Raw genomic sequence first — 144179 nt, forward strand, 5'->3', positions numbered from 1 at the left:
CAGATGAGGCACAAAAACAGCAGGTGCTTCAACGGATATCAAGTGCTCCTTTAAGTGGGCTCTCCTCCACATCAACTTCAACATCACAAATACTCCAGTCCTCAAAGGTGTCACCCAAATCGCACTTGCTTCCTCACAGCTCCCAAATCTCCAGCTGCCCGTCTGAGTATGAGGTAGAACAGATGGTTGAGTCTGCAGAGCTGTTTACTCATACTATAGCCTGGGAATCAGAGGTCGACTCCAGCGCTTCTGTGAATCCAGACGAGGAAATGATCTGCACTGATGCCCAGAATCTTTATGAGTCGGATCCAGGACCAGACGCAGAAGGTTCTGACCATAATGTAGACCCTCATTCCCAAACTGTAACTCCTGTTGGTGGAGACAATGAGGAAGACGATGATAAGACTCAAATACCTGATTGGAGCGACAACTTTAGTTTTTTGTCAGGGCAGGAACAGGTTGGCTCTGAGGACGACGGGTGTGATAACGCACAGGGTGATGATGATGAGGTCGGAGATCCCACTTACTGTCAACCCACAGTCAGCCAAGAGATGAGGTCAGCAGAGGAGGTGGAGGAAGATGCTAGTGACGACGAGGTCAGGTTGCGCCTTCCTGGACAGAGACGTAGTACTGGAAGCACGTCAACAACTGCATCCTCAAACACAACTCTGCCTCTCACCACAAGTCGTGGTGGCTCTTCAGGTCGCATGGGTGCTAAGCCTTGCATAGCCTGGGCATTTTTTCAGATCGATAAAGATGACCCAACTCGTGTTATCTGTAACATTTGTCAGCAAAAGCTAAGTAGAGGCCAAAAAATACATAGTTTGAGTACTTCATGCATGAACCGGCACATGGACATGAAGCATAAGTTGCAGTGGGAAGCTCAGTGTGCTACAATGCGGTCTAGCCGGCCGGGCCAACCACCGTCTGCCATATCTTGTGCATCCGCGGCCTCTTCATCCTCTGTGACTGGGGGGACAGCAGTCACACCTGTTTTGGGGCGCAGACCTGCCACCTCTTTACCCGCAACAGCCAGCGTGATTGGCAGGTCATCATTTTCTTTGGAGGTGGTAACACCAGCTGGTCTTGAGCGCTGTCCGACATCGATAGCACCACCTTTGGATCAAGGCAACCTAACATGTCCGCCTGCATCTTCCTCACAGACCGGCAGTTTGCCGGCGACACCCTTATCAACCCCGTCTAAGCACAATAGCCAGCCCTCGGTCCCTCAGATGTGGACAAGTAAAAGACCATTTCCTCCTAGCCATGAGAAAGCTAAGAGGTTGAATTTCACCATCTGCAAGCTCTTGGCTACAGAAATGCTGCCTTTCCGCCTGGTGGACACAGAGGATTTTCTAGACCTTATGTCCGTCGCAGTGCCCCAGTACCAGATGCCCAGTCGGCACTACTTCTCAAAGAAAGGTGTGCCTGCGCTCCACCAGCATGTCGCACACAACATCACCGCTTCTTTGAGAAACTCTGTGTGTGACAGGGTGCATTTCACCACAGACACTTGGACGAGTAGGCATGGACAGGGGCGTTACATGTCGCTGACTGGGCACTGGGTAACTATGGTGACAGCAGGACAAGGGGCTGCTGTCCAAGTCTTGCCGTCCCCACGAGTTGTGCGTCAATCCTCTTTATGTCAAAGTTCCTCCACTGCTTCTGCCTCCTCAACCTCCTCTCGGTCTTCCACCTGCACCCAAAGCCTGTCTGGTCATGCCACAAGCTTTCTAACTGCGCAGAAGGGATCCTGCACACCTCCTTACTATGCTGGCAGTAGGGCTCAACGTCATCAGGCGGTTTTTACATTGAAATGTCTGGGAAATGTGAGTCACACAGCTGAGGAGTTGTGGTCAGCTCTGGAGAACCAATTTCATGAATGGTTGTCTCCACTGGACCTGAAACCAGGGAAGGCCGTGTGCGACAATGCTGCAAACCTGGGTGCGGCCCTTCGCCGGGGCAATGTCACACACGTGCCTTGTATGGCTCACGTGTTGAACCTGGTTGTCCAGCAATTTTTAGCCCACTATCCCAGACTAGATGGCCTTCTGCAGAGGGCACGGTCGCTGTGTGCTCACTTCCGCCGTTCGCATCCCGCAGCTCAGCGACTTACATCTCTACAGAAGTCGTTGGGCCTGCCACTTCACCGGCTAAAATGCGATGTGCCTACCCGGTGGAATTCAACTCTGCACATGTTGCAGCGACTGTGGCAGCACCGACAAGCCCTGGTGCAATACGTTCTGACGTATAGCCTGGGCCAACGAGATTCAGAGGTGGGGCAAATCACGCTGGAGGAGTGGTCTCAGATCAGGGACCTATGCACCCTTCTGCACAGTTTTGAAATGGCGACGAAGATGTTTAGTGCTGACGATGCCATTATCAGCATGACTATTCCGGTGATTTACATGCTGGAGCACATGTTAAACAGAATTCGGAGTCAGGTGGTGGCACAAGAGGAGGTGGAGGAAGTAGAGGAGGAGGAGTTGTATGCGGAAGGGCTAACATCTGCAAGGTCCAGACGGTCGGCAGCACCAAGGCGGCAGGCATGTGAGGGTGGGGGAGATGATTTTACCAGGGCGCATGGTAGCAGCCAAACTAGTGAGGAAGGTGCAGGAGCCCAGGAAGAAGTGGAGGACGAACTGATGGAAGACTCATCAGATGAGGGAGACCTTGATCACATTTCTGTTGTGCGAGGTTGGGGGGAGAGGACAGAGGAAGGAAGCATGATTGTTACCTCGCCACCAACACAACAGGGACTTGGTGCTCCTGGATGCGCAACACACATGAGTGCCTTCTTGCTGCACTACCTGCAACATGACCCTCGAATTGTGAGAATTAGAAATAATCCTGACTACTGGGTTGCCACACTGTTAGATCCCCGGTACAAAAGTAAATTTGCAGAAATTATTCCTGCCATAGAAAGGGATGCACGCATGCAGGAGTATCAGCAGAGACTGTTGCAGAATCTTACATGTGCTTTTCCACAAAATACCAGTGGTGCACGTAGTGAATCTCACAGTTCCAACTTGCCAACCGTGGGACCGTCAAGTGTTCAGCACTCAAACCGTAACAGAACCACAGTATCTGCTGGTAACATCAATTTTGCGGAATCATTTCACCACTTTTTTAGCCCATCCTTTGCAAGGCCACAGGAGACAAGAAGTCTGACACATAGTCAACGCCTAGAGACGATGGTACAGGAGTATCTCCAAGTAAACATTGAAGCCACGACTGTGTCACTGGACCCTTGCTCTTTTTGGGCTTCCAATCTGGATAAATGGCCGGAGCTAGCCACTTACGCCTTGGAGATCTTGTCATGCCCCGCAGCCAGCGTTCTGTCTGAACGTGTGTTCAGCGCTGCTGGTGGTGTGCTGACAGATAAGCGCACGCGGCTCTCCACTGATAATGTAGACAGACTCACGTTCATAAAGATGAACAAATCATGGATCCGAAACGACTTTTCTACCCCTGTGTCATCCTGGGGAGAGTAAAAGCTTGATGATTGGTTAAAATCACCCTACCAACCGTTTTAAGCTTTCAAATTACTAATCATGTTTATCTGTATCTTGACTGGAAAATAATTTGGGCTTTGTAGCAGTGTGCAGCACTGATCCTATTAGGCCATCTATAATAAGCTTCACCAGATTTAAAATTAAAAATAATTTTTAGCTGCATCTAGCCCGGAAAATAATTTTGGGGCTCCGAGATGCGCAAGACACATAAGTGCCTTCTTGCTGCACTACCTGCAGCATGACCCTCATATTGTCAGAATTCGAAGTAATCATGACTACTGGGTTGCCACACTCTTAGATCCCCCAAACTTTTCGATCAACCTTTTCATTTTAATAAAGACCAAAAAAATGGTCATTTTTGAAATTATAAGCATTAGCAGGTTGTTAGAAACTGAAATCAAACAGTTTTCAACTCAAAACTTTATTCTAGGTGATGTTACATTTTCACATAGGACCCCTTGTTCGAAAGGAGCTTCTGAACTCTCTCGTCCATTGAATTTGTCAGGTTTTGGATGGTTTCTGCTTCAATTGTTTTGCATGAGGACAGAATACCCTCCCAGAGCTGTTGCTTAGATGTGAACTGCCTCCCGCCATCATAGACACTCCTTTTAATGATGCTCCAAAGGTTCTGAATGGGGTAGAGGTCAGGGGAGCATGGGGGTCACACCATAAGTTTGTCCCCTTTTATGCCCATATCAGCCAGAGATGCAGATGTTTTATGTGCAGCATGAGATGGTGCATTATCATGCAGAAAAATGATCTTGCTGTGAAATACACGGTTCTTCTTCTTGAACCATGGCAAGAAGTGCTGTTTGAGAAAATCCACATACATTATGGAGTTCATCTTTAGCGCCTTCAGGGATCCTAAAGGGGCCGACAATCTCTCTCCCCATGATTCCAGCCCAAAACATTACTCCACCTCCTCCTTGTTGGCGCTGTAGCCGTGTTTGCGTGGGGTGTCCATCAACCAGCCATCCTCCACTCCATTCATCTGGACCATCGAGCGCTGCACGGCACTCATCCGTGAACAAAACAGTTTTGAAATCAGTCTTCATGTAATGTTTGGCCCACTGGAGCCGTTTCTGCTTGTGTGAAGTGGATAGAGGAGGTCGACAGGATGGCGTATGCACAGCTGCAAACCTCTGAAGGACCCTGCATCTTGTTGTTCGGGGGACGTTGGAGGCACAAGCAGCTTCAAAAACTTGTCTGCTGCTATGACAAGGCTTTTTTGCCGCTGCTCTTTCAACCTGACGTAATTGCCTGTAGGAAAGAGTCCTCAATTTGCCCTTATCAGCACGCACACGTGTGTACTGTGAATCAGCTACATACTTCTTGATTGCCAAGACACTTCATCCTGATCATCGCACAATGTTGATTGTAGTCATGCCTTGACCTAAACACTCCACAATTTGTTGCTTCTCAGCAGCCGACACATCCTTTTTCTTTCCCATTTTGGCAGAAAATGTAGGCTGCTTAATAATGTGAGAGAGCCTTCTTAAGTAGTCTTGCCTTTCATTGGACACACCTGCCAAACTAATTAGCACAGGTGTCTGCAATTGCTTACAGTGATATAAAGAGCCCTGACACACATCACCATCAATGAGTTTAACTGACAAACAAACAAATTCTTCCCTTATCACTCCTAAACACTTTTTGCATAATAATTTGGAACGCGGTGTACATGTGCTTTTCCACAAAACACCAGTGGTTCACGTAGTGAATCTTACAGTTCTAACTTGCCAACCGTGGTCTGTATGGAATTGTTCAATAAAGGGCCCAAAATTAAGATAACATAGATGGGAGAGGTCTCTATGAATAGGAATTCCTAAGTATTTGATACCCTGTGAGGGCCAGGCAAAGGGAAAGTTGGACTGGATGGAATCCTATATGGATTTAGGGAGGGAGACATCGAGGGCCTCAGACTTCGCTGCATTGATTTTAAAATTTTACCATGTAACAAAGTGATCTATTTCAGCCATAACAGCAGGGATGGATATATGTGATTGAGTGATATATACTAGGACATCATCAGCAAATAGAGAGCACTTGTACTCGGTGCCTCCCACCTCAATCCACCTAATATTGGGGTTATGGCGAATTGATGAGAGCAGGTGCTCCGTCACTAGGATGTATAAGAGAGGGGACAGAGGACATCCCTGCCTTGTCCCATTGGTGATTGTGAAAGGTGATGAAAATGTTCTGACGCACCCCCTGGGCCTTGGGACACCCGGAGCCGGACCCTTTTTGGTGGATGCTGGTGGTTGTAGTCTTCGTGGCGGCGATCCGGTTCCGTGGCTCAGGGCGGTCAAACCAGTGGCGGAACTATTTATGTGGTTTTGATGTTTAAATGTCCGACTACGCCACCCGTGGATTGCGGTCAGAGTGAACCGCCGCTACAGGGCAGACCGCTAAGGCTGGTGTTGTGGGTGCAGCAGAGCGTAGCATAACTCCCCACGGGAGGAGTATAGCCTCAGGGCAGTGTATGCGGAGGATGGGGGTGATGGTGCAGGGCAGCAGCAGTAACGACACGGAGTCAGTGATGCAGTTCAGGGCCTTTACTCACAGTTCTTATTATCCAGACCACGTCTGCAGGTAACGGCTGCCCACGTCGTACTGTGCTCACCAGGTGAGGGGCTCAGACAACTCCCAGATAACTTTGGAGCGCTTCACAGGACCCCCTTTGTGTGTCCTTTGTCTGGCCTTTCTTACCAACACTACTGTCCGGCTGCCTCGGGCCTCCTCTTGGTAAACTTGGCGCCAGTTTCCCTGACCCTATGTGGTGCCTTCCTAGCGGGTGGAGCAAGGGGCTGCGCCACATAAAATGTCAGAGCCTCCGGTTTCTAGCTGAGGGTCGTTTCCTGCCTCCACTAGTTCGGGGACCGGTCTCCCCCTTTGGCCTGACCCCTCCACGCAGGTGGATTCGGGCGTGCGGTGGCGACTCGCCCGTCCGCACCCCTGGGATCCCTTCATTTCTCGTTCCTGGAGCCTTCTCCGCTCCTCTTCCTTCCTTCTCCCTCTTGCAGGCCTGGGCCTCTGTTACTAGGCCCGCCTCCGGAGCAGAGCTCATGCAGAGCCCCTGCTCCCTGCCACTTCTGCTCAGACTTCTCTGCACTGAACTAAGATGGTGCCCACCTTTTATACTCCCTTCTCAATGCACCCAGGAACTGCTTCCTCCCTGCTCCTGCACTGCAGGGTTCCCCTTCCTCAGTGTTCCCTCCCCCCACTCCAGCCAGGGACAGGGACTGTCGTGCCCATCTCAGGGGCATATTGGTCGCCCTGCCCCACGGCAATGTGGTGTAATGCATGCAGGTGTCGGGTCCTGATCCACACTCCATCCTTATCTGAGAGTGAGATATCACACCTCTGGGTGAGGTGCAATACGTCTGTAGCAACCGAGCCCTCGGTGCTACAGTTCCATTTATCTTCAGCCTAGGTGACGTATTGTGATACAGGGCCGTGATTTTGGCTATAAAAGGGTCCCCTAGACCCCTACCCCAAGCTTTTTAAGAGAATCATATATGGCGTGCCAGGAGACTCTATGGAATGCTTTCTCAGCATCCAACGAGAGTATCTACTTACAAATTTTTAACTGCATCTAGCCCAGGAAATACTTTGTGCCTAGTAGCAGTGTCTGCTAGTCAGCGGATTATCCCGGCTCTTAAGCAAGCTACACCACCTGTAGTTTGGACACTTAATTTTTTCAAAGGAAATGCTTCGGGACCACGGGATACTTAGTGAAGAGCATCAGGAGGCACCCCAAGGCATAGGGGCTGGGACTGGCACTAGGATGCCTTGCGGTGGACAGCCGAGCTCGATCCTTATAAAAGCTTTTTAACTGCAGCAGCTTTAGTGGACGCTACTGGAGCTGGAATTACGCGGCTGCTGGCATGAGACTTGCCCTCCAATAGATCCTTGTAAATGGATTTAAAGTGTATTCATTCAAATTAGAGGGACAATTTAAATTAAAAAGCTTAGAGCTGCCTCCACCACAGGGGGGCTCTCTCGACCCACCAGCGGACAGGCACCAGTATTGGGAGAGGGGGGCTGGCCGTCAGGGTTCACCGCGGCTCTGGCACAAACCCGGCGACACGGAGGTGGCACGGGCAGGAGCGGACTGGCCGTCTCGGCTTCTCACTTTTTGGATTTTAGAAGGGCATGACATGCCTATATCTGTGTCTCCCCCTCCTTTTACTCCTCCACCTCTTTTCTTTTCGCATGACTATATGTACTTGTCACTTTTCCATGTGTTAGTTGTGTCTTCTGAGCAGTTTGTCAGCTTTTGGACACCTTTGAAGGTGTTTTCTATGTGTTTCTATGTGTTTTTGTTTGCCTGCCATTGGTTTTAACGGTGTTCGAAGGTGTTCGACGAACAGTTCGACGAACTGTTCGGCGAACACACGGGTGTTCGACGAACCGAACCGAACTCGAACACTACGGGGGTGGCTCAACACTAGTCAAGATGTTTATCACCCCAAAGCCTGGTCAGCATCTTGTATGACTTAGGTTCAGAGGTTAGATATAGTGGGTATGGAAAGTATTCAGACCCCTTTAAATTTTCCACTCTTTGTTTCATTGCAGCCTTTTGGAAAATTCTAAAAATTCTAAAAAGTTCATTTTTTCTCATTAAAGTACACTCTGCACCCCATCTTGACTGAAAAAAAACAGAAATGTAGAAATTTTTGCAAATTTATTAAAAAAGCAAAACTGAAATATCACATGGTCATAAGTATTCAGACCCTTTGCTCAGTATTGAGTAGAAGCACGCTTTTGAGCTAGTACAGCCATGAGTCTTCTTGGAAATGATGCAACAAGTTTTTCACACCTGGATTTGGGGATCCTCTGCCATTCTTCCTTGCAGATCCTCTTCAGTTCCGTCAGGTTGGATGGTGAACGTTGGTGGACAGTCATTTTCAGGTCTCTCCAGAGATGCTCAAATTGGGTTTAGGTAAGGACTCTGGCTGGGCCAGTCAATAGTGGTCACAGAGTTGTTCTGAAGCCACTCCTTTGTTATTTTAGCTGGATGCTTAGGGTCATTGTCTTGTTGGAAGGTGAACCTTCGGCCAAGTCTGAGGTCCAGAACACTCTGGAAGAGGTTTTCATCCAGGATATCTCTGTACTTGGCCGCATTCATGTTTCCTTCAATTGCAACCAGTCGTCCTGTTCCTGCAGCTGAAAAACACCCCCATAGCATGATGCTGCCAACACCATGTTTCACTGTTTGGATTGTATTGGGCAGGTGAGGAGCAGTGCCTGGTTTTCTCCACACACACCGCTTGGAATAATCACCAAAATGTTCTATCTTCGTCTCATCAGACCAGAGAATCTTATTTCTCATAGTCAGGGAGTCCTTCATGTGTTTTTGAGAATACTCAATGCAGGCTTTCATATATCTTGCACTGAGGAGAAGCTTCCGTCGGGCCACTCTGCCATAAAGGCCCGACTGGTGGAGGGTTGCAGTGATAGTTGACTTAGTGGTACTTTCTCCCATCTCCATACTGCATCTCAGGAGCTCAGCCACAGTGATCTTGGGGTTCTTCTTTACCTCTTTCACCAAGGCTTTTTTCCCACGATTCCTCAGTTTGGCTGGACGGCCAGGTCTAGGAAGACTTCTGGTGGTCCCAAACTTCTTCCATTTAAGGATTATGGAGGCTACTATGTTATTAAGTGTGGCGCCCCTGAGGGTTCAACCGCCACAGGGATGCTGCACTTCTCTAATGGAGTGTAGTGTTCCTCCTCTGAGGTAAGAACAGTGTGATGGTCGTGACCCAACTTTTGCTGTTATGATCTGCTACAAGAACTAAGGAAAGAAAGGAGATATGTCCCTACAATAGAACTAAGCTAGATCCCTACGATGTAACGGGGAACCTGATCCTGCGATCAGACCCGCTAAAGTCCTCGGCTAGTCTGTACGAAGACCTATAGATGCAAGGGAGGGATCCCTACAAGAACTTGGGACTGGGATAAAGTTGGACACCTCCTAGCAGAGATTGTAGCAGTAAAAGACAAACACACAACATAGAACATAAAGGTCCGAAGACCTAGCTAAACTGACTGAGAAAGGTAACTAAGCCCCAGGCTAGCTTAAGAGTAGAAATTACAATGAAGTCCAGCAAGGCCAGGAGGGCGGAGCAGGATTAAATAGGCCAAAAAGGTCATGTGACCAGCAAGATAGAAAAAACCTAACAGAAGAGTTCTAACAGTACCCCCTCTTCTATAAGGATCCTCTGGATCCCCTAGGCTTATCAGGAAACCTCTTGTGAAACGCTCTGACAAGTCTGGAAGCAGAAACATCATCTACCCTCACCCATGAGTTATCCTCGGGTCCGAAACCCTTCCAAGCGACGAGATACTGCAAACTCCCTCTATACCGTCTAGAATTTAGGATGCGGGAAATTTCGTATTCCCCGTCCTCCACCACCGGAGGAACAGTGGCAGAGGCGTCTCCATCCGACACATAAGCTCTTTTCAACAGAGAAATATGAAACACCGGATTAATCTTCCAGGAGGTAGGAACCTCCAACCTAACAGCAGATTGGTTAACTACCTGAAGCACCTTAAAGGGCCCTACAAACTTGGGACCCAATTTTTTAGAAGGAATCCTCAACCGCAGATTCTTAGAGGACAACCAAACCATGTCACCAATAGTAAACAAAACCTCTTGCCGTTTCCTATCAAAGTACCTCTTAGATTTTTTGTTAGCCTCCTGAAGATTACCACGCACATCCGTCCAAACTCTCTCCAAATCACCGGAAAAACTCTCCTACTCAGGCACAGCCGATACCAATTTGGAGAATGACCCAAAGGACGGATGTCTCCCAGAACAACAAAAAAAAGGCAAACAACCAGCAGAAGAGGATGTATGGTTGTTAAGAGCAAACTCAGCAAGTGGCAGAAACTCAGACCACCCCTCCTGATTGTCTGCCACAAAACAACGCAAGAACTGCTCAACAACCTGATTCTTCCTTTCTGTCTGGCCATTAGACTCAGGATGATATCCGGATGAAAACGACAAATGAACTCCCAACTTGTCACAAAAGGCACGCCAAAAACGAGCCACGAACTGAGGTCCCCTGTCTGAAAAAATGTCAGTAGGAACGCCATGTAGTCTGACAATTTCCTTGACAAAGGCCTTAGCGAGTGTCTTAGCGCAGGGCAGTTTGATGAAGGGAACCAAGTGACACATCTTGCTAAAACGGTCCACGACCACCCAGATGACTGTGAAACCCTCAGAGGGGGGAAGGTCAGTAATAAAGTCCATAGCCAGATGTGTCCAAGGTGCACTAGGAACCTCCAGAGGGCAAAGCAACCCCGCTGCAGGAGTATGTGAAGACTTAGATCTAGCACACACCGTACATTGACGCACCCACTTAATGACTTCCTTCTGCCATCCAGGCCACCAAAAACTGCGACCCACAAGTCTCTTGGTCTCAGAAATTCCTGGATGACCTGCCAACCGAGACTCATGACACTCAACAAACAAATCTCTCCTAAAGGTCCTAGGCACAAACAACCTCCCATGGGGAGTGTTAGATGGGGCATTCTCCTGTGCTTTTAGATTCTCATCTTCTAAAACGGAGTCCAATGCAGCAATCACAACACCTTCTTGTAAAATGCTCCCCTCCTCCTCAGCACCAACCATGGGAGAAAAGCTGCGAGACAAAGCATCAGCTTTAACATTCTTGGTACCCGGGATGTAAGTAATGGAAAAATTAAACCGCGAGAAAAAAAGTGCCCACCTAGCCTGACGGGCATTCAAGCGCTTGGCAGCATCAAGATAGATCAGATTTTTATGATCAGTGAAAACCTGAATGGGAAATTCAGCACCTTCCAAGAGATGACGCCAGTGTTCAAATGCGAGTTTAATAGCCAGCAATTCCCGATTACCAATATCGTAATTAAGTTCAGTCTCAGAAATTTTTTTGAAAAAAAAGCACAGGGATGTACTCCATCCTTGTTTTTCTGAGACAACACCGCACCGACCCCCACCGAAGAAGCATCAACCTCAACCAAAAACGGCTTAGTCACATCAGGTTGCATAAGGATGGGAGCAGAGCTGAACCTCTCCTTTAGAAACACAAAAGCTTCAATGGCCTCAGTAGTCCACTGAACCGCATTAGCACCTTTCCTGGTGAGATCGGTCAGTGGTTTGACAATAATAGAAAAATTTTTAATGAATTTTCTGTAATAATTGGCGAAACCCAAAAACCTCTGTATTGATTTCAAACCAATAGGCCTAGGCCATTCCTGAACAGCCTGAACCTTCACAGGGTCCGTCTCAAAGCCCTCGCTGGAGATAATGTAGCCCAAGAAACTAATTCTCTGTACAGCGAACTCACATTTCTCCAGCTTAGCAAAAAGCGAATTGTCAATTAATAACTGTAATACCGCACGTACGCTCCGCCAATGAGACTCCAGATCCGGTGAATAAATCAAAATGTCATCCAAATACACAACCACATTTTTGCCGATCAAAGGTCTAAGGATGTCATTAATAAGATTCTGAAAAAATGCTGGAGCATTGGTAAGACCAAAAGGCATAACCAGATTCTCAAAATGACCCACAGGAGTGTTAAAAGCAGTCTTCCATTCATCACCCTCCTTCATGCGCAACAAATTGTATGCCCCCCAGAGATCAATTTTAGAGAACCACTTGGCCCCCACTAACTGGTTAAACAAATCAGGAATCAATGGCAGTGGGTAAGGATTGCGTACAGCAATTTTATTAATCTCACGAAAATCCAGACAAGGACATAAACCGCCGTCCTTTTTTTTAACAAAAAAAAATCCAACAGCCACAGGAGACTTGGAAGGCCTAATGTCACCGGCGGCCAAGCTTGTCTGTATGTATTCCTCCAAAGCCTTTCTCTCAGGAATAGTAAGATTAAATAAACGACTTTTAGGAAGAGTCGCTCCAGGGACATATTCAATGGTACAATCATAGTCTCTATGGGGAGGCAAAATTTGTGACTCCTCCTCAGAAAAAACTCTCCAAAAATCCTGAATAGGTACAGGTAATTCCCCTTTTTCCACCGCAGCAATATGTCCATTACAACACTTGTCATAACACTTAGGGCTCCAGGACTTAATTTCGTTGGTAGACCAATCCAGTACAGGATTGTGCAATTTAACCAGGGTAACACCAAAATTACTGGAGAAGGCAAATTATTTAATACTACCAAATCCAAATTTTCTTGGTGAATACCATTAATAGTGGGGGGAAATTCACAGACCTTGTGAGTAACACTCTTCAAGGGGAAGCCATCGACAGAAACCACAGCAATAGGGGATGAAAAAGGTTTGGGTTTTAATTTAAGTTTTTCCAAGAATCCCCCATCAATCACATTCAGAGTAGAACCACAATCCACAAATATCCGAAATTCAATTAATTTTTCCTGAGCAGCAGTAGTAGCAGAAAGAAATACCCCCTTAGTATTTAAACAGGCAATACAGGCATAACTGACCTTTTTTTTTTCTTTGTTCATACGAAGCACACAGTTCTTAATAAAATGGTCAGATTTCCCGCAATAAAAGCACAAACCTTCAGAAGATCTGCGGTCTTTTTCCTGAGAGCGGGGTGCCATCGGCCCAATCTCCATCGGCTCTCCAATGTCATTACAGACCCTCTCAAGACTAGGAGCTGACATGGCAGAGGATTTACTCTCATTAACTCTTGCACGCAGTCTCCTGTCCACCCATATAGCTAATTGCATTGCCTCCTGCATGTTTCCAGGTGTGGAATAAGCAATCAGCAAATCCTTAACCCTTTCACCTAGCGCCGCAAGAAACAAACTTTTCAAAGCTGAATCGTTCCACCCCACCTGGGCAGACCACCGACGGAAGTGAGAACAATATTTTTCCACATTACCTGATCCCTGCCTCAAACGTCTCAATTCAGTCTCAGCTGATGAGACACGATCAGGATCATCATACAACAAACCCAAAGCAGAAAAAAAACTATCCACTGATCTAAAGCATGGATCACTAGGTTGGAGAGAAAAGGCCCATCCCTGAGGTTCTTTGCGCAAAAGTGACATTATGAACCCTATGCGCTGTGATTCATCACCAGAGGATCTGGGTCTCAAACGAAAATACTACAAACAAGCATTTTTAAAGGAAAAAAACTCTTGCTGATCACCAAAAAATAAATCAGGCAAACGTACCTTTGGCTCCACAAAATGTGCTCCAGAACAGCTACTCACGTGTTGTTGGAGCTCGGCCACCTCCAGAGAGAGTCCCTGCAGGCGTTGAGCCAAATCCTAAACCGACACCATGATGGAAACTGGAGGTCTTTCCTTAGAGATATTTTTGGGCTGGACTTACTGTTATGATCTGCTACTGCTACAAGCACTAAGGAAAGAAAGGAGATCTGTCCCTACAATAGAACTAAGCTAGATCCCTACGATGTAACGGGGTACCTGATCCTGCGATCAGACCCGCTAAAGTCCTCGGCTAGTCTGTACGAAGACCTATAGATGCAAGGGAGGGATCCCTACAAGAACTAGGGACTGGGATAAAGTTGGACACCTCCTAGCAGAGATTGTAGCAGTAAAAGACAAACACACAACATAGAACATAAAGGTCCGAAGGCCTAGCTAAACTGACTGAGAAAGGTAACTAAGCCCCAGGCTAGCTTAAGAGTAGAAATTACAATGAAGTCCAGCAAGGCCAGGAGGGCGGAGCAGGATTAAATAGGCAAAAAAGGTCATGTGACCAGCAAGATAGAAAAAAACCTAACAGAAGAGTTCTAACATTTGCATCCAACACCACATTTCTCCACCAGAGGGGGCTAGTATGCACTAGGTGCTGCCCTCCTGGTTACAGGAAGACTGGGGAACCAAGAGTTAAGGGGACCAGGTAGTGGGTGAGGGAGGAGGACTTACAATTTAGTTACACTTTAAATTTCATATTTAATACACAGCCATTTTGGCTCTTGGTTCTTTTGATGGTCTTTTGATCGTTCTTTGACTGACAGTGAAGTCAAGTCTTGGCACTGTGACCTCCCTCCTGGAGTGCAGATCCTGTGTGGGCCTGCATCGGATGGAGACACAGCCCTCGTGCCCCGGCCTTGGGACGAGGGGTAGGTTGTAGACAAGGAATGTCTCGACCCGGTCAAGGACCAGGACCAAGAAGGCCCGGAGCTTAAGAGTGTGGCTCCATAGCAAATGGATCCCCGGGGAGGATGCAGACGGAGCAGTGTACGCCACCTGTCCTCACCAGCTGATATATTCAGAGGGAGTCCGGCTGCAAGAGGGGTACCGGCCCCCGACACCCAACCTTGCTACTCCACGTCCTGGTGTGGAAAGCCCGGTAGGCCCTGAGGATCCCACCGGGTATCGGAAGGAGCGGAGCTGCCACTCGTACCCTTGTTCTGAGAGGAGCTCAGAGGGAGACCCGGCCTATTCGCACACACACGGACAGGAAAGGATTCGGTCTGTAGTTCAGGAACACTCTGGTGCAGGGTCCCGATTGAACGCTGGACTTACTCGGAGGTTGTCGGACCCCCGTCTCTGGTGACCGCAGGACTCCGCGGGGAGCAGGGAGTCGCCTTCCTTCTGCCATCTCTAAAGTGAGTAAAGCCTTGGAAGTTCACCCCTATGGCCTCCGGACTGTTTATTCTGCGCCACACCGCGCGACGCGGCATCCGTTCTCCTCTACTACTACCCCCTCCATCCCGTCCCTCTGCCCTGAGGCCTTGCTCCGTCTGTGGGGAGTAGTAATAACTATGGCCGCCATACCACCATGCCTCAGCGGACTCCAGGTACCACAGGTGGCGTAGTCGGAATCAGCCACTCAACCCGGATAAGCCCACACCATCCTTTTAATTGTGACGGCCCTGAGCACAGGTCGGGTCCGGGCCACGTCTGCACCCCCATCTCTCCATCATAAGACCCGATTCCGAGTCCCCCATCTCCCAGGGTAAAGAAAAGGGCTTTCGAGTAGAGGCGTCACATTAAGCACCTTGAGTAATGCAGAAATTCTGTTGTAACCTTGGCCAGATCTGTGCCTTGCCACAATTCTGTCTCTAGGCTCCTTGGGCAGTTCCTTTGAGCTCATGATTCTCACTTGGTCTGACATGCACTGTGAGCTGTGAGGTCTTATATAGACAGGTGTGTGCCTTTCCAAATCAAGTCCTATCAGTTTAATTAAACACAGCTCGACTGCAATGAAGGAGTAGAACCATCTCAAGGAGGATCACAAGGAAATGGACAGCATGTGACTTAAATATGAGTGTCTGAGCAAAGGGTCTGAATACATATGACCATGTGATATTTCAGTTTTTCTTTTTTAATAAATTTGCAAAAATTTCTACATTTCTGTTTTTTTTCAGTCAAGATAGGGTGCAGAGTGTACTTTAATGAGAAAAGAAATGAACTTTTTAGAATTTACCAAATAGCTGCAATGAAACAAAGAGTGAAAAATTTAATGGGGTCTGAATACTTTCCATACCCACTGTATGTAACGTCTGAACCTAAGTCCCACAAGATGCTGACCAGGCTTTGGGGTGATAAACATCTTACATGGATGAAAAAAGACCTAGGTCCATCAAGTTCAACTTTCCTCCACTAATTGTACATGTCTATGTTGTGACCTAGTGCCAAAGAAGAGTAGATGCCAGAGAAAACTTCACTGAGAACCGAACAGGGAGCTGTATGAGGTGAGTCATGAGGTATTTTTTTTCTTTTTTTCCCCCTTTCAATGCACAGCAAAAGAGTCAAATGAAGCAAATTACAAAAAAATCTGATTCAGGAGAATCCAAAAATGTAGTATGTTATGAGGCAGGTTCGCTCTTCTCTTGTTATCAATAAATCTTCACCCTTAATAAATGGAATTGTAGCACCCTGAGGATTCGGCTGCTACAGGGGTATTACACCTCAAGCCAGAGGTGTGGTATTCCACTCCCGGGTAAGGATGGAGTGTGGGACTGAGCTCAGTAGGCTGCATGCACTACATACATCCCATTTCCGGGGGACAGAACTACGGTACTCCCACCAGTATATGTGCAGGTACGACAGCGTCTGTCCCTGGCTGGAGTGGGAGGGGGGTGGAACATCCCAGTAGTGTAGGGGCAGATAGGGGGAGTAGTCTGGGTAAAGCTAGGAGCTCATTGGGTGCTAGTCACCTGGGCTCACACATAGAGGGAGGTATATAAGGTGGGCACCATCTTAGATTAGGGTTCAGTTCAGGCAGGAGGAGCAGAGCAGAAGAGTTCAGCCAGGAGGGCTGACAGGGAGCTGTGGCTCCGGTTGGGCCCAGCTCCAGAGCAAAGGCCTGCAGAGAGAGGAATAAGAAGGACCCAGAGAGAAAGACAGAGGGAACCCCAAGAACCCAGAAACAGACCAGAAAGGGTGAAGGGTTGGCGGACACGGGTACCGGAACCCGAACTGGTGGAGGCCACATATCCTCAGCCAGGAACCGGAGGTCGTGGTCAAGATTTGCCACGACCCTCACCAAATCCACCAGAAAGGCACACCAAGCATAGGGTCAGGGAACCCAGAGGAGGTTTGACCACCAAGAGACCCGAGGGAGCCGGCCAAAGGTGGATCCCTGGTGGGAACGGCCAGAGACAGAGAGAGAGAAGGGAGCTCAGGACCACGCTTCAGAACTGCCTGGGGGTTAGCCGAGTCCAGGACCTGGTGGACGCAGCATGGCTCGGGTGGTCACTCAAGGCCAGAGTGACTGAGAGAACACTTGTGAGTAAAACCCCTGAAACTGCATCTCCTGACTCTGACTCTTCTTACTGACCGTCACAACCCCCATCATCTTCACCTGCTGCCCTGAGGCCATACCCCTCCCGTTGGGGGTTATACCATCATCGCTGCACCTATACCACCGGCCTCAGCGGACTGTTCTGCAGCGGCGGCTGCAAAGCCGTACTCAACGGGTGGCGTAGTCGACATCCAAGTTAACATCTACTGCCATAGACTGCCACTTAGTTTGACACCCTGGGCACGGACCGGGTCACCACCACAAGGACTACTACCCCTATCCAGATCCGGCTCCGGGTATCCCCTGAACATGGCCCAGGGGGTGCGTCAACTTTGGCGTAGTCGGCAGGATCACGTGCCCGCAACCATCGGGTACTGCGTGCCTGAAGAAAAGTTCGCATTTACCTCAAAAAGAAGTCCCCCGCCGGTTCCGGAGGGTCCCTGCCATCGGACGCCATCTCGGATCGGTTCCCGCCATTTGCCCGTCATCTGCAGTCTTTTCCCGCCATCTGCAGTGTTTCCCGCCACTGGGAAGCGGTTCCCGCCATCTGAGAAGATTTCCCGCCCTGGCAGAGCGGACGCCATTATGGGCGTGCCAGAGGGTGGTAAGAGACGACCTCCCATCGTGGGCCAGGACCAAGAATGGCGCCAAAAACGAAGACCGCCCCCACCAGCAGAGACTGCAATGATTGAGATGTCCATCAGCGTGGGGGGTCTGCCCCTGGAACTGACAATCACCAAGTTGCCCGAGGACCGCCCTCAATGGGGGCGGAGACAGAACAAAAGAGAGAAGATGGGAGCAGCTTGGAGAAGTCTGGAGGAGCCGTACCCGGAGATGGAGGGAGAGGCAGGCAGCACCGACCCTGTGGTCAGGAGCCTGATGCAAGCAACCACCCCACAAGACCTGGTGGAGATCCTGGCACAGCTTCCCCGAGACCGGGAGCGTGCACAGACCGCGCTGGAGGGCCTCGCACGGAGGATGGCCCAGGTGCAGCGAGAAACGCTGATGGAGTGGAGCAGGGAGATGGCCCAGCAGGCTGGAACCCGCCAGCGGAGCACACCACCCGCAACGAGGAGCACGCCTGCCCCTGAAGAGGATGCAGAAGGGACGGAGGCCGGAGACGACGCCGCAGAGGGAGCTGAAGAGACGGAGGCAAGTAAAGGGGACGTTACTACCCCGAGCCCAGCCACCGTAAGCCTACACCCGCTCCCCGTCGCAGAGCCCGAAGTCCCACTGATCGTGCCCGTTGCCGCACCGCTACCGCTCCAGACTAGGCCCCAAGCAGGAGCCGCGACCACGCCCCCTGTGACGTTACGCGCCTCAACCCTGAGCGCGGCCAAGCAGGAGACGCCACCGGCCTGGTCGCAAGGCCGAGTGCCCCCGGGCGCCGCCGTCTTCACGGTGCCCTTTACCTTCAGGGTACCCCAAGCCTGGTCGCAAGGCCTAGTGATCCCGGGCGCCGCTGCCACCACTGCGCCCTCAACTTCTACTGTGCCGCACCTGGGTGAGGACTTGTTTGCCCAGCACACTTGCCCGGATGGGCAGCCCTTTGTGTGGCCGCCGGAGTACCACCATCCCCGACTCCGGAAAGAAAGACCCCTGGATGAGCCCCTAATCCCGGTTCCAGCGCCCGTCAAGATGACCCCGCTCTCGTTAGAGGAGGCGCAGTTTGAGTGGGACCCCGCAGGAGGAGACCTCATCGGGTTCACTCAAGAGACCCGGGCGGCTGCAGCGGAGCGTGCGGAGTGCTGCCGCCAGCAGTTGGAAGCCTTTGAGCGAGAACGGAGAGAGAGACGGGTCCGCGAGGAGCGGCTGCAAGTAAAGAGTGCAGAACAAAAGAGCCGGACCCGAAGGAACCCCCGTGCATCCCACGGTCCCCGTGCCACCGGAACTGTAATCAAATTCCAACTGAAGCACGGTTGGGGCTTCATCAGAGATCATCACACCCCCGGCGACGTCTTCGTGACCAGAAGAGATGTCGAGTCCCACCTACCGGAGGGACACAGAGGTCGTGATCTTTACCTGGGTGATGAGGTCACCTTCACCCGGCACCAATGTGCCAAAGGACCCTATGCCCTTCATGTGCACCGACTGACAGAGAAAGAGCTGAGGTGTCAGGAGGAGCAAGAGGACCCGGACGGGTCTGAAGGGTACAGGGAGGAAGCATCAGGAGGACGCCGCTACTAAAGTACGGTAAATGGAACTGTAAAATAGTTACCCGTTAGGGTACAGGAACTGTTACCATTATAGTCTCCGTTGGGACCAGTGAACTGTTCCAGTGTGTCCCATCTCCCCACAGGCTGAGGACTGTGAGCAGCCATCCCTTTTCCCCACTGGCCGAGGACTGAGAGCGGCCACCTTCCCTTGTATATAGTTGCGCTTCCCAAGGCGCCCCCTACCGGTTTTATAGGAAACTGTTTTTTCTACCAGAGACTGTGGCACTTACCTGGTCACAATTTGCACAAGTGGCCAGAGGTCAAAAATGTTTTTTATGAAAAGTTTTATATGAAGAGTATTATGCTACTGATATATATATAGTGTTTTATATGTTTATGATGTTTTTGCAAAAATTTTGTATGTTTTTGGATATTTTGCTCTTTTACAGCCCGAGGACGTGCTGTGATTTACCAGGGGGGAATGTAGCACCCTGAGGATTCGGCTGCTACAGGGGTATTACACCTCAAGCCAGAGGTGTGGTATTCCACTCCCGGGTAAGGATGGAGTGTGGGACTGAGCTCAGTAGGCTGCATGCACTACATACATCCCATTTCCGGGGGACAGAACTGCGGTACTCCCACCAGTATATGTGCAGGTACGACAGCGTCTGTCCCTGGCTGGAGTGGGAGGGGGGTGGAACATCCCAGTAGTGTAGGGGCAGATAGGGGGAGTAGTCTGGGTAAAGCTAGAAGCTCATTGGGTGCTAGTCACCTGGGCTCACACATAGAGGGAGGTATATAAGGTGGGCACCATCTTAGATTAGGGTTCAGTTCAGGCAGGAGGAGCAGAGCAGAAGAGTTCAGCCAGGAGGGCTGACAGGGAGCTGTGGCTCCGGTTGGGCCCAGCTCCAGAGCAAAGGCCTGCAGAGAGAGGAATAAGAAGGACCCAGAGAGAAAGACAGAGGGAACCCCAAGAACCCAGAAACAGACCAGAAAGGGTGAAGGGTTGGCGGACACGGGTACCGGAACCCGAACTGGTGGAGGCCACTTATCCTCAGCCAGGAACCGGAGGTCGTGGTCAAGATTTGCCACGACCCTCACCAAATCCACCAGAAAGGCACACCAAGCATAGGGTCAGGGAACCCAGAGGACGTTTGACCACCAAGAGACCCGAGGGAGCCGGCCAAAGGTGGATCCCTGGTGGGAACGGCCAGAGACAGAGAGAGAGAAGGGAGCTCAGGACCACGCTTCAGAACTGCCTGGGGGTTAGCCGAGTCCAGGACCTGGTGGACGCAGCACGGCTCGGGTGGTCACTCAAGGCCAGAGTGACTGAGAGAACACTTGTGAGTAAAACCCCTGAAACTGCATCTCCTGACTCTGACTCTTCTTACTGACCGTCACAACCCCCATCATCTTCACCTGCTGCCCTGAGGCCATACCCCTCCCGTTGGGGGTTATACCATCATCGCTGCACCCATACCACCGGCCTCAGCGGACTGTTCTGCAGCGGCGGCTGCAAAGCCGTACTCAACGGGTGGCGTAGTCGACATCCAAGTTAACATCTACTGCCATAGACTGCCACTTAGTTTGACACCCTGGGCACGGACCGGGTCACCGCCACAAGGACTACTACCCCTATCCAGATCCGGCTCCGGGTATCCCCTGAACATGGCCCAGGGGGTGCGTCAGAATGATCGCATAAAAACTGCAGTTTGTGTTTCCTTGTGTTGTTTTTACCTTATGTTAAAACTAGTTGGATGAGCAGAAACATTTTAATGTGACAAACTGGCAAAAATAGAAGAACATGAGTGTGGGGCAGGTACCTTTTCACAGCACAGTATAATTAAGGTAGACGTGTAAAATTGAGAGTGAAATTATGTTGATCTGGAGGGAACATTGGATCCTGCTAAAACCATCGCTATCACACTTTCCAATTTTTATTATTTCTTGTTATTTTAACAGTTGTTATGCCGAGCAAAAGTATTGAAGCTCCAAAACAATCTAATACAACATTATGAAAGAAGATCATACTTAAAAGGGATGTCCAGGACTATGAACTATTTTTTTTGTACTATCGGCCTAAAAACTATTAGGCAGGTAGTTGCTAACAGAGGCAACTACCTGCCTGCTCTATCTGGCGCCGGCACAGAGAGGTCAATGACTGCTCCTGTCCGGCGATTTAGCTACTCCACATCAACATAGCAGTACTTCTTCAGGGCTGCTCTGTTGACGGTGCATGACTGCCGACTTCATGCTGATTGACAGCCGGCTCCCAATTAGATAGCAGGTAGCCTGCTGTTAATCAGCATTACAACTGCAGTCCCGCACCGTCAGCAGAGCAGAGCAGATAAGAAGACACTGCTCGGTTGACGTAACGTTAGTGGATGCCGGCAAGAGCAGTCTGTGACCGTTTTGTGCCAGCAGAAATCAGCTCCAGGCACAACAGGCAGGTAGTTAGCAATCACCTATCTGTTAGTGCTCAGTCCCATAGTAAAAAATGTAAATAGTCTTGGATAACCCCTTTAAGAATGACCTACTGTGGACTAAAAACAGAACATGTTCCTGTATAGTGCATATATCCATGTACAGATGTGTCCACCCTTAGGCTGGACTCATACAATCATTTAAAAAATCGCTCATATGTTGATTCAGAAAAGTAGGACCATCCGTATGACATGTATATGCAATCCGTATGCAATGCGTTTTTAACATCATCTTTCACATATTGTAATTCTCTCTACCACGTTCACACGAGATGCACTTTTTTCCTCCAAACTTCTGGAGGAAAATGGGGGGTGCATCTTATAGTCCGAATGTTGGGGGCGAGGGGGTATATATATATGCTGTGTGGGGTGTGGGGGCAGCGGTAGCGGTGGAGGAGCGGGGCACAGGAGGCAGCAGCCACCTGCTGCAGCCTACACTATCCCTGCTCCTAAAGAAAATGAATATTCACTGCTCTCCACGCCCAAATGGGTGGGGAGCACTGAATATTCATGCTCCTTAATAGCAGCACACAGTGTAGCCGCAGCGCGGAGCCTGCTGCTGCCGGAATCGTCTGTGCCCCCTGTTAAACGGCATGAATATTCAACCTCTCTCCGCGCCCATGGGTATGGGGAGGGGTGAATATTCATGCCCTTTAATATCGGGCACACGCGATCGCCCGGCAGCAGCAGGAGCCACGCTGCGGCTACACTGTGTGCACTATTAAGGAGCATGAAGTCACTGCTCCCCACGCACACAGTCCCGGCGTCGGGAGCAGTGACTTCTGGCAGCTGATCTCTCCTTGTGAGCCGCGCATGGTAGTGATGCCATGCGCAGCTCACATGACGAAATCAGTGCGGGCAGACAGGACGCAGCGCTGGAGGAGAGAGAAGAAGGGTGAGTAGGAGTGTTTATTTTATTTATGTGCAGCATAATGGGGATTAGGGGGACCATGCATACCAGGATAAGGATGAGGGGGCATACATAACAGGAGAAAGGTGAGGGGGCCAGACATACCAGGATAAGGCTGAGGGGGTCATACATAACAGGATAAAGATGAAGGGGCCATACATACCAGGATAAGGATGAGGGGTCAAACATACCAGGATAAGGATGAGGGGCGCCATGCATACCAGGATAGGGATTATGGGTGCCATGCATACCAGGATAGGGATTAGGGGTGCCATGCATACCAGGATAGCGATGAGGGGTGCCATGCATACCAGGACAGGGATGAGGGGTGCCATGCATACCAGGACAGGGATGAGGGGTGCCATGTATATCAGGATAGGGATGAGGGGTGCCATACATACCAGGATGGGGATTGCTGTGCCATGCATACCAGGATAGGGGTGAGGAGTACCATGCATACCAGGATAGGGGTGAGGGGTGCTATGCATAGCAGGATAGGGATGAGGGGTGCCATGCATACCAGGATAGGGATGAGGGGTGCCATGCATACCATGATAGGGATAATTGGTGCCCTGCATACCATGATAGGGATGAGGGGTGCCATGCATACCAGGACAGGGATGAGGGGTGCCATGCATACCAGGATAAGGATGAGGGGTGTCATGCATACCAGGTTGGAGGGATGCCAGGCATACCAGGATGGGGATGGGGGCCACGCATAAAAGAAAGGGGGGCATATATACCAGGATGGGGGATATTGTCTGAATTGTGGGACATTACACCTATACCAGTGTCAGCAGAAGACCCCCTCCCCCTTAAAAGTGCATCGTGAACACATTTTTTCCTTACATTTTTTTTCTATTTTCCTCCTCTAAAACCTGGGTGCGTCTTATGATCCGGTGCGTCTTATAGTCCGAAAAAATACGGTAGTCAGTATTTTACCTCAGTATTTGTAAGCCAAAACCAGGAGTGGAACAATCAGAGGAAAAGTATAATAGAAACCCATCACCACTTTTTATTTTTAAATACTGGGTTAATATTGGGGGTGTTCGATAGACGCCTCTCCATTACTAACTCCAGGACTTTATGCCAGCAGTAAATTTTTACAAATCACAGCTGACATCAACCCCAACTACCATTACCTCAATTGCCACAGCACTAGGGCAATCGGGAAAAGCCGGGCAAAGCACCATAACTAGTGCTTCTAATGTCATGCGCAGCCTGATAATATAAGCCCGCAACTGTCGGCTTTACCTTGGCTGGTTATCAAAAATAGGGAGGACCCCATGTCATTTTCTCTTTGTTTCTTTCTTTCTTTTTCTTTCTCTTTTTTTCTTTCTCTCTTTCTTTCAACAAGGCAAAGCACCCTTTAGTGCCACATTAAAGGCACTAAAGGGTGCAAGTTCATTATATTATTTACCTAAGGGGGCTTACTGAAATTATATATCTACAGGATATATATTCTACTTATGTATTCTATCTATCTGTTCATCTATCTATCTATCTATCTACACACGTGGTCAAAATTGTTGGTACCTCTTGTTTAATGAAAGAATAACCCACAATGGTCACAGAAATAACTTGAATCTGACAAAAGTAATAATAAAATAAAAATCTATGAAAATGAAGAAATGAAAGGCAGACATTGCTTTTCAACTCTGCTTCCACATAATTTTTAAAAAAAATTACACTCATGAAATAGGCCTGGACAGAAATGATAGTACTCTTAACTTAATATTTTGTTGAACCACATTTTGAGGCAATCACTGCAATCAAATGATTCCTGTAACTGTCAATGAGACTTCTGCACCTCTCGACAGTTATTTTGGCCCACTCCTCATGAGCAAACTGCTCCAGTTGTCTCGTGTTTGAAGGTTGCCTTTTCCAGATGGCATGTTTCAGCTCTTTCCAATGATGCTCAATAGAATTTAGGTCAGACCTCAAAGAAGGCCACTTCAGAATAGTCCAATGTTTTCCTCTTAGTCATTCTTGGATGTTTTTAGCTGTGTGTTTTGAGTCATTATTCTGTTGCAAGACCCATGCCCTGCGACTAAGACCAAGCTTTCTGACATTGGGTAGCACATGTCTCTTTAGAATCCCTTGATAGTCTTGAGATTTCATTGTACCCTGCACAGATTCAAGATACCCTGTGCCAGATGCAGCAAAGCAGCCCCAGAACATAACAGAGCCTCCTCTGTGTTTCTCAGTAGGGACAGTGTTCTTTTCTTGATGTGCTTCATTTTTCCATCTGTGAACATAGAGCTGATGTGCCTTGCCAAAAACTTCCATTTTTGTCTCATCTGTCCATAAGACATTCTCCCAGAAGCTTTGTGGCTTGTCGACGTGTAGTTTGGCTAATTCCAGTTTGGTGGCTTTTTTAGGATTTTTTTTCAACAATGGTGTTCTCCTTGGTCGTCTCCCATGAAGTCCACTTTGGATCAAACAACGACGGATGATGCGATCTGACACTGATGTTCCTTGAGCTTGAAGTTCACCTTTAATCTCTTTAGAAGTTATCCTGCATCTCTTTTGTTACCATTCGTATTATCCGTCTCTTTGATTTGTCATCAATTTTCCTCCTGCAGCCACGTCCAGGGAGGTTGGCTACAGTCCCATGGATCTTAAATTTCTGAATAATATGTGCAACTGCAGTCACAGGAACATCAAGCTGCTTGGAGATGGTCTTATAACCTTTACCTTTAACATGCTTGTCTATAATTTTCTTTCTAATCTCCTGAGACAACTCTTTAATTTGCTTCCTCTGGTCCATATTGAGTGTGGCACACACCATGTCACCAAACAGCACAGTGAGTATCTGTAGCCCTATATACAGGCCCACTGACTGATTACAAGATTGTAGACACCTGTGATGCTAATTAGTGGACACTTGATTAAACATGTCCGTTTTGTCACATTATTTTCAGGGGTATCATCATTTCTGTCCAGGCCTATTTCAGGAGTTTAATTTTTTTTTAAATTCTGTGGAAGCAGGGTTGAAAAGCAATATCTGACTTTCATTTGTTCATTTTCATAGATTTTTAATTTATTATTACTTTTGTCAGATTCAAGTTATTTCTGTGACCATTGTGGGTTTTTCTTTCATTAAACGAGGGGTACCAACAATTTTGACCACGTGTGTATCTATTCTGAGGGTTCTGGCTGTGAATTTATTGTACTTGGCTGATTAAAGTTGGTGGTTCCTTTGTGATGTGTGCGTAAAAATCGGACAGCATACGCATGGTTCTTGTGCAGTCCGATTTTTTTCTCGCAGCCATTGACTTGCATTGGCAAGTGCGATCTGATTCTCGCATCCACTCACAGCACGCTGTGATTTATTTCCTCAGTCCGATTAAAGCTGAGGAAAAACTTGCAGATGAGCACTGACTTATTGAATAACATTGGTCAGAGTGCAATGCAATGTTTTCTCACATTGCACTAGTCCGATTTATATGCTCCTGTGAGCAAGTCCTTATAAGACCTTTCACTAAAAACTGAATAGACTTGTCAAAAACAACTATACGCACACTCATTTGCATAAAATAATATATCATCTAGATGTGATTTCCACAATGACACCACCAAAAAACCTTAAAAACTGATATGCTACACTATTATAGTAAATAAGTAATAGCGTCCTGTATCCACATTCCCCAAAAATATATAAGGTGAGGGTGAAATAATATGAGTCCTCTCTTATGTGGGACCCTGCAAACTACAGTGGTGGCCAAAAGTATTGGCACCCCTGCAATTCTGTGAGATAATACTCAGTTTCTTCCTGAAAATGATTGCAATCACAAATTCTTTGGTATTATTATCTTCATTTAATTTGTCTTCAATGAAAAAACACAAAAATAATTGTCCTAATGCCAAATTGGATATAATTCCACACCAAACCTAAAAAAGGGGGTGGAAAAAAGTATTGGCACTGTTTGAAAAATCATGTGATGCTTCTCTAATTCGTGTAATTAACAGCACCTGTAACTTACCTGTGGCACCTAACAGGTGTTGGCAATAACTAAATCACACTTGCAGCCAGTTAACATGGATTAAAGTTGACTCAACCTCTGTCCTGTGTCCTTGTGTGTACCACATTGAGCATGGAGAAAAGAAAGAAGACCAAAGAACTGTCTGAGGACTTGAGAAACAAAATTGTGAGGAAGCATGAGCAATCTCAAGGCTACAAGTCCATCTCCAAAGACCTGAATGTTCCTGTGTCTTCCGTGCGCAGTGTCATCAAGAAGTTTAAAGCCCATGGCACTGTGGCTAACCTCACTAGATGTGGACGGAAAAGAAAAATTGACGAGAGATTTCAACGCAAGATTGTGCGGATGGTGGATAAAGAACCTCGACTAACATCCAAACAAGTTCAAGCTGCCCTGCAGTCCGAGGGTACAGCAGTGTCAACCCGTACTATCCATCGGCGTCTGAATGAAAAGGGACTGTATGGTAGGATACCCAGGAAGACCCCACTTCTTACCCCGAGACATAAAAAAGCTAGGCTGGAGTTTGCCAAAACTTACCTGAGAATGCCTAAAACGTTTTGGAAGAATGTTCTCTGGTCAGATGAGACAAAAGTAGAGTTTTTTGGGAAAAAGCATCAACATAGAGTGTACAGGAAAAAATAATAGGCATTCAAAAAAAAGAACACGGTCCCTACAGTCAAACATGGCGGAGGTTCCCTGATGTTTTGGGGTTGCTTTGCTGCCTCTGGCACTGGACTGCTTGACCGTGTGCTTGGCATTATGAAGTCTGGAGACTACCAATAAATTTTGCAGCATAATGTAGGGCCCAGTGTGAGAAAGCTGGGTCTCCCTCAGCGGTCATGGGTCTTCCAGCAGGACAATGACCCAAAACACACTTCCAAAAGCACTATAAAATGGTTTGAGAGAAAGCACTGGAGACTTCTAAGGTGGCCAGCAATGAGTCCAGACCTGAATCCCATAGAACACCTGTGGAGAGATCTCAAAATGGCAGTTTGGAGAAGGCACCCTTCAAATATCAGGGACCTGGAGCAGTTTGCCAAAGAAGAATGGTCTACAATTCCAGCAGAGCATTGTAAGAAACTCATTGATGGTTACCGGAAGCGGTTGTTCGCAGTTATTTTGGCTAAAGGTTGTGCAACCAAGTATTAGGCTGTGGGTGCCAATACTTTTGTCTGGCCCATTTTTGGAGTTTTGTGTGAAATGATCAATGATTTGATTTTTGCTTCATTCTCTTTTTTGTTTTTTCCTTGCAAGCAAATTGAATGAAGATAATAATACCAAAGAATTTGTGATTGCAATCATTTTCAGGAAGAAACTGAGTATTATCTAACAGAATTGCAGGGGTGCCAACACTTTTGGCCACCACTGTATAACATGATACAATGATGCTAGGATATGCAAAAATTCTAGTCTATCACTACTTGCCCCTGGGAAAGTTCTATTAGAGCAGTATAACATGTGGAATCATTAAAAAGGTTATAGAATGGTGATATCCTTTTTCATGTACATAGTTTTTTTCATATGTCTCTTCTACAGATTAGCTAATCATTTAGAATTAGAATTTGCCAGCTTTGTATTTTTTCTCCAAAAATTTGATTCACTGTCAAAAAAATTTGCCACAAGTCTTACTGCAGCCAGTTCCCGGGTAATGAATTAGCTAGGTTCTGTAGGTTTGTTTTAACCTGAATTTGTATGTAAGTTGAAACAGTGCCTGCAAAAATAAAAAAATAATGCCTTTCTGCCCGCCACACTACTTGTTGACCGCCATTGAGATCTTCCTTCCACTTCAGCACGTTGCTGTAAAGTTGTGATATCATGACATTAAGAAGTTTGCCTTGACCATATGACACACAGTGATCTCCGAGGCCTGGAAGTGGCTGGAAGCTCTAGCCTATAGTGAAGAAGAAGCCATTATGATGTGTATTGGCAGAAAGAATAGGACTGGATGGCAGGCAGCAAACAGTGGGGCAGCCGAAGACATGAGCGGTGAGGTGAGTATAGTTTTTTTTTTTCTTACATCTTAATGAGTTGTCAGATGTTTGGGACCTTTTGTACTGCAAACGTTTCAATAAAATGTGTTTAAAACTCTGAGATCTCCCAGAACTGTATTCAATCCCTTGTGAGATCTTCAATGCTAACACAGCCTTCTTAATATCTAAGTGACCTCAACCTATCTGACTAGGGCAAAATGGATGGTAACTGGTGGAAACCAACAGCATATTTAACAACACACTGCAAGTCACGTAGGCAGTAGGCATGCATATGTAGGCAGTAGGCACACACATGTAGGCAGAGACCTGTCAATCCAGGGCAGTCGGCAGGAAGAAGCTGCTGGGGACCTGTTTGTCCGACTTGTCCACAGTGCGGTCCCCGGTGCCTTTTAAAGCATATCACAGTCAAACATACTGTACGTGGCTGAGATGTATGAGCCAGAGTGTGATAGATGCTGCCCACGAATTGGGCAGCATGTTTCAGTTGACATGTTCTTTTTAAAAGACAAAGTGACACACTGCCTCATCAGGGAGTGATCTCCGCAGTATTTTATGTTATTCAATCACAAAACAGCTATGGCTATCATATTTTGCACATTTCAGTTGATCAACTCTATATCTTCTACCACCTCTGATCTCTAATCTCTAGGCAAAAAAATCCCAAAGTAGCTGCTTCTTCCCCTGCTCTCCCTGTTATTATTCTCGCTCTGCCCCTGCCTGTCAATGTGTCAATGGAGGTTGGCACCCTAGTCCTGCGCAAGTGGTGCCCCATTCATCAACGGCTGTCTCTTCTAACCCTTTCAGACCAACCTGGACATGTTTATAATTACTGAGCTCCTATTACACACAAACACTAATAACATTACTCGGGCTTGATCAATTTACAAATGACTTATCTGTCGTACAGTGATGTTTGAGATATTTCCTATTTATAGTACAGCATTGTGTTAGATATTACTATATCGATTTTCATTGAAAGTATATAAGATACGGGTCTACGTTATGGTTAAATATTGGCACCTGTGTTTGTTCTGGCTTGGATCCCTTCCATACTAGGGCCTGGTAGGGTTAAAAGGGACAGCCGTCGAAGAATGGGGGCGCCACTTGCGCAGGACTAGGGTGCCAACCTCCATTAACAGGCAGGGGCAGGACAAGAATAATAACAGGGATAACAATATTGACATCCACTGTGACAAGAAGAAGTAACTGAACTGAATGCCCTTTCCAAACACAGGTTGATACGGTCTATGTGTGGAGCCTTTTGGTATATAGATATCTGTCTATATCATCCAGGGACACTTTCACCATCAAGCTGAAAGCTTTGGTCTGTTATATCTCTTTCATCCCGTTAATATTGTAGGAATATCTGAGTTTCTTGCCCCTGAATTTAAGGTTTACAACACCAGCACTTTACTTTGGTTCCTATATATTGATAAGGGCCTAATAGGGCCAGGAGGGACAGCCACCAAGGAATGGGGGGTATTAGGGTGCCAACCTCCACTAAGGCAGGGGTGAGTTTGAGATTTTTAATAGGGATATTATTATGATCCGATAAATGTTGTCTATCATTTGGGTGTCGTGTCTTTTGTATATCTTTTTAGATTAGTTAACTATTAAAAGTTATATTTTATGCTTAGTTTACAGTGAAGCCTGAGGGAACATTGGTATTTCTTTCAAAATATTTGAAAAAAGATCCATCATACCCATCTTGTCTCTTTTAAGAACCAAAGCCATGGTGGTAATGTGAAAAGGATCTCACTATTTTAGCAATTATATAACGTAAGTCCTAAATTTTTCTTGGAAAGTCATTGAACAATTGAGCAATAAATAAATTAGGCTGTGTGCCCACTATGCGGTTTTTAAGCGTTTCCGCAGCGGCAATTCCGCTGCAGAAACGCTTAAAAATGCTTGGTAGAAGGTCTGCCATGTTCCCCAATGATAATCTTCATGTGCTGTGCACATGCTGCGGAAATTTCCGCTGCGGATTATTATTGTGGAAAAATCCGCAGCACTACCAATTATTATGCAGAACTGCGGCATTTTTGCCGCCATTGACTTGCATTGGACCGCATGACATCCGCATCACCGCATCTGCAGATGCGGATACCATGCGTTTCAATGTGCGGATGGTACCCGGGTTTGGAGAAGAGGAGACTCTCCTCCGGACACAGGTACCATAGTACCTGTAAAAAGAAAGAATAAAATGAAAAATATACATTATACTCACCTTCTGATAGCCCTCGGTGTCCTTAGCGATGCATCTTGGCTTTCAGCAGCTCACGATGGTCTAAAAAGGACCTGCCATGATGTCATTTAGTCTTGTGACATCAGCGGTCGCGTGACCCGTCACATGACTAAATGACGTCACGGCAGGTCCTTTTAGCCCACCGCGAGCTGCCGGCAAGCCAAGGCGCATCGGATAAGGACATCAGAAGGTAAGTATAATATTTATTTTTTATTTTTTACCATTCTTTTACGGTCACACTATATAAATCCATGCCAGTTGCATGGATTTATATAGTGTGACCAAGCTGTCAAGCACTTTCCAAGTGATGCTAAAATCGCTTGGAAAGTGCTTGACAACCAGCATGCAGAAATGCATGCAAAAACGCTTCACTTCCGCTTGTCCCTGGCAGGAAAAGCGCATGTACAATCCGCATGCGTTTTTTCTGCCAGGGAAATGCAGAAACGCTCAGGAAAAATCCGGAGCATTTCTGCATCGTGGGCACATAGCCTTACCCTACAAAAATTTCAAGATGACGTTTAATATGAGAGAATTCTAATTTAATTTTTGTAAAAAAAAAAATCCACCTACTGGTCCAATTTTATGGAGGAAGACATTTTTTTTCCTGTTGGCTGTCCTATATTGGTCTACAAAGGACAATATTGAGCACACCAGTCATTGTGATGTGAAATGTTATGACATTGTGTATTATAGTGTTCACATAAAAATAGATAGCAACTTCCTCATTAATGTTTTGTATCGAAAATTGCTTGAAATTTCCATTGTGCTGATGTACGATAGTTCCTTTTGGATATACCGGAGCTATGCATCCATCTTGTTTGTTCCCTTCCCTTTAATGAGAATCTCGGCAGGTGATGACTATGGGTTGAGGCCAGAAGGAACACAGAGGACCTCACACATGGAAACTGCCAATATAATTGGCATCAGTTCTGTCAAAGAAGCTCAGGGAAACTGACAAGCAAAAGACATGTAATTATCTGCCCAAGATCTCGCCTCAGAGAGGAAATTGAACTTAATAAACTTCCCTTCCGCAGGGTCTTGGAATGGAGTAACTTCGCCCTTTGCTAACTGGAATGATTGCTATCTTAAATGCAAAGAATTGGAGGGTTAATGTATCTGTCCATCTTCCAGGATCAGGGAAACGCGTCTTCAACCCTTCTGCGATTTGTACTTTGAAAGCATCTTTGTTATTATCTTGCAAATGAGAAGGAGCAAGGGATAAATGTGGTCACATGTCTTGCAAAAACGTCACCGTATAAAGAAAAGGATCAAAAGCTTTTTATGGCTGTGATAAATTTGCTGAATGAACCATTTTGTAGCATTATTCACAGTTTTTATAGAAATTATGAATGATATTTGATTCATATCGCGAAGTATGTTGCTCTTTTACGATCCCCAATGGCCACTTATTGGCTAAAAGTATTACATTAAGATAATACTTTTTACAGGTAATCAGGCCCTTGTAGCCAGTAAAGATCTAGTTCAGGCTATTAAAATAAAGTAAAATATATTTTAAAATATTTTTCAGAAAAAAAAAAATTCTAACCACACGGCATAATAATAAAAAAGATGGTAACACTCTACTAAAACATGGAATAGTTGAGAATAGTCTACGGGACGGGGAGCTTGAACACTCATTTGACTGACAGCAATCTCTCCCGACTAAGAGCAGGTGCAGACGGACATACAGTACAGACCAAAAGTTTGGACACACCTTCTCAATTAGAGATTTTTCTGTATTTTCATGACTATGAAAATCGGACATTCACACTGAAGGCATCAAAACTATGAATTAGCACATGTGGAATTATATACTTAACAAAAAAATGTGAAGCAATTGAAAATATGTCTTATATTCTAGGTTCTTCAAAGTAGCCACCTTTTGCTTTGATGACTGCTTTGCACACTCTTGGCATTCTCTTGATGAGCTTCAAGAGGTAGTCACGGGAAATGGTCTTCCAACAATCTTGAAGGAGTTCCCAGAGATGCTTAGCACTTGTTGGCCCTTTTGCCTTCACGCTGCGGTCCAGCTCACCCAAAACCATCTCGATTGGGTTCAGGTCTGGTGACTGTGGAGGCCAGGTCATCTGGCATAGCACCCCATCACTCTCCCTCTAGGTCAAATAGCCCTTGCACAGCCTGGAGGTGTGTTTGGGGTCATTGTCCTGTTGAAAAATAAATGATGGTCCAACTAAACGCAAACCGGATGGAATAGCATGCCGCTGCAAGATGCTGTGGTAGCCATGCTGATTCAGTATGCCTTCAGTTTTGAATAAATCCCCAACAGTGTCACCAGCAAAGCACCCCCACACCATCACACTTCCTCCTCCATGCTTCACGGTGGGAACCAGGCATGTAGAGTCCATCCGTTCACCTTTTCTGCGTCGCACAAAGACACGGTGGTTGGAACCAAAGATCTCAAATTTGGACTCATCTGACCAAAGCACAGATTTCCACTGGTCTAATGGCCATTCCTTGTGTTCTTTAGCCCAAGCTTGTCTCTTCTGCTTTTTGCCTGTCCTAAGCAGTGGTTTCCTAGCAGCTATTTTACCATGAAGGCCTGCTGCACAAAGTCTCCTCTTAAAAGTTGTTGTAGAGATGTGTCTGCTGCTAGAACTCTGTGTGGCTTTCACCTGGTCTCTAACCTGAGCTGCTGTTAACCTGCGATTTCTGAGGCTGGTGACTCAGATAAACTTATCCTCAGAAGCAGAGGTGACTCTTGGTCTTCCTTTCCTGGGGCGGTCCTCATGTGAGCCAGTTTCTTTGTAGCGATTGATGGCTTTTGTAACTGCACTTGGGGACACTTTCAAAGTTTGCCCAATTTTTCGGACTGACTGACCTTCATTTCTTAAAGTAATGATGGCCACTCATTTTTCTTTGCTTTGAATTTGTATTATGGCAAGAAAAAAGCAGCTAACAGTCTATTCAGTAGGACTATCAGCTGTGTATCCACCAGACTTCTGCACAACACAACTGATGGTTCCAACCCCATTTATAAGGCAAGAAATCCCACTTATTAAACCTGACAGGGCACACCTGTGAAGTGAAAACCATTTCCGGTGACTACCTCTTGAAGCTCATCAAGAGAATGCCAAGAGTGTGCAAAGCAGTCATCAAAGCAAAAGGTGGCTACTTTGAAGAACCTAGAATATAAGACATATTTTCAGTTGTTTCACACTTTTTTGTTGAGTATATAATTCCACATGTGTTAATTCATAGTTTTGATGCCTTCAGTGTGAATGTACAATTTTCAAAGTCATGAAAATACAGAAAAATCTTTAAATGAGAAGGTGTGTCCAAACTTTTGGTCTGTACTGTATATTCTCTTATCCAATAGAATTGGGCTTATTTTGCAAATGACAATCAAACGCTGATCAGAGTCTGATCCAAATGAGAGAATAGTGCGATCCAGTCCTCTCGGATGAGGAGAAGATGGAGAACAAAATTTCTTCATCTTATCAGTTTGTCAGTCTGTGGAAATCAGATTGCATTCAGAGGTCATCCGAGTGCAGCCTGATGGTTTCCACAAACTCATTGACTTGCATGGCCAAGTGCGATCTGAATATCAGATCAAACTCTGGCATGCTTTTCTCGGACCGGCTGCGATGGTCCAATGCTCAACGTGGTGTAGCTGTTTATTATATTACCATGTAGTCAATTTTATGTGTAACACAAATGTGATATAGCATTTATAGGTCATGTCAAAACTGAATTACCCTTTGTTACAAAAGACCATTTGGTCCCCTCACAAAAACCTGTAAGAAGTGGTTTGGTGTTGTTGTTAACCCCTTCCTGACATAGCTAATTTCATTTTTTTTTTTCATTTTTGTTTTTTCCTCCCCTTCTTCTAAGAGGCATAACTTTTTTATTCTTCTGCCCACATAGACGTATGATGGCTTGTTTTTTGACAAGTTATACATTTATGTGGCACAATACATTTTACCACTTAGTATACTGGAAGACGGGAAAAAAATTTAAAAAAAGAAAAAAAAAACCCCGCAATTCTGACATTGTATTTTGTGAATTGTTTTTACGGAGTACATTGTGTGGTAAAAATAACCCGGCAATATGATTCTCCTCACCAGTACAATTACAGCAATTTCAAACTTGTCCAATTTTTTTTATTATTTTAGCGGTAAAAAAAAATCAGAAATTTGAAAAAAAGTTTTTTGATTGTGTGTCACTATTTTTCCGGGATCTACAATGCTATCATTTTTCGAGAGCTGTACGAAGGTTTAATTTTTTGCGGGGCGAGCTGTCGTTTTTATTTACATCATTTAGGGTTAGATACTTTTTGATCACTTTTTACCGCATTTTTTACAGTATTGAAGCTACCAAAAAAACACAATTTTGAATTTTTTTCTGTTTACAGTGTTTACCGATCAGGTTAATTATTTTTATATTTTCATAGGTTGGACTTTACTCTGTTTTTAATGAGGGAAAAAAGGGATGATTTGCGCCCTTAGGGATTTTTTTTCAAATATTTTTAAAACTTTTTTTTTTCCTTTTTACAGTCTTTATTAGTCCACATCAGTGGACTTGAACCTGCGATCATCTGATCACTTGTACTGTATACAGTAAGACCACAGTATTGCTGCATATAGTGAAAATCATGGTCCCTTTGAAGTGCCGCCACAGGCTGGTTTTCAAGGGAGCTCCATGATGTCAGTCCCACAGTTCTCCAATAGACCCCCAGCTATCATAGCAACCCATCAGTGCTCTGTGATCACATCATGGGGTCACCGATGGGTGCATAAAATGACTCACCAGCATGCTGACATGCTGTTAATGCCACAGTCAGAGTTTGACAGCAGCATTTAACAGATTAATAATTGTGGGCTTCGCACCACCCATGGCTGTTAAAGACAAGTCTTGGCTATAATACCAACTTGTATTGTACATGTACAGCGATTGTCATTAAGGGGTTAAATTCATTCATTCAAAAAGGATGGTACACATTATAACATCAGAAACCTAGAAAATTTTGAATCACCCTGTATATACAGTGGCATGTAAAAGTTTGGGCACCCCTTGTCAAAATTACTATTATTGTGAACAGTTAAGCAAGTTGAAGATGAAATGATCTCTAAATGGCCTAAAGTTAAAGATGACACATTTCCTTTGTATTTTAGGAAAAAGAAAATATATATTTTCATCATGACCAAAGAGTTCTATTTTAACCTCATCGGTCCAAAGGACTTGTTTCCAAAATGCATGCGGTTTGTTTAGATGTTCTTTTACATACGTCTGACATTGAATTTTAAGGTGAGGACGCAGGAGAAGTTTTATTCTGATGACTTTTCCATGAAGACCGTATTTGTGTAAGTGTTTCTGAACAGTAGGACAATGGACCAGAACTCCAGAGTCTGCTAAATTTTTCTGATGGTCTTTTGCAATCAACCGGGGGTTCTGATTTACCTCTCTAGCAATGCTATGAGCTGTTCTTACTGAAATTTTGCTTGGTCTTCCAGACCTTACCTTGACCTCAACTGTTCCTGTTAATTTACAATTAACATTTCGAACTGAGGAAAAGACAAATTGAAAAAGCTTTGCTATCTTCTTATAGCCTTCTCCTGCTTTGTGGGCCTCCACCATTTTCATTTTCAGAGTGCTAGGCAGCAGCTTAAAAGACCCCATACCTGTTGTTTTTTTGGCACAAGGTTAGATGAGGCCTGTTATTTATAAAGCTGAGAAATTTTCATCACCTGGCCTTTCCTAACTGTGATAATTAGCCTGTTAGGGTTATGGCTTGATCACTAAGGTCTGAAACCTTGGTCAAAGTCATCTGAGCACACAAATTTCCATGGGTGCCCAATCTTTTGCATTGGCCCATTTTCCTTTTTGTAATTTTTAAAATGTAAAAGATGAAAACATATATATTTTTTTGCTTAAAATACAAAGGAAATGTGTCTTCTTTAACTGTAGGCCTTTTAGAGATCATTTCATCTTCAACTTGATTAACTGTTCATAATAACAGTTATTTTGACCAGGAGTGCCCAAACTTTTACATCCCACTGTATTAACATACAGTGATAGAAATGATGCACACTCTTGAAACACAAATTCGCCAGATTCAATTTGTGATGCATAAATTTGCTGTTATTCGCTGGTTGTTTAATCGTTCTGAAATGATGTGGCTAAGGCCTCATTCAGACGTATATGTTGCACGTATGTGTTGTATCTTATTTTTTCACAGATACAACATGTACCCATTATAATCTATGGTGCTGCTCACCTATCTGTGTTATTAATGGACCATGTGTCCATGTAAAACACAAAGAGACATGTCAGTTTTTTCCAGCAGCATGGATGACAGGGGCTAATGCAAGTCTATGTGTCTGTTAAAAAAACCTGCAGCACATGGATGGCGTTGATGTGCCGTTCGTGTGCTGTGCGTGTTTAACATTGAAAATTATAAGAGAAGCTTTGTCATTTATTTATTTCTTTATCCATACATAAAAAACACTGATGACACACTGAGGGTAAAAATGAACACATGGATGACACACTAATGGTAAAAATGGTCGCACTGATGAAACACTGATGGCAAAAACGGACACACGGATGACACACTGATGGAAAAAACGGACACACGGATGCCACACTGATGGAAAAAACGGACACACGGATGACACACTGATGGAAAAAACGGACACACGGATGACACACTGATGGAAAAAACGGACACACGGATGACACACTGATGGAAAAAACGGACACACGGATGACACACTGATGGAAAAAACGGACACACGGATGACACACTGATGGAAAAAACGGACACACGGATGCCACACTGATGGAAAAAACTGACACACGGATGACACACTGATGGAAAAAACTGACAAACGGATGACACACTGATGGAAAAAACGGAAACACATCCATGACAAACTAATGGTAAAAAGAGGCACACGGAAGACACAATAATGGTAAAAAGGGGCACCTGGATAACACAATTATGGTGAAAATGGAAACTCCCTGAGGACACAATGATGGTAAAAATGGACGCACGGACCACACACTGATGCATAGCACTGCTGACACCAGTACCATTTTTTCACGTATGTGTTCAGACACGGACATGTGAATGAGGCCTAACAGTGTCAGGCTTTCTAGTAGTGTATGCTGCTTGTTTTAATGTGTTTGACAGGCCTCATTAAGTTGGAAGTGAGATGAGAGAGAGGACGGACACAGTTCTGGAGGAGGACAATGTGTGGTAGTCATGATGGACATGTGAATTCTGTGTCTGTTCAACATAGTCATTTTCTAAAATGGTCGCATTATTACGTAATGTAACACTGGCTGTAGGAGGAACGACACGTGGGAAAAAGTAAGTGCAGAGGAGAAATGAGAAGCTATTTACAGGAAGAAAGATGTTAGTGTGGATGTGTGGATTGAGATGTGTGATGAGCGCTTTGAGCAGTGTTACTTCATTCCTAGCAGGCGTTCAGTAGGAGTGAATACAAGAATGTGATGAGAGAGAAAGCGAGACTGCTGTACAGATGCAAGGTATGGTGGGGAAGCCCGTGCAGCAGTCTGTGACAGATACAATCCATTGTAATGTGTAAAATGGTAGCAGCATTTTTGGGGCGATTCTTGCAAATCAAATTGCACATTGTTTAAATTCGGAGGGAACGGTGGATTTCAGAAAATTCAACTCTAATTTGCTTTGCCTCTAATTGCACTGATCATCTTTATACAGTGACTTTTGATGGCAAAGTGGCCAATCACTTGCGGAGGGTGGAAGGCATGCAGGCGTACACAGATGTCAGTTCAACCATTTTACTCATAGATGTAGGGATGTGTACTGTCTTACCCTGTTCCTGCCCCTGAAGGCAACAAACGCGCCATGTGAATTCTTTCGTCAGTTTAATATGTAAAAGTGATGTGTATCCAATGTATTATGGTGATGTACAGTGTGTAAAGTGTTAATGCATAATGTGAGTCTAGCATAAGGATAAGCTTAGGACACCATAGGATATAGAATAAGGATAATAGGTTTAGCATGTCAGATAGGAAATGGTTAAGGATAGAACTAGCCCAGTGGATGGGCATTAGTGTCAATAAAAGAAGGGAACTTCCTGGGTAGTGAGAGTTCAGTATCGGTTAGTGGAGTGTCTAGTGAAATCCAAGTTCAAGGTGCGGTGGGATGCTAGAGGCAGCATGGGCCAATCGTTTGAGGCAGTAGGAGGCCAAATTGAGTTCAGTGATGGACATTCCTGCAACATTTGGTGCATAGGGCAAGGGCCAGGCACCAATGAGCGGGCCTGATCTTCGGACATCACAAGGTCGGTGGACGTGGAATTACATGGGGGGCAGGTGGCTGGTCCCGGGTGCACTTCCAGAGTGGACAACGAATCCCTGATGCTGATGGAGTCAGTTGGCTTGGGGGTAGTCCAGGACTAATGGGTGGCAAGAATGAAGAGGAGTTGTACTAAGGAGGAAGGAAGTGAGAATTACTGTGCCCTATCCCACCTGTCACCACCTGATGAACTTGGACTGTATAGTAAAGAACTTGGTGTCATATGTATTGTGTGCGGCGATCCTGAGGACAGAATCCTGGAGGCAGCGGAGGCCTGCAGCCTACAAGTTAATGTGATGCACCCCACATCCTACATCACACTGGGACTGGGACACCCCTTGTCTGTAAAGTGCCAGAGCAAAACTGGACAGCAGCTCTGTAGCGACTACCGCTCTTGGCCACGTTATATAGCAGTAAGAAGTTTGTTGGTAACAGTCTTCAATGAGGCAATTAGCCTTATGGTTACAGAGTGTTAAGGGACGCAACAAGCCTGATGGTTACAGAGTTTAACATGAGGGAAAGAGTTTAATGGTTTTCATAATCTTATAACAGGCAACAAGTTAATTTTAACAAAGGTAGACAATTAGTTTGAAGAACTGTGGACTGACACTTGAAACACTCCATTAAGCAGAAGCACTCAGCCAAGAGCTTCTCTCCCCTGACATTGAACAATGGTTTGCGAGAAAGCCAAGGGAGTCAATCTTCAGTGTTGGATGAAAACTACTTGACAGAGCACCCCATCTCCTACTTTTTGATGATCAGTGTAGGGGTTCAAGTAACCAGATCCCCTCCTTTTATATCTCTATGACATGGCAAAAGTTCATTTGAAATCACAATTACACTTTTCTACAGATGGAAGTATATGTATGTTTTTGACAACAATTTCAGAGAGTGTCATTTTCTTTTTAGGAGAACAATGCTCCTATGCACAATGCAATGTCCAAGAAACAATATTGCTGACTACGTGTAGTGTGGAAGAGCTTGGGGGGCCACCACAGAATCATAGATTCACAAATGTAACATTCTTGTGAATTAGGTGCATCAGATCTTTAATATTCTCTTTTTTTCAGACCTCAAATAATAAGATCCTAAATTAAAGGTGGCAAGTGTGTCTTTATCACATTTTGGAAATTCATTATTTTGACATGAGATTAGTAAATTGATATTTCATATAACAAAGAATAAATCATCGCTCTGACCCTTTCTTGTTTGTATTTCACTTTTGTTCATAGAACACACTTTAAAGAGCAAACATGAGGTCAATTACTCAAATTATGCATTAAGGAAATTTGTCTGCAGAGAAGTAATAATGTATTAATTGGGCTAAGACCCAATTAAAAATGGTACTAGAAAAGCTTTTAAAAAATCCTGTATCTGGGTAATTTAATTTTAACATTGCCAAATTAAGTTTCAAACAGTTCCTTTCAATAGACACTCTATTTTAATGGCAGCAGAAACAAAGAAGTCGGTCATAATTCAAGATAAAAGTCTATATTATGCAAAAGCATTATGAGCAGACTATAGGATGGACTCTGACAGCAAAGGGCCGCTGTGCAGGACGTGTATCTGCATCTCTCTCCTCAAAGCACCAACTAGGTACACACGCGCATATTACAATGAACATTACTATAAGGCACAGAATAGTATAGACACATAAATAAAATAAACATATGGTAACTCAATATACATTGTAGCAATGCCAAATAGGACTTGGTTAAATCCTAGAAATGCAAGTCTTAATAAAATGCACCTGACTTGCTTTAACTAAAAACCAGGGCCTGTGTTCACTGGGTGTGTCAGTCTGCTGAATGAAGCAGAGTCGAGTGTGCTATCAGTGAATGTCCAGCCAAAATGTGAGCTGTAGCTGGGAGAGAGACAAGCCAGGGTCTCTCTCTGAATGGAGACTGCACAGGTCAGCTAGGAAAGCTGAGCTGTCTGTTTGTGAGAGTTGCAGAGAAACGTGTGGAAGCTGCAGTCTGTTCAGTGTGAACTTTTCATGGAGTTGAACACTTCTGTTTGGCGCTGGAAGCTGCTGGAGCAGAGATGAATGGGATGCCAAGACTGGTCGGATCATGCGTCTTCTGTGTATGATGTCTGCTCCGGAAGAAAGGACTGTAATCTGGTTGGGTGAACCCGCACTGACATATATGATCACGATTAGTGTTGAGCGAGTATGTTCTGTTCCGAGTATGCTCGGGCCGAGCTCCGAGTATTTACAGCTGCTCGGTGATATGGTTGAATCGCTCCCGTGTGCATGATTTGCGACTGTTTGACAGTTTTATTACATGTGAGGAATGTGTAAGAAATAGACATTCCTCACATGTATTAAAACTGTCAAACAGTCGCAAATCATGCACAAGGGAGTGATTCAAACATATCACCGAGCAGCTGTAAATACTCGGAGCTCAGCCCGAGCATACTCGGCGAAAGGGTTAACAGAATATACTCGCTCAACACTAATCACGATTAAATGCTCAGACTGTGTTCAGAGAACCACAAGTATCTGTTTTGTGTGACAGAGCTGGAGCTAGCTCAACCATGTATGAGTAGCCATGGTCTGTTAGTTAGCCCCTGGACAAGGATAGGGATTTATCTTTATGAGCTTGTTTTGGTGCTGTACAAACTGTGGAAAGCAATAAAAACTGCACATGTTCGGATCAAAACTGTATTGCCTGTGTGAAAGCTGCCTACCAGAGAGAGTGGAGTCCTACAACATGCATATTCATAGTACACACATGCACACATGCATTATCAAGATATGCACATGCACACAGACACATTACATATGCACATACACATGACACACACATATACAGCTCTGGCAAAAATTAAGAGACCACTGCACAGTTTTCTAAAAATCCCCATCTCTACATGTCTGACAGCCATTCCATTCAAGTGTCAGTTGAATCTCAACCAAAGTCCACCTCATTCTACTTAATGTGTTTCTGATTAGATGATCACCTGAACCAAATCTTATGTAACGAGGGAAAGTATAAAAAACACTGCTGTGGTCTTCACAATCCTCTTGCAATAGGACAAGCTGGATGGTAAAACAAGTGCTAGGAATAGCCCAAAAGTAATTTGAATGAAAAAATAAATTTAACCATGCCAAAGGAGATGAAAAGAAAAGTCTTGAGTGAGGAAAAGAAGGGCTCAATTCTGGCTTTACTAGCAGAGGGATACAGTGAGCGTCATGTTGCCTCCATCCTTAAGATTTCGAAGAAGGCAGTCCATTACAACAAGGTTAAGCAGCAGACATTGGGGACAACAAAGCTACAGACCGGCAGAGGGCGAGAGCGACTCTTCACTGACCGGGATGACTGTCATCTTATTTGAATGTCACTCAACAACCGCAGGATGACATCAAGGGACCTACAAAAGGAATGGCAAATGGCAGCTGGGGTGAAGTGCACGGCAAGAACAGTTCATAACAGGCTCCTAGAGGGAGCCCTCAAGTCATGTAAAGCTAGAAAAAAGCCTTTCATCAATGAGAAGCAAAGGAGAGCCAGGCTGAAGTTTGCCAAAGACCATAAGGATTGGACCATAGAGGACTGGAGTAATGTAATCTTCTCTGATGAGTCTAATTTTCAGCATTGCCCAACACCTGGTCATCTAATGGTTAGATGGAGACCTGGAGAGGCATACTAGCCACAGTATCTTGCACCCACTGTGAAATTTGGTGGAGGATCGGTGATGATCTCGGGATGCTTCAGCAAGGCAGGAATTGGGCAGGTTAATCTTTGCGAAGGACGTATGAATCAAGCTGCATACAAGGTTATCCTTGAAAAACACTTGCTTCCTTCTGCTCAGGCAATGTTCCCCAACTCTGAGGACTGTTTTTTCCAGCAGGACAATGCCTCATGCCACACAGCTAGGTCAATCAATGTGTGGATGAAGGAGCACCACATCACCCTGTCATGGCCAGCCAAATCTCCAGACCTGAACCCCAGTGAAAACCTCTGGAATGTAATCAAGAGGAAGATGGATAGTAACAAGCCATCAAACAAAGAAGAACTGCTTAAATTATTGTGCCAGGAATGGCATAAGGTCACCCAAAAGCAGTGTGAAAGACTGGTGGAAAGCATGCCAAGACGCCTGAAAGCTGTGATTAACAATCATGGTTATTCCACCAAATATTGATTTCTGAACTCTTCCTGAGTTATAACATGAGTATTGTTGTTTCTACATGAATAAGAACTTGTTTTCTTTGCATTATTTGAGGTCTGAAAGCACTGTGTTTCTTTTTTACTATTTTGACAATTTCTCATTTGCTACAAATAAATAGAAAATTTTTAGCTTTGAATTTCAGAGACATGTTGTCAATAGTTTATAGAATAAAAAACAATGTACATTTTACTCAAAAATATACCTATGAAGAGAAAAATCAGAGAAAATGAAAATTTTGCAGTGGTCTCTTAATTTTTGCCAGAGCTGTATGTGTATTGCGTGAGGCTGGAAACATTCTAGTTGCGGTCATGTGACCGCTGTTCTTGGCATCGATACTGGAGAATCCTCACAACGCGCAGTGCGTGAGCTGTGAGGATTCACAAGTCTGCAGTCACACATAGACTCCTTTATCTTCAATATTTAGGGTTTTGTTCTTTGCAAGATATTTTCTATGTGCATTTTTAACATGTACATGCAGAATGTAACAATCACATTTATATTAACTTTTATTATGCGTTAAGTGGAGAAAAAAACAAGTGCTCCATTTTTTTTTAATACCATTTACTGATCGCCATAAATAATATGTTGACTGTATCACACAGGTTCTTATGATTTCAGGAATTCCAACTACAACTACGGTATTTACTGATCTGTGAAGTTTATTTTAAAAAAAAAAGTTGACGAAAACATGATTATTGTTCTTTTTTGCTATTATTTGTTAGTGACGCTACTTTTCACATTTTTTTTGCCAATCTATTAGTGTATAGAGATGTGTCTTTATATACCAGTACAATATGCCTGTAAAGAAGAATACCATTTAGATCTTTAGGCAAATAAAATTATCTTACTCTGGCTTTATAATAATGTACCTGCCTTTCAATATAGTAGTCCTGGGTTTGGTAAGTAAGTCCTGCTGCAAAAAAACATGATTAAAAACATCAAGTGACCACAGTCAAATGCCAGGAGAGGCCCTGCCTACTGGAGATAAATTCAGGCCTCCATCTTCCTGTTTACACAGGGAGGAGATTAGTAGAGCAGTATACTGTGTAGTTTCACAGGTTATTTAATGTGATTGCACTGAGCCTGCACGAGCTTAAAGACATCAGCACACTTCAGTCTCGCTATGTCCTTCTTCCCCATGGGCCTCTATGCAGATGAACTGGCTATATAAGTAGTATGTTCACCCATGAGACTTAGCTGAGATTATCCACTGTTGTTATTGCTTTTCCTGAAAAGTTTATTCACCCACGAATCTCCATTTATCATAGCTCTAAACAATTTCATCTAAGCCTCCCTCTCATCCTGTAAAGACTAAAGGAATCTAAGCCAATTGCCTACAAATGTGAAGTACAGTGATACCAAAATTTCTTTGTGAAAATATGCTTGGAACTTGACCAAATAAAGGTTTTGCCTGTGATAGCATTTTGCCCCAGCAAAAGCTATCCCAAGCAAAATTTGGGCCAAATGTCAAACACATTTTTATTCAACGCTATTTTGAAATACATTTTTTCATGAGTAAATGAAATATATGTGCAAAGAAGACTTGGTATCGCTGTACTTTAATATCGTAGTCCATTGTATTACTTTCATCTTTACAAGATGAGAAGGAGGCATAATTGACACTTTTCCCATTGATGAGAAACAGTCATTTAAATTTATGAAGAAAAAATTATAACATTTAACTCTCAAATTTTGGATACTCTAAGCCACACGTCAAAGTCTGGCCCGCGGGCCAAATCGGGCCCTCAAGGTGACTATATTTGGCCCACGACGCCAGGCAGGACCATTATATACTGTATAGAGGACTATGTGGGGTCACTATACTGTATGGTAGATTATGTGGGACCATTTTACTGTATGGTGGACTATGTGGGGTCATTATACTGTAGGGAAGATTATGTGGGACCCTTATACTGCATGGAGCGCTATGTGAGGCCATTACACTGTATGGAGCACTATGTGGGGCCATTATACTGTATGGAGGACTATGTGTGGCCATTATACTGTATGGAGCATTATGTGGGGCTATTATACTCTATAGAGCGCTATGTGGGGTCATTACACTGTATTACTCTATGGAGCACTATGTGGGGCCATTATACTGTATGGAAAGCAATGTGGAACCATTATACTGTATGGAGCACTACGTGGGCCCATTATACTATTTGGAGGAATGTGAGGGGCCATTATACTTTGTGGAGGATGTGATGTTGTTACTACATCTGTGATTGGTTGGCTGTTATCCTTGTTTCAGTTTCTGCCTAGTAACGATGATGGAATGGGGAGGAGGGGACAAGGCAGGAGAAGGGAACGGAAGGAGGAGAATAAAAGTATGGCTGTTTAAACCTACCATCCAACATCTCTGTGTGGCCTTCTGGAGTTCCTTTCGTCTGCGTAACAACACCACAACTGGCGACGAGGAAGCGTTCATCATCAACTAAAGGTATTTCAGCTCTACAACAATGGCCTGTTTACCTGCCTTCCCTGCTTTTGATGTACATCAGTCCCCAGCTAACCTAGCAGCATGTTGGGAGAAATGGCTGAAGCGTTTTGATATATTCCTACAAGCCATGAACATATCAGATGATACCAGGAAGAAAGCCATGCTATTACATTATGCAGGGGAACAAGTCTATGATATCTTCACTACTCTGCCTAATACTGGAGAAGACAAAGACTATGAGCTCAGCAAGGCAGCATTAAGCAAATACTTCTCCCCACACAGAAATGCGGCATTTGAAATCTTCAAGTTTAGACAATTAAAGCAGTCAGCAACAGAAAATATTGATGAATATCATGTCCGACTACGGCACCTTGCAACTTACTGTGAATTTGCAGATGTCGACAAAGAGATCCAAATGCAGATTTTACAAGGCTGCATCTCCTCTAAATTACGGAGACAAGCACTCAGAGATCCCACCATGACTTTAGCAAAATTGCTCGAAACAGCACGTGTAAATGATACCGCCGAAAAACAAGCTAAACTCATAGAGAACATTGAGTGCGAGGCGGAAGCACCATCTTGTATAGCAAAGCTAACACAGAGACCGCCTGTGCCTCGTACGCAGGGGGCAACTTGCTACAACTGCGGAGGGTCGTATCCTCACCAGAATGTCTGCCCAGCAAAAGGGGGGACCTGCCATAATTGTGGAAAACAAAACCATTTTGCAAAAGTGTGTAGATCCAAACCACAATCCCCTCATCCCACAGTACAACCCAGGTCACAAAAAGTCCAAAAGCTGCAGCTTACTGACGAGCCTCACAGTACTTATCTATTCTCAGTAACTGCAGAGGGATCTCAAACACTGCACACACTCACCAGTCCAAGGCGACTTATCCTGATAAATGGCAGTCCGGTGGAAGCCCTAGTAGACACGGGGGCGTCAGTAAACGTCATCAGCCGTGCAGTCTATAGCCGACTCCCGAACAGACCTGTTCTACAAAGCACTAGCCTAAAGATTTTTCCTTATGGTTCAGCATCGGCACTACCCCTGTGCGGCAAATTTCAGTCAGAACTTGCAGCTGACGGGAAGTCCATCACCGACACTGTATATGTAGTAGAGTGCTCCGCAGACACGCTTCTCAGCTGCAGTACTGCTATATCTCTGGGTCTGGTCAACCTGGTCAATAGCGTCACGGGTCCTTCGGCCCAACACATCATGCAGAGGTACCCCAATCTCTTTAAAGGTCTCGGTAAGCTAAAAGACGTTAAGATAAAATTGCATATTGACCATTCAATACAGCCGTCTGTTCAACCTCACAGGCACATCCCATTTCATGTCCGCAAACTTGTGGAGCAAGAACTGAAAGATCTGGAAGCGTCTGATGTTGTTGAACGAGTTGAAGGCCCGACCCCTTGGGTATCGCCCATTGTTGTTGCACCAAAACCAAAGCAGCCTGGTAAAATCCGGCTATGTGTGGATATGCGGCATGCCAATCTGGCTATTCAAAGAGAAAGGCACATCACGCCCACTATTGATGACATTCTCGCAGACCTGAATGGTGCAAAAGTATTCTCTAAAATTGATTTAAAATCAGGTTATCATCAACTTGAGTTGCATCCAGATTCCAGATACATTACAACTTTTAGTACCCACGTGGGTTTACGACGATTCAAGAGGTTGAACTTTGGTATCTCATCTGCGGCAGAAATATTTCAGAACATTATCAGTCAGGTTCTATCTGGAATAGCAGGAGTCCTAAACGTCAGTGATGACATTCTTATATATGGTGCAACCCAAGAGGAGCATGACAGTCACTTAGAGCAAGTGTTTCAGAGACTGCAAGCCTGCAATCTAACTGTCAATCCGTCAAAATGTGAGTTTAACCAAAAGTCATTAAGCTTCTTTGGATATATCTTTTCTGAGCAAGGAGTTCCAGTAGATCCTCAGAAAATTTCTGCCATAAAGTCAGCTAGCCAACCTCAAAATGTGTCAGAGGTTCGCAGTTTTCTAGGACTAGTCACGTACTGTGGACGATTTATACCTGATCTGGCCACGGTCTCCGAACCCCTGCGACTACTCACGAAAAAAGACACTCCTTGGACATGGACTACTGAACACCAAGCAGCATTCGACTGTCACGGGTGTGTCGCCACGAAGATCGTCACAATTACACAGCCTGACTTCTCGCAGCTGACTTTTTGGTGCTTTGTGTTTTTCGGCAGTGAGGGAGTTAATTCTCTCTCTCTCTGTGCTAGACGAGGTCCAGCCTCGCCCAGCTGCAATCAATGCTGCTGTAGTGAGACTCCTTCAAATGCCTGCTGGTCTGTTAGGGAAGTGTCGGTGAAAGCATTTCATGCAGACTAACAGAGCAGATCGTGGTATTTGGAGTTTCAGAGATAAGTGTATTCGGAGAGTTTTTTCCCTTCCTCGCTTTATCATTTATCTCCTTTCCCGTTGGTGTTCCCTCTGTTGTAGTTGTGTAGTTTTTGTATGCAAGGTGGTTTTGGTTTTTCCCTTGTACTGTCTCGTTCGTCTAAGTACTGTGTGTGGGCATATTATTACTTGTCCCCTTTTGTTGTGATCGGGGTCCTTCTCAGGACTAGATTACTTAGGTGCAGGGATCCTCAGGAGGTAGGGGTTACGCTGGCGGCCTGGACCTCTGTACCTTTAACAGTACCTCCAGGTTGAGGGATTAGTCAGGGCCCCAGCTTAGGGTCAGCTTAGGCCCCCTACCTCCAGTATTCAGAGACAGCGTGACATTTTCACCGACCACTTAGTTTTTCTCCAGCTACCATGGATCCAGTAGCCGGTCTAGCTCGGCAGTTGCAGAGTTTGTCCATGGAGCTGGCGGACGTTAGGTCCAAGGTTTTGTATCCCCAGGAGCAAGCCGGACCAGAACCTAAAGTAGCTCTCCCTGACAGGTTCACTGGGGGGCGGGACAAGTTTTTTGTTTTCCGGGAGGCATGCAAGTTGTACTTTCGGCTGCGGCCTCGGTCATCGGGGAGTGAAGAACAAAGGGTGGGAATTGTCATCTCGCTCCTACAAGGGGACCCACAATCTTGGGCGTTCTCTCTTCCCCCGGGCTCCCCGGCTCTCCAGTCAGTGGATAGGTTTTTCGCTGCTCTGGGACTCGTATATGATGACCCAGATCGGATCTCCCTTGCTGAATCTAAGTTACGTAGGATTCAGCAGGGAGATCGTCCGGCGGAGGAATTCTGTTCGGAGTTCCGTAGGTGGGCCACGGACACCCAGTGGAATGACCCGGCTCTTAGGAGCCAGTTTTGTCGAGGTTTATCCGACAAATTACAGGATGTGTTGGCACAGTATGACTCTCCCGCGTCACTGGAAGCCGCTATGGCCCTTGCTATTCGCGTTGACAGACGGCTTCGGGAGAGGTGCGGGATAACTCTACCCCCTGTGATGACTCCACCTCCTACAAGGTCCCCTCATATGGTGGTTCCCCTGGTCAGTCCAGAGGAGCTTATGCAATTAGGAGGGACATCATTTCGGGGGAGGGGACCGGTGGTGCGCCATAAGACAGGAAGGTGTTTCTTCTGCGGGAGAAAGGGACATTTTATTGGGGGGTGTCCATCCCGTCCCTTGCAGAGTGTAGAGTCGTTGGAAAACTGTTGATCCCAGGTTGTGTGGTGGACGGCAATCTGGGAGTAGGTATTTCGTCCCTAGGTTCGTCTCAGTTTCTCGTACCGGCGGAGGTGGTGGTGGGTACGAGAACTGAGAGGATATCTGTTCTTCTGGATAGTGGGGCCGGGGCTAATCTGGTTGATGCTCGGTTTGCCCGCGTTCAAGGTATGCGATTGAGTGAGTTGGCTAAACCCATCCCCATATTCTCGATCGATGCCAGGCCTCTCGGTCAGGGAAGTTTTTTGCAAGCTGTGCATGACGTAAAACTTCAAGTGGGGGCGATACATAAAGAACTGTTGTCTTGCTACGTGTTGGAGGGTCTTCCCACTCCTATAGTGTTGGGCCTTCCTTGGTTAACTAAGCATAACCCGGTTATTAATTGGCAAACCAGAGAGATAAGCCAATGGAGTAAATTCTGTAATAAAAACTGCATGAACACGGTCATCGGTGCGGTTACTCCTTGGGTCTTACCTCCATTTCTGGCGGACTTTGAGGATGTATTCTCGGAGAAAGGGTGTCAGGAACTATCTCCTCATCGCGAGTATGACTGTTCTGTAAAACTGCTCCCTGAGGCCAAGTTACCTAAAGCTAGGTTGTATAACCTTTCTGGTCCTGAGAGGCAGGCCATGAAGGATTATATTTCAGAAAGTCTGTCTAAGGGGCATATTAGACCTTCATCTTCACCGGTGGCTGCGGGGTTCTTCTTTGTTAAGAAGAAAGATGGAGGCCTACGCCCTTGCCTGGATTTCCGTGAACTTAATCGGATTACGGTCCGAGATCCGTATCCGCTCCCACTTATTCCCGATCTCTTTAATCAGATCGTGGGCGCCAAATGGTTCTCTAAGTTGGATCTCAGGGGGGCGTACAATCTGATTAGGATGAAGGAGGGGGATGAGTGGAAGACGGCGTTTAACACTCCGGAGGGGCATTATGAGAACCTTGTCATGCCATTCGGTCTGACTAATGCCCCGGCGGTGTTCCAACACTTTGTTAATGACATTTTTCGCCGCCTGGTGGGACAGTTTGTTGTCATATATCTGGATGATATCTTAATTTACTCGCCGGATCTGGTGTCTCATCAGGAGCACGTTAGGCAGGTGTTACAGATCTTGCGGGATAATAAACTGTATGCCAAATGGGAAAAGTGTGTGTTCGCCGTACAGGAACTCCAGTTTTTAGGCTTCCTGGTTTCAGCGTCCGGTTTTCGTATGGACCCTGGGAAAGTGCGGGCAGTTCTTGAGTGGGATCGGCCAGAGAATCTTAAGGCACTACAACGTTTTCTGGGGTTTGCTAATTATTACCGGAAGTTCATTCGTAATTTCTCGTCCATGGTTAAGCCTCTCACAGACATGACTAAAAAGGGGACGGATTTTTCTAGGTGGTCTGACAAGGCTTGTCAAGCATTCTCCTCCTTGAAAAAATGTTTTGCCTCGGCACCCATACTCATTCAACCTGATGCGTCACAGCCATTCATTGTAGAGGTAGACGCTTCCGAGGTAGGGGTGGGAGCAGTATTGTCACAAGGTTCGTCCCCTGGTAAGTGGCATCCGTGCGCCTTTTTCTCTAAAAAATTGTCGTCCGCCGAGAGGAATTACGATGTCGGCAATAGGGAACTCTTGGCCATTAAGTTAGCTTTTGAGGAGTGGCGCCATTTTTTGGAGGGGGCAGTCCATCCGGTCACCGTCATCACCGATCACAAGAACCTGCTATATCTGGAGTCGGCGAAACGTCTGAATCCCAGACAAGCTAGGTGGTCATTGTTTTTTACCAGGTTTAATTTTGTCGTTACATATCGTCCTGGGTCAAAAAATGTAAAGGCGGATGCCTTATCTCGTAGTTTCCCTGGGGCCGGGAATACGGACGACCCGATTCCTATCCTTCAGGAGGGGGTGGTGGTTTCGGCAGTATGCTCTGAGCTGGAGGAGGAGGTATTGGAGGCTCAGGGGGACGCCCCTGTTGGACCTCCGGGGAGACTGTTTGTTCCAGATCAGTTGCGACAAAAGGTGATCGAGGCACACCATAACTCAGTTTTTGCAGGACACCCGGGGAGTAAAGCAACTGTGGATCTCCTCTCGCGTCGGTTTTGGTGGCCTAACTTACATAAGGAGGTGGTAACTTTTGTCACGTCCTGTGGGGTTTGTGCGCGCTCTAAGACCTCACATACCCGTCCGTCTGGGGCCCTCTTACCTTTGAAGATCCCGGAGCGTCCTTGGACTCATCTGTCTATGGACTTTATTACTGACCTCCCTCCGTCTTCGGGTAAAACGGTCATACTCGTTGTAGTGGACAGGTTCAGCAAGATGGCACATTTTATCGCTCTTCCTGCTCTCCCTAATGCTAAAACTCTTGCGCAGGTGTTCATTGGGGAGATTGTGAGGCTTCACGGGGTACCCTCCGTGGTGTCTGATCGGGGGTCTCAGTTTGTGTCCAAGTTCTGGAAGGCATTTTGTGCACGGCGGGGGATGCATTTGTCGTTCTCATCGGCTTTTCATCCTCAGACCAATGGTCAGACGGAACGAATGAACCAGAGCTTGGAGACATATCTCCGGTGTTTTGTGTCAGAGAACCAGGAGGACTGGGCTTCTTTCTTACCTCTGGCAGAGTTTGCTCTTAATAATAGGCGGAGCGAGTCCACTGGTAAGTCCCCGTTTTTTGGGGCATATGGTTTTCACCCCCAGTTTTGTACTTTCAGTAGGGGGGGCTCTTCGGGGGTTCCTGAGGAGGAACGATTTTCCTCATCACTCGCTTCAGTATGGAGAGGGGTGCTGAAGAATCTGAATACTATGGGGAACCGATACAAACGTATGGCTGATAGGAGGAGAGTGTCTGGTCCGGACCTAAGTGTGAACGATCGGGTATGGTTGTCTACCAGGAATATAAAACTTAAGGTTCCCTCCTGGAAACTGGGTCCCAGGTTCATCGGGCCGTACAGAATCAGTTCTATAATTAATCCGGTGGCATTCCGTCTTGACCTCCCCCCTACGTTTAAAATTCACAACGTGTTCCACAGATCGTTGCTTAAGAGGTATGTGGCGCCGGTGGTTCCGTCACCTTTACCTCCCCCTCCAGTGGTGGTCAATGGTAACTTGGAGTTCCAGGTATCGAGGGTCATCGATTCACGCTTTAATCGCCGGTCCCTTCAGTACCTGGTTCATTGGAAAGGGTATGGTCCTGAGGAGAGGATGTGGGTTCCTGCGTCAGATATTAACGCAGACCGATTAGTTCGGGCCTTCCACACGACTCACCCGGATAAACCTGGCCCTGAGGGTCCGGAGGCCCCTCGTAGAAGGGGGGGTACTGTCACGGGTGTGTCGCCACGAAGATCGTCACGATTACACAGCCTGACTTCTCGCAGCTGACTTTTTGGTGCTTTGTGTTTTTCGGCAGTGAGGGAGTTAATTCTCTCTCTCTCTGTGCTAGACGAGGTCCAGCCTCGCCCAGCTGCAATCAATGCTGCTGTAGTGAGACTCCTTCAAATGCCTGCTGGTCTGTTAGGGAAGTGTCGGTGAAAGCATTTCATGCAGACTAACAGAGCGGATCGTGGTATTTGGAGTTTCAGAGATAAGTGTATTCGGAGAGTTTTTTCCCTTCCTCGCTTTATCATTTATCTCCTTTCCCGTTGGTGTTCCCTCTGTTGTAGTTGTGTAGTTTTTGTATGCAAGCTGGTTTTGGTTTTTCCCTTGTACTGTCTCGTTCGTCTAAGTACTGTGTGTGGGCATATTATTACTTGTCCCCTTTTGTTGTGATCGGGGTCCTTCTCAGGACTAGATTACTTAGGTGCAGGGATCCTCAGGAGGTAGGGGTTACGCTGGCGGCCTGGACCTCTGTACCTTTAACAGTACCTCCAGGTTGAGGGATTAGTCAGGGCCCCAGCTTAGGGTCAGCTTAGGCCCCCTACCTCCAGTATTCAGAGACAGCGTGACATCGACTCCATGAAGTCCAGTCTAACTGGCGACACCGTCATGGCCTATTTTGACCCTCTAAAGTCCACCGAGCTTATCGTGGACGCAAGTCCGGTGGGCCTGGGTGCAATTCTCACACAAGTGTCCAAAGCAGGCAACGTCTCTACCATTTCCTATGCAAGCAAAGCCTTAACAGAGACAGAACAACGCTATTCACAAACTGAAAGGGAAGCTCTTGCGGTTGTATGGTGATGCCTTCATTTTCATCTGTACCTTATGGGACATAAATTCACAGTGATAAGTGACCACAAACCGCTCATTCCGCTTTTCAACAAACATTCTTCAAAGCCTCCCCCACGACTTGAACGCTGGTTGCTCCGCCTACAGAACTACCAGTTTCGGTTGAGATACGAGGCAGGAGCTGGTAATCCGGCAGACTACTTCTCGAGACACCCAACACCACAAACTACCAAGGACGACATCCCAGCAACTATCCTTGCAGAGGAACATATCAATTTTATTGTTGCACATTCTGTGCCAAAAGCCATGACTATGGAGGAAATACAACAAACGGTGGATTCCGATCACCAACTTCAGTTAGTTATAGAGACTGTTCGATCTAAAAATTGGAGCAATTTTCTTGCTGAAGCCCGCCTCCAAACACCAGATCAAACAATCTACTTGACAGCTTTCTTTAATGCACGACATGCTCTCTCCGTGTCTGATTCAAATCTACTGTTGCGTAACAATCGGCTGGTGATACCCCAGAAGCTTCAAAGAAGAGTACTGGATCTGGCCCACGAGGCTCATCAAGGGGTGGTGAAAACAAAGCAATTACTGAGAGAGAAAGTCTGGTTTCCAGGACTAGACAAAAAAGTAGAGGCACTTATTGAAACTTGCATACCTTGCCAAGCAACTACAATTGACCATAGACGCGCACCCTTACAAATGACACCCCTGCCAGAGGGCCCGTGGACTGCTGCTAGTGTTGACTTCTGTGTTTTACCGGATCACTCCTATCTGCTGGTTGTCATGGATGACTATTCGAGGTTCCCAGTCATTGAACATGTTTCGACAACCTCTGCCAGGGCTGTTATACCAAAATTAGACAAGATCTTCTCGGCATATGGCATACCGGAAACAGTGAAATCCGACAATGGACCACCTTTTAATAGCACAGACTTTTGATCATTCGCAACCAATCTGGGTTTCACTCACAGGAAAATAACTCCTTACTGGCCTCAGGCCAATGGTGAAGTGGAACGGTTCATGCAATCAATCAACAAAACTTTGAGGATCGCTACCATGGAGCACAAGGATTTACAGCAAGAGCTACACAGATTTCTTAGACAGTACAGAGCTACACCCCATTCTACTACCGGGGTACCACCCGCCACTGCGCTGTTCAACAGGCCTATGCGTGTCAAACTCCCGAGCGTTCCGCTGAGTCCTGTTCAAACACCAATTGCTACTAAGGATGCCATATCCAAACAGAAGATGAAGAGGTATGCAGATAAGAGCAGTCATCGTTGCAAGCCGCCGGAAGTTTTGGTGGGAGATTGGGTCCTTGTAAAAAGACTAAGACCTAGTGACAAGTTTGCATCACGATACTATCCTGAACCCTTTCAGGTCACACAAGTCAAAGGCACTATGGTCACTGCTCAAGATCACGGTCGTCAGGTCACAAGGAACGTGTCACATTTTAAAAAACTTTGTGACTATATCCCAGAAACAGACGAGGCAGATGGCGATGACGTCCTGCCGGGTCCCCAGAGCTCAGCAGTTCCAAGGGAGGATACCTCAGAGGACTCGGAAAGTTCATCTGGTACTGAGATGTCTCACCGCTATCCAGCGAGGGCAAATCGACGACCGCCAGCCCACCTCTTGGACTATGTTCTGCAGTAAAAAGAAAAAAAGAAGAAAAAAAAAAACCCTTTGTACTAATGTGAATTTTTGAACCGTTATCCAGTTCTATTGTTGTTTTGTTTTGTGAGAAGAGGAGAGATGTGATGTTGTTACTACATCTGTGATTGGTTGGCTGTTATCCTTGTTTCAGTTTCTGCCTAGTAACGATGATGGAATGGGGAGGAGGGGACAAGGCAGGAGAAGGGAACGGAAGGAGGAGAATAAAAGTATGGCTGTTTAAACCTACCATCCAACATCTCTGTGTGGCCTTCTGGAGTTCCTTTCGTCTGCATAACAACACCACAGAGGACTGTGTGGGGCCATTATACTGTATAGAAGGCAACACATGGCCCATTGTACTGTATGGAGTACTATGTAGTGCACTTTATACTGTATGGACTTTGTGGGGATTATAGTTGGGGAATCATACTGTGATGGGGTCACCATACTTTGCAGGGAGGGATTGGGGGAGGGGGGTCATCATACCGTGCATGTGGAAGAATTCACTGTGGGGGTGGCTTACTGTGTTTTGGGGGCACTTTTATTTGGCATCATACTTTGTCTGCATTATTCAAGGTTTTATATCCTTTATTATTACATATTTAAAATAGGACATTGGGCCATATGCTTTCTTCTGCTCTTACATAACATATTATATTATTCCAATATGCTGAGATCTATTAATTAAAATGTTCTTTATTGGTGGGACATCCCCTTTGAGTTTGTTTCCCTATGAAATGGATCAACGTTCTAAATCATGAAAAGGAAAAACATCCTCAATTGTAGACATTTTTTAATAAATATCAAGGTTGGCCCGTGACTTTGTCCAAGCTTTTAATTTTGGCCCTTTGTGTATTTTGGTTTGACATCCCTGCTCTAAGCTAAGTCTATATTCTGTGCCAATCATTTTTGTAAATTAAATATTAAGGATTTTTATGGTAAACTGGAAAATTGTCTTGGAAAATTATCTCATAAAAATGGTCTTTTAATGAAAAGATGTTGCATAACTGACAGACTAAGGTTTATTTCAATCATTTTCTTATGTCATTGTAAGTGTGCAGTAAATGAAAGAAAAAATTGGGGCTTTTAAAGGACACGGACACGTTTAAATATTTATTGATAAGTTATAGCTAGTGTTGAGCATTCCGATACTGAAATATCGGGTATCGGCCGATATTCGCGGTATCGGAATTCCGATACTTAATTCCGATACTTTTAGAATATCGTATACCGGAATCGGAAGTTCCCATAATGCAATGAGCCAGTTTCATTTTATTCAGCCAATGAGGATCCTAAGAAGTGTGGGCACATCCTGTTAGGCATGTAGGCATGTTAACTAATGGCATGGCTGTGATTGGCTGCTGAAATGATGTCATGATGCAATATAAAAGTCGCCGCCGCCATTTTGAGCTCACTCTGCTGTGAATTCAGTTAGGGATAGGACGCTGTTGTTCTGAGGGACAGTTTTAGCTACCTATTTGCTCTATTCTGCTTTACCCAAGCTACTTTATAAATCGCTGTGCCTTGCAGCGCTAGTGCACAGTTCTCTGTGCTGTTCACCGCTGTCTGCAAGGTCTGTGTGTGTGAGTACAGCTCACCCTGTAGTGTGTGCTTCAGCCACGTCTGGTTGTAGTGCACTCAGTGTGTGTCACTGCCTCATACATTGTCCTTTTTTGCTAATTGATAATTTTTCCTGATTTCTCCTATTAGTGTGGTGGTTCCATCCGTATTCAGCTACATTGGCTCCAAACACACTATATAGGAGTAGATAGAGGAGCCTTTCTGCAGCATTGTGCCCTGCAGCCCCAGCCAGATTAGTATTAGCCTATTTTTTGTAGCCTCATCTATTACATTGTAGGTTACCTTCCTGCATTGTAACAGCTACAAAAAGTTTGTGATGCTATCGGTATTACATCTTTTTGTCTTTTTGTGACAAAAAAAACTAAATAAAGTTCACCAAACACTCCACTTTACAGTTGTGTAGGCCACATTAGCTCATATTAAAGTCTAGTCCACACTTTATAAAATTAGTGTTTCTTATACCTGTTAGCAGCTGTTCAGGAATAAGCACACTAAGCCCTTAGTACTTTTCTGCCTATCTTTATCAGTCTACCAAGATGAAGAAGGCAGGGAGTAAGGCATGTGGTCGTGGTCGTGGGTGTGGGCGTGGAGTTTCTGCAGGGAGAGGATGTGAGGATTCTGTGCCTGCAGGGAGAGGACGTGGGGATTCTGTGCCTGCTGCGGGCACAAGTGACTCAGCATCCCCCAGTTTTACCAGGGAACAGTCCTTTATGCGCAGCTTTGTAGGAGCTAGCCGTACCCCACTGCTGCGGGAGGACCAACTTGAAGCCGTTGTCGGATGGATGGCAGCTAACGCATCGACTTCAATTAGTTCCAGATCCTCTCAGGTCCTGAGCACTGAAGAGCACCCATCTGTCTCTTCACCACCTGTCAAATTGCCCAGGCAGTCAGAGAGCCCTGGACAGGAGCCATCTCTACTTCTGTTCTCTGAATCTCTTGGCTTGGAAAGAGGGGGCCAGCCAAGCAGAATTCGAGAATTTGAAGAAGAGGTGTGCTCACTTGCGGCGTTCTAGCAACGCAAGATCGCGCATTGCAGCTCTGCAGCGCCGATTACGTCTTCCAGAACATCGCATCATATGTGACCTACCCACCAGGTGGAATTCAACGTTACATATGTTGGAGAGGTTGTGTGAGCAGCAGGCAGCAGTAATGGAGTACCAGCTGCAGCAGGCGCAAACAAGTCGCACTGTGCGCCGTTCACACTTCACCACCACTGAGTGGGCCTCTATGAAGGACATTTGCCACGTTTTGCGTGCCTTCAATTATTCCACGCAGATGGCAAGTGCAGATGATGCATTAGTCAGCATGACTATCCCCCTTATCTGCCTGCTTGAAAAAACACTGCAAGCACCAAGGGAGGAGGTTTTGGAAGAGGTGGAGCATGAGGAGTCACAAATGCCATCTGCTTCTGTACAGTCTGCGCAACGTGGTTCCTCACAAAGGTCTAGGCAGGGGACATTCTGTGAGGAGGATGAGGAGGAGTCAATGGAGGAGGAAGACATCTGTCCAGAGGAGGGAGGTACACAATGCTCTAGTAGTCAGTATCTAGAGCGAGGGTGGGGTGATGCAGAGCAGGCAGAGATCACGCCTCAAGCAGGGGACAGCATTTCTTGGCCAGTTGGCAGTCTGCAGCACATGGTTGATTTCACGCTGCAGTGCCTGAGAAACGACCGCTGCATCGCCCACATTCTCAACACAGCTGATTATTGGGTGTCCACCCTCCTAGATCCTCGCTACCGGGACAACTTACAAAGCCTCATAACACCGTTGAACCGGGAGCGTAAAATGCTTGAGTACCAAGACGCACTGGTGCATTCCATCATGTTCTCCATTCCAACCGAGAGCAGTGCTGCTAGTGCTTTACAAAGCAGCTCAGTGCATCGAGGCAGTGGAGGAAGCTCTGCACAAAGAGGGAGCAGAAGCAGCGCCTCAGCACAAGGCAAGACCAGTATGGCCCAAATGTGGCAAAGTTTTGTGTCCCCGCCACCACAATTGTCTACACCATCACAGACGGCTCCAGTCAGCAGGAGGCAACGTTTCCGTCAGATGGTGACAGACTACATGTCTTGCCCTCTCAGTACACTCCCAGACGGCTCTTCCCCCTTCAAGTTTTGGGTCTCTAAGCTGGATACATGGCCAGAGCTTAGCCAGTATGCATTGGAGGTGCTGGCTTGCCCTGCTGCTAGTGTATTATCGGAACGCGTCTTTAGTGCCGCAGGTGGTGTACTAACAGACCGTCGCATGCGCCTATCCTCCGATAACGTTGACCGGCTAACTTTTCTGAAAATGAACAAGGCCTGGATCTCGCATGAATTTGCCAGTCCTCTTCCAGAATAAATAATTGGTTGGCAACTGTATCCAGGTCTCCTGTTGTGTTCATGTTTCTACCACCTGAACTGTAATCCCTGAGCTCCAACACCGCCATTTGCTGCTCAGAAGTGCCGTCTGCACAGTCAATGCTTGCTCCAGTGTTATTGGGGTTCAGTAACTTCAGCTGATCCCCAGCTGTATGTCCGGCAAATTCTCCTGCTCTGTCCACATCCACTGTACTACTAATTTTAAACTTGCTCCAATTATACCTCTGGCTTCTCTGTTTTTAGCATTTACCCTGGGCTCCAACACCGCTAGTTGCTGCTCTGAAGTGCCGTCTGCACAGTCAACGCTTGCTCCAGTGTTATTGGGGTTCAGTAACGTCAGCTGATCCCCAGCTTTGTGTCGAGCAAATTCTCCTGCTCTGTCCACATCCACTGTACTAATAATTTAAAACTTGCTCCAATTATACCTCTGGCTTCTCTGTTCTTAGTATTTACCCTGGGCTCCAACACTGCTAGTTGTTGCTCAGAAGTGCCGTCTGCACAGTCAATGCTTGCTCCAGTGTTATTGGGGTTCAGTAACGTCAGCTGATCCCCAGCTGTGTGTCCGGCAAATTCTCCTGCTCTGTCCACATCCACTGTACTACTAATTTAAAACTTGCTCCAATGACACCTTTGACTCCTCTGTTTTCAGTATTATCCCTGAGCTCCAACATCGCCAGTTGGCGCTCAGAAGTGCCGTCTGCACTGTCAACACTTGCTGCCGTGTTATTGGGGTTCAGTAACGTCAGCTGTTCCCCTGCTGTGTGTCTTCGGCAATTTCTCCTGCTCTGTCCACATTCACACTATTACAGATTTTAAAGTTGCTCCAATGACACCTCTGGTTCCTCTGTTTTCAGTATTATCCCTGAGCTCCAACACCGCCAGTTGGCACTCAGAATTGCCGTCTGCACATCAACATTTGCTACAGTGTTATTGGGGTTCAGTAATGTCAGCTGATCCCCAGCTGTGTGTCCGGCAAATTCTCCTGCTCTGTCCACATCCACTGTACTGGTAATTTAAAACTTGCTCCAATGACACCTCTGGCTCCTCTGTTTTCAGTATTATCCCTGAGCTCCAACACCGCCAGTTGGCGCTCAGAAGTGCCGTCTGCACAGTCAACACTTGCTCCAGTGTTATTGGGGTTCAGTAACGTCAGCTGATCCCCAGCTGTGTGTCCGGCAAATTCTCCTGCTATGTCCACATCTACTGTTCTACTAATTTAAAGCTTGCTCCAATGACGCCTCTGGCTCCTCTGTTTTCAGTGTTATCCCTGAGCTCCAACACCGCCAGTTGGCGCTCTGAAGTGCCGTCTGCACAGTCAACACTTGCTGCCGTGTTATTGGGGTTCAGTAACGTCAGCTGTTCCCCTGCTGTGTGTCTTCGGCAATTTCTCCTGCTCTGTCCACATTCACACTACTACAGATTTTAAAGTTGCTCCAATTACACCTCTGGCTCCTCTGTTTTCAGTATTATCCCTGAGCTCCAACACCGCCAGTTGGCGCTCAGAAGTACCGTCTGCACAGTCAACACTTGCTGCCGTGTTATTGGGGTTCAGTAACGTCAGCTGATCCCCTGCTGTGTGTCTTCGGCAATTTCTCCTGCTCTGTCCACATTCACACTACTACAGATTTTAAAGTTGCTCCAATGACACCTCTGGCTCCTCTGTTTTCAGTATTATCCCTGAGCTCCAACACCGCCAGTTGGCACTCAGAAGTGCCGTCTGCACAGTCAACACTTGCTGCCGTGTTATTGGGGTTCAGTAACGTCAGCTGATCCCCAGCTGTGTGTCCGGCAAATTCTCCTGCTCTGTCCACATCCACTGTACTACTAATTTAAAACTTGCTCCAATGACACCTCTGGCTCCTCTGTTTTCAGTATTATCCCTGAGCTCCAACATCGCCAGTTGGCGCTCAGAAGTGCGGTTTGCACAATCAACACTTGCTGCCGTGTTATTGGGGTTCAGTAACGTCAGCTGTTCCCCTGCTGTGTGTCTTCGGCAATTTCTCCTGCTCTGTCTACATTCACACTACTACAGATTTTAAAGTTGTTCCAATTACACCTCTGGCTCCTCTGTATTCAGTATTATCCCTGAGCTCCAACACCGCCAGTTGGCGCTCAGAAGTGCCGTCTGCACAGTCAACACTTGCTGCCGTGTTATTGGGGTTCAGTAACGTCAGCTGTTCCCCTGCTGTGTGTCTACGGCAATTTCTCCTGCTCTGTCCACATTCACACTACTACAGATTTTAAAGTTGCTCCAAATACACCTCTGGCTCCTCTGTTTTCAGTATTATCCCTGAGCTCCAGCACCGCCAGTTGGCACTCAGAAGTACCGTCTGCACAGTCAACACTTGCTGCCGTGTTATTTGAGTTCAGTAACGTCAGCTGATCCCCTGCTGTGTGTCTTCGGCAATTTCTCCTGCTCTGTCCACATTCACACTACTACAGATTTTAAAGTTGCTCCAATGACACCTCTGGCTCCTCTGTTTTCAGTATTATCCCTGAGCTCCAACACCGCCAGTTGGCACTCAGAAGTGCCGTCTGCACAGTCAACACTTGCTGCCGTGTTATTGGGGTTCAGTAACGTCAGCTGATCCCCAGCTGTGTGTCCGGCAAATTCTCCTGCTCTGTACACATCCACTGTACTACTAATTTAAAACTTGCTCCAATGACACCTCCTGACTCCTCTGTTTTCAGTATTATCCCTGAGCTCCAACATCGCCAGTTGGCGCTCAGAAGTGCCGTCTGCACTGTCAACACTTGCTGCCGTGTTACTGGGGTTCAGTAACGTCAGCTGTTCCCCTGCTGTGTGTCTTCGGCAATTTCTCCTGCTCTGTCCACATTCACACTACTACAGATTTTTAAGTTGTTCCAATTACACCTTTGGCTTCTCTGTTTTCAGTATTATCCCTGAGCTCCAACACCGCCAGTTGGCGCTCAGAAGTGCCATCTGCACAATCAACACTTGCTGCCGTGTTATTGGGGTTCAATAACGTCAGCTGTTCCCCTGCTGTGTGTACGGCAATTTCTCCTGCTCTGTCCACATTCACGCTACTAGTCTACTACTGATTTTAAAGTTGCTCAAATTAGGCCTCTGGCTCCACTCTGTTTTTAGTATTTACCCTGGGTTTCAGCACTGCCAGCTGTTTCCCAGCAGTGTCTTTGGCACGGGTACTCCCTCCTGCCTACCTGGTTCCAGCACGTCAGCTGTTTCCGGGTAGTGTCAACGTCACTTTGCCTCCAATACGTTGTCCTGTCGTGTTGTGGTCGGGTTAGCTGACTCTATGGTGCCTGCAGTTTAGGTGACTCCTATGTGCGCTGCGGATCTGGTAATGAAGGCTGGTTCCATAGTGCAAATAGGACAAGCACCCCCTGTAGGAGTGTGGGTTTCGGTAATTGCGGCCGGCTTGTGGCCTTGCAACTTTTTTTTTCATGGGTACCTTCTGCTACCCATCCGAATTCCAGTACCGTCAGTTGGTTCTCGGCAGTGCCTTTGGCTTAGGTGCCTCCTTCTCGGTATCCAAGTTACACCAACGTCTGCTGGTCCTTGGTAGTGCTTTCGGCCACAGGTACCTCCTGCTTAGTAACCGAGTTCCAGTACCGTCAGCTGGTCCTCGGTAGTTCCATTGGCTCTTGTACCTTCTGCTACCTATCCGGGTTCCAGTACCGTCAGCTGGTTCTCGGCAGTGCCTTTGGCTTAGGTGCCTCCTTCTCGGTATCCAAGTTCCACCAACGTCTGCTGGTTCTTGGTAGTGCTTTCTGGCACAGGTACCTCCTGCTTAGTAACCGAGTTCCAGTACCGTCAGCTGGTCCTCGGTAGTTCCATTGGCTCTTGTACCTTCTGCTTCCCATCCAGTTTCCAGCTGGTTCTTGGCAGTTCCTCAGCCTTCTTCTACCTTCTGCTACATTTCCAAGTTCAAGCTTTTTGAAATGGTTCTTGGTAATCACTCTGGATCTCCCTGATGAGGACCCTGAAGACGAGTACCCTGAAGACCTCCCCGAAGAAGACGAGGACCCCGAAGCCGATGACCCTGATGACGAGGACCCTGAAGACCACCCCGAAGAAGACGAGGACCCCGAAGACGACGACCCTGAAGACGACGACCCTGAAGACCACCCCGAAGAAGACGAGGACCCCGAAGATGACGACCCTGAAGACCACGACCCTGAAGACCACCCAGAAGAAGACGAGGACCCCGAAGATGACGACCCTGAAGACAACGACCCTGAAGACCACCCCGAAGAAGACGAGGACCCCGAAGACGACGACCCTGAAGACGAGGACCCTGAAGACCACCCCGAAGAAGATGAGGACCCCGAAGACGAGGACCCCGAAGACGAGGACCCTGAAGACGAGGACCCTGAAGACCACCCCGAATAAGACGAGGACCCCGAATAAGACGACCCTGAAGACGACGACCCTGAAGACCACCCCGAAGAAGACCAAGAAGATGACCCTGAAGAAGATGACCAAGAGGAAAAAGAACAAGAATACAACCACCTAGATACAGAAGAACAAGAGACAGAAAACAAAGAAGCAGAAGTACAAGAAGCTGCAGAACAAAAAGCGGAAGAACATTAAGCATAAGACTAAAAATCAGAGCAAAAGATATTATCTAAATTATAAGCAGAAGAAGACTAAGCAGTGTATGAGGATTAGTCCGTTCCTCCTCGTGGTGCCCCTGGAAAAGACCTGCTGCTGCAGGCCAAACTGAATGCGGACAAATCCTGTTGTAAATCTTTTGTGACAGGCAGAACGAAAGGTGTAATGTTCAAACTTTTATAGATAACAACTACAGGAAAGCCTGTCACAAATAAGAATATGATGAAGAAGAAGAATATGAAGAAGATGAAGAAGTAGAATATGAAGAAGAATAATAGTTGAATAAGAAGAATATGAAGAATGAAAAAAAAAGAATAATACGAAGAAGGTGAAGAAGAAGAAGATGAAGAAGGTGAAGAAGAAGTTCATGAAAAAGATGCTGATGCTGAGGATGATGAAGGAGAAAGTGTGGGAGAAGTAAAAAAGAAGGTGAAGGGCATGGAAGTAGTGAAACATAAATATCTGAAAAAATATAAAAAAACTTAACATAGTCAATATTTCCGTAACTCAGAACGTCTTAAAAAAAATATTAATTCCTGCTATTCCATTTGATTGGGCTAAACCTCTATGCCTTTATTGTCTCCCCCACCTCCCCAATACATTCTACATTATTCTTAGTTGTTTTCCTTCATGTAGAATTAACCTACAAGGAAAGAAAGGGTTTATTTTCATTCCGATATTTGTGTCCTATTGACTTGCATTGGTTTCCGGTATCGGAATCAGCGATATCCGATATTTTTTGGGTATCGGTCTGATACAATCCGATCCGATATTTCTCGTTATCGGAAGGTTTCGCTCAACACTAGTTATAGCCCTTTTCTGTTGCGTGTTTAACTCTGCTCAAGTGAGAGTATTAGGGCTCACTCACACGATAATATAACTTGGACGAGTGCTAGCCGATGTTTTATCGGATAGCACTTGGACCAATGTTGTATAATGAGGCAGTGCAGATGTGAGTTTTTTGCCACAGACAAAATCTGTCTTTAGAAAAAGTTGCAGCATCCACAAATCGGATGTCACACACCCATTCAAATCTATGGTTGTCTGTAAAACATCGGACTGCCCGAGTGCAATGCAACATCCAAGAACTGAGACAATGGAGAACATGGAGAAATGAAGTTCTCTGCCTTCTCCACACCTGTGCTGCGATTCTCTCATTCGAGATAATTGGATCACGGTAAGATGAAACTCTGAGCAGACTCCTATCAGAGTTTGATCAGAGTATCATTAGCATAATCGAGCCGATTCTCTTGCATGACACAATCAACGCTCGTGTGACTCTGACCTTAGCCGAACACTTCTGTCTCTTGGTTTGAGCGATTGATGGAGCTATAAGGACCTCTGAGGCTTTAGATATTTAGTGACTTTTTATGGATGGGAACATTGACTAAATGGGTTGTTCAATATTACTAATTATATCATAAAACTAAAATAAAAACATACCAAAAATCCAGTAAACATAGTGTCACCTGGTAGCAGAGTCAGAACAAGTAGTAGGTTGCTTTAAGATGGGGTTCAATTCGTCGGTTAAAAAAATATGATCATTGTACCGCCTAAAGTAACAATAATAACAGTATAAAAATGTTGATGTTATGAATTGCAATAAATTTTCTTCAATTTTCATTTAACATTGTCTCCTAATTACATATCCTGGTGCAGAATTCAAATTATCTATTGGCACCGAATTGCCTAATTTACTAAATGGTGCAAATTACTTTTTAATAAACATCTCTCGGGCAAGAAAATGACATTAAAAGTAAAGCAACTTGAATTGTTCTCACTCTCTGTAATAAGATTTTACTGTTTTACATTTTTGTTCCAATTCCCAGTAACTCAGGGTCTATTCTTCATATTATTAGGCTCCAGCACACCATTATGTATCACGGTGACATTTGCTGCATGGCAGAGTTGAGCATGTGTATGGAGATGATCTGAATTTCCTTATTTATAGAATATACTTTACAGAGTTGGTATACAGTTTTTTGCCAATTATTGCAAATATTAAAAGTAAAATCTATGACCCCAATTACTGAGGGCAAAAATAAGTGTCAAAATGACTAGCATTACTTCCGGAAGTGGTAAGCTTTATGTTCTTCCTATATTATTGCTCGTCTATTACAATTTCTTCCTACACACCAAAAACAAACTTCAGTGATGTGTGGTGATTTTGTGTTACAGGGATTTTTTAAAGCAAAATTCTAGTAGCGCACCTACAGTAGTTTTTCTGTGAATCATACGTACTTGAGGGTGGTAAGTGGGTATATTCTTCCTATGGTAAATAATTAAAGGTTGTTGTTTTTTTGTATAATAATTTTTTTAATAATAAATATAATTAAATAGAAACAGAATGATGTACAGTAGAAGAGCTGGCTTGGATACATCAATGGAAAAACTGAAATATAGAATATTTCCTCCAGAAGTCACTTTTGAAAAATCCAGATTACTCATCCTAGGTCTCTGCACAGATCCCCACAGACAAGTGTTTATTATAATGCACTCAATGATACCGAGGGATAGAAGTCGTTAAGTCTCGGCATCTGCTTCTAATTTTACTTTCCTAGTAATTTATTTACTGTTGGGAAATAAAGTAACTAAGTATACATATAATATGACAGCTGTATCTGCTGATGTTCAATACATCTTTACTCTCCCAGGTGCCACAGAATTATCCTTGATGACGAATGATAATGCAGATAACAGCTGATCTGAGCCGGAGCCTTAATGCTGCTTGGTGCTAGTCAGCCAGGTGACGTTCCAAGACATCTGGAGGTACTAGCTCTCAACTGGAGATCACATAAAAGGTGAGCTTTTTGACACACAGTGGGAATTTATTATAGATACCATATTGTTGGAATTTTTCAACTAAATGTGTGACATTTTAAGCTTTTACATTGCCTTTTCACTTAACTTTTTAGGCCGGGTTCACATCACATTTTTGCCACATGTCATTAGCTCCGTCGGGGCTTCCATTTGAAACTTTGAAAAAATGGATTTAGGCTTATCCATGGAGAGGGCCATTGACTTTCATGGAGCAGACAAAGTCCCTTTGTGTTCTGATCTCACCTCCGGCAGTATCCGCATTTTTGAGTCGGCACCAAAACACATTCAACCAAGATTTTGTGCCTGCCTTAAAAAGATGGACACTGCCAAAGATGAGATCAAACAGAGCACAAAGTGACTCAGTCTACTTCATTAAAGTCAGTTTGCCCCTTCTTTGAATCCCATTTTTCAGGGCTTTAGAATGAAGCCCCAACGGAGCCACTGAAATATGGAAAAAATATAACATTAACCTGGCGTAGGTGAGCAAGACTTAGTGGGAGGCACACTCTGCCCAACAGAGTTAGGGCTCATTAAGACATCCGTTTTTAACATACAAGTTCTATCTGTGTTTTTTTATGGATACAACACATACTTATTACAGTCTATGGGCCTGTTCTGTGTATTTTTGCAGACCATGTGGTTCATGCAAAAAACATAGAGAAATGTCCGATTTTGATCCTAGACTGGGATCAAACTCACCAATGCAAGTATATGAGTCAGTGAAAAAATCTTCACTGACTGCTTGACAGAAGAAGCTGCCATCAGTTTTTTTTAAGCATATGAGAAAAACTGATGATACTCGGATGGTAAAAACTGACACACTGACCAAACTCAAGGAATCCTGATCCAAAACACTGATAAGACTCAGACAGTTTTGCATACGAGAAACATCATGGATGTCTGAAAGAGACCTTAATATAATTTACACCAAAGGCTTAGGGCTCATTCAGATGTCAGTGATTTTTCATCAGTGTTTGAATGCCAAAACCAGGAGTGTCTCCAAAACACAAAACACGTGTCAAACTTTCAATTATAGTTTTTTTCTGTATGTTCCACTCCTGGTTTTGACATTCAAACGCTGATGAAAAATCACTGTCATCTGAATGAGCCCTTATTCCCCTTAATAAATTTTGGGCATTTTCCTCCCGTATACTCCTAACTTAGAACAACATGCAAAATGCCATTATCAGGGCACTAAAGATAAATTTATAAAAAGGGCCCTAATTGTCCTGTTACTTTGCACTTGATGATTACTATTCACTGCTCTGATTATTAGGACATTAATAAAAATATTATTTCAAAATGATTATTTTACCTCCATAAACGGCTATATATTGCAAAACTGTCCATGTTTCCTGTAGATGCCAATCAAAGATAAAGGGTGGGAAGAATGCAAAAAGTTCAAACTATTTAAAGGTTCACATGGTGCCCCTGTCAAAGTGAGTTAGCTTTGCTTCCCTTTAAATCCTTATTAAACTTTTGCAAAATTTTGCTTAGGAGCAAGGAATCGGTGTAAGCAACATGACTGTATTTTTGGTCCAAGTGCTGTCTATGAAAAAATGGACAACACATGGACAGCATTCAGGCCAATGTCATTTTATAGGTAAAAACAGGAGAGAACAAGGCGCAATGGGTGACTCCGTATTGCAATTGTTAGAAGGGTGTGGGGATGACTACTAACCTTATGAAGTTGTGCACCTCTGCACAACCCCAGTGTAAAGCTCCACAAGCTCCGCTCTGTTGGTGGCTGTCATCTATTTCCAGCGGTGTTCACAGATCCTGATCTCTCGGTGGTGGATCACGTGGTCAGGTAAGTAGCATGTAACGCCGAGATGGACGCCCAGCTTCACCAACACCCCTGGCAGCGCTCCGGAGGGGTTAGGGCAGTGCAGCTTGGAAAACCAGGGTAGTAATTCTAATTAAATTCCTCCCACAGGTGAAAGAACAATAAATTAAAGGCAGCTCTACCGCTTTACTATCATCAGGTGATGAAGGTGGCTGTGTCCACCGAAACGCGTTGTGTGTATTAATAAATCAGTCCTTTTAATATTTTTGGCATGTGATTGGCGCACTGGTACCGCTATTCACATTCACTGAATGTCATTTTATAGGGCAGTTCCAATGAGCGATTTTTATCACAGACCGAATCTGTGAAAACAATAGCAGCATGCACTAGTTTTTCCATGGGCTGGGTGATTCTTATCCATTCAGTCTGTGTGTGCCCAAAAAAGAAAAATCGGATGCCATGTGGAGTGATTGTAGAGCATCTGATTTTTATGGATACATTGCAATTCTGTAACATAAGCAACTGTATTTGTTCTTGTAAATTTGTAATAACTGCTGAAGTATAGAAATGGATTACATACAGAGAGCATATGGAAAACGATTTTTATATACACTTGTGTGAATGTAACCTAAGTGTGGATATGCAGAAAAAGTTATGGAATGAACCTGTCATGTGTAAGGGTGTGTTAGGGGCCATTCATGCGCTTCATGCCTCCTCATAGAATCATAGAATGTTATAGTTGGAAAGCACCTCCAGGGTCATCGTGTCCAACCCCCTGCTCAATGCAGGATTCACTAAACCATCTCAGACAGATTTCTGTCAAGCCTCTGATTGAAGACTTCCAATGAAGGAAAACTCACCACCTCTCGTGGCCGCCTGTTCCACTCATTGATCACTCTCACCGTCAAAAAGTTTTTTCTAATATCTAATCTGTATCTTCTCTCATTCAGTTTCATCCCATTGCTTCTAGTCTTTGAGCAAATGAGAATAAGGTTGATACCTCTACAGTGTGACAGCCCTTGAGATAGTTGTAGATGACGCGCCCCCAGGGCAATCGGGTACTCGGAGTCCGGGCCGGTAGATGCTGGGGAAAAGGGGGATCTGTCACAGTGGCTGGCCCGGTCCGTGGCCCAGGGCGGTCAACCAAAAAGGGGATTGTAACTTGGATAGAAAATAAAAATAAAGTAAATAGTTTGTGACACCACCTGTGGTACCTGGTAAGGTTTACCAGCGTTGTTGCAGACCTCCGGGGGGTGATGGGATGGCAGCTGAGGTGTTTCTGCTCCCCACAGGTGGAGCGGGCCCCCGAGGCAGTGTGGAGTTTGGTGGGTGGTGATGCTGGGACTTGTAGTGCAGGCAGGATGGCGCAGCAGGAGTAACTGACAGAGACAGGGGATTCGCTTCAATACCTTTACTGGTGTGGATGTCAGGTACTGTCCATGGTACTCAGTAGGATGGGTGCACTTCAGGACTTCTCCCCAGTGAGCGGGTATAAGGCCTCCTGGTCCGTGTCTGCCTCTCTGTGTGCTCCTGGCCAGCCTGCAACTGGGCCTAGCTTATGTGTCGTGCTGTTCCTTCACCTGTCGCTTGCTAGTAGGACCTTCTGCTGGCAACCACTATCCCTGGTAACGCTGGGGCCTTTGTGGTTCCTGATCCTGTGATGGGTTTAGCTTCAGGTCTGCCAGGGACTTGTAGTCCTCCTGGAATGCCGGTGGTCCCTACTGGGTATAAAGGACCCTGTAGGCGCGGACCCGGTGTCCGGTTTGTATCTTCGGGGTGAGCCTATGATGCTCCTCTGCCCCCTAAACTCCTCTCTCCTTTCCTCCTTGCCTTCGGCCACACTCGGGGCCCTCAGAACTCAGCAGAAGACGCGCTGCGTTTTCGCTGCTCTCAGCGTCAGCATGCTCTCCAACAACTAACTGACTGCCTGGCTCCACCCTCCATATATATATCCCTATCCGGGCTCCCTCTGATGGTATGAGGTGGAAGGGTGGAGGTGTTTGTATGTAATGAGGGCCTCATGTGGAGAAGTCCGTCCGTGCACCCTGGGTCCTGTGGTACCTGTGAACAGCAGGGTGCCACATTCCCCCCTAGTACAATTCAGTACTCCTGGACTGAAGCATTTTGTAACAGGTTACAACAATAACAATAATTATAACAACAGTTAAGTTACAGTATGTCCCGTAACCAGGTGTCCATTTCACCGATGAAAATGTAACAGAGTAACATGAGGGACCCGCCTGAAAACCCTCAACGTAGGCCCTGGGCGTGGCTACAGGGCATAGGTGATCCAGGTGCTGGACCACGTCTTCGGCCACGCCAAACGGGTTTTTGTTCTGTGGTCATTTAAGGGGGCACTTTGATAAGTGCAAACTATATACAAGAACAGTTTTTGGCTGCTCACAGTCCTCAGCCTACAAGTCTTTGTACCCTGACAGGTAACTAAATGCACATATTAATTTCAGTTTATGCAATAAATAATAGGCAATACCCAACTGGGTAACTATTTACATTTTAGGCACTTCATGCTTATTCCTTAAACCGGGCAGGGATTTTTCCTTGTGTGCTGCGTGTGGACCTTCGTAGCACTGGGGTGGTACTGGTGTCTGTGCGTGCACTTTCTGTTAATCTAGCAGGTGTACTTGCTGGTAGATTATAAAACTGCCTTAATTTCTCTATGGGACTGGCAAGTACACTGTCCACTGGGCCTTCAGGCTCTGTCTCAACGGGTGATCCTCCTCTTACTGGGGACTCTTCCTGCTCCTGAGCAGGTTCTTCTAGAGTACTCACAGGTTCTTCTTGTGGCTGATAGAAGTGTATTACTGGAATAATCACTGCTCCATCAAGTTGAGGCCAGTAAGCAGGGAAATCTCCTAGAACTGTGTGAAGCATGTCGTCCTTGGGTTCTTCTGGTACTATAGGAGGCACTTCTTCCGTTGTCTTCAGTAGACTTGGGCACACTTTCAGGTGGTCTCTTGAGACTGTTGCAGTTGTTTTACCTCCATCTTTGCTAATCAGGCAGGTTTTACTGTTATCAAACTTGGAGTTCAACATTGTGTAGGGCTCTCTTTCCCACTGGTCATCGAGCTTGTGACCTCTTCTCTTCCGCTTTAGCACTATCTCTTCATGTGCCAAGGGTTCTGCTGGTGCATGTTTATTGTACTGCTCTTCTTGCCTTTCCCTTACTCTGTTCAGACTGTCTTCGACACAGGCCTGTACTCTCCTGTACTGCTCTTGCCAATTTGTATCCCAGTCTTCAGTGGACATATCTGCTTCTGGTTCTACCACTCCGAGTTCCAGGTCCATGGGCAACTTTCCGGGTCTTGCTCTCATGAGGTACGCTGGGGTACAATTAGTAGAACTCACAAGTATGTGATTGTACAGATCTACCAGGTCAGGTAGTTTGTCTGGCCACTGGTTCCTTTCTTCCAAGGGCAAGGTTTTCAGCAGGTCTATGACGATGTTGTTCATTTTCTCACACAAACGATTGGTCTGAGGGTGGTATGGCGTAGTCCGGATCTTTTTGCACCCATACAGGTGGCAGAATTCTTTAAACAGCTTGGCTTCAAAGGCAGGGCCTTGATCCGTCAGCACTTTGTCCGGGTATCCATGGGGCCTGCAGAAGTATGCTTGGAATGTTCTTGCTGCAGTCTCTGCGGTCAGGTCCTTGACAGGGGCTACCACCAGGAACCGGGAATAATGATCCACCATGGTCAGTGCATATGAATTACCTGATCTGCTGGGTGACGGCTTGACGTGATCCAGAATGACATTCTCCAGGGGCTGGGTTGTCTTGATGGACTGCAAGGGTGCTTTCTGGCTGCCGTAGTCTTTTCTTCTGAGGCTACAGGGCCCACAATTCCGGCACCACCTATCTATGGAGCTCTGCATTCCAACCAGTGGAACCGTTCCTTCAGCAGGGTTTCCAGCTTCTTCCAGCCAAAGTGACCTGCTTGATCGTGGTAGGCTTCCAACACCATCTGGATATCCGTCCTGGGTACAACAATCTGCCACACCATTTCATAGGTCTTGGGGTTGACATATCTTCTGCACAGCTTCTCTTTGTAGATGAACAGCCGGCTTCTTTCATTCCACACGTGTTTGGCTTGTGGGGGAGCATCCTTCTCCAGGTGAGAACCCTCCTGGGTGATCAGTCTTTTAATGAGGCTGACAACCAGGTCACTGTCTTTAGTCTCCTTCCAACTGTGGTGGGGTAGAGGATTCAGCGTCCTTCCATGACGTCTTCTGGTGGCGTGTTGCTCGTGGACCATTCCGCTTAGGTGGAAAGCAGGTAACTCAACTTCCTCTAAATCATCCACTTCGTCCTCAGTGTCTGACTGGTGGGGCATCCTTGACAGGGCATCAGCATTGGTGTTCTTGTGACCTGCCCGGTACTTGATGGTGAACTGATAATTTGACAGTCTGGCCACCCAACGCTGTTCCATGGCTCCCAACCAGGCTGTTTCCAGGTGTGTCTAGGGATTGTTGTCAGTAAAAGCTGTAAACTTAGTTGAGGCTAGGTAATGCTTGAACCTTTCAGTGATAGCCCAGACCAAGGCCAGGAACTCCAGCTTAAAGGAGCTGTAGTTTTCCGGGTTTCTCTCGGTAGAGCGAAGCTTCCTACTGGCATACGCAATTACATTTTCTCTTCTATTTTGATTCTGGGACAACACGGCTCCCAGTCCCTCATTGCTGGCATCGGTGTACAACAGGAGAGGCTGGCTGTAGTCAGGGTAAGCCAGGATTTCTTCACCAGTCAGGATTTCCTTCATTACTGCAAAGGATTCAGCCTGTTCTTTGCCCCACTGGAATGGGGACTCTTCCCTCTTTTGGACTGTCCTACCAGGAGGTCTTGTAGAGGTACTACCTTTTTGGTATAGTCCTTTATGAACCTCCTGTAGTACCCGACCAGTCCCAGGAATTGTCTTACTTCTTTGATGCTTCTCGGTTCAGGCCACTTCTGCATGGCAGTGACCTTCTCCGGGTCTGGTGCTACTCCCTCCGAGCTGACAACGTGTCCCAGGTACTGAACCTTCTGCTTGAGCAAGTGGCATTTAGAAGGTTTTAGTTTCATCCCATACAGGGACAATGCTTCAAATACCTCCGCCAGGTGCTTCAGATGGTCCTCATACGTCCTCGAGTACACGATAACGTCATCCAGGTACAGCAGCACTGTCTCGACGTTCCGGTGTCCTAAGCAACACTCCATCAGCCTCTGGAACGTTCCGGGTGCATTGCAGAGTCCAAACGGCATACTGTTGAACTCACACAGTCCCATCAGGGTGGTGAAGGCCGTCTTCTCCCGGTCTTCCTCAGCAACAGAGACTTGCCAGTACCCGCTAGTGAGATCCAATGTAGAGAAGTAATTGGCAGATTTTAGTGCAGCCAGGGATTCCTCTATACGGGGCAAAGGGTATGCATCTTTATGTGTTATGCACACATCCTCATGCTACCATCCTTTTTCCTGACCAGGACCAGGGGAGCTGCCCAGGGGCTACAGCTATCCCTTACTACCCCTGCCTTTTTCATGTCACTTAACATTTCCTTGGCTTTCTGATAATGTGTTGGTGGTATGGGTCCGTAACGCTCCTTAATGGGTGGATGGTTACCGGTGGGTATGTGGTGTTGAACCCCTTTAACCCTTCCAAAGTCAAGTGGGTGTTTACTAAACACTTGTTCATATTCCTGAACCACTCTGTGAACACCATGTTTCTGATGGACAGGAGTGGCGTCAGTCCCATCATGGAGCTGTTGACACCAATCCTCCAGCTGAGCTTCGGAGTCGTTGTCCTCCATTGTATCTGGTGCGGTCAAGGATTCCACTGTGTGTATGGCATCATCATTCACAGTAAACAATCTAGCAACAGTGGCATACCTTGGCAATTTGACTTCCTCCACCCCACAAATTAGGAGTCGTACGGGCACCCTCCCATTGCGTAAGTCAACTACCCCTCTAGCAGTTAAGAGTGTAGGTCTGTGTTCTGAGCTAATGGGCTCCACTACCGCCTGGTAGTTCTGTCCCTTGAGACCTATTGCTGCCCTACACCAAATCAGCATCTCACTCATTGGGGGAATCACAATGGGTATCGGGTCTGTCACCCGTACATTACCAATCTCACCACCTGTTAGCTTTACCTGTTGCTGGTACAGAAGGGCTCAAATCTCTCTCTGGAGCACCTTCCTCTGCCCTGGTTTGGCAGTGTCAGCAATCGGTTGGAGCAAAAACAACACTTCTCCCAAACAGTTACCAACAATATTTGTACCAAGCATCATATACAAGTGGTGTTGAGTGATACCTTCCGATATCAGGAAATATCGGAATGGATTGGATCGGGCCGATACCCAAAAAGTATCGGATATTGCCGATTCCGATACCGGAAACCAATGCAAGTCAATGGGACACAAAGATCGGAATGAAAATAAACCCTTTCTTTCCTTGTAGGTTAATTCTACATGAAGGAAAACAACTAACAATAATGTAGAATGTATTGGGGGAGGTGGTTGCCCAAATCGATGGGAACAGTGCTCACAGTGAAACATGAAAAGCCGGCAATTCATCAGCGGCATATACCGGTACCCGACAATTTAGAACAGAAAGAATAGAGCTTCACACATAGATTAGATAGATAGAAACATGTCAGTCACATATATAAGAAGTACAGTGACAGTGTTGGTTACTATACTTGTCATTTAGTGTTAAAGGATTTATTTAAAAAAATAACAGTGTTTTCATGCACCGTCTCTGTAAAAAAGCCGGCCGGCAATTCAGCAGCGGTACCCGGCAATTTAGAACCGAAAGATAGAGCATCACACATAGATTAGATAGATAGAAACATGTCAGTCACATATATAATGAGTACAAAGACAGTGTTGGTTACTGTACTTGTCATTTACTGTTAAAATAAAGGATTTATTTTAAAAAAAATTGGCGTGGGGTTCCCCGTAATTTTAGTCTCTAGCTGAGGTTAAGCAGACGGCTGGGGCAGATGTTTGAAGCCTGGGAAGGGGGTAATACCCACGAAGCTTCCCAGGCTACTAATATCAGCCCCCAGCTGAATACCTAGCCTTTACTAGCTATTAAAATGGGGGACCCCAAAAAAAATTGACGTGGGGTCCCCCCTATTTTAATAGCTAGCAAAGGCTAGGCAGACAGCTGGGGGCTGATATTAATAGCCCAGGAAGGGTGCCATGAATATTGGCCCCCTCCCAGGCTAGAAACACCAGCCGTCAGCCGCCCCAGAAATGGCGCATCCATAGGATGCGCCAATTCTGGCACTTAGCCTCGCTCTTCCCACTGCCCTGTAGCGGTGGCAGTGGGGTAATAGGGCTGGGGTTGATGTCAGCTTATAATGCCAGCTGACATCAAGCCCAGGTTAGTAATGTAGAGGCGTCTATAAGACACCCCAATTACTAACCCCATAGTCAAAGTTAAAAAAAAAACACAAACACCCAGAATAAAGTCCTTTAATTGAAATAAACACACAATTCTTTTTTGTTCTAAATTAAACCATACTTACCGTCGCGCCCATTCCAGCTGAAGCCAACGATCTCCTGCAATAAAAGTAAAATAATAAACCAACATCATCCTTACCTTTCCATGGTTCCCAGGACAGCTCCAGCTCAGCTACATCGAGATGACAGGCTGGACCGCAGCAGAAAGCTGCCATCCAGCCTGTCATCCCGCAGACACTGAGAAGCGCAGGCATGCTTGCGCTCCTCAGTGTCAGGCTGTGACGGCATCCAGATGAGCCGAGTCTCTCACGCTCACCGCATGCGCAGGAGAATTCTCCCACGCTGTCAGTGACATGCATGAGGTGAGCTGAGTTCATTGTCGGCTCATCTGGATGCCGTCAAAGCCTGACACTGAGGAGCGCAAGCATGCCTGCGCTTCTCAGTGTCTGCGGGATGACAGGCTATATTTCTTTTATTGCAGGAGATCGTTGGCTTCAGCTGGAATGGGCGATACGGTAAGTATGGTTTAATTTAGAACAATAAAGAATTGTGTGTTTATTTCAATTAAAGGACTTTATTCTGGGTGTTGTATTTTTTTTTAAATACTTTGCTAGAAATTCATGGCAGTCATGTCTAATATTGGCGTGACCCCATGAATTTCACGCTTAGGGCCAGCTGATAATACCAAGCTGGCACCAACCCCTTTATTATCCAGTGAGACACCGCACCAGGGCCCTGGATGAGTTGGGCACAGCGCCAGAAGATGGCGCTTCTATGAACGCACCATTTTCCGGGGTGGCTGCGGACTGCAATTTGCAGCGGGGGAGGGGGCCCCAGAAAGCTTGGACCTCCCTGCGCTGCAGATTCCAGCCCCCAGTTGCCTAGTTGTACCTGGCTGGACACAAAAATAAGGCGAAGCCCACGTATTTTTTTTTTTATTATTTCATGAAATTCATGAAATAATTTAAAAAAAAAGGGGCGGCTGACGGCTGGTGTTTCTAGCCTGGGAGGGGGCCAATATTCATGGCACCCTTCCTGGGCTATTAATATCAGCCCCCAGCTGTCTGCCTAGCCTTTGCTAGCTATTAAAATAGGGGGGACCCCACGTAATTCTTTTGGGGGTCCCCCATTTTAATAGCTAGTAAAGGCTAGGTATTCAACTGTGGGCTGATATTAGTAGACTGGGAAGCTCTGTGGGTATTACCCCCTTCCCAGGCTTCAAACATCTGCCCCAGCCGTCTGCTTAACCTCCGCTAGAGACTAAAATTACGGGGAACCCCACGCCAATTTTTTTTTAAATAAATCCTTTATTTTAACAGTAAATGACAAGTACAGTAACCAACACTGTCACTGTACTTATTATATATGTGACTGACATGTTTCTATCTCTCTAATCTATGTGTGATGCTCTATCTTTCTGTTCTAACTTGTCGGGTACCGCTGCTGAATTGCCGGCCGGCTTTTTTAAAGAGACGGTGCATGAAAACACTGTTATTTTTTTAAATAAATCCTTTAACACTAAATGACAAGTACAGTAACCAACACTGTCACTGTACTTCTTATATGTCCTACAGATGTAGGACTTTGCATTTCTCCCTGTTAAAAACCAGTCTGTTCGTTGCAGCCCACAGTTCCAGTTTGTTTAGATCTTTTTGAATCTTCTCTCCTTAATAAAATGAGTACACTTTCCTTTAGTAATGTGGATACCTCTATAAAATGTGTATATATTTTGATATAAGGTTTTATGACTATTAATGCTGTGAATGATTCAAGTGTACTTTATTGACAATGACGTGTTCTAATATTGCATTGTATTACATGATAAGATAGGGATAGTGAAAGTATAGGAGGTTGACATCTAAGTATAGAAATAGAATAAGGTGATAAGCGCAGTTAGGATTGGGAAGAACAATGGAAGGCAATTTAGTCCAGGAAGAACTAAGTTAGAAAAAGGGAGAGGTTAACAGTTATAGAGGCAACCCTCAGTTAGGGAGGGGGGGACAAGGTTATATTAGGGAAAGCATTTCCTGGTTGAGAAGGAGAGTGAGGGAGAGTAGAAGGAGTAAGGGTGAAGGGCCAGTTCGGGCCCAGCTCGTGGGCAGTGGGCCAGGGGTCATTAAGGGAATAGAGCAACCAGAAGGAATGAGTAACAACAACAGAAAGCAGTATAAGTGTAGCAGTGTCCAAAGAACACCGCAAGGCAGGATTCAAGTATGGCACAGCAGACGAGATGGCAGAAACAAAAATCCGATAAAATCCTGACAGACGGCTCGCGCAGCAGACTCAGCCATCTGGTGCCGAGTCGGGGTAACCATCGCAACTTGGAGAAGTGGTCGATCATGACGAGACGGCAGAAACAAAACTCCGGCTTTATTATGTACAAAGGGATTATATGCCGGGAGATGAGAAGAACAGTATTTATAAAGATAATAATAATAACATGTATCTAGGAAGAAATAGCTGAAGCTAGTCACAAAACTATGCTCCAGCTATGGCAATGAAAGTTCAATACAAACAGTACAAATCAAGTTTCACAAACTACTCTAAGCTAATTCTCTATCTGGCTTTCTGCTAATCGGGCCACGCTGCTTCAGCATCCTAGCTAAAGAAAACTGTGGCCCTAAACCTTAACAGTTCACACCGGTGAGTCACTCACAATTGCACAGATCAGATGCAGATGGCGGCCACCGCTTGTTCCTGGTGTAACTGAGCCGAATAAATTCACTTGAGTCCTTTCTCCTGTATATTGGATCTCTTTCCTCTGCAGGTGGGCAAATCTTGATTTACTTTCACTGTTGAGGAATGACTGGCACTCTGTGTTGTCAGTCACCTCAGGTCACCAGTCTTCAGACACAGTCCTGGCAACAAATCTTGCTAAAGTCCATACTCTTATCTTTCCAGAGATTAACAGTTTCTTTTTATAGTCTCTCCTCCAGCAGGAGTCTCTCTGTTCCCTCAGACACACACGAGGTCTCCCTGCTTCCTGGTTCATCATCTCACTCAGCACACACCAAGCAACCCGAAGGGGAGAAGGCGACTAGTACAAAAGCATAAAACCCACAAGGGAGCATGGTCTCTTAAAGCCGCAGTGTCAATCAATGTCCAGCAGGGCTGACCCCCTACATAAGGACGGCAGCGACAACATTCAGTGGGACATCCCTTAATGTCTGCGGCCTACTGCCTGAACATAGCCTACCTTGATTTTGTCTCCCGAGAGGAGAACGGATGGGGATCCACAGAGGCAAGTCAGGGCATAGTTCTGTGAAACTGCAGTGCCAGCTGAGACATCCCTGAGGCAGGAAGTGCCATTAGAGTGAGGGATAACGCAGGTGACCGAAACCGAAAATGCTGTGTTACACTGTGCTGTACCCATGATCAAGTCTGAACTGAGCCTATGGAGTAAAGTTGAACTGCTGATAACGAGTCAACAGTCTGGTATGAACTGAGTGACTGAGCCCGGACCTGGTGCCGTGGGACAGATGGAGCTTCATAGAACGAAAATGAGTGCTGACCGTTACACACAAACCACACAATAGACACTCTCTTTTATTTGTGGGGAGCCAGGATGTGGAAGAACAGCCATCCCTCACCCATGACTACCGCTCTTTGCCCCTTATACATGTATGCCTCAATTTGTAGCCTATACAGAAGCATTCATGCTACCTTTACATCTCCAAAACAAGTTAAAAGTTCTCCAATTTTCATGAAAAAAATGAAAAATTGGAATGTGAATGGCAGTGAGGCATCTGGCCATCTATGATTGTCTCTGATGATGAGGATAGGCTGGGATGCCTGTAGACACAAGGTACCACTCCAGGGCAGTGCCCAGGATTGTAGCAGCTGGAGGGTTAAAGACGCTGGTACGCGGTACAGGAGGGCGAGACAAAAGCATAGTCAGACGGTCCGAGATCGGGGCAAGCAGCACGGTTACACAGAACAAAGCCAGAGTCCGGGATGGAGAAGAGAAGGTAAGGAAAGGCACATGCAATTATTTTTCTATGTCTATATTCTATAGTTCACTATCCACCATTCTATAGTCAACCATAACTGTACAAGGCTTCAGATGGGTAATGGTAAGATAATGCATTGGGAAGGTTCAGTTCCCTCTTCCAAGGGTTCATTAACTATATTCCGGATGTAAATATTGGTGTGAAAGCCGCCACCTAATATAAACTGACAGCTTAATTTACCGTAGATACTGGGCATGTAAAACAAATGAAACACAAGATATTTGTCTAATTTGCTATAATTTAACGAGACTTTGAAATCGTACCTTAAATTGGAATGTCTTATTATTTCCAAGCAGATCACAGATATATCTAATTGCTGTGTATTAACCTAATATACTGCACTCTCGTTTACTCATCTTCCATTGCGTTCACCAGTCTATCATTGCTAGTGAAGGAAGGAGTTAACCGAATAATCATTTGCTGAAAGGAACATTTGGTCTTGGTCTCGGATTGTGCTTGCTGCCTTGGAATCTGGATTCTGGCCACCGCAGAATGATATTAGGCTAGCATTTATTCTGATTACATTGCAAATTGTATTGCCCAGCTACCCGTCAAGTCATATCAGAACTAAGTGGGGACTGACAATTCAATTTCCTGTGCCCTTTGCCCCAACAGCTTGCTCCGAGAGCCAAGTGTACAAGTTATCAATCTTCCCAGCCCAGCTCTCTGACATTCATCGGGCCTCAAGACACAGACATCATTGTTAAAACAGACCATGTGGTTCGAAGGTTGCATGCAGGTACATTGTGCACAAGGCAGGTTAGACAGGACAACCACTGACTAGACGCCATGACAGTGACCTCTAGAAATACATCCTGTATACACAGCATTTTAGAATCAAGCTGAATAATTAAGGTCTAGACCCCTAGAAAAAGAAAGCTAGATAGATACAGTAGATAGATTAGATAGATGCAGAGGATAGATAGATAGATAGATAGATAGATAGATAGTCAATTTGAAGCAGCAGTGTGGCTTAAAAGGGGTATTCCCATCTCCAAGATCCTATCCCAGTAGGTGTAATAATACTAATATTAGCAAATACCTCCAATTAAAAATGTAGTATAGTTTTTCTGATTCGCTCTGTCTCTTTCCTCATGTGCAGGAATTGCAGGACCTTATGTATCCATGGTTACGACCACTACCAACTAGATAACTAACTGTCACTATATCAGTGGCCGTAACCATGGATAACTAAGGTCCTGCAATGCCTGCACATGAGAAAAGAGACATAGTGAATCAGAAAAGCTATACTACATTTCTAATTGGAGGGATTTGCTAATATTATTATTATTACACCTACTACATATTGGGATAGGATCTTGGAGATGGGAATACCCCTTTAATAAGAATCTGTCACCACCACATTTGACCTACCTAAACTATTAATATGGGCATACAGGTATAGAATAATGAAAAAAGTCCTCCCTGTTTGCCTCATATCTGATGCCTTGTTGTGGATAAATCATCTTTTATCACTTTATATAAATGACCTCTTCCAGGCTCTGGGGAAGATGCTTCCTGAAAGATAACTCTGCTTCCAGAGCTTATTTTACATGAAAGGGTGATATGTAATCGTCGCTCTCTGCTCTCCTGTTCTCACTGCAGAGCTGTGTGTGATTATACCTCACACATCTGCAGATTCCTCTCAGCTTCCATCTCACAGGCAGACAGGGTTGTAATGCTGTTACAATACAGCAGAGCTCAGAGAGATGCAAAAGAATGTGTTTTCAAGAAGACAAAGTTCAGCTCTCCTGTTCTGTGTTAGTTACTTGTTTCACACTGGTAACCCCCCCCCCTTTATTTAATAGAAGCTCTGGAGGCAGAGTTATCTTCCAGGCAGCATCCTACCCAGAGCCTGGAAGAGGTCATTTATATAAAATGATAAAAGATGATTTACTCACAATAAGGCATCTTATATGAGACATACTGGTAGGACTTTTTCAGCAGCCTATAACCTGTATGCCTGTGAAGATCTGAGGTTGTGGGTTGCAATTATCACTTAGGCAGGTTAACAATGCAGCAATATTTTATTCCTCACATCCAAGGTTTTACAACAACTCCAGGTAAATGGCCAAAATACATTGCCCCCAGTCCACAAGATCCCCTCCCCGGGGCGGTAGTTCCACTGCCTTTGTACCATCCCAGATAGATAGACTGACAGACATTGATGCTGAAAGTCCTGCGATTTGATAATTTTTTTCTGTAATCGTAATGGACTTGTTATAAGCTTTACTAGCACAAAGTTCTGTTCTTGTAATTCATGGAACATGAAGGTGATGATTATACGTCGTGCGCTGGCCATGGTCTTGATTGCTATTCATACAAAACACATAACGGTAGCGCATGGAAGTGTAAAAAATGTGAAAACCAAGAAAATGTTAAATATTCTGTAGCTCCTACAAAAGTAGTGACATGAAACAATTTTAATTACCAAAAAATAAACTTCGAACAGCAGTAAGGAGTAAAAAATGAGATCAATACTTGGTGAGACCGTCCTTTCCACTGCTCCATCGATCCTGTAAGTACATTGCCAGACAGTTTAATGAAGCCATTGGCAACTAGTTTATGTCAAGAATCTTGGGAGTACTTGGCCAGATTTTTTGCAGACCTTTTGTCTACATGATAAGCAATGTTGACATTAGTGCAATGAAAATCCGGTCATCTGTTGCCGAAACCATTATTTGTTCATTTCACTAAATCTAGTTCATGTGTTTGATATCAGTGTCCTATTGCAGAACAAAGTCTTTTTCTTTGGTTGGTAGCTCAAAGAGATACACAGTGGTGTAACTATGAGCCCTGGTGCCATAGTAGAGATATTGCTATTGGTAATGGTTCATGGTAGGTTACGATTCTGGTCTTATTGCTGGAAACTTGTAAACTAATACAATAGTTTGCAGCTACATAGTGAAGGATTATTAAACTGCTGGCAATTATTTTGGGGGAGATTGTCAAAGCTAAATGTGCAATTTGTGCCAAAGAAAACGGCCATGCTTGACTACATTGTTGATGTGTTGGTCCTCTTTCAGTAAAGGGGTGTAGCTTTGCAGGAAATGGGTATGGATTAATAGGAAGGTGATGTGGCTTGAAATGTGAGAATTAGACAAAAGTGTCCAAATTTTGTGCCAAGTTTACACCCCCTATTGTTTGGCTTTCTATGGGCTAAATTTTTGGTGTAAAATATTAGCCCATAGAAAGCCAAACAATACGGGGTGCAAACTTAAACAAGTGTCCAAATTTGAGCCAAATTTACTCTTCAGCATGAGACTTGAGCGATAGACCTAATGCAATAGGATATTTTAATCAAGACTACACAGCATTACGATAGCCACAAAATATGTGGGTGCCACTAAATAATAGATCTAAATCCCATCTATCTGAAAAATGATTGCCCCTGACCCCTGTCCCAGCTGGTGTTAGTGTGGCACTCCAGGGGTCCGGTTGCCACAGTGGCATTGCTTCCCTCACAAGGGGTGATGCCATGCCTGGAAGCAAGGAGGGGTCCCCTAATCAGGTATACCAGCATACAACACTTTCCTGGCTCCAGACCAGGAAGGTGAGCTCCTCCCCTTAACAAATAGAATCTGGAGGCAGGGTTAGTAAGAGTGAGTTGAGAGGAGTTGAAGACAGGACAGTGACGAGGAAGGAACTGGGGAAGGGAGCTGTGTACAAGCTTGCCCCAGAGGAGAGAAGAGCAGAAGAACCGGACACCGGAGTCCCCGAGGTTGTGGGGCACTAAAGGCCCAGCAGCAGAATCCAGAGGGCAGGAGACTGCAGGTCTCCTGGCCCCATCAGACGCCCAGTGACACAGCAGCACCATAGGGCCCAGCACCACCACGTGGGAGCGACACTCCAGGAAGGCCCAAGCTGCCTGCCATACGGGTGAGGAAAAACATGTTTTAGTCAGGGACGAGGGCCGCAGCATAGCTACAAGCGGCAGGGTCAAACAGATTAGCGCAGAGGGAAGGCCTACAACTTCATCTGGCGAGGTGGATTCCCAACTTGCTTCCAGGCTACCCGGACTTCTACTACCAGCTAGTACCCGTGACCCGGTCTGCTTAACAAACCGCAAGTAAAGATAAGAGGAAACCGCCATTAAACTGTGGACTGGTCATTATCTGCGCCATCACCTGCACTACACCGCACCAACAACATCTACCTCATAGCATCACTATATCCTGCCTTGGAGCTAAGCTCTGCCTGTGGAGAGCTGAACCAACTCTGCTGCGTCACCATCAGCTCCAGAGGATCTGCACCGCAGAGGCGGCCCCATATAGCCGCATACCACAGGTGGCGTCACGAATATTATCTCTATAAAACTTTATTCCCCTTTTACTTTTCCCCTTTTAATGACCGCTCTGGGTCACGGACCGGGTCACTGCCACTGTGACATCCCCCCCATAAACCAGCCCAGCTACCGAGTACCCAACAGCCCAGGGGGTGCGTCATATTAGTACTAAGACTGAATGGAAAGGTGATCCGGATGATAGATGCTTGCTGTGCTACTCTTAACTTCCACAACATTAAATATGAGCTGAGCTGTAGAAATAGTGTAGCTTTTTGGGCTTTGGTGTTTTTTTAACTCCCACTAACCTCTGTGAGAATAATAAAAACAGTAGCATATTGAGCACAGTCATTCCTGTAGTCAGGGCTGTCACCAGGAATTTCAGGGCCCCACACTGGCAAAATTTTCGGGTCCCCTTGAGACTCTGTCCAGGCTCCACCTCAGCTCCGCCTCCACACCTTGAACCTTCCACAGTCCCATCACCTGCTCTTGTAAAGACTGCACTTCTGCACCACCTTCTCACCAATCACACATTAACAGTTCCCACCGAACACCATATCGTATACATAGCCATCAGCTTTTGATTTGGCCAAAAGATTTTTTAAGCCGCCACCTGGACAAGGTAGACTCTTTTGGCAGAGCCCTACTCTACTTTAAGTAGGAGTTCAAAAAAAGCTTCACATCTACCAGACGATCTTGCATAATTAGTGTGCCTCCCTCTATATTGAGCTTATTTAGTGCATCAGGAATACCAGTGGTGCTCTGCCAACATCAAACTAGATAGCAACACGAAGAAAAATGAAAATCGACACTCACCACATCCTGAAATTAAAAGTCCTTTAATCCATGTTCCAGGACATACAGTATATACACGGTGGGCAGGGGGTTATGAGAAAGAGGAGTGGATGATGGGCGCTTCCTGCTTCAAAGTAAGTTGGGGAACTCCTATCCTGTAGATACAGTGTTAGTCCTAGAAGTGGAAATGGCAACTATCAAACTTTTATGGCATATGTTTTGGATATGCCATAATCTATGATGGGAATCCTCCTTCAATGTTTAATCATATATGCCTTAAAGCCAGGGTGCAAAACCTGTGGCCCCGGGGGCAACATGCTGCCCGTGATGCCATTCTGTGCGGCCCCCAACTATATGGACAGAAAAATGCTTGTCTGACAGGTTAATTATATGTGAGCAGGCACACAGAAGAGTAGTGACTGCGGCTAAGGAGCATGGACTGGCAAGTACTAATGGTGCCCTGTCTTTGGATGTCTCATAAACCAGGAGAAAGAGGCCTGTTAACCCATTTGGCATTCCAGAAATGAGTATGTTAATTAGACGGGTGGCCTTCCTTGTCTATGGCTCACTCTCTTTAGGGCCAGTTCACAAAGGTTTTTTTTTTCAGAGAATTTTGAAGCAGATTTTACTGCAAATCCACATAAAACAAATGATTCAAATACTCTTTGAATAAGCTTCCTACTAGTTTCAGTGCAAAATGCTCAAAACAATGTGAAAAAAACAGCATTGTGTGCACTAAAGGCACTTTTCTCATTAAAATCAGTTGGAAACTTATTCAGAGAGTACTGTATTTGACCTGGCTTTTGATGTGGATTTTGGAGCAGAATCAATCTCTAAGTCCTTGCAAAAAAAAAAACTCACTGTGGATGTACCATTAGATTTTTAGAGGTAAGATTCTGGTAAGTAGAAATTGTACCAATCAGACATTTATGGTATATAATTTTGACATTCCACAATTGTCACAGAAGGTAATACCCCTTTGGACCGAAAAAGGTTGTGCACCCATGCCTTATAGCCATAAAACTAACGGTTGCAAACAAGGACATACTCTACACTAAGATCCTATCAGGGTTGAGGTTGCATAGTGCATGGATATTGAACACAGAAACCATTATACGGACATTACATGGTGATTTATGTTGATGTACCCTGGTTTATTTAGAATCATTTGAAAAAGTATGGAGAGAATTTGCTGCCTCTAAAACATTTTCTGAACTGTAATCCACTTCAGGCAGCAGATAAAACTTATAACAGCTGCTACATAATTCATCTACAAGTCATGTCAGTCCACAGTATACGCCTCCTTGTGATATTATTGTGCTCCCATGTTTTTTCAATAACCAATATATTAAATTCCTACCCTACATAAAATTACAGCATTTCAAAAATAGACCATGCTTTATATTCGCCCTTAGTAAAGGTCACTGAACACAACAAAGATTAATGCAAGAGAGGCAGAATGAAAGATTCTTGAGTTATGGAAGGTCAGATGTCTCCAAACAGAACTTCAAATATTATTCGAGTCTTTATTGGGTTTAACATGAAACTTGTCCAGTTCAAAATCTCCAGTTGGGCCTCCAACTCTCCTATGGGCCTTAATCACCTTATGGGCCTCCAAAGGCTTGAGGTTCTGGGTGCGGCTTCAACCCCTGCACCCACTATAGTTACACCACTAGGCCTATCCCTAGGATACGTCATTAATTTAAGATCAGTGGGAGTCCAACTCCTGGCATCCCTACTGTTCAGAAAATTGAAGAGGCCATGGCACTCTACTGAGAGTCTATTTCTATCAGTCTTAGGCCTCATGCAGACATCATTAGTGAATTTTCCACATACGGAAAAAAAAACAGTCCTAGTGTCATCAGTGTTTGGTAAGTGTAAGGCCTCATTCACATGTCAGTATTTGGTCAATAGTTCTCATCAGTATTTGTATGCCAAATCCAGGAGTGGCACTTACACAGAAGAACTAAAATTGAATTATTGACATCTGTTTTGTGTTTTCGAGACACTCTTGGTTCTGGGATTCATATACTGATTAAATACTGATCAAATACTAATGTGTGAATATAGCCTTAGTTTTACCAGTTTTTTTCAGGTATGAAAAAAGAAAATAAATTACAAAGCTTCTCCTATCCTTTACAATGTTAATCATGGACAGCGCATAGACTGCACACTGTTGTCATCCGTGTGCTGTGCGTAATTTTCATTGACCCATAGACTTGTATGGTTAATTTCGACATGTTGCAGTGAATTTTTGCAGACCACCTGGAGGAAGTGCACATTCTAATCAAATGGAGGATAAGCTGTGAATAAAGGCTCATACCCACCACCGTTAAAAATAACGGTCCGATATCGGGACTGAAAAGTTGGACGAGTGTCATGCAAGTGGCATGCGAATTTCATGCGAGTACAATCTGATTTTTCCCATGGAGCATCCGTATGACATCCGTGTGTTTTTCGCATAAGTCTTCATTTCCAAATCAACCTGATATTGTAGAGCATTTCAGATCGCTAGCCCTATATAAACCCCTTTAGCAACATGTGTGGTGCTGAGCACATCCATATATTCTTCAGGATATACTTCGCAGAATTGTTGATTTTTGTTGTTCCTATCAACAACCTGTAACTATGGCAGGTATAAACTTGGTTTTGGATTCTACAGAGCAGCTCCTTTTCCACTGGGTGTTAGCCCATGAGTATGGTGTTGGCTGTTCCCCTGTTGTTGATCTGAGGAGGCGTGGCAGATATCAGGTGCATCCACTCCTCCCTCAACGTCCTAAAAGAGGGATTTTGCATGGCTGTATGGACATCTACGTAGGCATCCGGACAAATTTATGGCCTACTCACTAATGTCGCTGTGGACCTTTGACCTTCTGCTAGAGGAGCTTTGGTCAGGATTATCTTTTCAAAATACCTGCTTTCACAAATGCATTTCTGCTGAAGAACGGCTGCTGCTTATGACGCACCTCCTGGGCCCTGGGCCGTGGGGTGCTCGGTAGCCGGACCGGTCGTTGCTAGGGGAGATGTCACAGTGGCGGTGACCCGGTCCGTGACCCAGGGCGGTCAATAAAAGGGGAATTTGGGAATGGGGATTATAGTTTTTATATAATGTTCATGACGCCACCTGTGGTATGCAGCTATATGGAGCCGCCCCAGCGGTGCAGATCCTCTGGAGCTGATGATGACCCAGCAGAGTTGGTTCAGCTCTCCACAGGCAGAGCTTAGCTCCACGGCAGGAAGTGGTGATTTTATAGATGTTGCTGTGTAGTGCAGAGGATGGCGCAGTTAATAATCAGTCCACAACTTAATGGCGGTTTCCTCTTATGTTTACTTGCGGTGGTAAGGTAAACCGGGGCATGGGTACTAGCTGGTAGTAGAGGTACGGGCGGCCTAGAAGCAAGTTGGGAATCCACCTCGCCAGGTGAAGTTGTAGGCCTTCCCTTTGCACTAATCTCTTTGGCCCTGCTGCTTGTAGCTGTGCTGTGGCCCTCGTCCCTGAGTAAAATGTCTTTGTGCTCACCCGTATAGCAGGCAGCTCGGGCCTTCCTAGAGTGTCGCTCCCACATGGCGGTGCTGGGCCCTATCGTGCTGATGAGCCTCCGGGCGTCTGATGGGGCCAGGAGACCTGCAGTCTCCTGCCCTCCGGTTTCTGCTGCTGGGCCTTCAGTGCCCCACAACCTCGGACTCCGGTGTCCAGTTCTTCTGCGCTTCTCTCCTCTAGGGTGAACTGCCGTGCAGCTCCACGCCCCTAGGTTTTTCCTCGTCGACGTCCTGACTTCAACTCCTTTCTGCTCTCCTCACACTAACTAACCCCGCCTTTAGATCCCAGTTGCTAAGGGGAGGAGCTCCCATTGCTGATCTGGAGCCAGGAAAGTGTTGCATGCTAGCAAAACCTGATTAGGGGACCCCTCCTTGCTTCCAGGCATGGCATCACCCCCTTGTGAGGGAGGCAATGCCACTGTGGCAACCGGACTCCGGGGGCGCCACACTGATCCTGAGGTATTTTTTTTAAGTTTGTTTCTATACAATATACTTACAAATTATGTTATAAAAACATACAAATAGCATATGTCTTGTTTTGATCACTATGTTTGCCCTCAAAATCAAGACTCTACTGGCTTAATGTAATGGTTTACATTTTTAAACAATTTTCTACTTTGTTTTCTTTTTAGGTTGCTTGCCATGGGAGAGTCTTATGCTGCCCTCCATTTAGACTTCCTACTTGGATGAACAACCATCTCCAATATAGTGAAGCATACCTGTTCACAAATATGGGATTGTCTAAAGGAGAAAGTGATGCCGGAGCTAACCCCTGAACACTGAGAGAGCATCTCAAGGGGGATGTATATTAGGTGTCAGCTTCCTAATTGTTTGGGTGTTGTAGATGGCCAACACATCTGGGTCAAGAAGCAGCCGAACTCAGGGTTCCAATGCTACAATTATAAACAATTCTGTAGTGCTGTTGTCGTTAGTTGTAATAGTAGATATTGGGGCCTATGGAAGAACTGGAGATTCTAGATTTTTCAGTTCTTCCTTATGGCCAATCAAATGGGTGTGCTACCCCTAGGCTCAAGTGGGGAACCAGTTCCTTTTGTTATTGTGGCTGATGAGGCATTAAAACTCACACACCATTTGATGAGGCCTTATCCTCGGCGTAGTCTTGACCAATGTAGTTGGATTTTTAATTGCAGGCTAACTTGGGCACGGCATCTGGTTGAATGCACCTTTGGCATTTTGATTACGAAATGGAGGGTATTGCTTATTGCCCTCCAATTGAGTGAGCAAAATGTCAATGATGTCATTAAGGCCTGTGCAATGCTACACAATTTTACTCATATCCTCGATTCGTCTGTGCCTGTGCCTGTGGATGCTGAGGGAGGATTGGCTAACAATCCTGGTCAAATTGCACAGGTTTTGTCCAGACCATAGTAGTCTGTGAACTTCTTGCAGATTATTTTCTGAAACCTGAGGGATCCATACCCTGGCAAGAAAATGTTGGGTTATGATGTTTACAATCATATTTGTGTTGATTATGACTATTGTAATAATCATACTATGTGTAAACTTACTTTTCTTTGCACAATGCAGACAGCCCTAATTCTGAAATGAGAAAGTTATTTTGCTTAATAAAATCAAATATTTTTTAATGTTCACAAAATGGAAAGAAAATGAAGCCTTCATTTCAGCACATTGTATATGACTTGCCCCCTGAGCCGTGGGGTACTCGGCAGCCGGGCCTCTGTGGATGCCGGTGGGGGATATCACGGTGGCTGGCCCGGTCCGTGACCAAGGGCGGTCAGTAAAAAGGAGAGCTATTATAGGGGATTTGGAAAGTTCGTGACGCCCCCTGTGGAATGCGGCTAAGGGGTGCCGCCGCTGCGGAGCAGTCCTCTGGAGCTGGTGTTACGGCAGCAGGGATGGTGTGGCTCTCAACAGGTAGGGCTAGCTCCAGGGCAGCGTAGGATTGGTAAGGTCTGCTGGGCGTTGTAGTGCAGGGAGGGAAAGATGGCGCAGATGAAAGAAGGGACGGAGGCAGTGCGGTGCAGTCATCCGAGTCTTTACTCACAGTTCTTATGACAGTTCCACTAGTGCACTGTACAGTTGTCGGCCTCCCACGTCGCGCTGCGTTCACCAGGCAGGGGTTCAGCACTTCCTCAGGCAGATCAGGAGCACCTGGCAGAACCTCACTTTCTCCTAGCTAGACCGTCTTCACGCTGGGTCTTTCACCCTCCTGCCCTGCGCTTCCCACTCTCAATCCCGCTGGGGTGCTCTGAAGTCCCTCCTGTCTCGTCGGAGTTCCCGGACCTGCTTGACCCTCACGGGGATTAGAATGAGGCTTCGGAAACTGGCTATAGAAGCCAGAAGCCTCCGGTTTTCCCAGCCGAGAGGTACAGTTACACGACTAGTCCAGGGGCTGGTCCCCTTCTTGCGGCCTACGATCCCTCTGTCTTCGGACAGATGCAGGGTGTATGGGTGCCGTCCTGCACTCGCTGTACCCCCTAGGATCCCTTCTTAGAACGGAGCCTACTCCTCTGCTCCCCACCTGGGCCTCCAGGACTGGGCCCCACCTGTGGAGCAGAGCTCCTAAATAGACTCTGATCCCTGGCTGACATCACCACTGACTGAACTGCCACCCTAAGATGGCTACCCAATTTATACCTCCCTCTATAGTGCTCCCCTAAACTGCTTCCTCCACCCACACCCACTACTGGTTCCCCCTACCTTTTGGTTCCCCCCACTCCAGCCAGGGACATAGCTCAGCAGGAAAACACATTGCATCTTGCCCTTCCAGCCGACCTGGAGCAGTGTAGTGTTGGTTCTAGGTGTTGGGGTTCCGGACAGCACTCCCTCCTTACCTGAGAGAAGGAGACACCACTCCTCTGGGTGCTTCTTATGGTCCGAACCTTATCAGAAACTTGCGGTGGTGGGCGAGGCGGCAGGGCCGATGCAGCAGAGCGGCGGTGGGTGCGGCGGCGAGGCAGAGCGGCTGTGCGGCAGCGAGGCAGAGCGGCTGTGCGGCGGGAAGGCAGAGTGTATGTGCAGTGCTGCGGCGGTGGGTGCACAGTGATCTACAGGAAAATGGCTGCCCGAGCCGGCGCATGCGCCGTCTGGGAGCTCGGGCGGCCCTTTTTCTGTGGATCATGGCTTCATGAAGATAGCCACGGCCACCGGAAAGCCACAGCACCCACCACTGCTCTGCCGCACCGCTGCACAGCCACCGGAGAGCAGCGCACGCCGCTCACAGGCCCGGGACCAGGCCCCGGCCCCAGCACAGGCCCCGACACAAGCCCCAGCACAGGCCCCAGCACAGGCCCAGGTCCCACCACAGGCCCTGACCCACCACTGGCTCCAGGCCCCACCACAAGCCCCGGCCCCACAGCATTTCACTTTCTGTTGCAGCCTCCAGGTTCCTGAGGGAGGGAACTGAGGGCCCTGTGATCCTGCTCCACCACCACCACACCTCCCCGTTGCTGGAGCACCAGCTTCTCGCATCAAGGGTACACAACATTCATCCACTTCTGCCGGCTTCCTGAAGGACCCTGCCTCCTGTGACCCTCGCTCCAACTCCCCCCAGGTAAGATACCTATTCAGAGTATAAGATGGACCCCCATCTTATAAAAAAAAATTTTTTCCCATTTTCCATCCCAAAATTTGGGGTGCGTCTTATGGTCCGGCGCGTCATATAGTCCGAAAAGTACGGTAATTATAATAATATTTTCTTAACTGACCAATGGTATAAAACCCCCAAGATGAATTAATTGAGGAGATTAGTTTGTAAAATGGGGTCACTTATGGGGTTTCTGAAGTTCTGGCACCTCAGGGTCTCTGCCAATATAACATGGCACCTGCAAACTATTCCAGCAAAATCTTCAATCCAATATGGCGTTTTTTCCATTCTCACCTTTGCACTGTGCCTGAAAAGTAGTTTCTGATCACATTTGGGATATTGGCGTACTTAGAAGGAATTGCATAACAAATAGGGCAGTCCACTTTCTCCTATTAGCCCTTCTGAAAAATAAAAACTAAAGGCTAAAATATTTTAGTGGAAAAAATGTTAATTTTTCATTTTCACAGCCCAATGTTATACAATTCTGTGAATCACCTATGGGTTTAAAATGCTCATTTCACCCCAAGATAAATTAATTTAGGTGAAGTTTACAAAATGGGGTCACTTGTAGGGGATTTTTGCTGTTTTGGTACCGTGGTAGCTTAGCAAATGTAACATTGTGTATGCAATCTGTTCCAGAAAAAATTGCACTTCAAAAGTCAAATGGTGCTCCTTTGAACCCATAGTTTCTGACCACATATTGGGTATCTTCATACTCAAGAGAAATTGCGCAACAAATTGTTGAATGCATTTCTTCCTGCTTTCCTTGTGAAAATGATACACACAAACAACATAAAATAAATAATTTTTAATTGTTTAACTTCCACTTTTTAATTACTGTGAAGTACATGAAGGGTGAAAAAAATCCTAAATGTGGTTTTGAATACCTTCTGGGGTGTAGGTTTTATGATGAGATCACTTTTGGGTGTTTTCTGAAATATATGCCCCCTAAAGTCACTTCACATGTGAAGTGGTCCCTAATAATATAAGGTTTGTAAATTTTGTTGGAAAAATTGATAAACTTTTAACTTTATACATGTTTAAAAATTAAGCTGATATAAAATAGACATGTGGAAAGTGTTAGTTATGCCACTAAAATAATAAGTATTTATTTTAAAGAGCATAAAATTAAAGTATTGAAAATTGCAAATTTTTCAATATTTTCATTAAATTTCCAAATTTTTTTAATCATGTTAAACTAAATTTACTACAATAAAACAAAAAAAAAAACAATCCCATAATCACTGAGATATGTTGAAGTGTTCCAGAGTTATTACTGCGTATATTGACACTGGTCAGATTTGAAAAATTTAACCTGATCAGGAAGGTGAAAACAAGCTTCGGCCTTAAAGGCTTAAAAAAAACGAAAAATGTATTTCAAATGACTGGTGGTCATCTTTAAGTAACACTTATGGAAATATCAAATAAAATATTCTCTTTTCTAAAGGCAATAAAAACTTCATTAACTGCATCCATTTATTTAATATATTCTTTATCCACCATTTAGTAGACTTGTGCCATACCCATCAATATGAAAAGAAAGCCTACTAATGAAGAAAGCAGAACATCTGCATATGTCGTCCATTAGAAATAGTGCCAATAGGAAGATAAGAGTTAAGCCGTGTCTTAATGACTGGAAGGTAAAAGTCTGCGCCGTTTTCACATCTGACATTTCATCAATATGAAAACGGACACTAGGCCTCAGGAGAATCACAAATCCTGCCAGACACAGCTCATCCTCCGGGCTTGATTTGTTTCATTTTATGTTCCTCAAACCAGCGTCACCTTTTCTCTTCATCCCTCTCAATTCTGTTTTCTTAATTGGCCCTTATCATGCCGGTGTGGAGCGGAAGAAGTGCTGACCAGAGGAACGCATGCGAGGATGTGTGAGCTGAGAAGATGAATTGAACGGCGTAGCTGAGGACAAGGTGTTCACTTCATAGAAGTCACACAAAAACTTAACCTCTATTATTAAAGGAAAGGTTATTATCTGAAAAGCACAAGTTGTGTCCATGGGCGTACATGAAGTTTTTGCACAGATCCCCCTAAAAGGTGCACAGTGAAGACTTAGTGAACTCTGCTTTCACGGAGAAACGAGGTATTGTAAGTTGAATAAGAGTTGACTTTCCACCTTAAGAGACAATATTGTCCTAATAATAGACAAGGTTCGTAGTTAAAGGGGTTTTATGATAAAAGTCAATGTGCTTCTTTGTTAAATGCTTTGAATATGTCACAATTAAACCCCCATCACATCCATTAGATTGAGGACTAGAGATGAGCAAATCGATTCACAGGACCCTTGAACAGTGGTCAGGTCAGTAATCCATTTCTGCTTGACGAGATCCTTGCAAAACTCCTATCTGTTGGCATTCCTGGCTCCTCTTTTTGTAAGCCTGCCTGGCGCGACATCATTGTTGCGACATGATGCACACATGACATCACATCAGGCCGGCTGGTCAAATAAAGCAGCCGTGGATGCCAGAATGTAGGAGAAGGTTCACAGGGCTCCCATCCAGTGGCCGTGGAATACTGATCTGACCTCTGTACCAGGGTCCTCTCATCTATAGTGGGGGTCCCAATAATGTGTAAGGTGCCCAGGGCGGTAGCCGTGGGCGGACTGCTGCTTCTCCACACCCTGGCACCCCACAAATAAACAGTGTCCCAGTCCATCAATGTTGTGCTGTGTACTGACGCGCCCCCAGGGCCGTGGGGTACTCGGCAGCCGGGCCTCTGGTAGCTGGGGGATATCACGGTAGCTGGCCCGGTCCGTGACCCAGGGCGGTCAGTAAAAAGGGGAATAGTTTATAGGGGATTTGGGAAAGTTCGTGACGCCACATGTGGAATGCGGCTGAGGGGACCGCCGCTGCGGAGCAGTACTCTGGAGCTGGTGTTACGGCAGCAGGGATAGTGTGGCTCTCCACAGGTAGAGCTAGCTCCAGGGCAGCGTGGGGTGTAATGGACAGTCCCGGAGGAAAGACGGACACTAACACGGGGTTAAGCTTCAGTACCTTTACTGGTGATGCTGTAGGCACGGTCCAGGGTACTCCAGGCTAAGGGCGCACTCTTGGACTCTCCCCAGTGAGCGGGTATAGGGCCTCCTGATCTGTGGCTTTTCTTGTTAAGCTTCTGACCTGCCTGGAGCTAGGCCTAGCTTGGTTACTGTCTCTCTTTGCACCTGCTGACCTGGTGGTAGGGCCTTCTCTTTGGAGATCACTCTCACTGGACGCTGGGGCCTCCGTGACTCCTAGCCCTGGTACTTTAGTCAGCTTTTGGTGAACCTAGGACCTGTAGTCCTCCAGGGGTTCCGGTAGTTCCTACTTGATGTAAAGAGTCCCTGTTGGCGTGGACCCTGTGTCCGGTATATATATCGGAGTGAGCCTGGTATGCTCCTCTGCCCCCTCACTACTTCTTCCTTCTCCTCTCGCCTTCGACCACACTCAGGCCCTCACTAGGCTTCCACACGTGCTGTAGGCCTTGGCTCGCCTAAGCACAGCAGCCAACTTGCTGCTCTCTTCACTGCTCTCTGAGCGTCAGCACGCTCTCTGCTCAACTCTGAGCTGTGTTCCTCTCTGTCTCTGCAGGAACTAATTTCTCTCTAAAAGCTAAGCTGCCTGTCTCCACCCTCCCTTTATATATCCCTAACTGGCTCCCTCTGCTGGTTTGAGGTGGTAGGGTGGAGGTGTGTGAATATGTGAGGGCCTCTTGTGGAGAAGTCCATCTGTAGCACCCCGAGGGTTCGGTTGCTACAGGGGTATTGCATCTCACCCAGATGTGCGATATCTCACTTCCAGGTAAGGATGGAGTGTGGCTCAGGACCCTAACACCCACATGCACTACACCACATTTCCGGGGGACAGCTCGACGGTGCTCCCATTAGTTATGCAGGCACGAGTGAGCATGTCCCTGGCTGGAGTGGGGGGAGGGAACACCTAGAGAAGGGAACCCGGTAGTGTGTGCGTGGGGGAAGTAGATCCTGGGTGCACTCTGTACAGGAGTATAAAGGGAGGCACCATCTTGGAAAGGGAGTTGAGAGAGGAGAAGACAGGGAGCAGAGCTGCTTTATGGGCTCTGCTCCACAGGCAGGCCCTGTCAGGAGGCCTGAGCCTGGAGGAGGAAGAGGAGCAGACTGGGCTCCAGGAAGGACAGAGGGGACCCCAGGGGTGTGGACTGGCTGGTAGCCACCACACGCCCGCCGCTACCTGAGTAGGGGGGGTCAGGTCAAGAAGATGGGAACCGGATCCCAAATTAGTGGAGGAGAGAAACTACCCTCAACTAAGAACCGGAGGCTGCGACATTACATGTGGAGCAGCCCCTCACCACACCCGCTAGAAAGGCACCACATAGGACCTGGGAAACGCAGGCCAACGTTTGCCCACCAAGAAGGTCCGAGGCAGCTGGACATAAGCGTGGTCACTAGTGGAGTTGAAGACCAGAGACAGGGGACATAAAGGGGGTCCTGCAAAGCACTCCAGAAAGACCTGGGAGTTAACCGAGCCCCTCACCTGGTGAGCACAGCGCAACTCAGGCGGCCACCTCTGCAGCGGTGGCCTGGAGCAGTAACCGAGTAACCGTGAGTAAAGACCCTGAACTGCACCACCAAGACTCCGAGTTGTCTTTGTTGCGCTCGTGTACCACCATCACCCCCATCATCTATCCCTGCTGCCCTGAGGCCATACCCCTCCCGTTGGGGGTTATACCACCACGCTGCACATCCTCATACACCTGGCCTCAGTGGACTGTTCTGCAGCGGCGGCTTCAAAGCCGCACTCAACGGGTGGCGTAGTCGATCAAGTTAACATCTACTGCCATAGACTGCCACTTAGTCTGACTCCCTGGGCACGGACCGGATCACCGCCACGAGACTACAACCATAAAGAGATTCGGCTCCGGGTAAGCTCCCGCGTGCGCAACGCAGCGCGACACAGGCCCAGGGGCGCGTCAACTTTTGGCGTAGTCGGCAGGATTTCGTGCCCGCAACCACCGGGTACTGCGTGCCTGAAAAAGAGACTTTTAAAACTTACCATCCGTGAAGTTTTCCCACCATCCGGCGCCATCTTCAGCCTTCTTCCCGCCATCCGTGAAGATTCCCGCCATCCGGCGCCATCTTCAGCCTTCTTCCCGCCATCTGTGGAGTTTTCCCGCCATTGGGCGCCATCTTGAGGACACCGCGCGGGAAGAAGAGGGGCGTGGACTCCGAAAGCGCGCGAGAACTGAAGCCCCGCCTCACGTCCGGACGTTGCGTAAGGTCCTGGATGGAGCCCAGCAGACGCCGACGTCACTGGAGCGCGACGGAAGGTCCTCGACCCTGATGATCAACTGCGGAGCCGCGGCCTACGGAAGAGGATCATCGCCAGGTAGGCCACGGTCCACCAGGGGGGAGGAGGACACCAGGAACGGACAGCAAGATGGCGGACCGGCAGCAGACTAAGCTGCCCAGCATCGGCAGCGCCCCAGCCGTCGCGGGCCCCGACCAGCACCAGGAGAAGACGCGTGACGCAGGAGCGGTCGCGGGAGCAGGTAAGAGGAGTCTCCCTGTCCCGGACGCTGCCAGCGTCAGCCTGCTCCCGGGCCACCCGGTGGAGCCGCCGATCCCGGGCGCTGCAGACGCAGACCTGCTCCAGACCCCGCAACAAGCCCTGCAGCCGAGCCCTCCAGACCTGGGCACTGCCACCACTTGCCGGCGCCCAGGCCCAAAGTCGCACCCCCTGACCCCGGGCGTCATTAACAGTACCACTCAGACCCCGAGTACCAAGAGGGCCCGGACGGGTCTGAACCTGAGAAAGAGAAAGGAGCGGGGGGGAGCACACCGTTAATCGTAAACGGTAAAAGAGGAGATGTAAATAGTTACCCGACCGGGTATAAGGACTGTTGTGGGACTGTTTCCACTAAGAGTGTGGTCCCCGTTGGGACAGAAAGAGAACTGTTTCCCTTACCCCCTACCTGGCTGGGGACTGAGAACAGCCACCCCTTTTTCCCTCTAACTGGCTGGGGACTGAGAACAGCCACCCCTACCTGGCCGAGGACTGAGAGCGGCCATATCCTGTAAATAATTATGTGTTTCTAGTAATGTATAGGAGTCCTTGGTGGATTTACCGGGAATCCTTTGTACAGTTAGTGGAGCGTAACCCAGGATGGACTAAAAGACTGTTAAGGACTCGGGGCAGGACAGACCCCTACCTGGTTACGTCTCCCTGTTTTAGGAAAATGGACACCTGGTTGCAGAATAAACTGTGACCTGTTATAAAGAGACTTCTTCGTGGATCTGCTGCTAGAAATGTTTTATATGAAAAATTTATATGCTAGAATGTGTTACTATGAAAAAGAGTTCCAGAACAGTACATATGCACTTATACCGTTTAAGAGAGAGCCGTTCCCATAAAGGGAAACTGAATGTTGATACCTGTTATACTTGTTGTTTATGAAAAATTTGCATGTTCTAATGTATACCCTGTCTTTTGCTCAGTTCCAGCCCGTGGACGTGCTGGGTTTTGCCAGGGGGGAATGTAGCACCCCGAGGGTTTGGTTGCTACAGGGGTATTGCATCTCACCCAGATGTGCGATATCTCACTTCCAGGTAAGGATGGAGTGTGGCTCAGGACCCTAACACCCACATGCACTACACCACATTTCCGGGGGACAGCTCGACGGTGCTCCCATTAGTTATGCAGGCACGAGTGAGCATGTCCCTGGCTGGAGTGGGGGGAGGGAACACCTAGAGAAGGGAACCCGGTAGTGTGTGCGTGGGGGAAGTAGATCCTGGGTGCACTCTGTACAGGAGTATAAAGGGAGGCACCATCTTGGAAAGGGAGTTGAGAGAGGAGAAGACAGGGAGCAGAGCTGCTTTATGGGCTCTGCTCCACAGGCAGGCCCTGTCAGGAGGCCTGAGCCTGGAGGAGGAAGAGGAGCAGACTGGGCTCCAGGAAGGACAGAGGGGACCCCAGGGGTGTGGACTGGCTGGTAGCCACCACACGCCCGCCGCTACCTGAGTAGGGGGGGTCAGGTCAAGAAGATGGGAACCGGATCCCAAATTAGTGGAGGAGAGAAACTACCCTCAACTAAGAACCGGAGGCTGCGACATTACATGTGGAGCAGCCCCTCACCACACCCGCTAGAAAGGCACCACATAGGACCTGGGAAATGCAGGCCAACGTTTGCCCACCAAGAAGGTCCGAGGCAGCTGGACATAAGCGTGGTCACTAGTGGGGTTGAAGACCAGAGACAGGGGACATAAAGGGGGTCCTGCAAAGCACTCCAGAAAGACCTGGGAGTTAACCGAGCCCCTCACCTGGTGAGCACAGCGCGACTCAGGCGGCCACCTCTGCAGCGGTGGCCTGGAGCAGTAACCGAGTAACCGTGAGTAAAGACCCTGAACTGCACCACCCAGACTCCGAGTTGTCTTTGTTGCGCTCGTGTACCACCATCACCCCCATCATCTATCCCTGCTGCCCTGAGGCCATACCCCTCCCGTTGGGGGTTATACCACCACGCTGCACATCCTCATACACCTGGCCTCAGTGGACTGTTCTGCAGCGGCGGCTTCAAAGCCGCACTCAACGGGTGGCGTAGTCGATCAAGTTAACATCTACTGCCATAGACTGCCACTTAGTCTGACTCCCTGGGCACGGACCGGATCACCGCCACGAGACTACAACCCTAAAGAGATCCGGCTCTGGGTAAGCTCCCGCGTGCGCAACGCAGCGCGACACAGGCCCAGGGGCGCGTCACATCCATGCACCCTTCTGGGTTCTGTGGCACCAATGCGCAGCAGGGCGCCACAGTACGATGCAGTCTACTCACTTTCAAGCCGGAGACCTCCACTGCATCCATGTCCTTTGGTCCAGGATCAGCCGCACACACATCAAGGGACACCTGGTTCGTTACAACAAATTTAACTTTACTGGACAGTTCAGATACAACAGTCTTTCAAGCCTCTGCTCACGTTCAGCTTGGACAATTCCTACCCTTGATCCTCCTGTCAGCCCCAGGTATTTCTTGTCCAACCCCACAGTACTCCCGAGATCCGCTATGTTTCCCTCATGTGTTTCTCCATCCAGCTTCCGCTGTATGGAAGAGAATAAGATAAACTTCCCATTGCCTAGTGCGAGTCATAGGCCTTGGACGTTACAGGAATGTCTACAGGAAATTCGGTAAGACCTCATGTTGTTAGAACGTTATGTGCTCCTCATGCCTTCAGCCCACTGCCACTTGAACTTACACTTGACAGAACCTCACATACTAACACTGTCTGACTAAAACCATGAAATCCTTCCCCTTTTTGGTTGCAGTTCCCCTCCCATGCTGAGCTGGTCCAAAACATTTAACTATATCTGTTCCTGCAGTCTGTTGGTGCAATCCAACCTTCCAACCTTTCACATACATTCCAGCACACAGCTTGCATTACTTTCCTACATTAACACTATACTAACAATACTTAAACTAACACCCTAATAGGCCCGCCATCGCCTATCTTAATCTATCTGTAACTACTTTGGGTCCTGAAGTTTCCTTCTATCACTACCTTAATACTAACATATCCTGTTCTTTCCCTAAACCTGAGCTGAGTGTTCAGAGTTACCTTAGGCATTACCTTTACGGTATATTAATATACAAATAAATATAAATTTATTAATGGATACGTGCCCACTAAAATGCTCGGGTGCTCGAAGCTCGGGCCGAGCTCACCGTGATACTCGGGTGCTCGACCCGAGCAACGAGCCCAATGTTAGTCTATGGGAGACCCGAGCATTTTTGCGGCGGCACCCCCGGCAGTCTGTAGAAAGTCTAAAAAGTGCCCAAAACGATAGTGACAGTGTTCAAATGACATGGGGACAGCATGGGGATCGCCCCAGGAAGCATTTCTGACCCCCAGGTCACTGCTGTCAACAACGTGGTCAGAGGTATTAAGCCACTTTTACGGGATCACAATAAAAAGTTCAAAAACGAAAGTGAAACTGTTTTCTTGTGAAATATGTTAAGGAACATCCTTTCCAGGGTAAAGACTTGTGTATAAGGTAAAATAAAAAACCAAAAACAAAAATACTCCTCCACACCTTGGGCAATGTTCACAAGTAGCATTTTTTATGCGTTTTTGTACTTTGGATTGCTTTCAACCTTGACAAATGCATTCACCGGGAAATGTCATTTTAACATTTTACAACCTTATCTGGCCATGTGCTGTGTGACACATGCATACAGTAATGAAAAGACATGGGAACAGCATGGGGAAGACCCCTGGAAGCATCTCTGACACCCAGGTCACTGCCTAAAAGTGTGCCCATCAGAAGTGATCCTTGCCGCATCAGAAGATGCAGACCTGCAACTATCCCCGTGCAAGTCCTTGTCCCATGGCAGTGTTCAATTGTACCTCCCCCATTCCTTGCAATGCAAGCGCAAGTATGCAGCCTGCTACCCACCCACCCCTAGGTTGCAATACCATATTGCTTGCTTGCTTGCACTTGAAATTGGGCCTTTTAGGCATGTGGAGGCAGAATCTGGCCACCACGTCATGAGTGCGTCGGCGGCCAGGGAATCCATACTCAGTCCCCACCCACTCGGCGGCCGGGTGTCCATACTCGATCCCCAGCCGCCCGACGGCCGGGTTCCCACACATGGTCCCCAGCCGCCTGGGGGCGGCCGGGTGTCCATAAACGGTCCCCAGACGCCCCTATTTGTCCCGGTGCGCCTTATACACAAGCGCGCATACCAAAACATTACCTGTGCCCTCCCCAGTGCATTTAGTGGGAAGGACAGCCTAACCACAAACACATGGACAAGTGAATGTGGCCAGGGATGGTCCATCTCACTGACGCCTTCACACTGGGTTAATATTGTGGAAGCCGGGACACAGTTGGACACTGGGATGCAACACGTCCTCCAGACTTAGAGGATTGCGGGTCCTGGGTCAATCAGGCTTCAACACAAAGTTCAGAAGGTAGACAGCAGCAGTGGTCGGCCTCCTACACAATGAGTAAATTATTCAAGATCATGAGGCCATCCATCTCCTTAGCTTTCTGTTCCTTGGAATGCAAGCGCATGTATGTAGTAGCAGCTAGGCCTGAGGTGGTCAGCGTTTTGCCGCATATCCTACCTCCTCCGAGGATTGCTGGATGTTTTCCTGCTACTATCCCAGTTCTGACTCCCGTTAAAACAAAGCATCAGGTGATGAATGATGGATGAGGTGGTGGCAAAGGAGAAAGAGAAGGAGGAACAGGGACCATTCACATCAATATCAGGCCAGTCAACCACACATGTCTTGTAGGATATGTTTCTGTACCAAAAGGAGCGGTTCGGCTACACAATTATAGGGCATACAGTGAGTGCAATGCCTACCAAAAATTTTGAGGCACTCCAATGCCCCTTGGAAGTGACATGGAGGTCAGAGGGCCTTAACTAAACCATTTTTCCATTTATAGCAACTGGGTCTCTTCTACACTGTTGGCCTAAGCAGTGAATGGAAGGCTTTCCAAAAATTATGAGGAATTGCAATGCCCCTTGAAGCGGGCGTGGATTACAGCGTGCTAAAAACCTTCTACCCATTATTGGGGAGTGGGTCTCCCTTAGTGTTCGCCTATGCATTGAAAACCAAAGGCTGACTAAAATTAGGAGGAAATGCAAAGCCTGTTGGAAGAGTCGTGGAGGTTAGAGGTAATTAAAAGCAACATTTCAATGCCCCTTGGAAGAGCTGTGGAGTTCAGAGTGGTTTAACAAGACGGTTTTAATGCCCCTTGGAAGAGACGTGGAGGTCATAGTAGCTTAACAAGATGGTTTTAATGCCCCTTGGAAGAGACGTGGAGTTCAGAGTGGTTTAACAAGACGGTTTTAATGCCCCCTGGAAGAGATGTGGAGGTCCCAGTGGAATAAAAAGATAATATCAATGCCCCTTGGAAGAGTGGTGGACGTCGCAGTGGAATAAAAATACAATATCAATGCTCCTTGGAAGAGTGGTGGAGGTCGCAGTGGAATAAAAAGACAATATCAATGCCCCTTGGAAGAGTGGTGGAGGTCCCAGTGGAATAAAAAGACAATATCAATAACCCTTGGAAGAGACGTGGAGGTCACAGTAGATTAACAAGACGATTTTAATGCCCCTTGGAAGAGACGTGGAGTTCAGAGTGGTTTAACAAGACGGTTTTAATGCCCCTTGGAAGAGATGTGGAGGTCCCAGTGGAATAAAAAGACAATATCAATTCCCCTATGGAAGAGTGGTGGAGGTCCCAGTGGAATAAAAATACAATATCAATGCACCTTGGAAGAGTTGTGGAGGTCGCAGTGGAATAAAAAGACAATATCAATGCCCCTTGGAAGAGTGGTGGAGGTCCCAGTGGAATAAAAAGACAATATCAATGACCCTTGGAAGAGACGTGGAGGTCACAGTAGCTTAACAAGATGATTTTAATGCCCCTTGGAAGAGATGTGGAGTTCAGAGTGGTTTAACAAGATGGTTTTAATGCCCCTTGGAAGAGACGTGGAGGTCACAGTAGCTTAACAAGACAAATTTAATGCCCCTTACAAGAGCCATGCAGTACCACATATTAAAAACATTATTTCCATTATTGGGGAGTGGGTCTCCCATAGTCTTTGCCTATGTCTTCCAACCAAAAGCTGCCAAAAATTAGGACGGAGGAACTTGTAATGCTGGCAACACAGACCACGGTCACCCTGGTGGTATAGTGGTGGTGGAGGCTGAGGATAAGGAGAAGAGCAAAAAACAGCCGAAGTGAGGAAGCGTATACCCATGTGTGGGTGAGAAGCAGTGTACGGGAATACAACTCCCAAAATAACACAGTGGTGATGAGAAGTCTGGCCCAATCCAGCCCTTGTTCATTTTGATAACGGTCAGCTTGTCAGCATTGTCAGTTGACAGGCGAGTGCGCTTATCAGTTATAATTCCCCCAGCGGCACTAAAAACGCGCTCCGATAACACGCTAGTGGCAGGGCAGGCCAGGACCTCCAAGGCGTAGAGAGCGAGTTCATTCCAAGTGTCCAGCTTGGATACCCTATAATTAAAAGGCACAGAGGAATCATGGAGGATGCTGGTACGATCGGCAAGGTACTCCCTCACCATCTTTTGAAACTTTCCACTCCTTGTGAGAGTACCCCGTGCCTCAGGGCCTGTAAGCTGGGCGGGTCTCAGAAAACTGTCCCAGAACGTTGACAGTGTTCCCCTGCCTCTGCTGGATTGGAGTTGCATTTCTCTCGCCTGTATGCCTTGGTTGGTCAACGAACTGTGACCTCTGCCGCTAGCGTGTTCAGATGGGAATTTTTTTAACAATTCTGCAGCAAGGGGCCTTCTGTTATTGCCCCATTTTTGAAGACCTCTCCACTTCAGGAATAAGAGAGTGAAAGTTCTCTTTGTAGCGGGGGTCTAAAAGTGTCACCAACCAGTAATGACTGTCACCCAACATTGTGACAAAGCGAGGGTCACAGTTAAGGCAGCGTAACACAAAGTCAGCCACGCGTGCCAGACTGGTAACGGGCAAGACTTCCGTATCCCCACCAAGATGACGACTGACCATGCTCTCCTCCTCCTCCTCCTCCTCTCCCTCATTGTCCCCCAATGCACGTTGGGATAAGATGAGGCTGGGCTGTTTGTAATCGCCCGCTATGACCTCTTGATCCATCTCATCATACTCTGGCTGCAATGCCTCCTCTTTAATTCCCTGCAGAGAGCGTTGCAAAAGACAGACAAGTGGGATGTTGACGCTAATGATGGCATCATTGCCACTCACCATCTTGGTGGACTCCTCAAAGTTTGTCAGGATGGTACATATGTCAGACATCCAGGTCCACTCCTGAGGTCTTATGTGTGGAGTCTGACCTGAATATCAACGGCCTTGTTGCAGCTGGTACTCCACAACTGCACTCTTCTGCTCACAAATCCTTTGCAACATGTGGAGGGTAGAGTTCCAACGTGTGGGGACATCACACACCAGTCAGTGTGCCGGAAGCTGCAAACGGTGCTGCAACACAGCAAGGGCGGCGGAAGCTGTAGCCGACTTCCGAAAATGAGCTGACAGGCTGCGATCTTTGACGAGCAGATCTGGCAACTCGGGGTACGATTTAAGAAACCGCTGAACCATGAGGCTAAGCACATGAGCCAGGCATGGTACTTGTGTGATCTCGCCTTGCCTCAGAGCCACCAACAGGTTACGGCCAATGTCACACACGACCATGCCTGGATGTAGGTTCAGCGGTCTCAGCCACAGATCTGCCTGCTCTTTCACAGCTGTCCACAACTCACAAGCAGTGTGAGGTTCATCACCTAAGCTTATGAGTTTCAACACAGCCTGTTGCTGCTTGGCTGAGGCAGTACTGCATTGCTTCCAGCTTGTAACTGATGTAGTGATATCTGAGATGGAGGCTGAACATAAGGAGGAGGAGGATGATGTGCAGGAGCTGTACAATGTGGGGGCAACTCTGACTGACATAGGGCCCCAGTGTGGGGAGAATGTGCTCCGTCTCAAGGTCCGACTGGGTCCCGGCTTCCACTATGTTTACCCAGTGTGCCGTCAGGGTGATGTACCGTCCCTGGCCACAAGCAACTGTCCACGTGTCCGTTGTCAGGTGGACTCTCCCAGTAACTGCATTGTTGAGGGCACGGCAGATGTTTTGGGACACGTGCTTGTGTAGTGTGGGGATGGCACAAAATGCGGGCAAAATAGTGTCGGCTGGGGACCGAGTACCGAGGGACGACCACCGCCATAAGGTTGCGGAAGGATTCCGTCTCCACCAGCCTAAAAGGCAGCATTTCCAACGCAAGCAGTCATGAAATGTGCGAATTTAGGACTGTGGCCTGTGAGGCGTTGGCTGCAAATTTGCGCCTTCGCTCAAAGGTCTGGGATATGGACAATTGAACGCTGCGGTGGGACGTGGACGTTGATACTGTTTCATGAGAAACTGCCATAACAAGTGAAGACTGAGAGGAAGGGGCATCTTTGCATGCAGTATGGACAGGGGATTGCCTTGCACACACAACAGGGGGTTCTCTTACATGCACAACAGTGGAAGAAGCAGTGGTGACACCAGCTGACACTGGTCGTGGACCCTGGGGTTCGCCCCACAAACTCAGGTGCTTTGCTGACATGTGCCTGATCATGCTGGTGGTGGTCAGGCTGGTTGTTTTGTCACTCCTGCTGATGCTGGCCTGGCAGGTGGTACAAATGGCCTTTTTGGGGCTATCAGCAGAGTCTTTAAAAAAGACTGGAAGACATACCGGTTGTACTGGCAACGTCCCTCGTGTTGGAGTTTCGGGGAATGGCTGCCCGCCTTCTGTCTGCGGCCACCACACTGCTTCTTCTTGCCTGTTGGGGTACTCTGCCTCCCTCCCCCTGTGTGCTGCTGGCCTCGCTCTGCGTGTCCTCCTGCCACGTTGGGTCAGTTACTAGATCATCCACCACCTCCTCCTCCTCACTTCGTGGCAATTGTGTCTCGTCATCGTCCACCTCTTGTGACAAATTGCCAGTGTTGCCTTCCTGTGGCTGTGGCTGTTCAAATATTTGGCCATCGCTACATGGGATCTCCTCTTCCACCACTTCAAGCGGAGCAGGCGAGGGGCACAAATATGGAAATGGACCAGTGAACAGCTCTTTAGAGTGTCCAACTGTGGGATCAGTTGCTGTCTGACGACACTCGGCATGGTGGGAGGAAGGAGCATCAGGGTGAGGAGGAGTATACGGTCGAGACTCACGGCTACTAACACTTGACCGTGTGGTAGTATTATCTGCTATCCAATTAATAACCTGTTCACACTGATCAGTTCGCAATAGTGGTGTTGTTGTGTGCTTCCCTAGTAATTCGGTCAAGAACTGGGAGCGATAAGATGTGGCTGTTGGTTGTGGCACATTTTCACCTTGGCCACGGCCCCGTCCTCTGCACGCACCATCACCAGAACGTCCAGTTCCACGGCCCTTGCCACGCACCTTGGCCATTGTAAATGAAGTAAAATAGCTTACACTCACACTATCCATGGCAAAAGAGTAATAAAAAGGAGATTAGAAATGTAGAAGAGGAAAACCACAGTTCTAGTTCTCTGGCCTACACCAGAATATTTTAAACAGATATATTTGTGTCTGAACAGTCAGCGAGACACTCAAAGTGTTTTTTTTTATGCAAAAAGGTGGATTACACCCATATTTGAACCGTGGAAGAGGAAAACCACAGTTCTAGTTCTCTGGCTTACACCAGAATCTTTTAAACAGATACATTTGTGTCTGAACAGTCAGCGAGACACTCAAACAGTTTTTTTTTATGCAAAAAGGTGGATTACACCCAGATTTGAATCATGGAAGAGGAAAACCACAGTTCTAGTTCTCTGGCCTGCACCAGAATCTTTTAAACAGATATATTTGAGTCTGAAAGTCAGCGAGACACTCAAACTGTTTTTTTTTTATGCAAAAAGGTGGATTACACATAGATTTGAACCGTGGAAGAGGAAAACCACAGTTCTAGTTCTCTGGCCTACACGAGAATATTTGTGTCTGAACAGTCAGCGAGACACTCAAACTGTTTTTTTTTATGGAAAAAAGGCAAAAAATTGGATAATACAGAGATTTGAACCGTGGAACTGCAAAACCACAGTTCTAGTTATGTGGCCGCAACCAGACTCTTTTAAACAGATATATTTGTGTCTGAACACTCACAGACACACCCAAAAGGTTAATAAGATGGGTATTTGTACAGTATGACTAAGGAAAAAAAAAAAAAAGAGGATTTAGATGAAAAAAAAAGGATTTTTCCTGGCCCCTGAGACCGGGGGCTAAGTCTAGCAGCACACAGGACTATAATGCAGTGTTTGTTGGTATAACCACTGGGTCTCCTATACAGCCTGCCTGCCTGATATCTGGGATGGATATTAGTCCTGAGAAGGACTGTTTGTTTGATTTTGCAGGCTTTAGAGACCCTACACTATCTATTTCGCAGTATAAATCTCTTCCTAGCTCAGCAGCACTCTCCCTACAATGTCTGATCCGGAGCGACTGTGTCCAAGATGGCGGCACCCAGTTTTAAATACTCGAGGTGACGCTGTGCGGCCAGCCAATCACTGTAATGCCCACAAGCAACATGGCTGCGGCATTATAGTGACTGGCTGGCAATCCCTGCATGTTCATTGGCTCTGTAAAGAGCGCCAAACATGCAGGGCGGAGACCCGAGCTCCCGCCCGAGTAACCCGGAAATGCTCGGTGCTCGCCGAATATCCCGAGTAGTGAGATGCTCGGGCGAGTACCGAGCAGTGTCGAGCATGCTCACTCAACACTAGTGCCCACTAAACATACAAAACCTTCAAAAACAGGGAACGTAGCCCAAGTAAAATTAAATATATTTTATTTCAAGAAAAAAATGAATAAAAACAAACACGGAGGGGGGTTCCACACAGTATGTAACTTTATGGAGGTACAATATATAATAATATAATATCCATCAGAAATGAGTCTCATACAAAAATTAGCACTGCATACATAATATATAAATCATAAAATTGCATAGTATGAAAAAAATATAAGTAATGTAATAAATAATATACCACTAAATATGTATGTATACAACCAGATATTTGATAAAGATAATAAAGTGCTTTATGTTGCATGTTACAGTACACACTTTACAATTGTTGTCTTCAGGGGCAGCTACACGACTCTGTCACACCCTCACAAACGTATGACCAGTGGCAGTGACATAAACAGTCATCTTTCTGTGAAAGTCTGCACTAGGATTTGTTCTTTCTTACTTTCTTACGGGTACGTAAGCTCACATGAGACAGATACATGGCAAATTTTGTGGCCAGCAGAACATTTGAAATGTATTACATTACCAGCAAAATGGATGAAGTTTTTATAAATATTATCTACACACTACATAAAAATATCCATGTGGAAAATGTGTGGAAATTGACCTGTAGAACAGATTTTAAATTATGCTTCTACTTTCTAGAGTCAAAGCTATTGCAAAATTTACAAGAAATTCACTTGTAACTGGTGTGAATACAGCCTCTGCTACGCAGTTGAGTACCCGTACATGGATGTTGCTGTGCTGTTTTTACCTTTCCCATTTCTTCTTCTGATCAGTGGTAATCCCACCAGGTGTTGTGGTCGGATGAATCCAAGTTCAATCTGTTTGGTGATGATGTAATACACTATTTATACTGCCCAATTGGAAAATGTAATGATTTAAGGTACCAAACACCTACAGTGAAACATGGTGGTGGCAATATCATGGTTTGGGGCTGCTTTTCTACATCTGCCATTTGCCTTCTGCATAGAATTAATGGAAATATTAATGCTGCCATGTACAAGAATATACTGGAGAATGTAATGCTGCCATATGGTTAAACCAAAGTAGACAGGGGATGGAAATTCCAGTAAGACAATGATCCTAAGCACACATCCAATTTTGTCAAAAGTTGGTTAGCAAAGAAAAATGTTCGCCTTTTGAAAAGGCCAAGCTAATCACCTGATTTAAACCCTATAGAGCACCTTTGGGATGAGTTAGGGCGACGTTTTGGGGCCCGTACCCATAACAATAAAGATTAATTGTTTGCAGATTTGCAAATGGAACGGAGCAAGATCCCTCAAGATTTCTTGAATACCCTAGTGGCTTCAATGCCCTGTCGGTGTAGTGCAGTAATTAAAGCAAGAGGCTATGCTACAAAGTACTAAGTTATGACTTTGTAAACAATGAATTACTCTCTATGCTGTCATCAATAAACAGTATATGAAAAACTTTTGGCAGTCAGTTTTCTTTAATTAAATGACCATACCTATGTTCAAAAGCATTTTGATTTAAATTAAGGTCTTGCATGATGACAACTTCATGCACTTTCAATTCATCACCAGGGAAATGGCATCACAACAACCAGACAGAAGTCATTACACTTTTAAAAAAAATGCAAAACTTTTGGTTGCCACTGTAGGTAGAGTTCTCCTGGCATTCACCAAACCCAGACTGGTTCATCAGACAGACAAAGGAGCGGGATTCATCACTCCACGGAACACTTTTCCACTACTCCACAGTCCCAAAGCCGCATGCAATACTACTCTATCCGACTCTTGGCATGGTGATTAGTGATATAAGGCTTTCATGCACATGTTCAGCTATGGAAACCCGTGCCAAGCTCTAGCACCCAGTTTTTGTGCTGATGTGGAGGTTTTTGAAGTTTGAAAGGTTTGATGATTTGTATGCACTATGTGCACTTAGAATACCTACTCCGTAATTTTACATACCCCACACTTCGTGACTGAGTTGTTGTGGTTCTTAAACATGTCAACCTCTAAATAGTACCACTCATGGTTGAAGGAATATTTAGCAGGGAAGAAATTTCACAAACTGACTTATTACAGTGGTCAGTGATTAAATGGAGCTTTCCAATACTTTTGTGCATTATATATTTATGTAATATAATACATCACTAATCAAGTAAAGTGCAGGTACAAATCACAAGATCCAGACCACTGGACTACCGATTACATAAAATAAAAAATGGCAGTATTCCCACCTCAAAAAAGTGAAAAATAATATTTATTCCAAGCCCATATACACATGGCCAGAACACGGTATTTTGGTGCCCTAGGTAGTAAAGCCAATGATGCCCACATCTACCCCTTAAGAATGGGTCAGACAGTAAGGTAATAGGACCCCTAACATAGCCCACCTCCCTAACATGTGTCAGGTAACAAGCTCTGATGACCAATTCCACTACAATTGTTACCTTTTTCACTCAACAATACCAGCAAAAATAAAAAGGTGGTATACTTTATGAGTGGGGCTGAACAGGGGGTGCAAATTAACAGATATAAAATCACTTATTGTTTGTTGACTATTTTCACTATACCAAGGACAAATAACGATATTCATTTCTGACATCCTATATTTTAAATGTGAATACCAAGGACAGTCATGTAACTTAATATAACTTAACAATATGGGAAACACAGTGGATCAGTGGTTAGCACTGAATAAGTCACGAGAACCACCATCAGTACATGATTGTATCACCAGAACCAGCATAAGTACTTGAATACAAGAACAAAGCTTAGCACAGAAATCAATTGTAATGTCAAATTAACCCTATATACATGTGTACCGCATGAACCTACAACTCCAAGTATGTCTTTAACACCTTTACTACCCAAGGTGGTTTGCACGCTAATGACCAGTCCAATTTTTACAATTCTGACCACTGTCAATTTATGAGGTAATTACTCTATAATGCTTCAATGGATTCCCCTGATTCTGAGACTGTTTTTTCGTGACATATTGTACTTCATGACTGTGGTAAAATTTCTTCGATATCACTTGCGTTTACTTGTGAAAAAACAGAAATTTGGCGAACATTTTGAAAATTTTGCAATTTTCACAATTTGAATTTTTATGCCCTTAAATCAGAGATATATGTCACATAAAATAGTTAATAAATAAAATTTCCCACATGTCTACTTTTTATCAGCACAATTTTGAAAGTAATTTTTTTTTTTATTAGGGAGCTAAAAGGGTTAAAAGTTGACCAGCGATTTCTCATTTTTCCAACAAATTTACAAAACCATTTTTTTAGGGACCACATCACATTTGAAATCACTTTGAGGGGTCTTTATGACAGAAAATACCCAAAAGTGACACCATTCTAAAAACTTCACCCCTCAAAGTGCTCAAAACCACATGCAAGAAGTTTATTAACCCTTCAGGTGCTTCACAGGAATTTTTGGAATGTGGAAGAAAAAAATTAACGTTTAACTTTTTTCACAAAAATGTTAGTTTAGATCCAATTTTTTATATATTTGCAGGGGTAACAGGAAAAAATGGACCCCAAAATTTGTTGTGCAATTTCCCCTGAGCACGCAGATACCTCATATATGGGGAAAAAACACTGTTTGGGTGCATGACAGGGTTCGGAAGGGAAGGAGTGCCATTTGACTTTTTGAATGTAAAATTTGCTTGAATAATTAGCGGACGCCATGTTGCGTTTGAATCATAGAATCATAGAATCATAGAATGGTAGAGTTGGAAGGGACCTCCTGGGTCATCTGGTCCAACCCCCTGCTCAAAGCAGGATTCACTAAATCATCTCAGACAGATGTCTGTCCAGCCTCTGTTTGAAGACGTCCATTGAAGGGGAACTCACCACCTCTCGTGGCAGCCTGTTCCACTCATTAATCACCCTAACTGTCAAAAAAATTTTTCTAACATCTAATCTGTGTCTCCTCCCATTTAGTTTCATCCCATTGCTTCTAGTCTTTCCTTGTGCAAATGAGAATAAAGATGATCCTTCTACAATGTGACAGCCCTTGACATATTTGTAGACAGCTATTAAGTCTCCTCTCAGTCTTCTTTTTTGCAAGCTAAACATTCCCAAATCCTGCAACCGTTCCTCATAGGACATGGTTTGCAGACCAGTCACCATTCTGGTCGCTCTTCTCTGAACTTGCTCCAGTTTGTCTATGTCTTTTTTAAAATGTGGTGCCCAAAACTGTACACAGTATTCCAGATGAGGTCTGACCAAAGAGGAGTAAAGATCAATAATGACTTCACGTGATCTAGACTGTATGCTTCTGTTAATACATCCCAGAATTGTATTTGCCTTTTTTGCTGCTGCATCACACTGTTGACTCATGTTCAGTCTATGATCTATTAGTATACCTAAGTCTTTTTCACATGTACTGTTGTTTAGCTCTATTCCTCCCATTCTGTATATGCTTTTTTCATTTTTATTGCCCAGATGTAGTACTTTGCATTTTTCCCTGTTAAAAACCATTCTGTTGGTTGCTGCCCACTGCTCCAGTTTATTTAGGTCTTTTTGAATCCTCTCTCTCTCTTCTCTAGTATTAGCTATCCCTCCTAGCTTTGTGTCATCAGCAAATTTAATCAGTTTACCCTCAATTCCTTCATCTAAATCATTGATAAAGATGTTGAACAATACAGGTCCCAGGACGGAGCCCTGTGGTACCCCACTTGAGACATTCATCCAGCTGGATGTGAAGCCATTTACAATCACCCTTTGAGTCCGATCACTAAGCCAGTTATGAATCCACCTAACAGTTGCCTGGTCCATTGCATACTTGGTCATGTTTGGGGAGCCCCTGATGGGCCTAAACAGTGGAAACCCCCACAAGTGACACCATTTTGGAAACTAGACCCCTTAGGGAACTTATCTAGTTGTGTGGTGAGCACCCTAAACCCCAAAGTAACTACTGAAGATTATAACATGGAGTCGTGAAAATAAAAAAATTAAACTTTTTCCACAAAAATGATGTTTTAGCCCCAATTTTTTTATTTTCACATGGGTATGAGGAGAAAATGGACCCCAAAAACTTTTGTGTAATTTCTCCTGAGTACGCCAATACCCCATATGTGGGGAAAATACAGTGTTTGGGCGCACAGCAGAGTTCAGAAGGGAAGGAGCACTATGACTTTTGGAACGTAAAATTGTCTGGAATCGAGAGCGGACGCCATGTTGAGTTTGGAGAGTCCCTGATGTGCCTAAATAGTGGAAACCCCCAACAAGTGACCCCATTTTGGAAACTACACCCCTCAAAGATTTTATCAAGAGGTATAGTGAACATTTTGAACCCAGGGGTACGACACAGAATTTGATAATATTAGGTCTTCATATTGAATAAGTTGTCATTAGTCTTGAGCGCAAGTGCTCACTACTTGAGTTTGCATCGTGTACTCAAGTATGCACCATGCATCGTGAGTGCTCGAGTGACATGCTCGAGTCCCCGCCCTGCATGTTTCACGGTTATAAGACACCCAAAAAAAAACATGCGGGGATCGCTCGTGCATCACATCGTATGATTATTAAATAATTAAATTGCATTTTATTGCATGAAATAACTATTTGATCATCTACCAACCAGCAAGAATTCTGGCTCTCTCAGACCTGTGAGTTTTTCTTTAACAGGCACTTCTACTCTGCACTCATTACCTATATTAATTGCACCTGTTTGAGCTCATTACCTGTATAAAAGACACCGGTCCACTAGTGATGAGCGAGCACTAAAATGCTCGGGTACTCGTTGCTCGGGTCGAGCAAATTGGAATACTCGGGTGCTCGACCCGAGCAACGAGCCCAATGTAAGTCTATGGGAAACTCGAGCATTTTTCAGGCGGCTCCCCCCCGCGGTCTGCAGAGGGCCTAAAAATTGCTAAAATCGATGGGAACAGTGCTCAAATGACATGGGAACAGCATGGGGAAGACCCCTGGAAGCATCTCTGACTCCCAGATCACTGCTGTCAACAATGTGGTCAGAGTATTACGCCACTTTTACGGACTCACAATAAAACATTCAAAAACTAAACCAAAATGGATTTTCCTGGGAAATATGTTAAGGAACATCCTTTCCATGACATTTACAATGTATATAGAGCAAAATAAATAACCAAAAACAAAAATACGCCTCCACACCTTGGGCTATGTTCACATGTAGCATTTTTGATGCGTTTTTGCACTTTTGCATTGCTTTCAACAAAGACAAATGCATTCACTGGGAAATGTCATTTTAACATTTTACAACCTTATCTGGCCATGTGGTGTGTGACACATCATCAGACACATGCATACAGTGCTGAAAAAACATGGGAACAGCATGGGGAAGACCCCTGGAAGCATTTATGACTCCCAGGTCACTTCTGTCAACAACGTTGTCAGAGAAATTATGCCACTTTTATGGACTCACAATAAAACATACAAAAACAAAATGGATTTTCCTGGGAAATATGTTAAGGAACATCCTTTCCAGGGCAATTACTTGTAAATAAAGCAAAATAAATAAAAAAAAACAAAAATGCTCCTCCATACCTTGGGCTATGTTCACACGTAGCGTTTTTGATGCGTTTTTTCACTTTTGAATTGCTTTCAACTGTGACAAAAGCATTCACCAGGAAATGTCATTTTAACATTTTACAACATTATCTAGGCGGCTATTGGGGTCCACAGTGACACGCACGCCGACACCGCTTCTCCGTGAGTTGCCGCGTCTTCTCTAGACGCGGCTCTCCCGGGGGCGTGCTGGTCGGCAGAACAAGAGCATGGCGCCATGCAAGGGGTGGGTTCACCCCCCCTGATCTTAACTATCTTTTGAGGTGGACACATACGATTGGCCTGGACATAGTTAAATACTTACCCTCTTGACTTGATGTCATATCCTCGTCAAAGCCAGCGGCGAAACGCGCGTCGGACCTGGTCAGCACACAGGGGTGAGCTCAAATTATCATTATACATCCTTATTGCATGCCTTGATTGGACTTCTCAATATTGTGCAAGGTTTTTTCACTTTGATAGGTGGGATGTTAGAGATATTTACCAATAATCTCCCATAAGATAACATGTATACTGTTGCTTTGAGAGTATAATCAGTATGGAGCATTGGAACGTAGCACTTTATATAGATATTGGTCTGATATTTTCTCTCTCTGCGCTAAGCAGTAATTCCATATAACTAACTGCACTTTGAGGTATAGATTTGCTGATATTAAGCTATCCACAGCACCTTTGCAATAGGGCAGTGCAGGGATGTTTTATTGATCCACATACTGCTTGTATTCCCCTGAGTCTGACCTTTTTATGTATGTTCTTTTTCCTTTGTCCAGATATGTATTTTGTATATGTATTTTATCCAATTCTCTAATAAATGCTATATTTTACGTTACCATAGTTCATATGTCATGTGTATAAGGTTTCTATTAATATGGTGGGCATATGAACATCATTATTGTGCGTGCACTAATAGTGTTGTCAAAAATTTGGAGGCACTCCAATGCCCCTTGGAAGAGACATGGAGGTCAGAGGGCCTCCTTAAAACAATGTTCCCATTATTAGTAAGTGGGTCTCCCATTGTGTTTGCCTATGTAGTGAATGCCAGGGTTGCCAAAAATTTGGAGGCACTCCAATGCCCCTTGGAAGAGAAGAAGAGGAGGGTCTCATGAAAAAATGCTCCCATTATTAGGAAGTGGGTCTCCCATTGTGTATGCCTATGCAGTGAATGCAAGGGCTGCCAAAAATTGGGAGGCACTTCAATGACCCTTGGAATAGACGTGGAGGAGGGCCTCATAAAAAAATGTTCCCATTAGAAAGGAGCGGGCCTGCTATACTTGTAATGCCCATGCACTAAGTGTATGGGCTGACATACATTTACCCCTGGGGGGTATACATGAACATACTGTATAAAAAAAATTTTTTACGGGCATCATAAACACCCTTTAAAAAAATGATGTGGGTGTTGCATCACAGACCACGTTCACCCTAGTGATATGGTAGTGGAGGATGAGGATGAGGAGAAGGAGGAGGACAAGAGCAAAGAGCCAAAATCAGGAAGCGTATACCCATGTGTGGGTGTGAGGAGGTGCATAGAAATACATCTCCCAAAATAAGACACTGGATTTGAGTTTATGTTACGCTGCTATCATTTGGTGGTGTTGAGAAGTCTGGCCCAATCTAGCCCTTGTTCATTTTTATTAGAGTCAGCCTGTCAGCATTTTCAGTTGACAGGCGGATATGCTTATCAGTTATAATTCCAACAGTGGCACTAAAAACTCGCTCTGATAAAATGCTGGCGGCAGGGCAGGCCAGGACCTCCAAAGCATAGAGAGCCAGTTCATTCCATGTATCCAGCTTGGATACCCAATAATTATAAGGCACAGAGGAATCACAGAGGACGTTCGTACGGTCGGCAAGGTACTCCCTCAGCATCTTCCCAAACTTTGCACTTCTTGTGAGAGTACCCGGCGCCTCAGGACCTGTGCGATGGGAGGGGCTGAGAAAATTCTGCCAGAACTTTGACAGTGTTCCCCTGCCTCTGCTGGATTGTGTCTCTCTCGCCTGTACTCCTTGGTTGTCCAATGAACTGTGAACTCTGCCGCCAGCGTTTTCAGATGGCAATTTTTTTAATAGTTCTGCAACAAGGGCCTTCTGGTACAGCCCAATTTTGTAGACCTGTCCGCCTCAGGAATAAGAGATATAAAGTTCTCCTTGTAGCGTGGGTCTAGAAGTGTCACCAACCAGCAATGACTGTCACCCAAAATTTTGAGAACGCGAGGGTCATGGGAAAGGCAGCGTAACATAAACTCAGCCATGCGTGTCAGACTGCTAACAGGCAAGACTTCCGTGTCCTCACCAAGAGGAAGACTGACCATGCTCTCCACCTCTCTGTCCTCTGGCCATCCACGCTGAACAGACGGTATGACAGCTGTGCAGGTAGTACCGTCTATAGCGCATGAAACTAGCTCCTGTTCTTCCTCCTCCTCCTCATTGTCACCCAATCCACGTTGGGATGAGATGAGACTGGGCTGTATGTAATCACCCTGTATGGTTCCTTGCTCCATCTCATCGTGCTCCGCCTGCAATGCATCCGCTTTGATTGTGAGCAGAGATTATTTCAGAAGACAGAGAATCGGGATGGTGACGCTAATTATGGTGTCATCACCGCTCACTATCTTTGTGGAGTCCTCAGAGTTTTGAAGGATGGTAAATATGTCTGACATCCATGTCCTTCCCTGAGGTCTTATGTATGGAGTCTGATTTGAATACCGTCGGCCTTGTTGATGCTGGTACTCAACAACTGCCCTCTTCTGCTCACAAATCCTTCCCAACATCTGGAGTGTAGAGTTCCAATGCGTGGGGACATCACACACCAGTCTGTAAGCTGGAAGCTGCAAACGCTGCTGAAACACGGCAAGGGCGGCGGAAGCTGTAGGTGACTTTCTAAAATGGGCACACAGGCGGCGTACTTTAACAAGCAAATACGGCAGCTCCGGGAAGGATTTGAGAAACCGCTGAACCACGAGGTTAAGCACATGGGCCAGGCATGGTACTTGTGTGAGCTCGCCTCAGAGCGGCCAACAGGTTCCGGCCATTGTCACACATGACCATGCCTGGCTGTAGGGTCAGCGGTGTGAGCCACAGAAATGCCTGCTCTTTCAGAGCTGTCCACAACTCTTCAGCATTGTGTGGTTTGTCACCTAAGCATATTAGCTTCAGCACAGCCTGTTGCTGCTTGGCTGAGGCAGTGCTGCAGTGCTTCCAGCTTGTGACTGATGTGGTCATTTTGGAGATGGAGGCTGAAGAGGAGGAGGAGGCTGAGGAGGATGAGGTGCAGGAGCTGTAGACCATGGGGGCAATCCTGATTGACCTAGGGCCCGCAATCCTTGGCGTCAGGAGGACGTGTTCTGTCCCAAGGTCTGACTGGGACCCGGCTTCCACTATGTTAACCCAGTGTGCCGTCAGCGAGATGTACCGTCCCTGCCCACTAGCACTTGTCCACGTGTCCGTGGTTAGGTGGACTTTCCCGGTAACTGCATTGTTGAGGGCACGGCTAATGTTTTGGGACACGTGCTTGTGGAATGCAGGGACGGCACACTGGGAGAAACAGTGGCGGCTGGGGACCGAGTACCGAGGGATGGCCGCCGCCATCAGGTTGCGGAATGCTTCCGTCTCCACGAGCCTAAAAGGCAACATTTCTAGCGCAAGCAGTCGTGAAATGTGAGAATTTAGTAGTGTGGCCTGTGGGGATTTGGCTGCGTATTTGCGCTTCCGTTCCAAGGACTGGGGTATGGACAACTGAACGCTGCGCTGGGACATGGACGTGGACGTGCTTCCTGATGCTGCTACTTAAGAGTGTGCAAAGACAGGTGCAGGGCAGGAGGCATCTTCGCATGCACCATGGACAGGGGATTGGCTTGCTCGCACAACAGCGGAAGAAGCAATGGTGCCACCCGCAGACACTGTTCCTGGACCCTGGGGTTCGGCCCACAAAGTTGGGTGCTTTGCTGCCATGTGCCTGATCATGCTGGTGGTGGTCAGGCTGGTCATTTTGCCACCAATGCTTATGCTGGCCTGGCAGGTGGTGCAAATGGCCTTTTTGGGGTTATCTGCAGAGTCTTTAAAAAACAACCAGACTCGGGAAGACCTAACAGTTGTGCTGGCAACTTCCTTTGTGCTGGTGTTACAGGGAACGGTTGCCTGCCTTCTGTCTGCTGCCACCACACTGTTTCTTCCTGCCTGTTGGGGTGCTCTGCCTCCCTTCCCCTGTGTGCTGCTGTCCTCGCTCTGCATGTCCTCCTGCCAGGTTGGGTCAGTTACTATATCATCCACCATCTCGTCTTCCACTTCCGCACCCTGGTCCTCCTCCTGACTTTCAGGCAATTGTGTCTCATCATCGTCCACCTTTTGTGAAACTTTCCCATCATCTCCTTCGTGTGACCGTGGCTGCTCAAATATTTGGGCATCGCTACATGCGATCTCCTCTTGCCCCGCTTCAAGTGGACTGGGCAAGAGGCCGGAATCTATAAATGGAAAAGTGAACAGCTCTTCATGAAAGAGGATCAGGGTGAGGAATATGCGGTCCAGACTTACGGCTACTGAGACTTGACCATGTGGAAGATCGGGTGGTGGTGGCTAAGTGACTGGAAACAACCGCTATCCAACCAACAACCTTTTGACACTGCTCTGGGTTCAATAGTAGTATGCTGCTTCCCCTAGGAATTGGGACAGGAAGGTCGGGCGAGAAAATGTGGGTGTTTGTTGTGGCACAATTTCAGCTTGCCCACGGCCTCGGCATGCACCATCACCATCACGTACAGTTCCCCTTCCCTTGCCACGTGCCTTGCCTATTTTAAATGGAGGACAATATCTTCCACACTCACTAAAATGGCTGAATTTGGAACGAAGTTATATGTAATCCGTGTGATGGAGAAACCAGTTTTAAATACCTGGCCTGTAGGGAACTATTTTGAACAGCAAACCGGTGTCAAAAACTTTGCTGACACACTGAAAAAAAATTTGAATAGAGGCCAAAAATGGCAGTATTTTCAGCGCAATTATATGTGAATGTGATCTGTGTGATGGAGAAACCACAGTTTTAAATACCTGGCCTGTAGGTAACTATTTTGAACAGCAAACAAGTGTCAAAAATTTTGCTGACACACTGGAAAAAAATTTGAATGGAGGCAAAAAATGGCAGTATTTTCATCGCAATTAAATGTGATCCGTGTGACGGACAAACCACAGTTTTAAATAGCTGGATTTTTAGCGCTGTAATATGGAAAGGACCTGGCTGTATTCTGCAGTGCCAACATGCAAATGGCGCAGAAAAACGGTGTTCTCTGGATTGCTTTTTAAGCAAATAATGAGGATTAAGATCCAAAAATATATTCCTGGCCCCTGAGATCTGGACCTTTGTCTAGAAATATCTAACAGCAGCAGAAAGCTGGAATGGAGCCTCTTGTGCTATATGCACTGCAGTCTGCCTTATACACTGCCTGCCTGCCTATATACACTGCCTGCCTGATATCTCTGCAGATGGATTAGTCCTCAGAAGGACTGTTTGATGAGATGGATATGTGCAATATACTTGTTTTCTCCCTACACTACCTAATACACAACCAAATCTCTCCTGAGCTCAGCAGCACCTCTCCCTACACTGCCTGATTGCGGAGTAGACTGAGGAGCACTGCGGCGCCAGGTCTGATATAGACCTGATGACCCTGTGCGGCCAGCCAATCACTATAATGCCACAGCCACCATGGCTGTGGCATTACAATGTGTGGTAGGCAATCCTTGCATGATGATTGGTGCTCTAAAGAGCACCAAACATGCAGGGAGGGGTCCCGAGCATCCACCCGAGCATCTCGCAAGTACTCGGCGAGCTCCTAGCATCCCGAGTACTGAGATGCTTGGGCGAGTACTGAGTACTTGCGAGTATGCTTGCTCATCACTACTGTCCACACAATCAATCACACTCCAACCTCTCCACCATGGCCAATACCAAAGAGCTGTCTAAGGATACCAGGCACAAAATTGTAGATCTGCACAAGGCTGGGATGGGCTCCAGGTTAATAAGTAAGCAGCTTGGTGAGAAGTCAACAACTGTTGGCACAGTTATTAGAAAATAGAAGAAACACAAGATGACTGTCAATCTTCCTCTGTCTGGGGCTCCATGCAAGATCTCGCCTCATGGGGTAAAGATTCTGGGAAAGGTCAGGAATCAGCCGAGAACTACAAGAGAGGACCTGGTCAATGACCTGAAGAGAGCTGGGACCACAGTCTCAAACATTACTGTTAGTAACACACTACGCCGTCGTGGATTAAAATCCTGCAGGGCATGCAAGGTCCCACTGCTCATGCCAGCAAATGTCCAGACCCGTTTGAAGTCTACCAATGACCATCTGGATGACCCAGAGGAGGCATGGGAGAAGGTCATGTGGTTAAATGAGACAAAAATAGAACTTTTTGATATCATCTCCACTTGCTGTGTTTGGAGGAAGAAGAAGGATGAGTACAATCCTAAAACACCTTCCCAACCGTGAAGCATGGTAGGGGAAACAACATACTTTGGGGGTGCTTTTCTGCAAAGGGGACAGGTCGATTGCACCATATTGAAGGGAGGATGGATGGGGTCATGCATCACAAAATTTTGGCCAACAACCTCCTTCCATCAGTAGGAGCATTGAAGATGGGTCGTGGCTGGGTCTTCCAGCATAACAATGACCCAGAACACACAGCCAGGTCAACTAGAAAGCATTTCAAGGTCCTGGAGTGGCCTGGCCAGTCTCAGACCTGAACCCAATAGAAAATCTTTGGAGGGAGCTGTGAGAGTGTGAACTGTGATAGCAGCAGGAGAGCATTAGGACCCTGTGTGTTTTGCCTGGGTGAGCTCAGAGCAGGGGCAGAGCAGGAGACCTTATGTGTTCTGAGGGTGTCTGCTGTGTGAGACGCTGGATGGGGCGTCTGAGGAGAAATGCAAGGACTGAACTGCAATAAGACTCTTTAGATGCTTTCCTGTGGGGATTGATAACCCCTGGCCCTGGTGAAGCTGTGTCCCTGCTTAAGAACAAGTGCTGAGCTGGGGAAAGCTATGTGGCTCTTTGGAGTTTTGTGGAAGTCCATGCTGAGTGGACTAGAGACTTTGTGCTGAAGGAGCCAAGTGTCGACTGAGAGTGAAAGAGACTGAGGATATCATCTCTGTGACGGAGCTCATGGTCGGTGGTCAGGAAAACAGTGAGTGACTGCAAGAGGAGAGAAGGGTCCGGTGCCATTCACATTGAGAGGATACTGACAAGCCTTGTGAAGAGTTCTTCCCAGACCTTAACCTGAGGCTACAGGACTAAAGTCCCCGGCGTGTTGGCTCGGCATCGGCCGACAAGACAAGGAACCTTTGCTGTTTTTGTGAACATTGCTTTTTATTTGGCGCCAAAGTTTTCTGGGACTAGCTGCAGCCACTGCGATTCACAGGCCTGTGATAGACCACATCGGAGTTTAACGGTACTGTAACTTTAAGATACCCGGGTATCCCTATACTAGGGGAATAAGAGCAATTGGTATAGTTTCATGCATTGTTATTGTTAATAGTGGTAGGATTGTACTCAGTGTGCCATCTCAGGGGTCCCTATAGAAAACCCTCACTAGTTTGACACAGTGTTTAGGTAAAATTGTTCCACATCTTTAGAATAATTCACAGAAACTGGAAACCTTGAGATTGGCACATTGATTTCAGCTTTTGCTGATTGTGTGTATTTAGTAGAGACAGTGTCCCAGGTAGAACCTGGGACTGATTCATGCAATACTGGGTTTTAGTCTAATCCCTGTTTTAGTAAAGAAAGTGTTGTTTATTTCTGTCTCTGTCTCAGTTTGTGATTCACTGGATTCCTATCGGACCTCCGGTCATTACAGAGCTGAAACTCAATGTTGCCCAGCGACAGCCCCGAAACCTGAAAGATCTGGAGAAGATCTGAATATAGGAGTGGGGGGACAAAATCCCTGCTGCAGTGTGTGTAAACTTGGTCAAGAACTACAGGAAACGTCTGAGCTCTGTAATTGCAAACAAAGGTTTCTGTACCAAGTATTAAGTTCAATTTTTCTATTGTATCAAATACTTATTCCATGCAATAAAATGCAAATTAATTATGTAAAAATCACACAATGTGATTTTCTGTTTTTTCTTTTTAGATTCTGTTTCTCACAGGAGAAGTGTACCCACCAGAAAAATTACAGACCTTTCCATTCTTTGTAGGTGGGAACACTTGCAAAATCGGCAGTGTATCAAATACTTTATTTTTGTCTCCATCTTGTCCAGATGCCATAATGACATTTCAAAGCCACATCTCGTCTCTGTAGACTTCTCTGTTCTCCTGTCTTCTGCAGCACATCCTGACACGGTACCCTTAAAAATAAGAGTGTTCTTAAAATGTCCTCTGCATAAAATATCTGACCGTACTGTGCCATAAATAAGCCTCCAGTGGTGTATCTGCCATCAATATCTACCCTTATGAGCTATAACCACCACACTGTCCACCCTTATGAACCATGGTCTATACCATGGCTGTCCTCTTTACACTGCACTTTTTCTCTAGGCTAAGTTCCCACGATAAGCTTTTGAGGCGTATTTTTGCCGCCTAAAAAAAGTGGATGGGATTTAAAGAAATCTCATGCCTACTGCACTTTTTTTTTAAATCAGTGTAATCTGACCTGCGGTCAAAAACTCCCCAAAAGCTCATTGTGGGAATGTGGCCTTACACTCTCTATATCTCCACACTGTCCACCAGCCATGCTAACATACTGTGCCCCAATTTCATGCTGCCCTTTCTCCATATACAGTAAAGACCAAAAGTTTGGACACACTTTCTCATTTAAAGACTTTTCTGTATTTTCATGACTATGAAAATTGTACATTCACACTGAATGCATCAAAACTATGAATTAACACATGTGGAATTAAATACTTAACAAAAAAGTGTGAAACAACTGAAAATATGTCTTATATTCTAGGTTCTTCAAAGTAGCCACCTTTTGCTTTGCTGACTGCTTTGCACACTCTTGGCATTCTCTTGATGAGCTTCAAGAGGTAGTCACCGGAAATGGTCTTCCAACAATCTTTAAGGAGTTCCCAGAGATGCTTAGCACTTGTTGGCCCTTTTGCCTTCACTCTGCGGTCCAGCTCACCCCAAACCATCTCGATTGGTTCAGGTCTGGTGACTGTGGAGGCCAGGTCATCTGACGTAGCACCCCATCACTCTCCTTCTTGGTCAAATAGCCCTTACACAGCCTGGAGGTGTGTTTGGGGTCATTGTCCTTTTGAAAAATAAATGATGGTCCAACTAAACGCAAACCGGATGGAATAGCATGCCGCTGCCAGATGTTGTGGTAGCCATGCTGGTTCAGTATGCCTTCAATTTTGAATAAATCCCCAACAGCGTCACCAGCAAAGCACCCCCACACCATCACACCTCCTCCTTCATGCTTCACGGTGGGAACCAGGCATGTAGAGTCCATCCGTTCACCTTTTCTGCGTCGCACAAAGACACGGTGGTTGGAACCAAAGATCTTAAATTTGGACTCATCAGAACAAAGCACAGATTTCCACTGGTCTAATGTCCATTTCTTGTGTTCTTTAGCCCAAACAAGTCTCTTCTGCTTGTTGCCTGTCCTTAGCAGTGGTTTCCAAGCAGCTATTTTACCATGAAGGCCTGCTGCATAAAGTCTCCTCTTAACAGTTGTTGAAGAGATGTGTCTGCTGCTAGAACTCTGTGTGGCATTGACCTGGTCTCTAATCTGAGCTGTTGTTAACCTGCGATTTCTGAGGCTGGTGACTCGGATAAACTTATCCTCAGAAGCAGAGTTGACTCTTGGTCTTCCTTTCCTGGGGCGGTCCTCATGTGAGCCAGTTTCTTTGTAGCACTTGATGGTTTTTGCAACTGCACTTGGGGACACTTTCAAAGTTTTCCCAATTTTTCGGACTGACTGACCTTCATTTCCTAAAGTAATGATGGCCACTCGTTTTTCTTTACTTAGCTGCTTATTTCTTGCCATAATACAAATTCTAACAGTGTATTCAGTAGGACTATCAGCTTTGTATCCACCAGACTTCTGCACAACACAACTGATGGTTCCAACCCCTTTTATAAGGCAAGAAATCCCACTTATTAAACCTGACAGGGCACACCTGTGAAGTGAAAACCATTTCCGGTGACTACCTCTTGAAGCTCATCAAGAGAATGCCAAGAGTATACAAAGCAGTCATCAAAGCAAAAGGTGGCTACTTTGAAGAATCTAGAATATAAGACATATTTTCAGTTGTTTCACACTTTTTTGTTAAGTATATAATTCCACATGTGTTAATTCATTGTTTTGATGCCTTCAGTGTGAATGTACTATTTTCATAGTCATGAAAATACAGAAAAATCTTTAAATGAGAAGGTGTGTCCAAACTTTTGGTCTGTACTAGAGATGAGCGTTGTTCGACTCGAACTGTTCGCCAATCTCAAATTCGAGCTGTTTTGGGCGGTGTTCGAGCCGTTCGGCGAACACGAACGATTTGAGAAAAATTCGGCTGTTCGAGGTTATGTTCGATAACTGTTCGTGCACCAAAATCATAACTGGATTTTTTCTCAGTAATGATGAAAATTAATGTTAATACGTAGTTTGAGTGTACAGCGGGGTGGGGGGAGGGGCAGGGGATGGGTCTCTGCAGGAATAATGAAGATCTCCATTTTTTTTCTCTTTCCCGCATTTACAGTGGGGAGGTGCAATCTGTCAGCCTATCAGCAGCGCACACACGGAGCGAAGTGCTTTTTTCCACACAAGCAAGGGCATGTGTCATTGGCAGTGTATGTCACATGTCCTTGCCCTATAAGACCAAGCCATTTTCCCCGTCGCCACCATTTTCTCACTGCTGCAGCTGCGTGCTAGACGGCACCGCTGTTGCTGTGTGCGCTATACCTTGTTAATTTCAAGCCAATTTTCGCACAAATCTACAGATAGCTTGGGAGTAGGGAATAGTTGTGATTGCAGTCCTTTTAAGGACTAGGTTACAGCATTTCCTACGACTTTTATCAGGCAGGTCTGTGCTCTTAAATAGATAGATTGTGGGAGTAAAGACTAATTGTAATTGCAGTCCTTTTCAGGACTAGGTTACATCAGTTCCTATCAGTTTTTGCCAGACAGGTCTGTGCCAGTGCTGTGCAAGTTTTTTTCACAGCATTTGGCTGAATCTAGCAAAGCTAATCCTTTTTGGCCTATTGCAGAGTGTGTTAGTCAGTGGAGTAGCCTATCTGTGTTGCAAGATATACCACCTGTGTATAGAATACCAATTTTTTTACTGCACCTAGTGAAGTAAAATCTTTTGGGCATAGCATCATTCTATTAGTCCATCTATACTGACCTCCATCAGGTTGCAAATTGAATATAATTTTTTTCTGCATCTAGCTCTGAAAAAATATTTGGGCTTCTAGCAGTGTGTGGGACTTGCTCTATTAGTCCATCTATACTGACCTCCATCAGGTTGCAAACTGAATATAATTTTTTTCTGCATCTAGCTCTGAAAAAATATTTGGCCTTCTAGCAGTGTGTGGGACTTTCTCTATTAGTCCATCTATACTGACCTCCATCAGGTTGCAAATTAAAAATAATTTATATCTGCATCTAGCTCTGAAAAAATATTTGGCCTTCTAGCAGTGTGTGGGACTTTCTCTATTAGTCCATCTATACTGACCTCCATCAGGTTGCAAATTAAAAATAATTTTTTGTCTGCATCTAGCTCTGAAAAAATATTTGGCCTTCTAGCAGTGTGTGGGACTTTCTCTATTAGTCCATCTATAATGACCTCCATCAGGTTGCAAACTGAATATATTTTTTTTCTGAATCTACCTCTGAAAAAATATTGGGCTTCTAGCTGTGTGTGGGACTTGTTCTATTAATCCATCTATACAGAGCTCCATCAGGTTGCAAACTGAATATAATTTTTTTCTGCATCTACCTCTGAAAAAATATTTGGGCTTCTAGCTGTGTGTGGGACTTGTTCTATTAGTCCATCTATACTGACCTCCATCAGGTTGCAAACTGAATATAATTTTTTTCTGCATCTAGCTCTGAAAAAATATTTGGCCTTCTAGCAGTGTGTGGGACTTGGACTATTAGTCCATCTATACTGACCTCCATCAGGTTGCAAATTAAAAATAATTTTTATCTGCATCTAGCTCTGAAAAAATATTTGGCCTTCTAGCAGTGTGTGGGACTTTCTCTATTAGTCCATCTATACTGACCTCCATCAGGTTGCAAATTAAAAATAATTTTTATCTGCAACTAGCTCTGAAAAAATATTTGGCCTTCTAGCAGTGTGTGGGACTTTCTCTATTAGTCCATCTATACTGACCTCCATCAGGTTGCAAACTGAATATATTTTTTTTCTGAATCTACCTCTGAAAAAATATTGGGCTTCTAGCTGTGTGTGGGACTTGTTCTATTAATCCATCTATACAGAGCTCCATCAGGTTGCAAACTGAATATAATTTTTTTCTGCATCTACCTCTGAAAAAATATTTGGGCTTCTAGCTGTGTGTGGGACTTGTTCTATTAGTCCATCTATACTGACCTCCATCAGGTTGCAAACTGAATATAATTTTTTTCTGCATCTAGCTCTGAAAAAATATTTGGCCTTCTAGCAGTGTGTGGGACTTGGTCTATTAGTCCATCTATACTGACCTCCATCAGGTTGCAAATTAAAAATAATTTTTATCTGCATCTAGCTCTGAAAAAATATTTGGCCTTCTAGCAGTGTGTGGGACTTTCTCTATTAGTCCACCTATACTGACCTCCATCAGGTTGCAAATTAAAAATAATTTTTATCTGCAACTAGCTCTGAAAAAATATTTGGCCTTCTAGCAGTGTGTGGGACTTTCTCTATTAGTCCATCTATACTGACCTCCATCAGGTTGCAAACTGAATATATTTTTTTTCTGCATCTACCTCTGAAAAAATATTGGGCTTCTAGCAGTGTGTGGGACTTTCTCTATTACTCCATCTATACTGACCTCCATCACGCTGCAAATTCAAAATAATTTTTTGTCTGCATCTAGCTCTGAAAAAATATTTGGCCTTCTAGCAGTGTGTGGGACTTTCTCTATTAGTCCATCTATACTGACCTCCATCAGGTTGCAAATTAAAAATAATTTTTATCTGCATCTACCTCTGAAAAAATATTTGGGCTACTAGCTGTGTGTGGGACTTGTTCTATTAGTCCATCTATACTGACCTCCATCAGGTTGCAAACTGAATATAATTTTTTTCTGCATCTAGCTCTGAAAAAATATTTGGCCTTCTAGCAGTGTGTGGGACTTTCTCTATTACTCCATCTATACTGACCTCCATCGGGTTGCAAATTAAAAATAATTTTTATCTGCATCTAGCTCTGAAAAAATATTTGGCCTTCTAGCAGTGTGTGGGACTTCCTCTATTAGTCCATCTATACTGACCTTCATCAGGTTGCAAATTAAAAATAATTTTTTGTCTGCATCTAGCTCTGAAAAAATATTTGGCCTTCTAGCAGTGTGTGGGACTTTCTCTATTAGTCCATCTATACTGACCTCCATCAGGTTGCAAATTCAAAATAATTTTTTTTCTGCATCTAGCTGTGAAAAAATATTTTGCCTTCTAGCAGTATGTGGGACTTTCTCTATTAGTCCATCTATACTGACCTCCATCAGGCTGCAAATTAAAAATAATTTTTATCTGCATCTACCTCTGAAAAAATATTTGGCCTTCTAGCTGTGTGTGGGACTTGTTCTATTAGTCCATCTATACTGACCTCCATCAGGTTGCAAACTGAATATAATTTTTTTCCGCATCTAGCTCTGAAAAAATATTTGGCCTTCTAGCAGTGTGTGGGACTTTCTCTATTAGTCCATCTATACTGACCTACATCAGGCTGCAAATTAAAAATAATTTTTATCTGCATCTACCTCTGAAAAAATATTTGGCCTTCTAGCAGTGTGTGTAGGACTTTCTCTATTAGTCCATCTATACTGACCTCCATCAGGTTGCAAATTAAAAATAATTTTTATCTGCATCTAGCTCTGAAAAAATACTTGGCCTTCTAGCAGTGTGTGTAGGACTTTCTCTATTAGTCCATCTATACTGACCTCCATCAGGTTGCAAATTAAAAATAATTTATATCTGCATCTAGCTCTGAAAAAATATTTGGCCTTCTAGCAGTGTGTGGGACTTTCTCTATTAGTTCATCTATACTGACCTCCATCAGGTTGCAAATTAAAAATAATTTCTTTCTGCATCTAGCTCTGAAAAAATATTTGGCCTTCTAGCAGTGTGTGGGACTTTCTCTATTAGTCCATCTATACTGACCTCCATCAGGTTGCAAACTGAATATATTTTTTTTCTGCATCTACCTCTGAAAAAATATTTGGGCTTCTAGCTGTGTGTGGGACTTGTTCTATTAATCCATCTATACAGACCTCCATCAGGTTGCAAACTGAATATAATTTTTTTCTGCATCTACCTCTGAAAAAATATTTGGACTTCTAGCTGTGTGTGGGACTTGTTCTTTTAGTCCATCTATACTGACCTCCATCAGGTTGCAAACTGAATATAATTTTTTTCTGCATCTAGCTCTGAAAAAATATTTGGCCTTCTAGCAGTGTGTGGGACTTTCTCTATTAGTCCCTCTATACTGACCTCCATCAGGCTGCAAATTAAAAATAATTTTTATCTGCATCTACCTCTGAAAAAATATTTGGCCTTCTAGCAGTGTGTGGGACTTTCTCTATTAGTCCATCTATACTGACCTCCATCAGGTTGCAAATTAAAAATAATTTTTTGTCTGCATCTAGCTCTGAAAAAATATTTGGCCTTCTAGCATTGTGTAGGACTTTCTCTATTAGTCCATCTATACTGACCTCCATCAGGTTGCAAACTGAATATATTTTTTTTCTGCATCTACCTCTGAAAAAATATTTGGGCTTCTAGCTGTGTGTAGGACTTGTTCTATTAGTCCATCTATACTGACCTCCATCAGGTTGCAAACTGAATACAATTTTTTTCTGCATCTACCTCTGAAAAAATATTTGGGCTTCTAGCTGTGTGTGGGACTTGTTCTATTAGTCCATCTATACTGACCTCCATCAGGTTGCAAATTGAATATAATTTTTTTCTGCATCTAACCCAGCCAATAGTTTTGGCCTAATACCACAGTTTGGCCACTCAGCTCTGCTCGGTTCCCATCCATTGTTTTTTTGTGCAAACAACTCCAGAGTTGTGAATTAGTTAACCACCAAAATGAGTGGAAAAAGGCCTGCTGCTGGTGGAAAGGGGAATAGGCGTGTTGGGAACGGGAAAAAAGGTTGTGTCCGTGGGGTAGGTGTTAAAGCAACAGTAACATCTGCAGAAGAAAGACCATCTTCCAGCCAAACTAAAATGTCTACTTCTTTTAGCGGACAATGTGATAAGATCCCTTTCTTACGGCCACGCCAATCGCTACAAATTCCAGATGAGGCACAAAAACAGCAGGTGCTTCAACGGATATCAAGTGCTCCTTTAAGTGGGCTCTCCTCCACATCAACTTCAACATCACAAATAGTCCAGTCCTCAAAGGTGTCAGCCCAATCGCACTTGCTTCCTCACAGCTCCCAAATCTCCAGCTGCCCGTCTGAGTATGAGGTAGAACAGATGGTTGAGTCTGCAGAGCTGTTTACTCATACTATAGCCTGGGAATCAGAGGTCGACTCCAGCGCTTCTGTGAATCCAGACGAGGAAATGATCTGCACTGATGCCCAGAATCTTTATGAGTCGGATCCAGGACCAGACGCAGAAGGTTCTGACCATAATGTAGACCCTCATTCCCAAACTGTAACTCCTGTTGGTGGAGACAATGAGGAAGATGATGATGAGACTCAAATACCTGATTGGAGCGACAACTTTAGTTTTTTTTCAGGGCAGGAACAGGTTGGCTCTGAGGACGACGGGTGTGATAACGCATAGGGTGATGATGATGAGGTTGGAGATCCCACTTACTGTCAACCCACAGTCAGCCAAGAGATGAGGTCAGCAGAGGAGGTGGAGGAAGATGCTAGTGACGATGAGGTCAGGTTGCGCCTTCCTGGACAGAGACGTAGTACTGGAAGCACGTCAACAACTGCATCCTCAAACACAACTCTGCCTTTTACCACAAGTCGTGGTGGCTCTTCAGGTCGCATGGGTGCTAAGCCTTGCATAGCCTGGGCATTTTTTCAGATCGATAAAGATGACCCAACTCGTGTTATCTGTAACATTTGTCAGCAAAAGCTAAGTAGAGGCCAAAAAATACATAGTTTGAGTACTTCATGCATGAACTGGCACATGGACATGAAGCATAAGTTGCAATGGGAAGCTCAGTGTGCTACAATGCAGCCTAGCCGGCCGGGCCAACCACCGTCTGCCATATCTTGTGCATCCGCGGCCTCTTCATCCTCTGTGACTGGGGGGACAGCAGTCACACCTGTTTTGGGGCGCAGACCTGCCACCTTTTTACCCGCAACAGCCAGCGTGATTGGCAGGTCATCATTTTCTTTGGAGGTGGTAACACCAGCTGGTGTTGAGCGCTGTCCGACATCGATAGCACCACCTTTGGATCAAGGCAACCTAACATGTCCGCCTGCATCTTCCTCACAGACCGGCAGTTTGCCGGGGACACGGTTATCAACCCCGTCTAAGCACAATAGCCAGCCCTTGGTCCCTCAGATATGGACAAGTAAAAGACCATTTCCTCCTAGCCATGAGAAAGCTAAAAGGTTGAATTTCACCATCTGCAAGCTCTTGGCTACAGAAATGCTGCCTTTCCGCCTGGTGGACACAGAGGATTTTCGAGACCTTATGTCTGTCGCAGTGCCCCAGTACCAGATGCCCAGTCGGCACTACTTCTCAAAGAAAGGTGTGCCTGCGCTCCACCAGCATGTCGCACACAACATCACCGCTTCTTTGAGAAACTCTGTGTGTGACAGGGTGCATTTCACCACAGACACTTGGACGAGTAGGCATGGACAGGGGCGTTACATGTCGCTGACTGGGCACTGGGTAACTATGGTGACAGCAGGACAAGGTGCTGCTGTCCAAGTCTTGCCGTCCCCACGAGTTGTGCGTCAATCCTCTTTATGTCAAAGTTCCTCCACTGCTTCTGCCTCCTCAACCTCCTCTCGGTCTTCCACCTGCACCCAAAGCCTGTCTGGTCATGCCACAAGCTTTCTAACTGCGCAGAAGGGATCCTGCACACCTCCTTACTATGCTGGCAGTAGGGCTCAATGTCATCAGGCGGTTTTTACTTTGAAATGTCTGGGAAATGTGAGTCACACAGCTGAGGAGTTGTGGTCAGCTCTGGAGAACCAATTTCATGAATGGTTGTCTCCACTGGACCTGAAACCAGGGAAGGCCGTGTGCGACAATGCTGCAAACCTGGGTGCGGCCCTTCGCCGGGGCAATGTCACACACGTGCCTTGTATGGCTCACGTGTTGAACCTGGTTGTCCAGCAATTTTTAGACCACTATCCCAGACTAGATGGCCTTCTGCAGAGGGCACGGTCGCTGTGTGCTCACTTCCGCCGTTCGCATCCCGCATCTCAGCGACTTACATCTCTACAGAAGTCGTTGGGCCTGCCACTTCACCGGCTAAAATGCGATGTGCCTACCCGGTGGAATTCAACTCTGCACATGTTGCAGCGACTGTGGCAGCACCGACAAGCCCTGGTGCAATACGTTCTGACGTATAGCGTGGGCCAACGAGATCCAGAGGTGGGGCAAATCACGCTGGAGGAGTGGTCTCAGATCAGGGACCTATGCACCCTTCTGCACAGTTTTGAAATGGCGACGAAGATGTTTAGTGCTGACGATGCCATTATCAGCATGACTATTCCGGTGATTTACATGCTGGAGCACATGTTAAACAGAATTCGGAGTCAGGTGGTGGCACAAGAGGAGGTGGAGGAAGTAGAGGAGGAGGAGTTGTATGCGGAAGGGCGAACATCTGCAAGGTCCAGACGGTCGGCAGCACCAAGGCGGCAGGCATGTGAGGGTGGGGGAGATGGTTTTACCAGGGCGCATGGTAGCAGCCAAACTAGTGAGGAAGGTGCAGGAGCCCAGGAAGAAGTGGAGGACGAACTGATGGAAGACTCATCAGATGAGGGAGACCTTGATCACATTTCTGTTGTGCGAGGTTGGGGGGAGAGGACAGAGGAAGGAAGCATAATTGTTACCTCGCCACCAACACAACAGGGACTTGGTGCTCCTGGATGCGCAACACACATGAGTGCCTTCTTGCTGCACTACCTGCAACATGACCCTCGAATTGTGAGAATTAGAAATAATCCTGACTACTGGGTTGCCACACTGTTAGATCCCCGGTACAAAAGTAAATTTGCAGAAATTATTCCTGCCATAGAAAGGGATGCACGCATGCAGGAGTATCAGCAGAGACTGTTGCAGAATCTTACATGTGCTTTTCCACAAAACACCAGTGGTGCACGTAGTGAATCTCACAGTTCCAACTTGCCAACCGTGGGACCGTCAAGTGTTCAGCACTCAAAGAGTAACAGAACCACAGTATCTGCTGGTAACATCAATTTTGCGGAATCATTTCACCACTTTTTTAGCCCATCCTTTGCAAGGCCACAGGAGACAAGAAGTCTGACACATAGTCAACGCCTAGAGACGATGGTACAGGAGTATCTCCAAGTAAACATTGAAGCCATGACTGTGTCACTGGACCCTTGCTCTTTTTGGGCTTCCAATCTGGATAAATGGCCGGAGCTAGCCACTTACGCCTTGGAGATCTTGTCATGCCCCGCAGCCAGCGTTCTGTCTGAACGTGTGTTCAGCGCTGCTGGTGGTGTGCTGACAGATAAGCGCACGCGGCTCTCCACTGATAATGTAGACAGACTCACGTTCATAAAGATGAACAAATCATGGATCCGAAACGACTTTTCTACCCCTGTGTCATCCTGGGGAGAGTAAAAGCTTGATGATTGGTTAAAATCACCCTACCAACCGTTTTAAGCTTTCAAATTACTAATCATGATTAATTGTATCTTGGCTGGAAAATAATTTGGGCTTTGTAGCAGTGTGCAGCACTGATTCTATTAGGCCATCTATAATAAGCTCCACCAGATTTAAAATTACTAATCATGTTTATCTGTATCTTGACTGGAAAATAATTTGGGCTTTGTAGCAGTGTGCAGCACTGATCCTATTAGGCCATCTATACTAAGCTCCACCAGATTTAAAATTAATAATAATTTTTAGCTGCATCTAGCCCGGAAAATAATTTTGGGGCTCCGAGATACGCAAGACACATAAGTGCCTTCTTGCTGCACTACCTGCAACATGACCCTCATATTGTCAGAATTCGAAGTAATCATGACTACTGGGTTGCCACACTCTTAGATCCCCCAAACTTTTCGATCAACCTTTTCATTTTAATAAAGACCAAAAAAATGGTCATTTTTGAAATTATAAGCATTAGCAGGTTATTAGAAACTGAAATCAAACAGTTTTCAACTCAAAACTTTATTCTAGGTGATGTTACATTTTCACATAGGACCCCTTGTTCGAAAGGAGCTTCTGAACTCTCTCGTCCATTGAATTTGTCAGGTTTTGGATGGTTTCTGCTTCAATTGTTTTGCATGAGGACAGAATACCCTCCCAGAGCTGTTGCTTAGATGTGAACTGCCTCCCGCCATCATAGACACTCCTTTTGATGATGCTCCAGAGGTTCTGAATGGGGTAGAGGTCAGGGGAGCATGGGGGTCACACCATAAGTTTGTCCCCTTTTATGCCCATATCAGCCAGAGATGCAGATGTTTTATGTGCAGCATGAGATGGTGCATTATCATGCAAAAAAATGATCTTGCTTTGAAATACACGGTTCTTCTTCTTGAACCATGGCAAGAAGTGCTGTTTGAGAAAATCCACATACATTATGGAGTTCATCTTTAGCGCCTTCAGGGATCCTAAAGGGGCCGACAATCTCTCTCCCCATGATTCCAGCCCAAAACATTACTCCACCTCCTCCTTGTTGGCGCTGTAGCCGTGTTTGCGTGGGGTGTCCATCAACCAGCCATCCTCCACTCCATCCATCTGGACCATCGAGCGCTGCACGGCACTCATCCGTGAACAAAACAGTTTTGAAATCAGTCTTCATGTAATGTTTGGCCCACTGGAGCCGTTTCTGCTTGTGTGAAGTGGATAGAGGAGGTCGACAGGATGGCGTATGCACAGCTGCAAACCTCTGAAGGACCCTGCATCTTGTTGTTCGGGGGACGTTGGAGGCACCAGCAGCTTCAAAAACTTGTCTGCTGCTATGACAAGGCTTTTTTGCCGCTGCTCTTTTAACCTGACGTAATTGCCTGTAGGAAAGAGTCCTCAATTTGCCCTTATCAGCACGCACACGTGTGTACTGTGAATCAGCTACATACTTCTTGATTGCCAAGACACTTCATCCTGATCATCGCACAATGTTGATTGTAGTCATGCCTTGACCTAAACACTCCACAATTTGTTGCTTCTCAGCAGCCGACACATTCTTTTTCTTTCCCATTTGGCAGAAAATGTAGGCTGCTTAATAATGTGAGACAGCCTTCTTAAGTAGTCTTGCCTTTCATTGGACACACCTGCCAAACTAATTAGCACAGGTGTCTGCAATTGCTTACAGTGATATAAAGAGCCCTGACACACATCACCATCAATGAGTTTAACTGACAAACAAACAAATTCTTCCCTTATCACTCCTAAACACTTTTTGCATAATAATTTGGAACACAGTGTACATGTGCTTTTCCACAAAACACCAGTGGTTCACGTAGTGAATCTTACAGTTCTAACTTGCCAACCGTGGTCTGTATGGAGTTGTTCAATAAAGGGCCCAAAATTAAGATAACATAGATGGGAGAGGTCTCTATGAATAGAAATTCCTAAGTATTTGATACCCTGTGAGGGCCAGGCAAAGGGAAAGTTGGACTGGATGGAATCCTATATGGATTTGGGGAGGGAGACATCGAGGGCCTCAGACTTCGCTGCATTGATTTTAAAATTTGACCATGTAACAAAGTGATCTATTTCAGCCATAACAGCATGGATGGATATATGTGATTGAGTGATATATACTAGGACATCATCAGCAAATAGAGAGCACTTGTACTCGGTGCCTCCCACCTCAATCCACCTAATATTGGGGTTATGGCGAATTGATGAGAGCAGGTGCTCCGTCACTAGGATGTATAAGAGAGGGGACAGAGGACATCCCTGCCTTGTCCCATTGGTGATTGTGAAAGGTGATGAAAATGTTCTGATGCACCCCCTGGGCCTTGGGACACCCGAAGCCGGACCCTTTTTGGTGGATGCTGGTGGTTGTAGTCTTCGTGGCGGCGACCCGGTTCCGTGGCTCAGGGTGGTCAAACCAGTGGCGGAATTATTTATGTGGTTTTGATGTTTAAATGTCCGACTACGCCACCCGTGGATTGCGGTCAGAGTGAACCGCCGCTCCAGGGCAGACCGCTGAGGCTGGTGTTGTGGGTGCAGCAGAGCGTAGCATAACTCCCCACGGGAGGAGTATAGCCTCAGGGCAGTGTATGCGGAGGATGGGGGTGATGGTGCAGGGCAGCAGCAGTAACGACACGGAGTCAGTGATGCAGTCCAGGGCCTTTACTCACAGTTCTTATTATCCAGACCACGTCTGCAGGTAACGGCTGCCCACGTCGTACTGTGCTCACCAGGTGAGGGGCTTAGACAACTCCCAGATAACTTTGGAGCGCTTCACAGGACCCCCTTTGTGTGTCCTTTGTCTGGCCTTTCTTACCAACCCTTCTGTCCGGCTGCCTCGGGCCTCCTCTTGGTAAACTTGGCGCCAGTTTCCCTGACCCTATGTGGTGCCTTCCTAGTGGGTGTAGCGAGGGGCTGCGCCACATAAAATGTCACAGCCTCCGGTTTCTAGCTGAGGGTCGTTTCCTGCCTCCACTAGTTTCGGGGACCGGTCTCCCCCTTTGGCCTGACCCCTCCACGCAGGTGGATTCGGGCGTGCGGTGGCGACTCGCCCGTCCGCACCCCTGGGATCCCTTCATTCCTCGTTCCTGGAGCCTTCTCCGCTCCTCTTCCTTCCTTCTCCCTCTTCCAGGCCTGGGAATCTGTTATTAGGCCCGCCTCCGGAGCAGAGCTCATGCAGAGCCCCTGCTCCCTGCCACTTCTGCTCAGACTTCTCTGCACTGAACTAAGATGGTGCCCACCTTTTATACTCCCTTCTCAATGCACCCAGGAACTGCTTCCTCCCTGCTCCTGCACTACAGGGTTCCCCTTCCTCAGTGTTCCCTCCCCCCACTCCAGCCAGGGACAGGGACTGTCGTGCCCATCTCAGAGGCATATTGGTCGCCCTGCCCCACGGCAATGTGGTGTAATGCATGCAGGTGTCGGGTCCTGATCCACACTCCATCCTTACCTGAGAGTGAGATATCACACCTCTGGGTGAGGTGCAATACCTCTGTAGCAACCGAGCCCTCAGGGTGCTACAGTTCCATTTATCTTCAGCCTAGGTGACGTATTGTGATACAGGGCCGTGATTTTGGCTATAAAAGGGTCCCCTAGACCCCTACCCCAAGCTTTTTAAGAGAATCATATATGGCGTGCCAGGAGACTCTATGGAATGCTTTCTCAGCATCCAACGAGAGTATCTAGTTACAAATTTTTAACTGCATCTAGCCCAGGAAATACTTTGTGCCTAGTAGCAGTGTCTGCTAGTCAGCGGATTATCCCGGCTGTTAAGCAAGCTACACCACCTGTAGTTTGGACACTTAATTTTTTCAAAGGAAATGCTTCGGGACCACGGGATACTCAGTGAAGAGCATCAGGAGGCACCCCAAGGCATAGGGGCTGGGACTGGCAGTAGGATGCCTTGCGGTGGACAGCCGAGCTCGATCCTTAAAAAGCTTTTTAACTGCAGCAGCTTTAGTGGACGCTACTGGAGCTGGAATTACGCGGCTGCTGGCATGAGACTTGCCCTCCAATAGATCCTTGTAAATGGATTTAAAGTGTATTCATTCAAATTAGAGAGACAATTTAAATTAAAAAGCTTAGAGCTGCCTCCACCACAGGGGGGCTCGCTCGACCCACCAGCGGACAGGCACCAGTATTGGGAGAGGGGGGCTGGCCGTCAGGGTTCACCGCGGCTCTGGCACAAACCCGGCGACACGGAGGTGGCACGGGCAGGAGCGGACTGAACGTGTCGGCTTCTCACTTTTTGGATTTTAGAAGGGCATGACATGCCTATATCTGTGTCTCCCCCTCCTTTTACTCCTCCACCTCTTTTCTTTTCGCATGACTATATGTACTTGTCACTTTTCCATGTGTTAGTTGTGTCTTCTGAGCAGTTTGTCAGCTTTTGGACACCTTTGAAGGTGTTTTCTATGTGTTTCTATGTGTTTTTGTTTGCCTGCCATTGGTTTTAACGGTGTTCGAAGGTGTTCGACGAACCGAACCGAACTCGAACACTACGGGGGTGGCTCAACACTAGTCTGTACTGTACATATACATTTTTTTAATGTTTACTATAATTTATTGCACACAAGCACTTTATAATTATGTAATGTAAACATACACATATGAAGTTTGAAATACACATACATATGAGATTTGCTGATGTTTATGCAATTGATGTGGATGATCTATGAAACATTAAACTACAATTTTTTTCTGTAAGAAATTGGGTTCTAGAATTGGGTTTCTTAAAAATCTTCCACCGTTTGCCTTCTACATCCTTTGTCTTGCAATTGCTATTGTTGATTGAAGAATGGGTTAACTTAAAATATGTCAACTCATTCTGAAAGTTGGTTGCAGTGGGTGAGGGGTTTTTTTCTCTCTTTTATCTTATTTTTTTCTGGCTTCTCTCAGCTGATTTATGACCACAGACCACAGCAAAGTTGAATGTTAAGGGAAACAAAGAGCCTGTAAAAGAAAAAATAGTGCAATTTTTTAAATGTAAAGCAGTGGCAAGAATGAATTTTAGCTCCTAATACATGTATTCAAGGTAAAAAAAAAAAAAGTAGTAAAATAGTCCTCAGTGTTGAACAACCCTTTTAAACTACTTCTGGACCACTTTAAATGACGGGACTCACTTGAAAAAGGCTCAATAACTGAGTCAAAATGTTGTGGACAAGGGCTTGGAAAAAATATTTTTTTTCCCTATTTTGAAATGGGAGTGCTGCCATTTTTTATTTTAGATATTCTACATAATTGATACATATTTTAATGTAGCTATACTGAACAATGTTTCACATTATATATATATATATATATATATATATATATATATATATATATACACACTGCTCAAAAAAAATAAAGGGAACACTTATACAACACAATGTAACTTCAAGTCAATAACACTGCTGTGAAATCTACCTGTCCAGTTATGAATAGTGTTGAGCGAGCATGCTCGACACTGCTCGGTACTCGCCCGAGCATCTCACTAGTCGGGATGTTCGGCGAGCACCGAGCATTTCCGGGTTACTCGGGGGGGAGCTCGGGTCTCCGTCCTGCATGTTTGGCGCTCTTTACAGAGCCAATGAACATGCAGGGATTGTCAGCCAGTCACTGTAATGCCGCAGTCATGTTGCTTGTGGGCATTACAGTGATTGGCTGGCCGCACAGCGTCACCTCGAGTATTTAAAACCGGACGCCGCCATCTTGGACACAGTCGCTCCGGATCAGCCAGTGTTAGTGACGCGCCCCTGGGCCTGTGTCGCGCTGCGTTGCGCAGGCGGGAGCTTACCCGGAGCCGGATCTGTTGAGGGTTGTAGTCTCGTGGCGGTGACCCGGTCCGTGCCCAGGGAGTCAGACTAAGTGGCGCTGTATCAGCGGTAGAAGTAGGACGACTACGCCACCCGTTGAATGCAGCTATGGAGCTGCCGCTGCAGGGCAGACCGCTGAGGCCGGTGGTAGGATAGTGCAGCGTAGATGGTATAACCCCCAACGGGAGGGGTATGGCCTCAGGGCAGCCGACGTGGATGATGGGGGTAGCAGGAATCACTCAGAGACAATGCGGTGTGATTCAGGGTCTTTACTGGTGACAAAGATAGACCCTCCCGGAGTACTGGCTAGCGATCGGGGCCTGGTCAGTCCTTGAGCAGATGGGATCTCCCCTGGCCAGGCGGAGTTGTAGGCCTCCCAAACTGACTGTACTCTTCTGGCTACCTTGCTAGAGGCGGGTATAAGTAGCCCACGTCCCTGAGTGTACCGTGTGGTGCTCACCCGTATGGCCGGTGACTCGGGGCCTTCTAGTAGCTTCCGCTCCATGACGGCGGTGCTGGTCCCATGCGTGTGACCGTGCCTTCGGGTTTCTTGGCCAGAGGACCTGAAATCCCCTGCCTGACGGATTCTGCTGCTGGGTAGGAGTTAGTCCCCACAGCCTCGGACTCCGGGTCCGGTAAGAAATCTTCTCAGTCAGGGCGAGCTCTGCAGCTGCCAGCCCCTGACTCCTTGTAACACTGCTCCCACAGAGCTCCTGTTGTTTCTTCCTATGCTGCTTCTCTTCTCTACTTCTGGCATGGCCCAGGAGCTGGGCCCAGCCGGAGCCACAGCTCCCTGTCAGCCCTCCTGGCTGCACTCTCCCTCTGAACTCCCTAACCCTGCCTCAGCCCCAGGTTTATCTAGGGGAAGTTCTTCCCCTCCCAGGACTGGGCAGGAGGTGTGGCATGCATAGGATTCCTGACCAAGAGACCTCCCACCTGCTCTCAGACATAACATTGCCGTTACTGTGGAAACCAGACCCCTGGGGTGCCACATTCCCCCCTAGTGAAATTTAGTACTCCGGGACTAAACATATTTTTAGAAAAACATAACAAGGTATAAACAATAATAATACAATAAGAAAAACACATAAAGATGGTTACGGCGTGTCCGCAACCGGGTGCAGTCTTTGAAGAAAAGTAAGGTGTCCATTTCACCAAAACAGGGAGACGTAACCAGGTAGGGGTCTGTCCTGCCCCGAGTCCTTAACAGTCTTTAGTCCATTCCTAGGTTACGCTCCAACCATGTACAAGGATTCCCGGTAAATCCACCAAGTACTCCTATAAATAACTAGAAACACATAATTATTTACAGGATATGGCCGCTCTCAGTCCTCGGTCAGTGGGGATAAGGAATGGCTGCTCACAGTCCTCAGCCTGGTAAGGGATAGGGGATGGCTGCTCACAGTCCTCAGCCTGGTAAGGGATAGGGACACACGGGGAACAATTCACTAATCCCAACGGGGACCATATTTTAATTAGCAGCAGTCCTTGTACCCTAACGGGTAACTATGTACAGCTCTTTATTCACGCTACTTCCCTTCAGTAGCTATGTCCTCTTTGTGCTCCCTCCTGAGGGTAGTCCTCAGACCCGTCCGGGTCCTCTTGGCTTTCCTCGTATTGGTAGTACTGCAGCTCCTCCTCGGTTAGCTGGGTTAGTATCTCTGCGACAGTCCTCCTCCCAGGTGGCCAGGACTTTACCTCCCTTTGGGCTGCCCCGGTTAATTGGGCCACCAGGAAGCTCACTTTTTGCTCTTCTGTGAGGGGGTACACCTGGAAGAGGCTATCCAGCTTTTCATTAAAGTCATGCAGGGTATGCGATTCCCCTGAGTACTGGGGTAGCCAGGCTGCCCCCGGGATATAGGGCATGGTGAAAGGCATGACCGCAACAGCGGTGGCGCTGGCGGGGGTTGAAGCGGTGAAGCTCTCCTCCGTATCAGACATCCTTCTCCCCCCTAGTGGACCGTGGCCTACCTTGCGATGATCCTCTTCCGTAGGCCGCGGCTCCGCAGTGGATCGTCAGGGTTGAGGACCTTCCGTCGCGCTCCTGTGACGTCGGCGTCTGCTGGGCTCCTTCCAGGACCTTACGCAACGTCCGGACGTGAGGCGGGGCTTCAGTTTCTCGCGCGCTTTCGGAGTCCACGCCCCTCTTCTTCCCGCGCGGCGTCCTCAAGATGGCGTCCAATGGCGGGAAAACTCCACGGCTGGCGGGAAGAAGGCCGAAGATGGCGCCGAATGGCGGGAAAACTCCACCGATGGCGGGAAGGAAGCGGAAGGTGGCGCCGGATGGCGGGAATCCTCACCACAGGTAAGTTTGAACAGTCTTTTTCAGGCACGCAGTACCCGGTGGTTGCGGGCACGAAATCCTGCCGACTACGCCAAAAGTTGACGCGCCCCTGCGCCTGTGTCGCGCTGCGTTGCGCAGGCGGGAGCTTACCCGGAGCCGGATCTGTTGAGGGTTGTAGTCTCGTGGCGGTGACCCGGTCCGTGCCCAGGGAGTCAGACTAAGTGGCGCTGTATCAGCGGTAGATGTAGGACGACTACGCCACCCGTTGAATGCAGCTATGGAGCTGCCGCTGCAGGGCAGACCGCTGAGGCCGGTGGTAGGATAGTGCAGCGTAGATGGTATAACCCCCAACAGGAGGGGTATGGCCTCAGGGCAGCCGACGTGGATGATGGGGGTAGCAGGAATCACTCAGAGACGATGCGGTGTGATTCAGGGTCTTTACTGGTGACAAAGATAGACCCTCCCGGAGTACTGGCTAGCGATCGGGGCCTGGTCAGTCCTTGAGCAGATGGGATCTCCCCTGGCCAGGCGGAGTTGTAGGCCTCCCAAACTGACTGTACTCTTCTGGCTACTAGTGTTGAGCCACCCCCGTAGTGTTCGGGTTCGGTTCGGTTCGTCGAACACCGGGATGTTCGAGGAACTGTTCGTCGAACTGTTCGTCGAACACCTTAGAACACCGTCGAACACCGTTAAAACCAATGGCAGGCAAACAAAAACACATAGAAACACATAGAAAACACCTGCAAAGGTGTCCAAAAGCTGACAAACTGCTCAGAAGACACTCTCTTTAAAAAAGCCGGCCGGCAAATTCAGCAGCGGCATACACCGGTATCCGACAATTTAGACAAGAAGGAATAGAGCATCACACATAGATTAGATAGATAGAAACATGTCAGTCACACATATAAGAAGCACAGTGACAGTGTTGGTTACTGCACTTGTCATTTAGTGTAAAGGATTTATTAAAAAAAATATTAGTGTTTTCATGCACCGTCTCTTTAAAAAAGCCGGCCGGCAATTCAGCAGCGGTACCCGACAATTTAGAACAGAAAGATAGAGCATCACACATAGATTAGATAGATAGAAACATGTCAGTCACATATATATGAAGTACAGTGATAGTGTTGGTTACTGTACTTGTCATTTAGTATTAAAATAAAGGATTTATTATTAAAAAAATTGGCGTGGGGTTCCCCTTAATTTTAGGCTCTAGCGGAGGTTAAGCAGACGGCTGGGGCAGATGTTTGAAGCCTGGGAAGGGGGTAATACCCACGGAGCTTCCCAGGCTACTAATATCAGCCCCCAGCTGAATACATAGCCTTTACTAGCTATTAAAATGGGGGACCCCCCAAAAAAAATGACGTGGGGTCCCCCCTAATTTAATAGCTAGCAAAGGCTAGGCAGACAGCTGGGGGCTGATATTAATAGCCCAGGAAGGGAGCCATGAATATTGGCCCCCTCCCAGGCTAGAAACACCAGCCGTCAGCCGCCCCAGAAATGGCGCATTCATAGGATGCGCCAATTCTGGCACTTAGCCTCGCTCTTCCACGCTGCCCTGGTGCGGTGGCAGGGGGTAATAGGGTTGGGGTTGATGTCAGCTTATAATGCCAGCTGACATCAAGCCCAGGTTAGTAATGGAGAGGCGTCTATAAGACACCCCCATTACTAACCCCATAGTCAAAGTTAAAAAAAACACAAACACCCAGAATAAAGTCCTTTAATTGAAATAAAGACACAATCCTTTATTGTTCTAAATTAAACCATACTTACCATCACGCCCATTCCAGCTGAAGCCAACGATCTCCTGCAATAAAAGAAAAATAATAAAGCAACCTCATCCTTACCTTTCCATGGTTCCCACGACAGCTTCAGCTCTGCTACATCGAGATGACAGGCTGGACCGCAGCAGAACGCCGCCATCCAGCCTCTCATCCCGCAGACACTGAGAAGCGCAGGCTTGCTTGCGCTGCTCAGCGTCTCTCTGTGACGACATCCAGATGAGCCGAGTTCATGTCCAATGAACTCGGCTCACCTCATGCACGTCACTGACAGCGTGGGAGAATTCTCACGCTGAAGCGGTGAGTGCAGGAGAATTCTCCCACGCTGTCAGTGACGTGCATAAGGTGAGCTCATGTCCAATGAACTCAGCTCACCTCCTGCACGTCACTGACAGCGTGGGAGAATTCT

Source organism: Phyllobates terribilis, unplaced genomic scaffold (genome assembly GCF_046119375.1).
Source record: "Phyllobates terribilis strain yellow unplaced genomic scaffold, ASM4611937v1 Scaffold_11__3_contigs__length_659146591, whole genome shotgun sequence".
NCBI lineage: Eukaryota > Metazoa > Chordata > Amphibia > Anura > Dendrobatidae > Phyllobates > Phyllobates terribilis.